At 43.5% G+C, this 144,179-nt stretch overlaps 1 protein-coding gene across 3 annotated transcripts; it reads right to left on the bottom strand.

Moving 5' to 3' along the window:
* Nucleotides 1-69,040: 69,040 nt before the first annotated feature.
* SV2B (synaptic vesicle glycoprotein 2B) lies at nucleotides 69,041-134,063 on the bottom strand. 3 transcript variants are annotated; one of them, XM_074917411.1, is made up of 14 exons: nucleotides 128,201-128,424; nucleotides 112,287-112,515; nucleotides 97,376-98,253; nucleotides 85,924-86,104; nucleotides 85,141-85,292; nucleotides 83,152-83,285; nucleotides 82,317-82,406; nucleotides 78,930-79,040; nucleotides 77,751-77,839; nucleotides 76,849-77,013; nucleotides 74,227-74,360; nucleotides 73,321-73,521; nucleotides 70,889-71,048; nucleotides 69,041-69,934 (listed from the first exon to the last, which is right to left on the bottom strand). In XM_074917411.1, exons 3-14 carry the CDS (start codon nucleotides 97,884-97,886, stop codon nucleotides 69,751-69,753), a joined length of 2,112 nt encoding a protein of 703 aa, XP_074773512.1. In that variant the 5' UTR covers nucleotides 97,887-98,253; nucleotides 112,287-112,515; nucleotides 128,201-128,424; the 3' UTR covers nucleotides 69,041-69,750. The 3 variants fall into 3 exon arrangements, with proteins under 3 accessions (XP_074773512.1, XP_074773511.1, XP_074773510.1); XM_074917410.1 differs by lacking the exons at nucleotides 112,287-112,515; nucleotides 128,201-128,424 and adding an exon at nucleotides 133,866-134,063; XM_074917409.1 differs by lacking the exon at nucleotides 112,287-112,515.
* Between the last annotated feature and the right edge of the window lie 10,116 nt (nucleotides 134,064-144,179).

Here is a 144,179-nt window from a genome sequence, read left to right as displayed (position 1 = left end):
GCAGTGCTCTCCCAGATGGCCTTAAAATTCATGTTTTTTTCTCCAGAAAGCAGCAATCCTAGTTTCTTCTCACCTTTTACTGCACATCCTTATGTGCTCAAGGTGCACACTGCTTTCAAACACCCTGTCTCAGACTAAGAAGCTGAGCAGCAAAAAAGCCTTTTCAGAGTTGCATAATGCAGAAATCTGTCTCTTATTTCACTGTGTGTTGGATTTAAACTCCCCCAGACAACACAAAAAGTTAGCTGCCTGGCTCTGTAGAGATGGCTAGATCTGTTTGTACAAGCCACAGATAGCTGCTCAGATAAAATCTTTGTCAATACTTTCTATTGTCAGGTCTGTCTTGCATGCACAAATAAATAGCCTCACTGCCCTATCTTCCCTCTTGTATTGCACTTGATGTAAGGATAGAGCAATATGTGCTTTAAAAAGGCCTACCGAAACATGAATTTACACTACTGAAACCTAATTTCCTCAGAGAGGGGAAAAAGCTAAGCAAACAAAAAAAGAGCTGACGGGTTATACCTCCTTTGATGCCCTCTCAAGAGGCCTCCAGGCTCTGGTGCAATGCAGGCTGGTTGAGAACCTGCACACATGGACAGGAGAAACTCAGCTCTCGTGGTCAGGAGACCAGCCACCCCAAGTGATAACTGGTGAGGGCAACCTCTTTAGAGCAGCAGGTCCAGGATTATCCTGGTCAAGGGGAAGCAGGGCCACTGCATAGCAGGCTAACAGGGTGCTCCGCAGAGGAGAAGCAGGAGTTATCCATTGCTCTGGACTCATTAGAAATAATTTACTGAGCAAAGCTGTGCAGGTTGTAGTAAAATGCTCAGCTCAGTGACTGCGGTGAGCACATGTGTAACCACTGGTGGCACGTGACAGAAGTGTCTGGGCGGGGGCTAACAGAATGACTCGGTCTAAGTCTAATCCCCCCCTCCATGCATGGTAACAACACAGCTTTCTGACACCTAGTTACATATGTCTAAAATTGGGCTGGGGTTAAACCAGGCTGTCAGTTCAGATCCTAAACCATCAGTCACAAGGTGCAGCTCCATGACCAATCACAGCAGCTGAGCCACACAGAGTAATCTTCCCCTTTCTGGGCTACCCAGAGGGAAGCCTGTGTTTCACCCTTCTCTCTCTGGACTTTATTATTCAGGATGGATAGTCAGGGTCACTTTTCCTGATGCATAACAAAACTGATTATTTGGGCACTGTTATGGGCCAACTTGATGTGTAGGGCAAATAAAGCACAGGAGCTGATCTCTGCTCTGCCAGGATCACCCCTCTAAGGCCTGAAGACTCAGTCTTGGGGAGCAGAGAATTCTCCAAGGGGGCAATAGAAAGAAGCCACCCAATATAGAAGCTGGTCAAGCCTAGAAAGTGTATATTTATATGTCAACACTGTCTTCTCCATCCAAGTGCCCAAAGATACAGGGAAGGCAGACAACTAGCACATTAGTTACTAGCCAGCCCCAAGAAGATGATGCCTTCCTGTCTCCATCCTCAGGGAAGTGCAATCTCAGAGGGAAAAAAACATTGATGCTTAAGAGCAACAGCCTATAAATAACTTTGGCAAAGGTCTTTGTTTTTCCCTCAAATCAGGTACTTTCCATTACACTTATATTTCTTTTGCTGAGAGTTATATTCTCATTTTTAATTATTCCTGACAAGTTATAAGAACTATGGAGGTTCCCATGAAGAAATCTAAAAGAACTTTCTCCCACTGAAGAAGACAGGTGAAGTTCAGCAGGCCTGCAGGCATCCCAGTGTGGACATAAGATGAAATTCCAGCTCTTTAGAGCATCGTGGTGTATGGGGAGACAGGAAAAACACAGCCTTGACACCAGCTCACAGCTCATCCCTGCCAGCAGGAAGGACAAGTAGGTGGTGACAGCCAGAATGGCTTCACCAGACATCTACCCTGATGGCATGACAGCCAGGGGAGGGGGGCACAGAAATCCCCCAACCACTTCCCAGTCTCTGGATCTCCAGGCCGAAAATACCCACTCTCTGCAACCACATTGGTCTGATTTTGCAAGGGGCAAACTGCACACAGCAGTGCAGGGCAAGTCCAAGCACACCACTGATCTGTCCTAGGCTTGTTAACACTTGCAGGCAGCACACTCAAATCAATAGCCCCTTCCAGGGTCTTAAGTTTCACAGCAGGTTGTTATTTGATCTGTTAATACAGCTTCTATGGTTTATTACTGGTGACAACAGAAGTGGAGGGAAACATGGTTTTCACCCTAGCTGTGACCAATGGGTTACAGCAAAGGAATACCCAGAGTAAGTGAATGAGTAATTTCATTGGGGCACATACTAAACACTGATTTTGTTCCCTGCAGGAGGATGAGTGCTTTCCAAGGAAAATGTGAAAACACAGCAAAATGAGTTTAAGAAATAAAGCATCCTGAAAATAGGGATAAGGCTCCTAAGCTGGCACTGTGAGAGCACTCTCTGACATTGATCCCATCCATATCCCACTTCCCCATTCCCTCTGAGGTCTGGGTGGAAGAAAAACTGTCCAAACCCCTACCTTGCAAAGTCAGAGGAGAGTAGGTGTTTCCAGCCCCTCCTTTTCCCACACTGTTGCTGCAACACCTGTACTTAACATTTAGCTAGAATCACAGCTGTGCATTTTTTTTCCCCTTTGATACCCAAAGGTCTTTCAGTTTAAGGTTTAAGTCACCCAGTGTGAGCATCGCTCACAGCAACAGTCTACCTAGCATACTGTATGCAAGCCCATAGGATAGCCTAGGGCTGAACAAGAGATGTTAACCCAGTTTAAGCCCTTAATGCTGAAATTTTCACTGCTGTTTTGGTTGAAGGATGTTTGGAGTTAGATACAGCTGGGAAGGGTGCAGCAGCCATCTGTCTCTCTGCTGAAGCTGTTGCAGTTTACACCTCAGCACATTCACAGAAAAAAAAACCCCCTTCTTATTTCAGCTGCTGTTAATACTTTGCCTATGAACTATGGCACTCAGGAGCACACACACATCCCAGGGAGATGCCCTGCTGTAGGGCAGGAACCTCCAGCAAGCACTAATACTCACACCAGAAACAATATATAAATTCTCAGCTACACAGTGACTGCTGCTGTCCTCAAATTATCCCATAACAGGCACCACCCTAAACTAAGAATAATCCCTCTTTCACTCTTAGCCTTTTCTCAGTACAGATATAAGGCACAGATCCAGAAGAGTGGTAAGTAGTTCCCCAACTGACACCAAGAGAAAAAAAAAATTACCAAGTCAGCATCACTTGTCAGAAAAGCTTTCTAAAATAAATAGGAGTAACTCACCAAAGATGAAATACAGTGGTCCTCCCAGCTTCTGCCCTGGCAACCTCGTCTCCTGCTGATGCTTCCTGGATTACAGCTCTTAGGTGATTACAGATGGCCTTACCGGCCCTTAAAAGCACTGTATTGTGAGCTGGTTTCCTTGAAGAAGGCTGGGGGCAACACCTGAGATCAGTTTGTAATTGCTTCTCAGAGCAGATGGTTTCATTGGACTTAATCAAGCCAATTAGGAATGTATATTCTCCAGAGGGGTTGTGAGTGACATCCCTGAGGACAGGAGAAAAAAGAGGTTATTTTCTTTTATATAATTCTCCCCAAAATCTTGTGAAAATTTGATTTCTGGATATGTTTTTTATCAACTGAAATTTTTTCTTTACTGGAATTAGTAGGCTGGAGAGAGTTGAAATCTGTCCAGAGCACATGGAAATCTCAGATATATTTGTGCCTCAGCAAATCCCATGAATCTAGTGCACAAGATCTTACATGTGTGCAGGAAATCTTGAACACCACTGAAGAAATTTTGATTCAGTAACACCTGAATCAGATGATTCCTATGTTTTGTCTTACACTTCTCTTAGAAATGGTCACATGAAATATGAATATAAATATATTGTCTTCCTTCAATATTTGCTCTGAGTTTAATGAGACTGTTCTCATTTGTGAAGATTTCTTGCCTACAGAAATATTGGCTAACTCATGACCTATGGTTATTGCAAGCTGCTCACTGTCAGAAAAACACACATCCCTTTGGTGAATAAACCAAAACTGCTCATCGCATCAGTTCTCATCCTCTCATGTGGATGCAGTGAGACTGCTGTTGGGAACTGGCACAATGCAGGCCACAGATGAGAACATGGATGTCCAAATATTCATCCCAACAGGTGAGGAGCATTTGCACAGAATGCTGAAGACCTAGACATAATAGCAGTATCAAATTAATAAATTATTTTGAATAAGTGGAGGCTTTCACTCAAAGGAACTCTGAGATGCTGCACACAGCTGTATGCTAGGGATGATGAAAGAAAACAGGTTAAATACATTTTTATAAGTTTTATTGTCTCTGAAAAGAGACTTGTTGAACAAATCTCTATGTGTCTGCACAAATGTTCATTCTTAACCTAGCTCTTTAGGCAGCTATGTTTTTAATGGAAGACACTTCACAACCCTGTTTGGATAAGAAAAAAGACTGTGGCCAGGTAGATGGGCAAATACTTCACCTTGGCAAAACTGCCAACTGACTTTTCCTGCCTTCACACTGCTGATAAGAAATAAGTTTTCAAAGGCTCACTCCCCGTCTCCAGTCCTGTGGTGCTCGTGCAGAGCTGCTGAGGAGCTGCAGACCCACGTGCACCACAGGGTTAATGAGAAGGCAGGTTGTAAAAGCAATTCCAGCCCTTGCTAATCCCATCCACTGAGCTGTAAGTCTGTTCTCAAGCTTTCCCAGCACAGCTCATTGCTACATGTGCCTTTATATTATAGTGGAGCACTTTATCTTTTGGCTGAATTTTTGTAGGGCTGTTGAAAACAGTAATGATTCAAGCTGCTCCATCCAGATAAAGGACTGGGGTTGGACTTCTTGGAAATGCAGAATCTGTGTCCCCAGTCAGAGTGTTTTTCCTCCTGGCACGTCCCATAACTTGTGCGCCAAGGGAGATCAAATAAAGTTTCCAGGGCAGGATGTGCTTGATTTTCTCATCATAGATTGATCTACCTGGTGGCCTTTCTTCTTCTGACAGCAATATACTCTCAGATATTTAGAGATGGACCTTTCTCTTGGGCGTTTGCTCCTCTGGGGCTACCCTGGACTTCTCTGGCTCATGGTCCTCTCAGAAAGCCCTAAAATGTCCCCAACTTATGTGTCTTTTGGACATCTTCCATGTTTCACCTCAGGGTAGCTGTCCTTTGGCCATCTTGGGTTGGTGCAGCTGCACTAACCATGTCAAGGATGCTGATGAGCAGACTCTGTTCTGTAACTGAGAGATACTGAAGGATTCAGGAGGTTATGTGAGGGGAGAACAAGCCAAGGGATGGGGACCATGGCTGTCCTTGTGACTGGTGACTCTCTCATCCTGTAGAGAGCAATGGGCAGGCATTAGGCATAATCTTATTTCTCCTTGCTCTTTCTCACTCTCTGGTACCTCTGATCACTACCCCATAGTTTAAAGCCCAGCCAGAGATTTCCTTAGTCAGGACATAACCTTTGTGAGCCCAGTGCCCAATGCAATGGCAACCTCACGGCTTTTGGAGCCCTGTAGGCTCTACTGCAGCAACAGGATCAGTTGTGTCAGCAATGTTAACTGAGGCCTGGCAAGAGGATTAATTCTGGGCTTCTCCGAAGTCAAACTGAGTGCATTTCCTTCATATTTCTGCAGGTGGTGAAGGTAGGACAACTGATGGCAATGGCGTTTTGAAAAGTCAATCCTGTGTGGATTTGCCTAGCCAAGGACAGCATCAGGCAGTCTCTGGAGGAGCCTTATCTTCAGTGATTTATACACCTTTCTGTGCACTCAACGGGTGTGGATGCTGAGGGCACAGATCAGCTCAGCTCTCAAAACATTTTTTCCCCATCTTATTCCCATATCTTCTGATTTTATCCTAATAATGACTGGAAGTGCTGATTTTTTTTTTTTCCTCCCCAAGTATTCCATTTACTCTAACAAGACATGGATTGCACTTAAATGTTTCTCTGAATTGAAGTTATAAATTGTTTAAATGATTCATTCATTAATATTCAAGGTGGATGCTGCTTTCACACGTTGCAGTGCATGGAAAAATGAGAGATGCACATGTTATTTTAATGAATCTATAATTACTGCTTATAAAATGTTATGAAGATACGGTACACCACTATTTATTAGATCATTATTTTAAGTTGTTTCATTTAATTCAGTGAGCACTGGAATTCGCATGTGAAAGGAAGGTGCTTTCCCACAGACCATCATGGGTTTGTTTCTGCTACCCTGCACAGATGCGCACTAGAGCTCCATTAGAAGACAGGGTGCCATCCCCCAGTACTGATAAGCAGACCTGCTCTTGTGGAGTATTTTGCCAATCTTGAGAGCTTACAGCCTGCAAATAACTTTGTTCAGGCCCAGTAGTTTTGGAAAAAAACCCCACAACCTTGATTGCTTGCTCAGGCACAATGCAGGATAGCTGGACAGAAAGTGGCTGGCTCAGCAGAGCATCTTGTTTCAGCCCAGCTTGCCCTTGCCCGTGCTCAGTACACACACTTGGTGCTGGGGCCCCTCTGTGTCTTGAACAAGGAACAATTCATCATGTGAAAAAGGAAGGCGTCAGGCCATAGAGTAATTGCTGGGAACATGGGGATTGAATGACTAAAGCCCCATTTAAGTGACAGGAATTTTGCCTTTCATTTCAGTGTGGCCAGGATTTGCTCAGAAGAAAAGAGGGGAAGGTTTCTAAGATTTCATTCAATTTGGATAAGTACCAACAGTTTGTTTGGTTATCCCAGAGCCTTTTATCTGAAGTAAATACAAAAAGAAAAGGCCTTTAAGCAGACAGATTGAGAGGGTGTTAAATAAGTTGTTACCCTTTTGCTTATTCTGAGTTCAAGTAGACAATTTTCATTGATGGAGGCTTTACAGGGCTGCCTACATAAGATCAAGAAGAAGTAAATTGTATTTGAGACTTTAATGATGGAAATTTAACATGCTGCTTATGGCTTACCCTGGACAAGCCAGTGGATCGATGCACAAGTGTCGTGCATTATTTTAGCTGAAGAACTGTTGACAAATAATGATGAGGTTGCAGAATACGATTCAAGAGACATACCTACATAAATAGCTAGAGGCAAGGAGTGTTTTTCCTTTATCAGAACTTGCCCAAATCTGATTCTGTCTGTGCTGCAGTAAAACTTTACCTCCTGACTTCTCACCTTCAAAAGTCTCCAGTTTTTGCCCAGAATGGAATTTGGTGTGATGCAAACAGTGGTCTGGTTTCAGTTTAATTCTTCTCGGCTGAGGTGCCAGAGAGGTCTAGTAGCAGCCGTGAGACTGAATCAATATTTGCAACAATTACATGGAACTTTACCTTCAAGCTTTCCGAGCCTTTTAAATTTGGCAGAAGTAATTCTCTACCATCTACTTGCCATTTTTAGCAGTAGACCTGAACAAACAGTCCTGGCGATTAGGCAGATGGACCAGTCCCGGGTACCTGTGCAAATCTGACTTTGAATTTGCATTGTGCCACTTTAAAAAAGAAGTAAAAGAGTTTTCAGAAGCTGAATCACACCTACAGAATATCATTTGGGTCAGGTGCTCTGAGCAACAAACATTTCCATGTGGCTAGTTTATTATCCTTAAGAAATATGGTTGATTGTTTATGAACATTGTAAAGAGTTTCCTGTATGGCAATTCTTTCTCCTCCTGACAGAATATCGATCTAGCCATTCTGTCAGCTCCTGTCCCAGTTTAGTTACTACCACAGTTACTGCTACAGCAGTAAAATTTATTGAACAGACATTCTTGCTCTACAAGGTGGAAATGAAGGGCCATGAAGGCTCATTCCCAAAAAGCGTGCTGTAACTATCTTAGGAGGTGAAGAGCTTTGAACATTTATGGAGCTGCAGACTCTATTTTCAAAATTGGCTGCTAGGAATGACAACCAAAAAAAAAAATCATAGAGTGAGCAGGAAAAGAAAAATTTCCTTTTTCGGACTCTCACTAACCACTGTTTGCTTCTTCACAAATCGTTTCCTGTTCCCGACTAGTGTAAAACTAGATGTGAGCTCTGTGGGCTTCTCCCTCTCCCTCTCTACTTTCGCTATACTGTCCCCGGTAAGTGCTGCACAAGCCCTGCAAGGCAGCTGGAAAAATCCATTTGTATGAAATGGTACGACTACAGAGCAGAGACATTTGGGTGAAGGTCTGTTCTGCTCCCAAGGCCAGGTGCCCGCTTTGAATCCCAACACATACTGCCGTAAGCGCCAACTCTGCCGCCGACGTGCTGCTGTTACAGGCACGGAGAGGAGAAGGGAGTGAGAGGGACTGTGTGTGTGTGTGCAGAGTGGGAAACGGTGGCATTTCACAGCTGCTGTCTCATTAGTTTTCCATTAACTATCAAGAATAACATGTGATGCATTCCTATACCCTTCTAGCTGTCGAAGGTATTAAAATGCCCAGTGCCATCTGACTGGGAATGTGGAAGGCAGTGGTGGAAAGACAGGTCACATTAAGCAGCTAGGAAGCCAAGGGGCCAGCTGGTATCTTAAGAGGGTGTCATTTGTAAGACACAAACGGGTCTAAGTGAGCACAAGGGAGCCTATGATCCTGAGCGCTGAAGCACATACTTCTCTTTAAGCAGTTAGTAATTCCACAAAATTCATTGCCAGCAATGTTTTTGACCAACTCTTGTCTGTGTCTAATGTTCCCTAGATAAAAAATAGAAATGATAATATCAGCTTGCCAGTTGTTGAGGCTTACAGGCTAAATGTTTGCAGAGTGCTTTGAGATAGGAACCTAGGAAACAGGCCCAAAGGGGACTCCAAGGGTACCAAATCTCATAGGCACATCCACTGCTTAATATCTTTGATAAATTTAGCAAGCTCCAACCTGTTAAATTTCTCACCCCTAGTATTTTGGCTGACAAACTATTCCCAAATGTTACCTTTCCGAGGATTAGAAGCAGGGCTGTTAGTATGGGCAAATGATGAAAAAAGAAGAAAAGCCAATTAAAAAAAGATTATCAGTTGCATTACGAGCCAAAAGGAGCAAGCGTACTCTGAAAAGTCCGTTTCCTTCCCGCCTGGCCTTGGCACAGTCCCCCCATTCTCTGCCACCATTATGTCCTTGTTCTCCCTCCCTTGCTATTTCCAGGCACTTTCCCCCCATTGCTCCTTTCTGTTGTCTCCAGGAACCACTCCCTCCCCATCTTCTTCCTACCAATTTTTGGTACCTCTCCTCCTCCACCACCAGATTTTGAACATCAGAAATTCAGTCTCCCCTTACAGCCCTGGAACATGGACATTTATCCCGTTGCACTAAGCTCCTGGCATCCTGTTAGCACCCATCCCCATCCCAGGCTGGGGCCAGGAAAGCTTCTGGCTGCAGAGAAGACCCTCTACATTTGATGAGATAATATTTTTTCCCTTCATGCTGGCTAATGAAACGAGCTGATTGGGGAAAATGGAGAGCCTGATGTAGGAGTGTGCAGGAAGGGTGGTTGTACCATCAGAGCTGGGCTCCTGAAAGCTGTCAATAACCATCAGGTCAGGATGGTGGCTGAGCCAGCATCAGGAACCATGAAAGCAGGACAGAGCCAAAACTGCAGTAATAAACCATTATTTTTCTTCTCTTTTCAGTCATTATTTCGTAGGATGAGAAATTGCTTTTGTTAAACATTTTAAAATTGAGGCCACTTTCTGCGCAACAGTCATGATCCACCCGTCATTCACATCTGTCAGCAGCGAGAGGACCTGGTTTTGGATATCATCCATCAACGACAGATTCACACCATCACGTGATGCAAGACAAGGCAGAGAGGAAGGAGATCGGGGAGTGGGGAGTGCAGAGGGCTGGTAAGTAGCATACATTTCATTTTCAGTTGCCAGCTCAAAAACAACCCCAGCTTGCCGTGGCCCAAAGCCATTTCCTGTTGAGTGTAATGACTTTGGTAGTTGCTCTGCACTTGTTAGACAGGCAACCAAAACAAACAACAGCAAAAAGCGGGCTTTGAAAATGAAGCAGACATTGCTAACAGCAGCTATCCATCTTAGTCTCCATTTCCCACGGGAAAGAGATCCCAGTAATTAGCAAGACTCCCTCATCTTTCATGGAAATAAAAAAAAAAAATAAATAAACCCCAAACCTGGTTCAAACTTCATCAGAGGGAGTGAAATCCAGATCATGCATTCCCAGCAAAACCAGCAACTGGCACCACAAAGAGCCAATTTACTCCTCTGCAAAAATGTCACGTCCGCCCTGGTGCAGAAGCCTGGCCCTGGGCAGCACGGCAGCATGAGCCGACCTACGGCAGCTGTCGGGAGAATTACAGTCCCACAGCCATCCCCTTCCCACGTGAGACTGGATCAGGGCAGTGAAGCAAAATACCCTTAATCCTGACCTGGCAGTCTTTGAGGGAGTCACTGCGCATCCGCTGTTTTGCACACAATGCCTTTACTTTTGTCTCCACCTGATGAGCTCCAAACAGGCAGCCAAAAGTAACAGCGATGGCCCCGCGGATCATTTCCTAGTCAAACAGCTGTGCTGGCAGTGCCGATTAATGTTTCAGTACAACTAACTTCCTCCTCATCTGTGATTCCTCTGTACCTCTTAGTCTGTTCATTTGGAAACGGCTTAGCGCTGGATTTGAACCGCACTTCTTCTGCAGACTAACTTTGCCTGGTATTTGTCCATATTGTGGCACGTATCCATGTGAAAGAAAAAGCATGTTGGGGGTAATGGAGCAGAAGGACAGTGGGTCATCATTATTTTTTAAGCTGCTTTGGGGATTCCGAAGAAATCACTTGCAAGTGTCAATTATGTAGGCATTTTGATGTGGCTGCCTCACGGAAGGAAGATTGGCTCCACCACACCTTCCCCTTGTTCAGATTGCTTTCACCTGAATTTTAATGATGTAAAAGATCCTTCAAGCTTAGGAAAGATAAAACCTATAAAATGTTTGATGTGAAGAGATGGCACAGAGTGACCCTGAGTGCTGTCCTTTGTGGATGAAAAAATGTCTCATTTAAAGTTTTCCAGTTTGTGGATCTCTCCCAGAAATGAATTTGATTTCCTGGTTTTTACATTCACTTTCAATTTCAGTAGCCAGGCCAGGAAGATAGATCCAGCCTGATTTTGTGCACAGACATCACCCGACAGAGGTGTAAAGGGTGGTCTCCCTCCAGCAGCCCGGGTTGGCTGCTCCATAAATAGGAGAGCTGGTGTGATGAATACTGAAGTTGTCACGACTACCAAAATATCCATACCAGTCCTAAAAACCTTGCTAGCTAAAGAGATAGGGTGCAAAGTGTTGGAGATCTTCAAGAGATGAAGAGATATTTTTTCCCTACCAGAAAGCAGCTGATAAAGAAACAGGAAAGCACAGCCCACGCCATGCTGAACATCTGCATTCAGGTTTTAATTTCTCCATTCCCTTAGAGTCCTGATTTAGTTAATTGTCCAAAGGGAGATAAAAAATTATGCCTCCTTTTATCACGTCTGTGAGGTGTTGGCATCAAGGAGTGCCTGTAAGTTCTCTCTGATTTTAAGGGTTTGTCTGCTCAGTTTTCATGTAACTGCATTTGCTTTTGGCCCAGAAGAGGTAAGAGCAAGAGAAAAGAAGTAATTTTGCTGTTTCAGATAATGGGGAACCAGTCAGAAAGGCGGGGATCCTACCCAGAGCTCTGCACAGTGGACCCTGCCTGCACAGGACTCGGTGCTGCCCTGCTCATTCAGTGAAATGATTCCTATTAACTTGAATTGTGTATGATCTCAAACCTCTTGGGAATAACCTGTGTGAATCTCTTCCAATAAAGGCCTTTCACATTTTTTTAATATATTGAAATATCCTGGAATAGTAAAGCAAAACCCACATCCTGGAAAAAATTGATGGAAATGTATTTCTTTTCTTCACTGCCAAACAGAGAGAGTCTCTATGACTCTTGTGATATTTCATATTTTTCGTAGCACTGAAACTCCTGCAGATGCACGATTAGATAAAAATCTCAGCTACCAGTAAAAAGGAGGTGTATGTTTTTAGCTGGGAGAATTGCATGGGAAAGCTTGAATTCAGTGTTAGAGTTTAGGAAGCAGAAGATGCATTCAAAATCAGTTAAAGCCTCATGCTTTCTTGGAATTTGACTCATGCTTTGGGGATTTGGAAATTCTGGAACTGTTTAATTAGTGAAAATACTTGGGACATTGTTTTGCCAATTATTAGGCCTAGCATAAAGGACACAGCCAGCATAAAGATGAACCAATAACCGAATTGTATTTGATACAAAAGGGTCAGTACATGGGTGAGTGCTGGGGGTACAAACAAGTCAGTCAGATTATACATAATCGACATCAACCCCACTGACCCCAACAACAACACTGCATGACCAACAATGAGTGGAATAAATGGTGAAATGCAGTCTCCCATAGAAGGGACGGGAGATAACTGAGTCAACAAACCAAACACATAAGACCAAGGAAGCCACATACTGAATCTCTACACAGCCCACATTTAGAAAGGCCAGACCTGACTGGAGCCCAGTCCCAGGGAGGCAGGAGGTCCTTCCCCAACAGGGAACTCTGCACAGGGCATCCACCTCACAGACAGACACTGCCCCTGCCTGCAAGTGGTCCCAGCTTTTATCCCTCAGTGGGACGCCTGACCTTTGGTCACTCAGTGCGGGACACTTGGGGCTCATTTACCCAATGCCTCTGTCTGCCAGGCTGCCGCACCCTGGAGGGAAGCCTAAAGGCAAACTCACCCCCCCTTTGTGAAGGGCTGTGGGAATCACCCATATGTCAACCTTAATTTGGGGCTTGGGGTTGAAACCCCAGCATTTCAGACATTCTCAGCTAGAACATCCTCTGTGCCAGGATCACAAAGGGCTAGGATTTAATCTACATATACAACAGCAATGGGAATTACACACCCTGCTGTAGTTCAATATCCACCAAGACATCGCTTTGGCGTGTTGAGATACCTCCATAGGTCTGCACATATGCACCACAATGGGATTTACTTTCCTTTAAACCAACCTAATCAGTCCCTGCTGAAGGCACAACAGATTTCACTGCAATTTATCAATATATAATAGGTCATTATTTTTTTTATTTTGAACAAATGCGTACCCTCAATTATCAGAGCTATTGCGTTTAGTTAACTTTGATTCCTGCTTATAGAGGAATCACACAGAGGTGCTGAACAGGTCTCAGGTCTCTTGCACCAGAATGTACCTCCTCTCCAGGGGATTGTCCATCTGTTATTGAAAGCGATGGTCTAAGATCCAAAGATGTACACTAAATCTTATTTCTATTTTCTTACACAAGGTCACACATTCTGTGTGAATAATTAAGAATGTGTAAATCCAAGAGACTCATATAAGAGGATGAGTAACTACCAAACCTTTGGATCAATCCCAAATTTAACCAAACCAATAAAGAATGGGTAAAAGAATTCTACTCGTTGCTATATAATATCAGTTTAAGACTTAACTGGATCAAGGGAAATAGGAAACAAAATCTTTGACAGTTCGTTCCAGAATTACTCTTACAAAACACAAGTCCTGTCATTTATTTGCTTTGTCCTTGATAAATACGCACAAAAGAAGGGAAGATTTTACAGCAGAAAATATCAATAATGTCTTCAGGGAGTCAGGCAAAATTGGTTTCTCTATTTACAAATCAATACCCAAAATCCTCCATAAAGCTGGTACTTATTTGACTTTGATGCCTGAGCATTACTGCGGGCATAAAGAGCTGTTCTCTGTAATGTGTAACTGCACGGAGCAACGAAGCTGGTGTGCTGCACCGGCTTTCTGGTTTCTGTGTGTGTGCTCATGTCAGCGCAAGCCATGCGCTTCCTCAGGGCCGTGGGCTACGGAGGAGTGCTGAGCAGCACACCATGCTGGGAATCCTGCATGGATATGCTTCATCTGTGACTCAGGGACCTCCTGAGTCCTTCCTCACCTGGCCAAATGCTCCTGCCACTTAGTGCCCCTGCCCCGTCAGACAAGTCCATTGCAATATTTCCATCAATATTCTCCAGAGGAGAAGTATTTTCCTCCATATATTTTCACTGCCTTGTACGAGGGAGTAATTAGACACAAAGCCCCATCATTTGCCCTCTGTGAGAAAGGCAGCCCTTCCTGCTCCTTTGTACTGCTCTGGTCGCTGTGTTGAATGAAGAGCTCAGGCCCCCCTGGCATCAGCTTCCCCTGGAATATTGGCAGCTTTTTGTATGATGTTTTCTCCAGTGCTGGGGAGATCCAGCATGTATTCCCAAGGGGTTGGGAACAGATGGAAAAGGGTGAGCAGGCTCAACTGGGGGAAGTGAGGTGATGTCGAGACATTTCCACCAAAACACAGGGAGGTTATTATCTGTAAACTTTACTTACACATCCTTCAGGGAAGGCTAAGATCTGTCCCTGGGAAAAGGGATGCTTTTATATGTGCAAAAGACTTTAACTGGGAAAAGGAGCCCAGAAAGCCCAAGGACATTCCTCATATAATTATCAGGAATCTGAAATGTTTCCCAGAAAAGAGCAAGGGCGTATGTAAGAGGGAGAAACGATACCTTTCATTTAGTTAGCCGAGCAGACCAGTTGCAGTACAACAGAGAAACAGATAAAAGACAGCTGGCTCTCAGGCACACAGCTGCTTTGCAGGGCTGAGACAAAGATGGCAAACTTGATAAACACAGTCACTAAACACAGCCAGGATCCCAAGCATCAATTTGAAAGCTACAATTATGAAAATATTGCCCTTAACAGTTTGCAAACGCCACTTGCAGGATGCAAGAAATCAGTGAGAGAAAAACTGGCTGGATAGAAATGCCATAAAATGGGGGTCAACACCTTTTCTATTTTCTCCATCAGGATTTAAAAAGACATAAAGTGTGGGATAGAAAGGCCAAAAGCAAGGAAGAATTTTTTTTCTTTTTCCTCAGCCAGCAGTAAACAACACACATCTTTCTGAAAATGAGATATGTCCCAAGGAATTTGAGATGGATCATTGCCTTTTATGAAACATAAGATGTGTCTGGAAGTTAACACTGAAAATTAGAATGCAGAGAATAGGCAGACCACAGAATAACATCATTATGTGCAACGTATTGACTTTCCTTTCACAGTGGGGATAACAGCATTATTGTTTAGGTAAGCAAATGGGAATTCAAATGGGAGACCAAATCCACCTTGCATCTTTTTTTTTTTTTTTTTTGGACAAGACGAAATTTGCTGCAATGTCCTGTATTATTGTATTATGCGTTACTGCCTGGAGGAAAGTTTATCCCCAAACAAGAAGATGAAAATATTCTGAGAGAGATCACAAAGGAGCTTAGAGCAATGAGCAAACACCAAATAGGCAGCGTAAGCATGATTAATTTCTTTCTGCCTGCTCCCCTATTCAGAGAGGGATGATCTGGGAAAAACATGGTTTATTTGCAAAAGAAACAGATTCCTATCATGAAGAGAACAGGGACAAAACTGCTTTGAATTCTCTTTGTTGCCTTTTGTGCTACAAATGCTCCAACACAAAGATGTAAAACTTAAAACTCCTGTATGCTAGAGTACTATTACATTACTACTTCAAGGAACAGTGGTCTGTGTTCAGATGCCTTTGTCCTCCGTATTTCCCTTCCCCTCTTCACATGTTGTTATTTATGGTCTTCTACCTATTGGCTAACAGATTACTGTGTTACATGAATGGGTATGACTGGATCTCTGGCAAAGGACTTGCAATGAGCAGAGATGATGCTGATGGCTTGTTCTGCGATGTACTTCCTAGACAGTTTGTGCCACAACATGTATAGCCGCGGGAGAACAGCCTTTCTGAGGTTTAGAAGTTGCTGTTGCTATGATGCCCAGGTTGGTGGCTATGTGAGGGGTGGATTTGAAGGTGAAGGCAGTTTAAGAGTCATGTCACCACGGTGGAGGGGGTGGTGGATGGTGGTGTGAGATCAGTCGTGGTACAGCTCAACCTGGTTTTTCTGCTGAATTGGAGGTGTGAATAACCCTGCCCTGAATCCAGGAGCAGAAGCCTGATGGTTTCAGGTCACCTACTTTCTGAGGCCACCCACCCCTGTTCTTACAATGAAGAAGCTGCGGTGTCTAAGTCGGACACATCTTGTTTGCAGTCTGACTATTACAGGAGGTGGCCTGAATCCGGCCCTCGTTTTTTTCTGTGCTGCCATTCCTGTGCGAGCAGCAGAGATGCTGCTGTTTCTTCTGCCAGCCATCATGGCCCAGTGGGGCTGTGGGCTTCCAGGGCAGCCGTGGCTCCATGTCCCTGCTCCTCGTGGGGGACCTGACCCCAGGTGGCTCCCAGCACATGTCCTTCCCTCTGCCACCTCCCAGTCTCGCTCACTGTCTCCTTTGAGCTAATCTGTTCAGGAGGTTTATCAGATGGTTTATGGTAACCTGGCATTCGTACCGACTGTGAGCCCTGCAAATAAGGAGAGTGCTGTGGATTTCTTAGGGATTCAGTGTCATTTTGGTCTCTTTTAGAACTTTGTTACTCTTTTTTGTCCCTGAAAATCAGTCCTGTTTGTGCTGGTAATACATCTGGCAAGGGCAGCTCCTAGTTGAGTGGAAAAATATGCAGACAAGAGAGATTTGGAGGAAGGCAAGAGATTTTTTTTTCAAGGTTTGTGTGCTTTTATGAAGTGCTGAAGACCAGTAAAAACTTTATTTTAAACTATGGTTAATCTGTATGACGTGAGATGAAAAGAGATCAAATGTACCAGCCACAGGGTATGGTTTTTTACTTCAAATCACCGTATAACAAACTTTAAAGAAAGCAGAAACACTGAAAACAGTTTTCTGGGAACAAAGTGCATTGCATATTGCTCATCTGTGGTTTAGAAGTTTGCTCCCTTTTCCTTCCCCCATCCATTGCTAAGTTGTGTCATCCCTCCTGGTAGTTAGCAATAAACTAACACCTCAGGGATGGAGGGAATGACTGAAAAACCATGAAAACCTTTGAAAGCCTAGACACACTGCCAGCATACCACCTTCCACTGCAGCTGAATATCTGCTTGCATTAGAATATTTGATGGAATCTGGTTGAGCTCAAATGAAACTGTTGCTGGGAGAGGAATAATGCTACAGCAATCTGTAGTAATGAACTGAAGTAGTGCCATTTACAGCAATGACGCCGTGTTACTCACTCCAGATCGCTGCCACATTGTTAATGAGACCACTGGAACACAAAGAGCCTATTAATGATGGGGGAAAAACCTGCAGGGATCTGAGTACCCACAGTTTTGGAGGCCCTTGACTCACATCCTCTGTGCCAGCTGTAGAAGTTTCCACTCAGCCTCCAACGCTCAGGGATTTCCACCCCCTCACATCTCCCAGCTGAAAAGCTCATGGGAGCCCTCCCTAACCCGTTCCAGTGTGCAAAGACTGGGATTACAAAAAGCCTGGTTCTTCTGCAAGGGACATATCGAGGGAGAGGTGGGAAGGCAGGATCTCCTCTCTCCTTCGATGGCTTCTGAAATGACTTTGCCTGCAAGCCACTAACCCCTCTGCAACTGAACAGTTTCATTCTCCTATACTGAGACAGCTTTTCCTCCTGCTCTCTCACTGTCATACAGTTACCAAAGCCAAAGAAAGATCAGTTATAGGCTTCCTTGTTAAAAAAACCCAAACAAAAAAGGAAAACTCACATGGCTCAGAGGAAGATGCTAAGATTAAACCTGGAGATAAAGCTGACCCGAAGGTCATCTCTAAACTCCTGCAACAGTTGAAGATGTGCATCATTCATTTCTAAGCTGCGTGAGATGGTACAGAGGTCATTGAACCAGAGGAAAGCACAACTGATAAGGTGACAAATGCTACCAAAATTCTTCCCCAAAGCAAAAAGGTGCCACAGGAGAAGGGTAATCAAAATCTTTGAGAGGCTGGCTTCATGCCAAGTGAAAAGGAGTTGAGGCTGTCACCACTTCCTCCAGCACTGCTGAAGGGGTACTGGCAGGGAGAAGAAAGCAGACATGTCCTCAAAAGCTCACCTTGATCTTCTGAATAATTGCGTTTCCATTAAGCAGCGCTTCCTGCCGTCACCCGGCTCACAGGTGTTCCTGTCTGTGTTTGCTGTCTGAGCACTCGCTACCACCCCAGAGTGGGTGGTTGTGGAGGCCCTTTCAGACCTGTTGCCAGGCTGAATGGAAAAAGTCTTGGGTTTCCCTTTTCTTTTCCCTGACTCCATTTAGTGTTCGGTGCCACTAGTTAAACTGGTGAGCAGCAGTTGAGACGGGGGGCTGTTTCTATTTAGGTTTTGTTAATGGCACTGTAAGTGATATAACTCAGTGTAGTGAGTTTTCCACTCCAGCTTTCCATGGATGCAGAAGAGGATGAAACCACCTCAGTGACAGGACGAAGGGAGATGGTCTTATCTGACATGGCAGAGAGCTTGTGCCATACCTGGAGAAGCAGTCTATGAGTAGGTCACTTATGGATCTACTCCTTGCCAGGCTTCCCTGCATCTTCTTCTGAGCTATCAGGCTCTTCCCCGTGCCTGGCACAGGATCTGAGATGAGACAGATCCTGGCCTAAGCCAGTCTGGCTATTTGGGTGCTGGTTTCCAACAGATGAGACCCACCATAAGATCTGAAGAACGACAGTTCTGCCGGCAGTGACTGTTTAAACCCAAATTATTTATTCAGGGGCTTTATTAATTTAAAGAAGAAATTGTTAGTGTATCAGATTCTGAGGAATAGCATTTGTGCTGGACTTGTAATACTGATTGCAGCCTTGTGCTGATGTGTGGAGCATTTATTCAAGCTTGGCCCTTGAAAAGGGTCACCAAGCCCCTGTCCCATGGTATTTCTATTTGTTTTCAATTGCAAATTAACATTGTAGAAGGACTTAATCCCCAGTTTGCCTTGTAGAAATTGATTTATCACTTAATAACACCCTTGCTGTGATGGGGCAAGAGGAGGCAGAGCCTGAGCAATGGCTCTATTGTGCTGTCAGTATAAATTAGAGCTAAAGATGTTACTCTTTAACCACAAGCTTTGGGGTTTCTGGGTTTTTTGCAAGTGCAATTTTCAGCTGACAAAAGGCTTTTTGCACAACAGATTCTTTCCTGTTTAGGGTTTCATCCCACACGGTTTTCACAGCCTTGCTACCCTCTGAATCTCCTGCAGGCAGCAGCATGCAGAGGAGAGGGAATCAAACTACAGGAAAGATAGAGTCTGCTTTCTGCTCTAAAATTGCATGTGCAGCTATTGGTGATAATTACAGGGAAAAGGCTCATTGATTTCCAGTCCACTTTCTGAAAAACTGAGGTTTCAACAGACTCAGGGAAAAGAAAAAAAATAAACTGAGAAATCTGTTCTTCTTTATCTGTTTTTAGAGATGAGAGGGAGCTGACTTCAGGTGTCTGTGAGAGCTCCAAGACAAAGTTAAGTCTGAAGAAGGAGCTTTACTTCTAAAGTACAGACTGTCTTATTTTCATTAGGATCCCACCCCAAGTTGGGTAACTGAAATCTGAATTAAGGGTGCATTAGCTCTGTAGAGATAGGCTTGTCCTGAAACAAAGGATCAGATGGAGACAGGAGCAAGATCAGGATACAGGGACCACTGCGGGGTTTCATAATTTGGACATAGCCTAAATGTGCTGTAGATTTCTTCCTCTGTAAGTAGATTAAAAAGATGATACAGTCAGTAATATAGAAACACTAGATGTGGATAGAAAGTGTGGTATCAGATCTACTTAAAGCTGAGAGCTCTTGGATCTCCTGTCTGCCTGCAGATAGAAGAGTCCTGCTGTTGGTCATCCAAGGGAACAAGGGGTGCCACATTGGCAGAGTGGTGCTTTCATGCAGAGGAGCTGAATTAATACAAATAGCAGGCTAAAAATAGAGGAGGCCAAGTCTAGCTCAGGGATTTTCTATGACTGGAGACTCCTGTCTCTCTTTATCCTGCATCTTATCGTTAACTTCAGTTTTGTCATTTACATTCAGCTTCTGAGAAGCTCACATGAACTGTAGACTCTATAATCCCTGATTTCACCCAGCCCAGGACTTGAGGGTAGCATCAATCGGCCTGTAATTCCTTTGGGATAAACAGGGGGAAAAAAACCCCCATGCTCTATAAAGTAATATAAACCAGAGCTTATAGGGTTAACTAACTATGGCATAAAGACTCATAGCGAGGAGAAAGGTTTATTTATAAGTTAACATTTTTATACACACACATGCATATATATACTCATTAACTTGCTCGAATGTATATTGGGAGCGTTTAATACATTCTTCAACAGCTGAGAAATTTCTGTTCAGCTCACGAATTCATCACCACAGTGAGTGATAATGAGCCTTTTGCTGTAGGATGCAGCTCCTGGTGGAGGACAGACTAGAAATCCATGCTTTTCTTGATATTAAGGTTAGACCAAGAATGGGAAAACTAAGTTAACCCTTGTCATTTTTGCTAAGTAGGCCTATAATGAACTGTACTAAAATTAGAAAGGTAAAAGCATTTTAAGCAGAAACTAAAACATGGAGCTGATATATTTTATTACTATTAATCAAAGAAGAACTAGTACAAAGCAAAACTTCTCCAACATTTCGTTAAACTGTTTGTACTCACAGTCTCTTTGGTCTGGCAGAACAGAGTGACAAAATTTTGGAAAAAAACTTCAAAATCTATTTCTTCTAGAAAACAAATTATTGAATTTACATACTCATTTATCATTATTTCACAGTATTGTTGGGATACCTTGTTCCAAGAGTTAGCTGATTCATTTGTATTAATATCATTTCTTTATTCTTATCATGACTCAGGTCACAGTGATCTTAAAAATATTTTCTCAAAATTGCTTTGGTTTTACTGATACCCTATCCATATCCTCAATGTCAAAGAGTCTCAGTCTCAGAAATGACTTAGCAAAACTTTTTCACTCAGTGCACATTCTAATCAACAAATTAACATTTAACAACCATTCAAGGTCTTTTATACAAATAATTTAAAAAATCTTTTTCGGTGTCAAAAGTAACTTGTTTTTTTATAGGGGGAGGTAGAACAAAGGTCCCCAGAGAGGCAGTTTCTCAGCAGCACCAGTTTTTGCTGTTATGACCACTAGTGATCAAAATCCTTCATGTGCCACACCTCTCTCCCCTTTCTCTTTTTTTTTTTTTTTTTTAAAAAAGCAAATCTATTATTTAAAAGATGGCTTTACTGGTCTCTGTGATCTTCCCCCCTGCTTTTGTTTGTTCTTGAAAGGAAAACACTATTTCTTAATATAAAAGATTTTTTTGTTATATCAGATACAGATTTGTATGTCGATTAACAATTTGGTACTCTGAACAAGAAACACTGATTGTATTCGATTATTTTTACCCTGTAGGTGAAAAAGATTTCTTTCTTTTTAAATTCTTCATTGCCTTAAAACACTTAGAATAGAATATTTCCCTCCGTGCACTCATAGGACAGTCATTTCAAATCCATTAAGTTGAAGAAGGTCCAGTCTTTTATGCCACCCAACTTGAAACATTCAGTCAAAAATATAATTAAGCCATCTTTTAAGTAACCATAATGATCTCTTGTATTTTCTCAGATGCTTTCATCCCTGCAAAAAATATATTTCAGAACTCACAAACCTCCTCCTATCTCCTTTTCTTAAAAGAAAAAAGCACAAAACTTGCTATGATGAGATAATTTGCTCATTTTTTATTGATCTGGTAAATAAAAATTAAATTTTTATTTTAATTTAATTTACTAATTATTTATCAATGAGATCATTTTAGCAAAGAATGCATGGCTGGGTCCTGTGTATGTATACTCATGAATATATGTCCAGGCTAGAAGGTCTGTCTCTGACTGTTGAAGTGCATCAGTCTCTTAATGACACTCTACAGCTTTGCAGAACAGTTTTAGCCCAGGAACTGGAGGCTACTTTATCCAGCTGAAATTCAAAATGTGCTTCTAACCCTCCAAATTTTGAAAAAGCGTGCAAAAAACCTTCAAACTGGCAACACTTTTTTTTCTACTCTCAGTGCAGGAGGCCTCCCTTTTTACTCCCTTTTTAAAAAATGACACATCTTTAGGGACAGGGTTGTGAGTGCTTGCTGAAGAAACTTGACTGGGCAGGACTTGCAAACAGAAGCCCTGTAAGGCGTAGGTGGGCAGCAAGGCGAACGTCACTGCATCCGCACTTCGTGTTGGTAGCCAGCCCACACGCCGGTGGCATCTGTTCATCTCTTCATTTGAGCTTGTCTCTCCCTGCAGTCCCTGGGAGAATGATGCCTTAATGCAGGCAGACCAAGAAAATCAATACAAAGTATGCCCCCTTCTATTTTATTTATTTCTTTGCTTTTATCTTTTTTAAGGGAAGAAAAAAAAATCTCTCTTGCTTGTTCATCCCTTATGAGGGATTTTAAGGTAATCTTTCATCAGCTTTCCTTAACCACCATGAGAAAAAAAATCTCTCTTGCTTGCATTCTTACACCAGGCAACTGAAGCATGAAATGGGAAATCTCATCTGCAGTGGAGAGCAAATGTGTCACCTTATTTATTAATTTGATGATCAGATGAAGACTGGTTCATTGGACAAACCCAGTCAGAGTGTTTTCGAATAAAAGCAAGAATAAGGACTAGCACTGGAGAAGGCTGCTGAGTATCTCCTTTTGATTATTTCCAGAGATGCAATGCAAGTGTAGTTTAAAATCAAAAAGGAAGAAAAAAAAACAACCTACAAACCAGAAGCCCTTATGTCCTTTTCCCTCCTGTGGGAAGTTTGAAGGACTCTCCTTTTTTCTCTGCCAAGTCTCTTGTTATGGCCTTGGTCACATCACATTACAGCCCATGCCTCAACCTGCAGACTGTGGAGTGCTGTACCTCAGATTTGTCTGATATAGCTAGGCTTGTCCACCAACACAGTGGGTTGAGCCCCTGGAGTCCTGGCTTCGAGGTGTCATTAAAGTAGAATGAGCAGAGTTTAAAATATTTTCAAAATGCTCACGTAGTGTTTTGAGCACTCAGGCACTGTGGAAGTGCCTGGTATTTTCTTTGCAAATGGAGTTTGCATGTATTTGAACATTTAAAATCTTGTTAGAAAAGGAGAAGTGACCACAACCAGATACAGGAGACAGACTAGCAACTGTCTGCTGTGCCAAACCCAAATGCCTCTTACGTTACCTTTAGTAACTTTTAACAAAAACATCCTTACTCTTACCGGGATTTGAAAACCACTTTTTTGACACAATATCTACACATCATGGCTAAAAAATAGCTGTCTACTACTGTTAATGACAAATCATCCACCTAAATAAATTCCCCATTATCCTGGGAAAAACTAAAGTAAGAATTTTTTGCATCTAATTTTAATCTCTGTAGTTTGACACAATTATCACAGCACCTACTTGTACCTGATGGCCCCAGTAAAGATCTTGGTGGTCTACCTGGCAGTGGCAAAAACATGCTGAGGTCTTGGTGAAACCACAGCCTTGTGAGAAAGAAAAGAGAATTAGCAGGTACAGGTTTGAGTAGAATGGAAAGGATTACTGAAGGACAAAATTAAGATACCCTATTTCCATGAAGACCTCTCCAGTGAAACCTCTGAGCAATAGCCAAAGAAGCCTGGCAACATCTATTATGAAAGCTGACCTCACATTTATTTTGCTGTGTTTGGGAAACAGAATGTAAGCACTATCTTTCAAAAAATCTACATTTTCCTCTTTTCTAGAGCAAACATAAGGTATCTTGCACACTGAACCAGCTTCATATAAATGACTCTAAACTTGCAAAAATAGTAATATGTGCTGGAGCATAGTGAAGAAGTTCCCTATGCAACACAGTAGCCTGAGGTCTCAGATGTAAAATCAGGAGAATAGTAAAAATAGATCGACTGTATTAGGTGGACGTTAGCTCAGGTGGGTACCATGTCCCACTATGATGATCCTGCTTCAAGAACGCTGAAAAATTAAAGAGGCAGAAAAGATGTGAGGGTTGAGCAACCTGATAATTGTTTAAAAACATAAGGCATCTAATCTGTTTAGCGTATTGCTGATGAGCCTAAAGGGCCACAATCATCATTTCTAATGGCTGCAGACAGAAGAAAAATGCAGAAGTGAGGGTTCTTCAGAGTTGCAGACTAGTGGAGAATAAAATCCAACAGCTAAGAGCTAAAGCTGCATCTGTCTGCCCTCTGACTAAGAGATGGTTGTTAACCAATGTGGCCACTGGCAACATCTCCCCAGGGTTGTTATTAGTGGATTATCCAGTGATGGATATGTTTTCATTAAGAGTGGACATGTTTTCCAAACCTCTGATCTTCCTCCAGATGTTAATACAGAGACATTTTCTGGTCTGTTTTATACAGGGGAGTTGGCTTAGATGATCTTGGCAGTCCCTTCTGGCATTATCATCCATAAGCCTCGTCAATAATTCACGCCATGGCTCCAGCATAGAATCATGTATGCAAAGGACGTGATGAACAGGAACAAATCTAGCCCTGATCTTTGTTCAAAGCTCCCCTTTTAAGTGGAAATGCATATAATGGCTGATTCGCCCAGCCCCTCCCTCCCCTTCCTTGACCCACCATTTAATCAATTAGGGAGGAAACACAGGCTGACATCAGAGATGTGCACATATGCAAATCAACCTGTTTTATGCCTGTAAGGCAATTAAGCTTATAGGTATAAAACAATTACGCTTTAAAGTTTGCTCTTTCCTTAAAGAGAAGTCTGTGTCATTTAAAAATGCATGTTTAGAATCTGAAAGCCTTTGTTTTCTGTGATGTTTAATGGATGTGAGGCCAGAGGGTTAACTAAGCTGCTAGATGGCTTTTCAGTAGGCATCAAAAAGAGCATGAATGAGTCCCAGTTTGACAGCTTGTAGATAAACTGTAGATGGGAGACATAATTTATATGTATTTTAAAAATTCAACAACAACAGCAAATAATTCAAGGGACTCTAGCCAGCTGGTCTTCCTTCTAAAACTGGATATAGAACGCAGGGAGTCTTTGCACAGCGATGATGACATGCAGAAGCCTTCTATATAAATTTACACATTTATCAAGCCTTTGTGGAATAATAAGCTACAGTCTAGGCAGCCTGGGGCAGCCTGCTGTAATTGTTATGATTTGTTTTCCAGATACAGTACAAATTCCTTGGTAATCTTTCCTGAATTTTAATAAGGGGAAGGAAAGACTTAATTAAAGAATCCTTTGTGCTGTTCTATAGTGACTGCCATCTGCGAGTGCTTCAGTTCTGGGTCTTATCTCCATCATGCAGCCCACAGTTTTGCCTTTGTAGACAGTGGTGGTAACAGGCTCAAGGAGTGAAATAACTGAGCAGCATGGGTTTGGGGGAGCGTGCACCACTCTGGCATCTTCAGTGGCTGCTGCAGAAAGGCAAGGACTAGAGCCCTTTGATCTGCCCTGCTGCATTACAGGCTGCTTAATAGCGTTTATTCCAAGATAAATTAGGGAATACCCAGTTTACATACAAAAGAAGCATGAACCTTTTTTTTTTAAGGGATATGTACAACATAATTGACTTCTATCAAGCGTAGTCTCTGGTGTCAACAGGGCCTTTTGTACGTTGAGCTAAATGGGCTTTTATTTTTACAACAATGAAATAGGTAAACGTATCTTTCTAGGGACTCATTGGGCACATCCCAGAAGCTGGAAAAAAAGAGGCAAGCTTCTCAGCTGCAGCTCTGTACAGGCAAAGTTTATGATTTATTTGGAAGTAAATCCTCCCCTCCCATGGTTTTGGGAATGAGCAATTCTTATAAAAGCAGTTTGTAAATAAGGCTAGCTGCTCCAGTTTACAAGGCCCAGAAAATCCAAATAAGATGATGGATTTATTTTCAAATGTGACCTGGAAACTGTCTTGGGTTTCAGAGTGAGCTGTGTCTGGCAACTGGCAACAAGAATTCTAGAAACTAACTCTCCTTGACTTTATGCAGTGAGAGCAAACACCAGAGTCATCTCATTGAGCCCTTGCTCCCCCCTTTTCCCCTATTAGAAGTTCTCTGAGCTTATGACAGGTTTTAGGCATCTCCACCTACTGGCATAAAAACTTCATAATTTGAGATGTGCAGGTAGCAGGCAATGAGATGTAAGGGTGAGATTTATTCCACTGCGTGTTGTACATCACGTACTCTGCTTCTGTTGCACTAGGGGAGTCAGTTAAGTAGCTCTGACCGTGTAATTGGTAATTTATAGACAAGCCTATAGCCAGGTGTTTGGGATGGAGCTCTGTCTCAGAATACAGACAGAGGCTGGGATCCAGTTCTGATTTAGACCAGAAGTCCCCATCAGGGCAAGACCTGCCCATCCACAACTGCTCATGGGATCAGATCTTTGGTCCTGAAAATGACCTTTACCAAAGGGTGTCCTTCAGCTTCTGACATATTTCCCCTTAAAAAGATAAATGTTTTACAGATCTGTCCCTCCCTGGCAGTTGAGTCCACATTGTCATCTCCTCGTTAAAGACAAAATCTTTTCTCCCTGTGTTTCCAGACAGGATACATCAGATTTTGCATGTATTCAAACCATTATTCTGAAATACAAATGAGTCAATAGCTGCAAACAACTGGCAGGGCCAGCTGGTGCAGATTGTGCCACCTTTCCAAGGAGGTACAGGATAGTTTTAAAACTCTCTTCCAATGAAAAGCGCTCAACAATGCTAAGAGGACACTGCTGATTTCAGCAGCCTGGTGAGAAATGGTGCCCATCAGTCATATATCCAAATCACAAGGCAGGTGAGGTTTTACAGATAAAAATAAATAGCTGAAACTCCACCTAGTTATACGTAGAAAACTGTGAAGAGGTTTGCTTTGATCATGAACCTTAACACGTTACTAAGGGTATCACTAGGCTTCCTTAAAATAACTTTACTGGAAAAAATGCAAGTATATAAGTTTTTATGCACCTTTTGCTGTAAGAAATTCAAAATTTGGCCAACATCTCATCCTCCCTGTTCTGTTAAAGGATGCCTAGTACAGTTTTGAAAAATTATTCTTCTTCTCTGTTATCTGTCCTACACCTCTCTCTCCTATCCATCTATCCTACATGCTTGATGGGCTGAGGAGTTTCTATTGCCCCCACTGCTGCTGTCTATATGGGAATCCTCAGCACTTAAATTTCACTTGCACTGTGAGTTCTTTCCTTCCATGTTGATCCCCCGTAGGAGTAGCCAGGATAATAATTATTAACCAGTCAACTCGGTGACTGGAGAGCCAAAAATGTAATCTCCAGATAACGTCTGTCCAACTTAATACATGCATGTTGGAGAAGTGTCTTGGGACTTTCTGTCTTCTGTTACACCTTGGCATCACAGCACAGGGTTCCCCAAGGATGTGGAGAAAAACACCAGCAGCCCTGACAGCCAGGGTTTCCTTCTTTCTTTTCCTTTCCGAACAGAGACGGCACACATGGCATGGTGCCATTGCTTTAGCTGATGGGTGGATAAAACTGAACTGTGGACAGAGGGGTTAATTTGTTAAAAGAAAAAATAATTTCTTTTGTCTTCTCTCCTCTTTTTATTCATTTTCATCAAAACATAACCAAGCAAACAATTTTTTTTTCTACACTTAGAAACATTGTTTGTATTTTATTTTTATTGCACTTTTGTGTCCTTCCAACTCTGTTAGGGTAGATCAAAACAATATAGGAACATATGTTCCTGTCAAATTTAATGTGAAGACCTGCTTAAATTCCCCCAAAGCCTTTTCAGATGTAGACCTACATTTAAGTAAACAATTAATTACAGCTCTTCCAATGAAACCACAATTTGTTCGCAACTTAAACTCCAATTCCAGCTCTTTTGAAGATTCCTGTCTGTTCGTTTCCAAGCTAAGGATTGTGCAAATTTGATCTCAGGCAGCACCTGTCAAATCATCAAAAGGCATTGAGGAGCCTCCATGTGTCAGGAAGAATCTCCAGTTCTTCATTCACCCCCATGGAGTTCAGGGACCAGGCAAGTTCAGTCACACATATCTGTGTATGCAAACCACTGAACTAAAACCTCTCTCTAAAAAACTTAAACCACAGTATCTCACCTAAAAGGACACAGCCTTCCTATAAAAATAGGAGGAGAACATTATTAATCCTACGACACTATGAAATGTCAGGCAAGAGGACATGATTGGAGAGGGAGAGGATTTGGGAGTGAAGGGTTGGTTGTCCTGGTTCACAAGTCAGGGACAAAACTCTGGAGTGATTTTCTGGAGAGGAGGCATCTGTGATTCAGCCATCATGTTGTCAGCTGTTCCTGGAGACCCAGCACCCTGACAGGGCAGGGAATTACTACCCACCAGAACTGGGGGCGAAATATGTCTTTCTACTGGAAAACTACAGGTGGTACAATAGCTTGTCATGTGGTAAATCGCCTTCACTCTGCAATGCATCACCACCTCCTAACCCAGCAGAAGGCACCACAGCCCAAGTACAGCAAGGCCCATAAATACACAGAGAAAAATCAGAGGATTGACACGGGGCTTGTTTTGTTGGTTTTTGAAGGCAGGTATATGATTCATCACTTGGGGGCAATCATGAGAGGGATATTTAAATTACTCAGAGAGCACAGAGCATATAAATAATAATGAACAGAATAAAATGCAAATGGCCTGGAAGGAATCAATACTCATGAATGAAATCAACCCGCAGATCCTAATTGAAATGAAAATTAGATGCATATTCAATATGTGCTTAATAGAATATACATAATATGAGCATCCTGAGCTAATGAACAAGACCTTTCCATCACGCGGATGCATACAGGCAGGCAGCCCTCCTAGGAAGCGAATGCCAATAGATGTGCCCACCCTCACCATACTTCCATGTATCACTATGTGTATATATACATATACATACAGTATAATGGAAAAAATGAACATTTAACCTGTGCTAGGTCTCAACCACAAACATTCATGAGAAGACCAGCTGTTGTTTCTGAATATCCATGAAGCTGTGATGGGTATTTTGCATACTGCTCCAATATTAATTGGAAGCTTTTGTGTTGGAAATAGCATGTGCCAAGGCTTTATTCTACTTTGTATTTGAGACCATTTTGCAGTAACTGATCGGGTACTCATGTGCTAAGTTTTCTGGCTGGTTCCTTGGTAGCCCTTCATTGGACCTCACTGAACTACAGAGAGGAGCGGGTCATTATTAAATTTGGTCAAAATTAAATTTGAATTTAATTACAAAGATTTGCATAATTTCCTGACACAGGCCTGAGTTGGGGATCTTATGTTACCTCATCAGAAAGCAGATGTGAACTTTTGTGGGGATGACTTGCCCCAATGTGTTAAACACTGGCACACTCCCTTGAAGTAAGAAAAGAGATGCCTTTTAAAAACAGATTTCTGGTGTTCGTAGCTTGGAAGAAAGAGCAGCAGAGACAGGAATATTGGTGCCACGTGCAAGAGTGTCTTCATTAGGGCGGCAAACATCATCAGTCATTAACACAGTACTGCTGAGACAGGAGCACAAGATGCTCCATGGCCCAAGAAATCACAAACGGTTGGGTAGGTGTGAGCCATCATGGCTCAGGTAGGATCACCACCTTGAGGTCTCATCCCTCTCATGTTGGAGAACACAAGTTAAAGATGCCCACCTTGCTGCTGAAATGCCTTTGCCATGCTGGTTACCTCACCCAGCAAAGCAGGATTAAAGATATTCTGCTCCTGGGTTAAAATCCTAATTGCAATTCTGCCATGGCTCAACTTCGACGTGTCTCTCCCACCTTCTCCATCTCCTCATCACCACCTCACATCTGTCCTAAGGGCTGATTACTTAACATTGCTATGGGTTTAGAAAATGTTCTGTGCTAAATCCTATCTTAAAGTACCTAACGGTTAAACAGATTGAGTTTATTTTATTGCTTTGCAAAGCAAATGTCATCTGTATTGAATTTCTTGCCTCATCTGCTAACAAAATGCTCCTCTTTGATTTTTTTTTCCCATTTCTGTGGAGGCAGGGTTGTTGGGGAGGGAGCAGAACACGATAATTTAAGGGCTAAAATTCTCTTTATTGCTTTGATATCCAACAGTAGTGCTACTGCCTCATCACCACTGAGCCAGGATCCCAACTGGATATCAAACTGATGAGGTCTTTATCCCAGATCCATTACTGGAAGGAGACACATTCTTCTGAATCTGCACCCACTTTGTGACTGGATGAAGGCACTCACTGAAAAGGGAAAAAAGAGAGAATTATTTCTTACACTGTGTGTGTTACAAGTGTATTAGAAAGCTGAAGTAAAATCATCCCTCCCTTAACATGCACAATAGCTCTTCTGACATAGTGGAGGGCTTTGTTAGGGGCCACTCAGAGTTAAGCTGCAATAGAAATCTCAGTGGGTTGTCCTCATGGGAAAAATGGGTCAAAATTATCACTGGTGTAAACTATATAAATTCATATTAGCTGCTATCTCAAGGATCAGTGTAGCCAGAAATCTTCCCAAAACTGTTGACAAGTCAGGGTGCAGCTTGTGCTGTTGCCCCTTGCTGACAGTTTAGCACAGGAGAATAATTGCAGTGAGCAATGCAGTGGTCCTGGCTGTGCTCCTGGGGTGGGATTGCTCTTGCCCATCACACTATGTCCCTCTGCCTGGTCTCGGTTGAGGCATCTCCATTCTCAGAAATGAACATCGTCATTTGTGAGGAACTTTGACCAAAAAATATTCTTGCATCTAGATGAGTAATTCTTGCAGTTATATTCCTCTCTCTTCCAGCAGATGGTTGTCCATAGCTGTTGCATTGTAATTTTGCTCCTTATTTTCTGAGTCCAGGCAACGGGAAGCCAAGAAAATGGAGATTGTTGACATGATGGATCTGTCCTTGTCACCTGGCTTGCATCCTGTCACTCTGCTTGCCCAGAACTAGTGTGCTGGGTTCCAGTTCTTCCTCCCACAGACCCTACAGCCTCTGCATCTTTAGGAGGGTGGCTTTGAGTCATATGCAATAAGCTTGTTAAGAGTCTGAATCTATTCTAAGCTACCACTGCCAGGTACAGCAGATGCTATCTATTAGATTTTACTTTCCCAGAAATTCCTCTGATTCATAAAACATTCAGGACTGTGGACTCCTATTTTGTCCATTCTTCCTCCCCCACTGTGTAGGTTTTGGCAGTGGAAATGTGTATGAATGACTATAGAGACGGTCTTCTTCTCTAATATCTTGGTTGGCCAGAGCAGTATTTGCTAATCCATGAGCCTCCAGTCCTGGGGAGACTTCAAGGCATCGGGAAGTGATTTGCCAGATGAGAGGAAGAAAGGCATAAGAAAAAGACGTTTTAAGCTATACACACAAATTCCCATGGGTGCAAACAAACAAAATAGAGGTGAATCCAATTAAAGAGCATTCAAAGTTCAGCCTTATTTTAGGCTTTTATAAGTGAAAACTCATGTAACTACACTGCATCAGTGTCCTTGGAATTTGTTTCTTTATATTTCTTATTTGAAAATTAGACAATCCTTGAGTTAAAAAGGCCAGGGTACTCTGGAATAAGAACTGAGAAGAAATTCCTCTTGCTGTCCTCCCTGGGGAGCAGCACTCCAGGGCAGGTGCCAGTCCCTGGGCAGCTGAAGGCAGCAGGAAAGTGGCTCTTGGCACATCCCTTAGTGCTGGGATGAAGCAGAGGAGAATTACATAGGTTGGACTGGAGCACGTGTCGTTGCTGCTGGCCTGGCAGGGGCAAGCACGAGCGCAGGCTGAGCTAGTACTGGCAGCTTGTAGTGTCACAGCTTGCAAGGAGGCTACATTCCTGACATCCTTGTCTGGGGCGGGGAGACATGGCAATGAAGCTGGGACCAGGCCTGAAAACGTTGAACCCACACCTCACCTACCAAATGGCCACTGCTGCCAATGCTAGAAGACACCAGGAGTGAACTAAGGGACGCGAGAATGGCTTTGCACAAAATAAATTGACTATTTAGCTGAACTTCTCCTCCTTTTTGAAATATCCAATATTCATATGTGATATGCATTAATAAGACGCATCTATTCCTAAATCTACTCACGCTATTTAGAATAGGGACAGAAGTTATCCGTGCAGGACTCGCAGACTGATGGAAGGGGGATGCTGGAAGTTTCAAGGAAAAGTCTTACAATAAAAACTAGTCTGGAGTCAGTAAAAGATTCAAGATCATTGTCACTCCCTCCACCACCAAGTAGTCCTCATCTTCTACTAATAGACTTTGCATGAGAATTATCAACTTCTCTCTTCTCTACACCAATGTCATCCTCATCTTTTGGAAGACTTTGTTGTATTGGTCATATCAAGATCAATGCAGCACTTGTCATGTTGGTTCCATTTTTTTTTCTAAGCAGAAAAGATTTTATTTTAAAAGTGAAATTACCAGATGGAAAGCTAATTTAATAAGTTGATAGTATCTGTTCATTTTAATGAGTAGACTGCACATAGAGCTGTCTACTTGAAATACAACCTGACACAACTGAAATATTCCAAAACTGCCAGATCTGATTTTGATTTTCCAAGTAGGAACTTGAGACTACTTTAATTTCTTTAAAAATGCATTGGAGAATATAATATTTCATTTACAAGGGCATTCTTTGAAGAAGACTGACTCAGGCACTCAGAGACATGGAAAACGACAAAGATAACAACAACTGAGTTGATAAACAGCAAAGACCATCAAATAAAAAAAAGGAATAAAATCTGCAAAGAAACAGCCCAGGTTTGCCATCTAAACCTTTGTTACTTTTCTATAAGCCACGGGCAGAATGCTACTGTGATTCACAATACAGAACTTATTTTAATATTCTGTTCTCTCTACACATATATTCCACGGTTGGGAGAACTAGGCTTTATCTCAATATTGTCAAAGCATTTCCATCATAAAAATAGCATACAGAAACCAGACTGACTGGAACTGAATACAGAATTCATGGAGAGAAAAAAAAAAAAAAAAAGATATCCATGAATACTTGATAAAAATCAAGATGTACCTTCCAGAGAGAAGATAATGTGAACTCTCAAACATAAGAGAATATTCTGTTTTACATATACCTACTTCCTAACTCTGTTTCCACTGGAGAAAATAATAAATAATTTTTAAGATTCCATTTTCATCCATGCAGTAATCTCAGAAATTTATTAATGGACAGGAAATGTTGGCTGATAATAACATGGTTAAGAAGCATATTACTTTATAATCATTTTACCTGGGTTCAGATTAAGATTTTAAGTCCCAGAAGAAATGATTTTTCACTCTTTGTCAGAGACTGAGTACTTAGAACAAATCAGATGGGAGATAATCCTTGCTGTATTTTACATAGGGAAAAGGTTGAGGTAGAACATGTCAAGGGGAAGTGTTGGATAAAGTTACATCTTTTTTTTTTTTTTTGTTTATGTCAGGAGAGAGAAAGTAACTGACCTCCAGATATGTTTGAGTTACGGAGAAGACAGTGATTTTATCAAGAGGAAATGAAAGGGGAATTTTCCTTGTTTCTAAATAAAAACATTCTTTTTTTTTCCCCACCACCTAATACATGTGATGTAGTCAATACGAAATGAATTATTGTTGTTCAGCTGCTTCAGCGTGCATGTCTCAGTTCTTTCCTAGCTTGATTTCATCGCAAAGCTCATGAAGACTGTATTTTCTTTCTCTCTGCTACAGCAGCTGTAACTGATGCAGGTTTCAAATACTGCTTTGCTGTTTTCCCTCAAGAATAAAAATCAGAGTTGGCTCCTTCTGTGCTCAGTAACTGATCTTCACATGAGCTAGAGGCAAACCTTAGGGTTCATTCCACACATAATCTTTCATATGTGTGTCTAGTTCAATCACAACATGCAAAAAAGCATCACCTACACCTGTCATCGTTACAGCACTGTCACTTACCTAGGGAAAAAGTCTTGCAAACAAAAATGGTCCTGGGAATAACTGCAAATCCAGGATGATAAAAGTGAGCGACCTCCTTTTAAATACCGCAGAAACATATTGGCAAACCTTTACAATTAGACTGTAAGATAAATATCCATCCACTCATGGTTAAATTTCAAGTGAACATGATTAACTAATCAATTGTTGTTTATTTAACATGCTCTAACTACTCAAGTAAATCTAAATTAATGGCATGAGTAATTGGATTCATTTAAGACCTTATATTTCCTTTCCTTATGCTCTGCTGCTCACTGCTGCTTCAATGGGAGCAGCCAAACAATTTTCTTCTGTAGGCCACACAGATAATACACCAATCAGTAGAATCTGGGTCCCAGCTGCCCTTCTCAGAATCATTCCTACACAAGCTAAACTTCTAAGTGTGGCACAGTTCATGATTAAACCCTCCAGATAACTCTGAGCTCGAGAACAATTCAAATCTGAGATTTCTAGCAAAGAAAAATCAGGTGTACAGAGGAGAAACTAGCCAGGGTAATTCCCACTAGTTGGAGAGGGAGGAGGATAGATGAAGTTACAAACAAGACTCTGGAAGCCTTGGCATGTGGCATAAATGTCTTTTGGCATACAGCTGAGTCTTTGGGCTCAGTATCAGCAGGATGTGATGTCTCCTCCTGCCTCTGCTGTAAATCACGGAGTGAGACACTGCTTATTGGAGATTGCACTGGAGCCCAGGTATGCATGGGTTGGATCTTCTAGACGTTGAAGTCAATGGTGCTTTGTACCTCAGGGCCTGCAATTCCTTCTTTAATACTTAGTCAAGCCTGCTCTCCTGCAGGTCTCCTCCTTTGTCCCAACATATACTACTCATCTCTGTCCTGTCCCATGAACCCACATGCTGTGATGGGTCTACACAGTCACCATTCTTGCCTGGAGATACGGTTCTGCAAGACTCTTGGCAACACAGGATGAGTACAGCAACTTCCTTTGCTGTATAGCGGGTAGTGCATGCAAGTCCTGGTCTCAGGAACCCAGAGTTTCACATGCTCAAAGCAGGCTTGCATTGCAGGAATTTAAAACTTTTAAAAAAATTCCTCCTGTCTGGAAAGCCAAGGCTTGGGGCAGTTCTTCCTCTTACAGCTTGCTAAAGGGTGGTCTTAGGAAAGATTTGTTCCACATTGACTATTGCTGTTTAAACTGAATTGGCCTAAGAGATCAGCCCCTTCCTGTCACAGTCCTTTTCTGCCACATTCATGGATGAGATCTTAAAGCTCTTCTTCTTCCTCCACGAATGAACTATTCTCTTTATTTACTCTGCAATCCTTGACACTCCTCTCCTCCAACAGCTTCTCCAAACAGCAACAGGGAGTCCTCCACAATCTGCTTTGTACAGCTGCTCTGTCCCCTTTCTAAGCCAAAAGCACACAGATTCCAGGCATTTAGCTTTACCCCAGTCTACGGAAAAGGGGAACACATGTCCTTGCTCTTTTTTCTGCTGCTGCTCTAACTAACCTGGTTTAACACAGGTCTGGGCCAACCAAGGGTGGCAATTCAGATCCAATACAAGATAGCAGAGGAAGATATTAAAAACTAGAAAGTCTTGAGTATTACTGTCATTAGTATTATTTAAAGTTTTAAATGTCCCTAGAAAAATCAGGAGTAAAGATATGCATAGAATTTATCTGAACCTTAATCAAACAGGTATATAAGCTGCCCAGCTCTTCTCTGCTGCTCCTCTCTTCCTGAATCTTTCCAGCAGGTTTCAGCCAAGTCTGGAGACATCTTCACCCTAGGAAAACCACTTGGTGCACTGACAGGAGTCCACAGCCAAGCCTAGCATTGTTCACACACTGCATCCAACCTCTGCTGAAGGAGGAGAAGCAGCTACCCAGAGAAGCTGACTCTAAATACACAGCAGCATCTTTTCCAGAATCTTGACTGCAAAAATGAATTTCTCCCTCCCTTGGCTCTTCACTGCCTAATGCTCATGAACAGCAACTGCTAGGAATTGCAGTCCTTTGTGTTCTGGAGGTGAGAACAGAGACGAGGAGAGCTCCTCCAAAGCAGACAGCATCACCCGGGCATCATTTCACCCAGGCCTGGGGTTTCTGGTGAGATTGTAATTCAGTTATTCAATTAATAATCAAGAATGACTGCACTCTTTTTTCATTCTATTGTAAGGACGGCTGGTGCTGCCTGTTGCAGCTCTATTTATATCTTCCCTACGCCCCCCTGCTTTCTCTCACAGGCAAACGGAGGAGTAGAAAGCTGGAGCTGGGGGTTGCTGCGTGGAGAAAGGTGGTTATTTAGGTAGGGGCTGGGGTGTTGGGTTTTGACAATACTGTGTCACTACCCCTAGTATTTCTGAGAGTCTTTCTTAGAGGCTGTTTTCCTTTAACAGGCCTTTTTGATAGACTAGAGGGTTTTTTTGGGTTTTTTTTGTTTGTTTTTTTTTTTTAATGGAAACAGTTTTCACCTAAAATATTGAGGGTTTTGCAAGGCAAAGTTGGATCCAAAAGGGTAGAAAAATGTTACTTCTACCAGAATATTTCTGGGAGAGAACAATCACCTTCCAGACCTTCTCACTAGCTCTGTACTCTCTGTGTTTTGGTTAAAATTGCTCAGCAACAATGCAGATTTTCTGAGCCTGGACCCCTTAGCCCAGCTGGATATGAGTGTGTAAAGTGCATGAGGATGGACAGGCAGGACAACAGGACAAGGCAAGGGGATTTTTAGACCAGGAGCAAGCTGAATCATTAAAGTTGCAGACTTTCTAGCTGGCAGCACAGTTGCTGACTCTGTTTTACATTATTGTTCCTTACCTTCCATGAACACTAAGAGGCTATGAATAAACCCACAAAATCCTACTGCCAGGGAAAGCTAATATCTGGTGCATTTAGTGATGTTTAGGACTTTCTTTTCACAGCAGATTAAATCACTGGAGTGTTTGCTGTGATTTGGTGTATATAGTAGATAAAATCAGAGCTTTGCTTGAACCAACTCCTGACACGCCTTTGGTTGTTGGATCAATGATCCGAGAGTGGATTTGCAAGAGGCTGAAGGAATTAGGTGTCTACACTGACTTATGTTGGCCATTGGCCTGCCTAGGTTTACCTTACCCACACAAACTTTGAAAAAGTACACCCCATTTTCAACATGAAACCTACTGAACAGTCTTCTGAACTAGTGGAATCGTTTTTTCCTTGGACTCTTACTTGAAATCTTACTTCGGCTTTTGGTCAGTGCAACAGGCAAGAGGTGCCAGTGTTGAGAACACCTGAAAAACAATTAAAGGCAGCAGCTGCTGAGGGTCTATTTCCTTATTGCCCTCCACTGAAAGGGTTCATGGAAAACTATTTGCTTTCCCTGAGCTCCTAAAGAAAATGTTCGACAAGCTATGGCTCTGCACAGAGGTTTGTGCCTGCCCTAACTTTTCACATCCATTTGATATCTGCAAATCTATTGACAAATTATTTCCTATCTGCTTTTCACAGTTGTTAGATTCACGGGATGAGAGAGTCTTTATTTCTTTGCAGGGCAGAACTGTAGTCAACTAGATTAGAAAATGTTACTTTCTGATAGATTTATTTTTTTTCCCTTTTAGCTGATCTACAGAATGCTATACTAAGGTGCACTAAAAGAAAATAAATTCCACACCAGAGATATGATTTTTCTATTAACCTCCTCACCCTAAAACTTCTTCAGAGTAATATTTTTTTTCTTATGGATTTCTACAGAATTTTTCCATAAGAGCCGAAGAAGTTTGCAGAAATCAGCCATTCTGATTAGAATTTCCTCATGCTCATGTAACTGTTCATGACTTTTAAAAATTAGTTTTAAATATACAGTCACGTTAGAGATGAGGTCTTGCAAGGCTTAATGGATTACCTTACAGACCCCTTCATTACCAAGGTTTGGTTAAACTCCAGTCCTGTGTGTTACTGGTGCAAGCTTCTAGAAAAGGCTTCCAGGAGCTGGTTTCACACGTGCTTCTCTCCGGAAAGATGGCATTTAACAAGAACCGTAATGGTAAATGAAATGGTGCATTGGGGACTGGGTATTCACTGGCCCACGTGGAGCGAGTCTGCAGCAGTTCTCGGCCAAGTTTGCCAGCAAATGAGTCTGCCTGTAAAACACTCTCAGTGGTACGAGCAGGGATGTGAAGACAGGCACTATTAATCAAACTCTCCAAAACATGAAAAAAAAATCCATTTCATATGCGGCAAGGGCTGAAGACAGCCCTGCGGAGGAGTTCGTCGCTGTTCCAAAGGGAGACTTCCCACATTTTGATTGCATGAATACTTAGGAGAACAATATGTGGAGCGCTGCCATCAGACTCATATTTGCAATTTGCAATCAAACGCAGTCTAATGCAACTCCACTCCTTAGGTTTGGTTTTTTTTTTTTTTCCTTGCCTGATATTTTCTCTTTCTCTCATTCTTTCTTTGTTGTTTATCGTGTCCTTTCAGGCGTTAATTTCATCACTGCTAAATAAAATTTTCTACTGACTGAGATGCAGTGGCAGTCAGGTCAGGATTTATACTTCCAGTTTAATAAAACCAGTGAGAATGATTTGTTAAATCAATGCAAGAAAAATGCAGGAGGGGAGTTTCAAGGATCCCTGAGTTCATGGGCATGATTGAATAGGATGGCAGTAACAGTTTTGATTTCTTTTGATGTGTTCTCATGATCCTCACACAGTGACAGTTGTCCTATAGTGCTTCTTTATAATGTCCCTTTTAACATCAGTGCCTTTTACTCCCATTAGGATGACCTTAGACCAGGAATGTCACTCCTTCATCGCTCTTCCTGCTCAGTACATTTCACTACCCTTTTTTCTTTGTCAAGGTGTTTTCTTCTAAAATTTGAGGTTGATTCAAAGAAAGATTTTATAGATATTCAGGTCAATGGGCAACTGTGTATAGTACAATTTGAGATGTTCACATACAAGATATAAACACAAGATCATCAGGACTGGGGAAAAAAAAGACACAGTAAGTCTGTAACCCATCTCCTCTTTTTGTTTTGCAAAACTTCAAGGACTCTGGTAGATTCTTGTGACAGGCAACTAAAATTTGTTGCAGTAATCAGATGTTTGATGTTTGTTGTCTAGGATTTGAGATTTTTATCCTGAAATCCGGAGAACTACTTAATTTCAAGATAGCTAATGACTACATCTAAATGCAGTGATTCAAGATGGCTTTCAGAAAAGGGCCAATGTAGCAACGACACCCTTGAATTCTGGCTATGAATGAGCAGCTTGACTTATTTCTGTTCAGAAGGGACCCAACAAATTTATTACTCTTACTACAATACTTTAGGTATCAATGATTGTATCAGTTTTGTGTTGTTAACTATTATATTAAAAAATTGGGGATTTTAATATAATTTTAATATAATTAAAAATTATATTAAAAAATTGGGGATTCAGAACAATCTCCAGTTGTTAACGGTTGCTGTGGAGCAAGGTATTTCTTACCATTTGGACTAGGACATGATTTTACCAAGGTAGATATATTCGACTTCACACTGCTTTCCTTCTCCATGGGGCAGTATTAGTGGTGCTCTGTTGCACTTATTCTTCAGGAGAAAAGGATTCACTAAAGAAAAAAAAAAAAGAGTTTTCACTCCTGTCCACATGTCATTATGTTCTAATGATGTTATTTTCCTCTAAATTTTATCCATCCTTTGTCCAGTACATGTGGGGCTTCAGGCACAAGCACAGGAAAAAAATGATGCTCTGGAGACTTCAGTCTTCCTTAGTGATAACAAAGAGCAGAACTGCATGCAGAGTTGTAAAAAGATGTGTAAAAGGGGTAACGATTTGGTAGATAGATGTCTTGTTAGGTTTTCTTACTCCTATGCTTGTTTTAACTTACTCTGAGTATATGCCACTCCTAGTCCCATGGCAGCTCAGTATACACATACATGCAGACACACACAGACACTGTTACCAAGGCATCAGCAACACACAGACATTCTGTTGCTATGATGACAGCAAATCTAATATGTTTTTTATATGTGGGTATATCTGCACATATACAACTCAACATACAATTCAACAAGGCAGTAGAAAACACAAGTATGCAGACTTAAGTTTACTGCCTTGTTGAATTTAGGCTTGCTTTTTGATGGGAACTTTGTTATCCTAGTAAAACTGGGAGCTGAGGGACAGTCAGAAAGGCAGGAGCAGTCAGCTCATCTAGGGCAAACAAGTGCAAATTGTTGCCCTCCATCACATCTTCCCAGGCACTGCTGGTGCTGTATGCAAATAGGGCCAAATCCTGCATTCTTAGGGCTGTGCCCTTCTTCAAGGAGTCGCACAGTCAATCAGGTTTTCCTTGGCCACCTCTGAGTTATACCCAACAAACCATGTAAATACTTTTGAATTTTGCCCACAATCCAAAAAACTTGTCGAATTATGTTTTTGTCCAAATAGACACAAATATTGTCCTTCATTACCCATAACCCCCAAAGCTTTTTTCAAATAATTAAGCCAGTTTGCCGTTGGCAGCCATCACATTTGCCTACACAAGGCCAAGTCTTTCCAAGTTTATTAGGTGAACATAAGAAATAGCTTTCATAACCAAAGGTTCCATTAGTCCTCCATCTGTTTCCCATCTTATCCCTAGGTTGTTGCCCATGCCAGATTCCCGTGCGAGGCTGGTCTCCCATTACAGCAAGAACCTCATCCTCTCTGGAAGGCGTCTACCCCCTCTGACCCCACACAGATATAATGATGACTGTAAAGCACAGAGTGCAGCAATTACCCATGCAAGTGTCAGAAGCTTTGACCGCAGATTTATTTACTCTCTCCTCTTTTAATTTTGTCCTTGTTCTGCATCCTATAAAGGTCCCTGTCATGCTGCCAGGCTTTTGGTGCCTGTTATTTATTTTATTTACTGTTGAGAAATGCAAAGTTGTGTAAATCCATAAATAGCTAATACAAGAAATATTGCTTCTGTAACATAAATCTGAGTCTTTCATGGGTCTTGCATCAAATGAATGGTGCAATGGGCCAGGCAGCTCCATCCAGTCTCCTAGGACCTGGTGACATTTAAATAAAACTTAGCTTTCAGGGTTAGGGGGGGGAGGCGGGGGGGGCGGGGAACTGAATGAGTTATGAAAATGCGAACTAAACTACACTACTATTGATTTACAACAGCCTGGGCCACATTAGACAGCTGATGTGTCTGTTCCAAGACGTTGTCTTGTTACTTTTACATTTATGTAAACTTATTTCAGTTAAAAAGAGAGCAAGAAAGGAAAAATCAATTGAAACAGAGGACGGAGATTTAATTTAGCTGGGGGGAAATCAGATCAAGGAAGGAAAATGATGGAGATAAAAGTAACCCCTGTCCCAATGCAGAGAGAGAGGAGCTGGCTGTCTGATGTTCATTAGAATTAATTAACAGCGTTCTGCTCCTCTGGGGGCCTGGGGGGCTGAGGAGGGTGGTATTTGCTGCTGTTTTAAGAACAAATTAGAAACACAGACCAAAGGAAAAGGGAGCCAGGGATTCTTGCTCTTTTCTTTTTAAGATGACAGTGGGTTGAAAGATCTAGATTCAGATGGACAGAAGTGAGGTGGTTTAACCACAAGCCTTCCTCACCAGAGCTGCCATGGAAAAGGGCAGCAACTGTTGGGGTATTGTAGGTAAGAAAGCAGAAGATGTCACTGAATGTAGTGAGGAAGACAAAGACTCAATTAACAGAACTCTTGCAGGCCTGGATGGACCTGCAGCCAAACAAAGGAAGATGGCTTCTAGACAGTGTCCATGAGAAAATGAGGTTTATGTGATCCATGTTATGTATGTGACTGTCTATCTCTTTGCCTATGGCTCCCTAAAAATTGGGATGTCCACTGGCTGATTTGAACCAGCTATATGAGTACTTTGAAAGATACTAAGTTCCCAGAAAGAAATAGGCCAGAAAGTAGAAAAGCATCTGTATTTATGTTCAGGCTAATGCTAGAGCTGAATGCACATTCCTTATTAGACGCTAGAGAATCAACATAAACCAGAGCTATTATTAGCAACCCAGCAATGGGAAAAGCTGCAATCCAGACTATTAAACCCAGGATAATCCAAACAGCAGACACAAAATGGCAGGAAAAAGGTTTCATAACTTCATGTGGGTTTTTTTCCCCCTCATCACCAAGAAGTCCTGCCAGAAAGCCTGTTCATGCCAGCCCTGAAAATACTGTGCCTGCACTCACTGTGTGCTGGCGGAGGAGAGGGAGCCAGGTCTAGAGTGCAAGCTCACCAACAGACCAGTCTCGAAGAACGCAGTAGGCAGCTGAGTACGGAAGGACACAAACTTCGTTTGTTTGTTTTGGATTGAAAAGGAAGGTTCATTTTAAGCTTCATCAGGATTTTTTGAGGGATGGAAGAAATCAGCCTTTACCAAATGCAGGGAAAAAATGACTTTTCAAAAAAACCTGGAGCTCAAACAAACAAACAAAGAGTCACTGAAATTAAACCATGCAAATGGACTGGACAGGTTCTCTGTTCAGAAAATGGTGCCCAAGAACAAATAGTTGTTTGGCTGTTGAAATGTTACAGGATGTTGGCAGACTAAAGAAAGGAAAATAACCCCCTGAATGAAGACATTCTGCATAACTCAGGCTGCCATGCTACTGCCTTGTGGTCAGGATGCGTGAGCACTATCAAGATGGTGATGACTGAATGAATGATTTACAAAGTCCCTTTTTCAAAGGATGCCTTGATAGGTACATCTGTAAAGCTGATCCCACCCAGCCATGGCATCAGTCGCTGAACACAACACAACAACAACGTCTGTTCATTGCATAAAAGCAGAGCATGGGCCACGGAAATCTTCATTTACTGCCTCTCCCAGCAGTTTAGAAAGAGGTTAAATGTGAACAAGATACATGCACTGTTCAATCCAGCATTCAAAAGTAAAGCAAAAAGTAGATGAAGGAAGGGAACAGGGACAAAGTAGATCATCATGTTAACGCTCTAATGAGATCTGTCCCTCCAAACCTGCTGCAACCTCAAGCCTGTAGAGTGGCCCTTTCTGGGTGAGCAATCCGATTTCAAAAGTTTGGGAAAATATGACATTGTTGGGGGAAAAAAGGCCTCTTCATTAGGATCATTTACCCAATGGAATAGCATACACAAGAAATAACTTTAGTTGGACTCTGACTTGAAAAGTGGGAAAAGGAGGGGGAAGGAGCAAGAAACCATTTGGACAGCACTTTGACAATCTGAAAATTCACCAGACATTTCGCCTATCAACCCCAAAACACACAAGCAGGATGAAGCATGAAGGTAGAGCAAGATCTCAACTTGATAGGTAAATCTCTCTTCAGCGATTCTATCTCACTAAATTCAATCTTTAGTTCAGAGAGGTGACACAGAGCTGAAAATTGAAGCTCAGCTATAGAAATTGAGTCTCAGGAAGGCAAGAAAGCAGCAAGGTACAGAGGGAAAAGAAAATAGTTTCTTAAATATCTTCCCCTTTGATTTCTCTAGCTAAAGCCAGTGTTTGCCAAGAGATAATCCATGCATAGCTTTCCCTCCTGTGCTTAGGAAGTAATCCACTGGGGGCCAGATTTTGAAACCCCAGCACCCAGCAGCCAAGTATGAACTATATTGCCGAGCAATTTCTTTCATGACTAATCCTGCCGGCTGTTCTGATAGGAGGGGGAGCTCTTCTCCTCGGGGAAAAGGAAACTCAGTCTGGGCCATGATTTACTCACTGTTCTCCAGGAGCCAAGGCTATGGCTCTGTGTGGTCCTTGAAGGCAGTTCGAGTCTCAGTGTGAAGAGTTCTGCTTTGTCCTATGAAGACATCAAGGTTTGGTGATAGGCTTTTCTGCACTCGAATATATTCAGACAAGAGAAACTCTGCATTCCTCCTTTTGCAGGAGCTTTGGGATTGCCTTGTTTCCCAGTCTGGGAAAGTTCTTGCAGGCATGATAGAGATTATCAGTAGTAGTTACAACAGTATTTATACATTGTATTTTAAAACATCTTGCTTGGAGCATTCTGCAAAGAACTGGTATTACAATAATAAGCAACAATTTAGAAATTATCATCAAAGTGGAAAACCAACATAGATAAAAACTAAAGAGCCAAAGGGCATCATTAGGAGGAGGGGGAGGCTTCCCTTTGGAATGCAGCCATGATGCAGAAAATGCCTATTCATAGCAAGCTTTCACCTGATCCCTCTTCCCTTCAAGGAAAATGTGCATCAGAATTTAGCATTGCAATTTCTGTGTTAGAATTCAAAAAGAAAAGACAGACACGAGCTTCTGGTTGTTTTGAGATCTCATTTGCCCTAGTTGTCTCCTCTTAGATCTTATACATGTTTAACAGGTTATAAAGGAAAAAACCACAGGCTGTCTTGAGAGCACCAGGGGTCAAAACCAGTTTCTGCTCTCACATAAGTGGAAGATCAGGATTTTCACGGACTTGGGGAAATAATCAAATTACTACCAGCCACAGTTTTACTGGGTATGACCACATAGCCCAATAGCAGTGACACAAGCATGGAAGCAAGATAGCTTTAAAGTATTATTGAGACAATTTACAATGCTTCTTATGTTACTGGGACTGTACAGATTCTTACAGCAATCAAGGTTTTTAAATGAAAACCTATATTTAAGAGAACATTAATTTTCACTGGAGAAAAAAATGCTAAAGACATAGATATGTTTTCCTTCAAAGTTTGGGCATGTTCCTAAAAAAATAATTGAAGTCCTAAAAGAGAATATTTTAATTTTCAGCTGGAAAATACTTGATGATTTACTGCCAACATTTCAGCTTAATACAGAATAGGAAAAAACAACTAAAATGCCTTTGGCAAGAAAATCAGCACCTCACTATTAAAAAGATCTTTCTGACAAAAAAGACAAAAATGTTTTGTTTTCCTCTTCGGTGAAGACTTTTTCCTCTGCCTCTGGCTTATCTTTACCAGGTCACTGGTACAAGCTATGTCCCTTTCCTCCTCTTCCTCCAGCGCATCCCTTCTCAATGCTGCTGTTTCCCTAGAAATGCTCAACCCTGCAAGTTTAACTCCAGTGCACAGGAGCTGGAGCCCCTTGATGCAGCACAAGCCTGGCAAAACCCCAGATGCTGCTGATCTGGAGCAGTGCTCTGTCATGCTGTCAGCTGAGCAATCCTCCTTCCAGCACTGAACTCTCTCTAAGGCAGCTTTTACATCAGTTTCTACATGAAGAGTGCCCTATGCTACATTATTTGTGGAGTTCAAGGACAAAAGATTAAATTTGCTCATCAAACTTCTCATGTTAGACATCTCTGAACTTCATCCACTTAAGATGAACTGAGTTTATAAACTGCTGTTCAGCTAATCCAAAACTTCTGAAAGAGCATCCAGTCTTGTTTTAAAGAACATGGAAGGTGGGACATCTGTGACACTAAATTATTCTGTTACTTTAATTACTCTTCCTGTTTAAATGTTTGCATCTTGGGTTCAGACTGGGTTTTTTTTTGGCATTTTGACATTTGTTCGTTTCAGTATTCTCTCCAGAACCACACACAAATCTAGTGGTCATCTGTATTGTTATACTTTCGTTTGGTCCCAATATATTTTAAAATTCCTGAGTTCTGCCAGCTGTGGAATTTTCCTGTTGCCTTTTCATTCTCACATCAATGCTCCACAGTTCTTGACATGATGGTTGTCCAGACCTCTTACTTTCCACATGTAACACACAGTGTGTGGGTGTATATAATATGCATATATATATTATGCACGTTTAGACTCTAGCAGCTGGTGCTGAAGCAGGATGCTAGTTTAACCAAGATGTCCTTAGCCTAGGCCGTTGTGTGGTGGCCCTGGCCCCATCTATTGGAGACAGCAGGAGCTCCTCAGGTTTTGGACCCTATTTGCATCTACTGAATTGTATTTGTTACTACCAGGGATTATGCTGGTTGTTTAGTAAATGCTGTAGAGAATTTCCAAGTCATTGGCAAAGCCTTTTCTGGAGGTAACCAGAACTGGTTCTCTGAGCTAGCAAAGGCATTTCTGAGTGCTGTGAGGACTGTCTTTCCTCCCCTCACCCAAATGGCTAAGCACATTTCTGCCTTTAATGGCTTGATGTGGGAGACAGACAGGCTGGCAGGCAGAGCCAGACCTGTCACGTGGGAAGGGAGAAGGCTGACCAACAAACCACAGGTTCCCCAATGCCACATCGTCAAAAGCAATGTTCCCATTTAGTCACTCGCACTCAGTGTCTTTCAAGCCTCATTGAACTCCAACAGGGGTTGCGACGAATGTTATCTTCATCTCCAGGACAGAGCCGTTTAGAGGATGTCATTGCCATCTTTCTGAGGGGGTAAGGCTGAAATAACTGCTGTCAATCCCATGATGAAAACAGGACGGAGGAGCGCTGTTAACAACAGGCAGCTGTCAACACTTCCAAAACTCTCCTCTGAAATAAGGCCCCTGCGTTGTCTCTGAATCTCGCGCTGGGTGTGCACCTCGCTGTGAGCTGCGGGTCTCTCGGTGTTCGGGGCTGTCCAGAGCAGCGAGTGGTACCGCAGCCGCCAGGACCCCAGCCGAGGGTGACAGCTGTAGAGGCATCATTACTTCCTACCTCCCACTGCTCCACGCAAGCTACTGCTCCTAGCTACAACTGGCTTTTTAGTTTAGTTTAGTTTATATGTGACATAATTTCCCCATAAAGGAGGGCTGATTGTAAATCCAGATGGAAATAGAACAGTTTGCATGAAATGCACTTTAATTAATTAGCTAAATGTTTGCAAAGTGCTTTGAAGATGTAAAACACCATACAAGTGTTAAACAGTAATAATAATAAAATAACAATAATTAATTTCTCTGGGAAGCATGTATATTGCACGTGCCCAGAATATTCCTCTCCAAGAGTAATAAAAAAAATAAAATCCCACTTTACCTCTGACATTTTATTGAGGACTGAGTACTGCAATAAAATAAATGAATTCATTTATTCATCCATAGAGACTTGAGTTTGGATCTAGTTTAAGATGAAAATAATGGCCACAGTGTCCGTTAGTCAGTGTGACCGAACAAAAGTATAATTTAGAGCAGTTAAGCAAGACAGGGCTGTTTAATGATGAGGCATCTGATAAGGGGACCAAGTATCACTGCCTTTCAGTTTTCTTTTCCCAGAAAACCAGTACAGAGCAGCAACAGAGTAGCCTGAAGTGGCTCAAAGTCTGGGTGTTTTATGAGTACTAACTATGGAGGAGGCAGGAAAAAAACTGGGCTGTTATGTATCCTTTTACACACTGCTCCTGGCTGGAGTCTGGGAAGTGCTGTTCCTTTCTCTTGGAAGAAGTAGTGCTTGTTTTGGTGTTTGCATTCACTGAGATTTGCTTTCTGCAAACATTTAGACAGATATCTGCATGCGAGAAGTTGGTGAGAAGAGAAAGCCATTGCAAAAGCTAATGCAAATATGCATTTGCCAGAGGACTTGCTCTGGCAGTATTTCAAGGTTGCCCTGAAGGGTCTGTGGGTCTTCAGAACAAATCTTCAGCTCAAGAGCCAGCCTTCCTTGTGCAGTGTTCCCAGGATTGCATTTGATAAAGGAAATTGGGCTAGATAATCTTCACCTTGAAAAAAAGAGTTGACAATACAGTGTGCTTCCCTCAAATTTGTGACAAACTTTCTCTTGAAATCTCTCAGACTTGTTAACCTATCTGTGACATCCCACAAAGTACGTCTGCCTCTGCAGGCCACTGCAGAGACTCAAGGGTAGAGAAGCTCTGTAGATTGACTTTGCCTTGCACTTTTCATGCTTTATACAAGTGCATAGACGAATGGTGAAAGTTTATGTCATTAATCAGTAGCTTATACCCAGAGCATTAGAGATTTTAAAGCTGAGGAGATAATGTGACAAATGAAAAAAATTATGTGAATTAGTGGAAAACTGACTTTTCCCCTTGGTGTTAATTCACTCCTATGGCAAGGGTGCACTTTCAGAGTGCAATCAAATTCATTAAGAGGTTTTGATGGATATAGAGAGACAGGAAAGCACCATTTATCACTTGGGAAAGCTTCACAAGGCAGAAGAAGGGCCCCTTTATTGTGGCATAACTGCAGGAGGCATCATGTGCCACAGAGCCTGCGTGATGACTCTCCCTCCCCAGACTGTGGACATGCAGATTGCAAGTGAGGTATTAACTTCTCTCCAGAGCCCTGTGTTCAGGAGTTTACTTTTAATCTATTTTAAAAATACAAATTTGAGAAGGAAAGTAGGAGGGTTGGGCTGGTTTCTGCAGAATGGCTCTGCCACCCAATTCAACAATGAAGAGCATAGGTGAGATTCATCTGTCTCAGATTCACCTATCTCAGAGCAGAATTTTATGATAAAAAACATCTGTTTTGTTCCAAGTACTGTTCTGTATATCGTGGTATCATATAACAAGAGGCATTAACATGAGACACTTTAACAAAGCCAGACTTGGACTTTATCTCCATATTTATCAGCAAATGGCTCTAGATGTATCTTTAACCTTGTAACCAAATCAGAGGAGGTATCATTCTCCACCAGAAGTAACAAGAAACATTCAAAAAGATTTCTGAGGCCGGCCATTTTCCCTAAAGCAATTTCTGAGCTCTTTGGCAAAAACTGGAAGAGTATCTGACAGTCATCAGTGTGAATTTTCTTGAAGAGGATGCCTGGAGTAAGAAGAAAGAGCTGAAGGTTTTGAGCATGCAAAAATAAAATATCTTTACCCTGACTCTGAATTCATCCTGCTTTTGGAGAGAAGCAATGAGGAATTTGAAGTCTCCACACAAGTGCAACAGCACTGACTGAATAAAAAGAATAGGATTGACCTGATGAATCTGACCATTATTTTACTGAAAAATTCCCACCTAAGGACTAAAGGATTTGCCCCTTAGAAATCCAACTTGTATTTGCAGAGCTGTTTTCTGACCTTTTCCGTAAGCCAGTGTAGTCACGAGCAGTAAGATCAAAGGCCTGATGAATGTCTGATGTGAAGAGAAAAGAAAAGGCTTCAGGCTCTTTCCCTCAGAGACTGATGAACACTCATTTCCAGTTAATTTAATAGGATATATGCTGAAAAAGGGACTCCTGTATACAGTACATTGAACACAATCTCTTATATTTTCTCTGCCTAAGTGGCCGGTCTGTTCTGGTGAGTCTCTGTGTTAGGAGATATCAAATATTATGTTTGTCAGATGAATGTACCTCTTCGGGGGCTCAGTTTGCAGGGCACTGGATGCATTACGCTTCAGACATCCACAACATGCTGCCGATTCGGGATGGATATAGAAACCTGGGTACTTGCCTGGTTTGGGACAAACATAAGAGATAACTGAAGCCTCCAGTGGGGTAAACCAGCAAAGTTTCCTTGATTTTGGTGGAGTTGCTGTGATTATGGACCCCGACGGTCTGAGTGCTGTTTCAGATCAGTTGACTGTAGAACAATTAAAGCAATGGCATGAAAGAGGAGCGTGTTTTAAGGCAGTAACACCAACATCAACTTTAAAGCTGACAGGTGAAATTTAAAGATGCATTTCCTGACATGTGAGCATTTTGCTTCTGAGCCATCACTGAGGATAGGTTTCTGGCACAGGAACCAAGCCACACACCTCGAAGGAGCAGCAGTGAGCCCAGAGGGAAGCAGCCCCGTGCCCGCAGCACAGCTCCGAGGGACCAGCTCTCCCCATGTGCTGCTCAGCAATGACTCCTGCACTTTTCACAGGAGAGAGGAACACACAAAAATGTTCCTCTGTGTGTGCTCACTGATAGTTCCTAGCCCAAAACCCTCTATGCAAAAGCAAAACTCAGTTAAATAGATTTAAAAAAAAGACAACATCTTCAGAAAGCTTTCTCTCTAGCTCCTACTTGCAAATTAATAATCCATCCCTTACATATAGTGACTTTGGGAGGAACATAACGAAAGGAAAGCGGGGGCAGGGGGGAAGTTGATATTATTAAATGAAATCCATTTAGTGAAGCTAAGCATGTCGTCTTGCACTTCATTTTGCATGTGTCAAGTAAGCATAAGAAAATTGTATTTTCAGTAGGCAACAGCCCCTGCTTGAGCCCAGGTAGCTACATTAATGGGACCAACTGCTTTAGAATTTTCTCCACCGGGACATTATTATGATCTAACCCTTTTAGCTGTTAAATTGCTGTGCTTCGCAGGATGGTGAGGAAGGCACAGTGAAGGGGAATGGGGCGCTTAACTGCATTTTACTGCAGTAAGTAATTACAAAGCTGAGTATTTCATATACTCTCTGCTTTTGATGGTTACCATCAACATACAAATACTTCGTAACTGCATAATTTCTTAGGCAGTACGTAAAGAGTCAGACAACAACGGGAATCTTCAGTTTTCAGGCATCTGTGTCCCTGCTTCTTTTGGCAAATCCCTGTGTGGATCTCAGGTTTGGGGTCTCTCCCTAGATCCACTCAATGGTGTCAGAGCACAAAGGACATTGTTCTCTGTTCTTTTAGGAGCTAAATGAAGGCCAGAAAAGTATTGCTAATCTTTGTCAAAGTAGCTGGGATGGTCAGGGCTGTAAGATGGTTCTGTGTTTAACTGCATTTTTAAAACTTTCTATAGGAGACAGAGTAATCCCAGAAAGTCCCTGCATTTACGTCTGTAGAGGATCTGAGAGGAGACACACTCCTGAAAGTACAGTTTATCAGGGGAAGCTACAGCAGCTCTCTCTGTGCTAGCAAAGTGCTCCTCTTTCAGATTTGCTCTAGGATTCGTGCTCTCTTTTCTCTGAGACTTAGACATTCCCACGCTGTATCAAACACATGTGAGATGTTACCAGGCTGGTCTCTGAAGGCTGGAACAGCTCCAAGGAAACCACTGACTACATCTGTTGTAGCGGATCTTAATTGCGTGAGGGTGAACTAAAAGTTTGCCATGATTATCCTCTGCAAATCAGGGCTGCAGAGGCTGCTCTGCAGATGTCCCTGCCTGTCATGTTCACTGCTATCACTTCACTGTTTTCTTACCCTCTATTCTGTTTTCTCACCCTCTATTCTGTTTTCTCTTGATTTAGTCTTCCATCCTAAGCGCCCTCATGCCACCTTTATTCTGTCTCTGGATAACACCAGAATGTGGATCTTCACAGGCTGCTGTTTTTAAGTAGCCATCCTACAGGCTATCTGCCTTACTCTCCATTTTATCCAACTGATACAAACTTCAGCCTTCAACCGGAAAAATGGAGGTGTCAGCAAGAAAATGAACGAGCTCAGGAGCTTAAGTCCTGCCCCTAAATCCCCTTGCTCGTCTCAGTCATAACAGATCAGTGTTTAAAAAACTTTAGCTTTTCATCATCCATTAGACTAAACATCCACTACTCATTTATTTTCCTTCTGCAGTATCATTGTCTTCACAAGTCTGGATGAACTGATTTCTCTAAATTGGGCTGGGTATCATGAGAGGGCTCAATGTTCCCAACAGATGAAAGCATGAACTCATAGGGGTGTGTGCGTGAAATAAATTCCCAGAGAAGGGGGAAGTGACAGTTTAATAAAGACCTACCATTACAATCCTGGAGTGACAGAAAAACCACAAAATTGCACATCTGTGCACTATGGGAACAGGTTGCTCAGGGAAGTTGTGGATGCCCCATCACTGGAAGTAAAGTCAGGTTGGATGGAACTTTAAGCAATCTGATCTAGGGGGAGATGTCCCTGTCCATGGCAGGGTTGGACTAGATGATCTTTGAAGGTCCCTTTCAACCCAAACTATTCTATGAGGCCTCTTAGGTAGAGAAGTATCACTATTCCAATCTTACAGGTAAAATGGAAATCCAGGATGGATGTCAAATTATTTGAGAGACATCAAACAACAGACAAACTACATAATCCTTAAGAAAACCCAAGAATTCCAGATATTACTCTTGTGCTTTCCCTTCTCAACTATGTTATCTCTGTGTAAGAAAACAAAATCTACAATAAAATAAGCTTCAGTCATAAGTCAGTGAAGCTGAGGTGGCAGCAGGTCCCTCAATTTTGCCTCTCCAAGATGAATCATAACCCAAAAAGACAAGGGAAGTTTAATTTCTTTCCAATAAAATGCCATTATTGTGTCTGACAATGATGGGTTTTGCATATGCAGACACATACATGCACGCACATGCATACAAAGTTGCTCCATAATAACAGGCTTTCTGGCTTGGTCTCAAAGCTGACATAAATCAGAAGACCAGGAGCTTCTCCTCTGCTAGTTTATGGACTATGAGTAAGATCAAATTTATCCTGATGATCCCTCTACTAAGCCATCATTTACAGCTGTAAGATAGACCGCCCCTCACAAAGAAAGGACATATCCATACGAGGAGATCTGACAGAGTCAGGGTGTCACTCTGAACATGCCCATGACCCAACCAACACCTATTTGTCTCCCTTCCTTCTTTAATTTAATCTAGTTTTTCCTCTTTTCTGATTCCTTTCCCTCTTCACCTGCTCACTGAATGGAAATTGCACCGATAGGAAGGCAGAGATACCAGCTGCTCTGTAACTCTCTCCATTTATCTCTCTTAGGTCCTGAATCAGTCAGGTGCTTATGTGCATGCTTAGCAATAAGCACCTGCTTGAATCCATCCTTCTTCAGTGAAACATTTAAAATTCATTGTAAGCCCCACTGATACCAAGCAGCGTTAAACATAGTTAATGTCATGCTTAAAATTCAGTGCAAATGAGCAGTGCTTTTTCAAATCTTTATATGGCACTGGATAGCAATGCAGGCCTAAATGACCTCCAAAAAGCTGCTTATTACAGTTGTTCGTAGCAGTTAGGGGAAAATACCTTAAAGTGAAGACAAGGAAGTGTACCTGACTTCAGATCTTTGTCACTTACAAGCAAAAGTTCAAGGAAGCTGAGAGAAGGTTAAATTGGCTCTCAAAAAGTTACAAAAGCTCCAAGAAATAAATGCACAAAAGTGCTGGTTTTAAAGTTTTCAGGAAAACAATTGCTCACAGCTGCCATAAAACCCAGACAACTGCCATATATTTCATTTTATCTGCTTAAAAGCTAAATCTACATGTTACAAAATCCAAAGATAGCCTAGGGATGCTGTTCTGTAGCTGCTTGCCTACAACTTCTAACACTTGAAAATCATCATCTAACGAGACAATTTGAGTGGAAGCCATTCAGTATCTCAGTACTTTCCTGACCTGTCATGACCAACTGAGGTAACTCATCACTAACACAAACAGTTCATTTGCACATCGGCAACAGCAGAAATAACCTCCTGAAAGATGTATAGTGGGCTGGCTAAGAAAGGCACTATACCAGAATACAGGGAGTGAGGACTCCAAAACTGTATCTGTAGTCTACATATTCTCAAGAACATAAAATAACTAAACCTGCCTGTTTCTGGTAAAAAAAATAAAAAGATGTCTGTAGTGTTTGTAAGAGCCACCTGTTTTCCAAAAGTTCATTGACCATTGCAGAAATGGAGTGGCAATGCCTAATGGGAGGTGTCTAATGGGCAGATGAAGAGAGCAAGCTGAACAGCTTGGTCTCTAACTATTAAAAACTGGGTTTGGTTGGGCTGCCTGGCTGAACTGCCAGTGGCTCAGCCATTAGAGGACTTGAGGTGTTTATCTGCAGATAGGTGTATCTGTAAATTTTCATCAATTTTCAGCACTCTGTGGCTCCTTCTAACCCACTATAAACTCAGCTGGATCTTTGGATCTGCCTGGAGCTTTGTGCAAGATCGTGTTTGAGAGCTGCAGAAAAGCAATAGATTTGGTAAAAGCAAAACCTTTAAGCTATTTGCTTTTCTCTTACGTGCAGCTGCTAGCACCTGTATCACTGAAAACACTGGAAAGTCCTTTCAAAGAGTAAGGAGTCTCTCAGGTCAGGTGTGACATGGTGGCAGCAACTCACTGTGCCATCTGCAGGGAGCATCCCTCAGTGATCCCCTTCTTTCAGCTCTTAAAGAAGTCTTATGCCTTGAAAGAGGTCCCATGGAGCATAATTCATCTGCCTAGCAATACACTCACCAGGGACTCACCAGAGACAACTCTAATTTGCACCACTTCACCCATTTAAAATATCTGCCAAGGTATATATGTTTGACTGTTCCTATGTGTGAAACCTCTCCTCAGCCAGGGCCCTGTAAAACAGCTTTGCTACGAGGCACTGGGGAAGCTCTGAACTGGTAAAACAAGTGGTGAAGCAGGAGGTATAACCTCCACAGGAGGTAAATTGTGACAACACAGCTTGCAAAGAATACCAGACATCACCGTGCTCACCCAAAGCTTGCCAGAAAGCCCATTTGTTTGAGCTACCTCCATCACCTCTTTACACGTACACAATTGCTCACGCACACAAAGCTGATGAACGACTACATGGAAATGGACACACACGTGTTAAAACCCGATCAAACTATGCACCTTCTGCCAGCTCGAAAAGGAGGGTTGGAGTGTTTCTTGGTTTCCCTGGTTTTTACCCACACAGCAACACTGCGATACCAAGTAAGAACCTGTATAGAAAAGGTGGAGCCGTATAAAGGGGACATCAATACCTGTAACAAACTGAGCTGCTTTGCCCAGGAGGAGCTGCTGTTTCACTTCAATGCCTGCTGAAGTTGTGGATTCCTCCCTTAGTCTCAGCAGTGATTTTCTTTCCTTAATTAATCAATTACACATGTAACTGTGGTCCATTAGCAAGGCAGATGACTGTCTTCAGACTCTGATTACTGGTTTTGGAAGAGCCCAAAAATATTTCAGTAGGATGAATAAATTTCCTCTATGAGGTTTTAATGAGACCATTTAGCATTTTTTTTTAAAAAAAACCCAAGAACTGAAATGGGCATAATAACCTAACTCCACCTACATCATGCACTTGGGAAAAACAACAGGCCTCAGTTTTAGACCCTGTCTGCGCTTAATTGTACTTGGAAGAGTACATAATGGAGGACTAATGGTACCTATGCGTTTAGTTCACTTACCAGTGCAGAGGGGATGATTTCCTACACGCAGTATAGCACTTTGATTGGCTGTTTTATAAGATAATGATCAGGACACATACATTAGTAACAGACTGCCAGGACTAGCATGTCCTGGGTTATAAACCCCAGCTGGTTACGATCATAGTTATTAATAATAACAGTAATCTGCATTTCTAAATCACATCTGACTGCAAGAGCTACCAGAGTCTGTTTATATAATATACATATTGCAGTAAGTCTAATTTCATCTGTGCATAAATATAGGGGCATTTTTCAGTGTGGGGGCATGTTTTCAAAGAAACAAAAGCTCAGTTCTTAGAGCAACTCAGTATACTGTGCTGCACACAAAAATACAGCCAGAATTTCAGTACTTACTTTTCTGACATCTTGCCATAATATACACAGTGTGTCTTTTCATTTCGTGAATCCGTTATTGACAAGAAGAGCTCAGGACTTTGATTTTAAATCTCATCTGAGAGTCTGAAAGCCTCTAGTCTCCAGCAGGTGCTTGCCCCTGGGTCACTGCTCCTATTGTATGCTGATTTGCATTTACATATTTTGTTTGGAGGCTGAATTGTATTTGCTTTCTCCTACCTGTTTTTCTTCCTGGCACTGAGGATGAAAGCAGCAATCAACATGGGACACCAGCAAGAACACACAGCTGTCCCCATCTTTGTTACTTTCCCTCAGCCTTTCCTAATGTTTTACTGATTGTTTTTCAAACTGAAAGGCTTAAAGCCAGGAAATTCCTGAAAAATTAGTTCTGAATTCAAGTGCTAAAAATATATGTTTCATATAATGCTGAAAAGAAGACAAAGTGACCCCACTTTACATTTGCTAAAGTGTTTATGAAATCCAGTAAGTTAAACTTACTCAATCCTCATTACCAAGTGGATGGGTACAGGCATCTTGTTCTCCTCCAGTAGTGACCATTGGATGACAAGTATATTGGCCCTGTTCTGGGACTTATTCTGGTAATTGTTTTACCAATAAGGGAGGCATCAGAGTCTTCGAAGCCTTGCTGGAGCAGGGTCCTACATCCCTGCTAGAACATCTCCAGAGCTTCTGGTGCTGCCCCAAGCTTTGGGGATTCAATGGGGCTTTTCACTCTTTTCACTGAGGAGTGAAATGTCAGGAATATATGGTTAAAATGGCCCAAAATCTGGGATAAAGGCAGCTCAGTAAGAAGCAATTTGCATTGTAAAGAAGTCTTGTAAGTATGCAGCCTATTAATAACTGCCTCCATTTGTGACAAATGTCACCAGGCTGATTTGAGCTGCTTTGGAGGCGGAACGGATAGCAATTATCTATCACCCCGGAAGATGCTCTCAACAAACGACTCACGTTTGAAGGGTGGTGGAGTGGTGTTTTCTTTTGTTTTCTTTTCCTGATGAGTAATTTCAACACCAAAGTCCTGGTTTTCAAAGGCTTCAGACTTAGGGTCACCTCTGAAGGCCATTTGCATCTCCCCAACCCAACAACCCTGTTGCACTTTGTGTTGGACAAACTCTAATGCAAAACATGAGAAGGATCAGAAAGCAATAGAGAAGATTAAGGTTTTGGGCACTTACATAGCTTCAGACCTATGATGGCCAAGGAAAAGCTTGCTGCAGCACCTGGAGAGGCAGCAGTCTGCAGATAGGTACTAGCTTTTGGTTTGATGTTACCTCTGGAGTGGGAGAGGGCCCATTGTTGCAGCTGACTCCTCAGAAAAGACCTGCTTAGGCATACGTTTAACTCTCTCCAAGGCATAGGCATAGATAGCATCAGACTGGTAAAAGAGGAATACTTACATCAGTATCGTCAACATAGATCTTGCAAAGTGCTCCACTGAATTGATTCAGGTTTTCTGGAGTTGTGTCAATGTGGTGTCTGAGAGACCTGACCCCTAAAGGTTTCTGCTGCAAACTGCAGAAACACAGGTGAGCTCAAGAAAATTAGATTTAGCTCTGCCATATGAAAATTCGAGGAACTCGAACTCTGTGGTGCCAGAATGTCACCTTTTAAAACCTGCCATCTGTCATTTACATTTTACAGCCACCGTCTTGTCCTTCTGCCTCCATTCCACTGTAGCCAGGTCTTCAATGAACCAAGAACCTCTTGTACATCTGTTGGGAATCACTTCTAAATCTGTATCTTTCTGCCCCTGCCCTTCTGACAGCTTTCTGTGTTCCTCAGAACACAAAAACCCTAGACAGGGAATTCCTGGGGTCTGACTAGTCACAGAGTCCTGACTTTAGGACACACGTTTTTCTCTTCCAGTTGCACACATACTATTAATAGGCAATAAACTTTGGATCTCCAGGTAGGGCACTTGGAGTGATGAGTAAAGATTCCAGAATCATTTGAATATGCTCATCTAGCTTATTTGTGCTTGGGAATAAAATGTGAGTGCAATTGAGCATCTTGAATGCAGTGTGTAGCTTGTATAATTTCAGATGTGTGTTTGTGAAAATCTTCCAGAGCTGCCTCTGGGAGTCTTCTTCAGAGAAAAGTTTTGCAATCACCTGACCTTCACCATAGTTTGACACTTTTAAGCCATTTTCTGCTGAAGAAGGGCTCTTACTGAACCCAAGGCATTCAGTGGAGGAAACAAACTCCCACAGAGGCAGAAAAATCACTCTAATTCACCTGGTGGATTCACTCTGATCAAAAAAGCCCATGAAACAGATTCCATTACCCTGTCCTTGAGTTGGGGACAAGGGGAATAGAATAGATCCCCTTCCCGGATAGGACCGTAGATGTGAGATGTCAGCCCTCAAGACACCACGAATCATGGAAGATAGACATCAGTCAACTGCAAACAATTCGACTTCCTCCGTCTGTCCCTGCAGATGCATCTTAAGATGGGAGGTTTGCAGGGAGAGCCCAATTTTATGCCACCTGCCAGTGGCTGAATCTCCAATCCAGACATATTTTGCAGCAAGCTGAGTTCTTGCTGAAGTCAATGGATTTGGCGCTTTGCAGGACTGGGTTTCTGCTAATGATCGCATGAGATGTTGTGACAAGCCAGGATCAGATCACATACCTATCCCAGTCCAAGCAGGCAGTGACTACAGACTTAGGCCATGTGAATGGTTTTATACCCTATCACAAAAGTTACCAGTTCCTCCCTGTCATCCAGGCCTCACCATCTCTCAGTCAGTTTAAGAGACAGTAATGGCACAGTTATCAGCACCTTCATATTTTCCTGTTTGCTACCTCCAGTACAAATATCAATTTCACAGTCTGACAAGGAGAAAATGAAATTGGAAAGTGTTAGACTGCAGGTATTTAGTTCAATGATTTGGGCTGTCTTTAAAACACTATAATGACACCATCCCAGCCAGATAACAGAGATGGGGCATTATGTACATTCCTACACTTTGAATTTAAATTAAGATTTGCTGTGATTTAAGATGTTATCTTCTTTGAAGGTCTATACTTTCCTTGGAAAAAATAATTATTCTCAGCTAATAACGTGAGTCCCTAGGCTAGTGATTAGTGTATTTGCAACAGGGTAAATTTGCTTCCTATTGTCAAAGACTCAGGTGCATTATTTACGGCATGATAATCTCAATCTGGAATGAATCTTTGACTTGAAAGGACACCTATTCTTTAAAGCTCATGATCACCTTGCCCTGCTTTTGCTTATACCTCAGTTTGGAAGGTACATTTTTCTTTGTGATTTGCAGAAGTCATTACCAAATGCTTGAAAGTCCATCAGCCAGGTTACCTTGATAATTTCTTTTATGCATAGTAATAACAGCAGTGACAATAAATAAAACTAAATTATGTCCCAAGGAAAACAAAGTAGTCACTTGTGAGTTGTGAAGATAGGCAGTAGGAAGGATGCAAGGACATAATATAGGTACTGACAGCATCATTCCCTGTGTCTCATTTCGAAACCCAATTAATCAGGCCCCCATCCAAGGACTTTACTCATAAGTGTAATGTCAGGCAAAAGGTTCTTGTTACAGAGTGAAAGGGGAACACAAGGACTGATAGCTCAGGGCTCTGACTGCAGAGCAGCTCAGGACAGAAAACTGTAATGCTTTATCCCTAAATCAGCTCAAGGGCAGACACCAAACTAGATTAGGATCCCTATGTGACAAATAGAAAGGTCTAGATTTTCCTCCACATTGGTTTTAATGCTCTGTGCAGTTGTACAAGAATGACTGGTGTGCCCTTCGAAAATCAAGGCCATTGCAGTGGAAATCTCTGTTGTACAAACATGTCACTTTTTGCTGATTTCTTGTCATACACAAGGAAATCCTGGCTGAGATATGCCTGGTGATTAGCTCAGCCCTTATTCCTTCCCTGCCACTGTCTCACATACTGGAGGAATTAATTCTCAATGATTATGTTGCTGATAAGGGAATTCCCAGGACTACAGTGACTGAACATACTGGATTTACATAATCTTGCTTAAAAATCAACATGGCATTTGCATCATGTCACCAGATTCTAACTGCATCAAACAAGGGTGGATACTTGGGGAAGTCATACCTGAAGATGAAAAGATTAAAAAAAAAAAAAAAAGAGAAAGAAAAGGAAACAGAAGGTGATTTGCCCAGATTTTGTTTTGCCATGAATCACCTCAGAGATCTAGTTCAGAAAGGCTTTCTTCTGAAGTTAGAAAGAACTATCAGCTTTCCAGTGAGCCACACCACCACCGAATTTACTTCTCCTAATACTGGGAGAAGCCAGAAGCCATTGGAAAGGCCCATTGCAATGCCTCACACCAAATGGATACTAGTGGTCAGAAGAGGATTAATGCCTTCTGATTAGCTTGGTGATGGCTCATATTTTAGTGCATCTTTCATCATAAGACCTTGGGGTGAAGACTTTTCAAGAATGCCAACTTTGTTTAAGATCACATGCCCACTTCATCAGAGCAACTATTTCATGCATAACAAGCTTTTTGTCTGTGTTACTTGTGGTTCTTGGAAATTATCTGAGATTGTTCTGTTTCTTTGCAAGGGTTCAGCATTCTGTGCTGGTAAATGATACCAGAAAGACAACACTGAAGAATAAAATGTTCTATTCTTCTGATAAAGTCCAGACAGTATCATGTTAAAATTCATATGCAAGCCTATCTCCAAGTCTTAAGCCAGCCCTGAGAAAGGAAAAGTAGTAGACTGAAGGTTGTTGACACACCCTGAGTAGCTCACTCTCTGTTTCCCCTCAGCTTGGGCTTGAGGAGACAATCTCAAAGCTACTCCTCTTGTCAGTGAATTCCTTCAAAACACCATCCCCATGTGAACAAGATTTCCAGTAAAGGGCCACAAATTCTCCCCTACAAGCACAGGGTGTGAGCTGGGAAAATCTTTCAGCTTGTCTGTGACATCATTTACTTCTGCAATGGTGGATATAAACTTTAGTCTTTCCTCTCTCAGAGGGTATAAGAGGTTTATCTTCTCACTCCTCTGGATGGAGCAGTCTGAGACAAGTATCAGCAGGCTGTTTAGGCTATCTGTGCATTGCTGAGGAGCAGACTGGGATATCAAAATTTCCACACAATAATTCCTCCCGGAGCTAAAAGTAGAGTAACCATAAAAATCTTAAATTGCTAAAACTCAGGTTTCAAGACCAGATAACAGCCAGAAAAGGGTTTGTGTTTGAATCTGGGTTGGTTTGCTTGTTTTTTAGCATTTCTCTGCATCATTTTCCCACTTGGATTTCCTCTTTGTGAAATCTGATCTCTGAAGCCTATCTAAGGCAATATTTCATCCCCAGTAAACATCAGATGGTTGCAGTAATCATGGTCATGGTTTAAGGATACACTTAACTTCAGCCTTGAACTCCTCTGTGACGGGTGTGACATTCACCCAGAGTTACTTCTTTTTTCTCCTTAACCAGAATTTCTCCCACGCAAGTTTTATACTGAACTTTGACCTAAGGAGATAGGGAAACTGGTTACTTGGGTTTAAATTTGCACTACTTAAAAGAAAAAGCTGTTTTAACTGGCCTGAAGGAGGGACATTCTGCAATACCAGAGATAAATGCCAGCAAAGTAACAGAGTTTCAGGGCACTGAATAGTAACTGGCACCCCCAAACCTCTGAAAATCTGTCAAAGAAGGTCTCTCGGGTGCCTAATGCAGCTTAGAGAGTGAGCACACACAGAGCAAGAGATCCACCCCAGACACCAACACAAAGGTGACAATATTCCTCTCCTCTTGAAGATGGGATGTGCAAGGGGACAAAGTGACATAGCAGGGCCCTACAGCTGGGCCGAGCCAGGGCTGCAAACTCTTCATGGTGTCTTTGGGTCAAATGAGGACTTAAAAAAAGTTGTTCTGAAATATTTATAGGCCTAAGGGCTCAGTATGTGGCTGGTTTCTGCAGAGCAGTTTGTTGTTCAGGGGTCTAAGGAAAGGAACACGGCTGCTGGGAAGTTTTCAAAGCTCTTATCCTTACCCTGAATGAGAAAGGATAAAAGTGCTGTATTTATCATTCAAAGATATATTTCAAGAAACTAAGTACAATATTCCCTTCCCAGCCTGAAGCAGAAGATTTCAAGGCTAAGAACGAGCTCCCTCTGGAGAAATATTACCCACTTCTTCTGACACCCCACAGCCAGCGTGGAGCCTGCTCCAGCTGCTGTCCTGCCCGTGGCTCGCCACCACGGAGACAGGCTGCAACCCTGGGAAAATATGTCATCCCCGGAGTAAGTCTCTTTACTTTGACAGGTTTACAAAAGAGAGGAATGAAACCACTTGCGATCTGGCTTTGGTCTCCTTGCAATTAGGTCTGTTTGTATTTACTGGATAGCTCTTTTGTTTATTTTCTGTGGTGAAGCAAAATCTTTCCAGGGAAACATAAACTCTCGGTTCTCAGAGAGAAACTGCTGGTGTAAGCTGTGGTGGGCAGCAGCTGTGGTGGGAGTGAGCTCAGAAGGCTGGGGTAGAGCCCCACTTGGCTGGATCACAGACCTCAGGTTGGGCTCCATGGTTTCTACAAGCTGTAAGAAGAATTGCAATGTTTGTTGATGTTATCTGGTTAATTTTCAGCGGGTTAGGGAAGGCACTGAGGATTTGTGGCCACAGGTTGTTTTGAGGTGATAAGCAAAGCACTTAAAAATATGTATTGTCCCTTGTCTTACAGTCATGATACAGGGATGCAGGAGGGGTTCACGAAACCACTCTGGAGGGAGACTTCTCATTTTAAGAGTTTAGCTGCAGAAGGTTCTGCCTGTGCTTGAGACTGGAGAAGGAGGAACCTGTGAAGCAGTGCTGGTGACATCTTGCCACGATTAGCTGGGCTGGAGACTGCAAAGCCCAGCTCCTCAGCAGGCTGTCCCAACAGTCACTCCTTGTGCTGATCTGTTCCGAGGTCTGCGGGTGAGGCACTGGCCAGCCCAGAGCTTTTCTCCTCTAACTGGAGTCTCACCATGTTTTTGCAAGGCATTTAAATCTCTCCTGGAAAACACTTAGGAGCTGCAGACTAGGAAAGCTTGAAAACCATTGCACTAATCTACTGAAGCAGAAACTCTCGTATTTTCGCCCCGATAATTACATTTGCTTTGCTTCAGGTTTGCACAGCTCCCATTTCAAAAGCTTTGACACTAGAGAGGGCTCTTTCCACTCTAAACTATCTAATCACTGCTGTTTTCCCCTGACTTTCCGGGGGTCAGAGCGCTGTCCCCTGATGGCACTGCTGCAGGCCCCTGTCTGCGCATCATGTGGGTCCTGGGGCAGCCTCCTGCAGACAGCGCTGCAGCGGCTGCTGAGCAGGGTCCAGCGGTTTATGCTGTGTTCAACTGCTGCCATCTTCTGGTCTTACTGAGACTAATTTCCGGCCCGAAAAGGCTGAGGCAGAATCAGTAAGGTTATGTGTAATAATTCAGTTTACATATAAATGCATATGCGTACATATATATGCAGGCATAGACACACACACATTTTTATAGGTGAAACAAGTGCTGAACAATAAATCTATATCCCACTTGTAATTTTTTTAGAATTGTTCTTTATGGGTTAGTGCAGTAATAATTATATACTTCAAATGTTAAACATTATATACAAGCCCTAACTGCTTACATTATCATGGGCCAAGGCAGCTGCAAGTTCTTCAGTTAATTATCCTTGCCCACTGAGAACAATAAAAAAAAAAATCTGTTGGAAATTCTTTGGCTAATTCTTTCTTTTTACATACATCTGCTTACAAGAATCTAGTCTGAGAAACACACAGACTCACTTAATATCAGCCACAAAGTCCCATCAGTGTTTGGTGCATTTTCAGGGTACTCAGTCTCCAGCAATTTCTGCCACAAGCTGGAAAAACAGTTTCTCCATTTCCCAGCACCAAGTGTCTGCTCAAGTTGGTGCTCTTCCTCGGACTTTTCAACAAACATGAACTCAAATTGTCAGGTTCAATCTCTATGTCGAGCCCCAAACCCAGGGTCTGAGATACAGGAGCACTGATAAAATGATGGGCCCGTACCATAAGCTAATCTAAATCACATTCCCAATATCAAGTCACTTCACAATTCACAAGCATCACTCAGGCCTCTTGATGGTTTTAGTGGCTGCTGGGAATGCTGTCATTTCCAGCCTTCTTCCTCCACCTGGTAACCTTCTGTGACAGCTTGGGTGAACCTGCACATCCAGGGAATATGGGTCATTTACTGGTAGCTACAAGAATCTGTGCTGGAAACTCCACGTAGTGAGAAACGTGAGATGGCCAAGGCAGAATCATCAATATGGAAAAATAGAACACAGGTTTGCAAAGGTTTTCTTATCATCCAGTCCATCCTATGCTACGTCACATAATCCTGCTCTTAAATTCTCTGTGCCCCACTTTAACATTAGTCAGGTGTTTTTTTTGTTTTGTTTTGTTTTGGTTGTTTTTTTTTTTTTTTTTTTGTGCACAGGTTTTATCAGCAGCTTCGTCTGAACATTCAAATATGGGTTTTTTCAGCCTTACGCAGAATGTCAGCTAGCCTGCAGTAAGGAGCACTTGAAAGCACCTCCAAGGCTTTCAGTGTAAATCTCTGACCTTTATTTAAAAGCCCACTTGTTAGAAAATGCTTTTTGACAGTGTTTGCTAATACATGGTTTTCTACATAAAGGCAGAACACACAGAAGGGGCTTAGGGGCTGTTGACTCCACAGCTCTTGTACTCCACAGTTGGACATGAGCATTGCAAACTTCACAGCTGTCAGCTCCCATCTGAGATCTATCCTTACCAGTTCCCCCCTGAGACCAGTCCTTACCAGCTCCCCCAGACTGCTGCTGTCTTTGGTTCACCCAGTGGGACCCCTGCTCAGATGGGTCCTATGGGACCCAGCTGAACCTCAGCTGACAAAAAATGCCTGATTTAGTCTCCTAATGATAGAGATATCTTCGTGGTTCCTTTATTACATTTCCAGTATCTTCTGGCTCTTTATCTCACACTTGAATACTACCTTTAGCATGTTGCATATGCAGTGTACATGAAGAGAGGACTAAAGGCTGACCGACCTGACAACCTTTCAGCATCTGAATGTCTTATCAACAAGCCAGAGTTGACTCAGAATCAAAACCCCGCTGACTGTCAGTGGGTCTGGGGGAAGAGACATCTCTGCATTTTATGGAATACATAAAGATTAAATTAGTGCATAAACCCCATGGTCTGCCAACTGCCTATGCCATGAGCTATTCCCATGCAGCTGATGTGGTGCAGGTCTCTATCACCCTGCTCTGAAAGCATGGGGTGGACAGTTAGGTGTATACAAAGAGCTGCAAATAAAACATTGAGCACACATCTTTAGAAATACATCCGTGAGAGTGTAGACTATGATCAAATAGTGTGTCAAGCTACAAGAAGCAGCGCTTTTTTTTTGAACATATTCTTGTTACAACACAGAGTTTAGCTTTCCAGCTTTGCATGGCACTTAAAAATATTCCATGCTTCCTCCACCAGAAAACATTTCAGCATAAAGATTTTTCTCATGTAGTGTGGTAGAAAGCACACATTGTGAAAAGAAATAGAATGGAGACTTAATCGAGGTGGGGTTTTTTGAGAGAGTAAGGCTGTACAAGTAGTAAACATCAGAGGAAGTACCCACATTGTCAGGGTACAAAGTCACCCACAGCAGCCCTTGTAAAAGGACTCAAAGTGCACATTAAATACAAACACTACAAGAGTAATTCTTTTTCTTCCTGCTTTTTAATGTGATGGAGAGAACAAAAACAAAGTTCATTGGAACAGCTGCAATTTCCAGTGACAACCAGACATAGATCAAATAAAAAAAAATAAAAGAAGAAAGGTTTCAAATGAAGAAAAGGAACCAAGGGACTGGAATTGGCTATTTCACACACAGAGTCGACAGAACATCTAAATGAAACATTTCATTAAATGCACAACATTGGGTGTTATTTACAGTGGAAATTGCAGTGTATGTACATTTATGCAGCACTAGCATCACATACAGCAAAGAAATTTCTTTCATTTTGTTTCCTTCGCAGTTCCCAGGCTTGATTCTTCCTAAAAGCAGCATTTGCTAATACGAGGGTAAGAAACTGAGGGAGAAATTTCACGGAAATATAATATATGGGGCTCAAATCTACATAAACCTAGAAATACACTCTCCAATTTTGTGTGCCCTTTGGAAAGTCAAAGGACATAAGCAGGGAACATAAATGGACCTAGGACCTCCTTAACAGTACCAGAGTATACTCTGTTGTTGGAGGTCTCAAAGCAGGACCTGGAAGAGACCTGCACATCTGCAGAAAGCTCAGCTCCATGCAGCCTCACTCTGTAAACCCAGCCTTGGAGCTGCACCACTTTCAGGCTCAGGGAATATCCCTTAGTGCATCTCTCCAGCATCATCGAAGGACATCAGGCTGCCTGACCACTCCCCAGTGTGCAGAACATCTGGCTCTGGATATGGGGTTTCCAGGAGTGACCCTTTTCTTAGTCCAAAAGATCTATCCACCACTGTAAGTCACATAACATTTCAAGGAGATGAGGATCATATGGGCAAGGAGGGGATCGCTCCATCCAGTCCCAAGCTGCAGCCACCACCAGTAGGATGTAGCAGAGCCAAAGGCAGTGGCAGAAGCTGTCCTGCACAACTGAAGTAAAGGAATAGGCATACGACAGCTAGTTAAATCAACAGGGAATATAAGGAGGCAGAACTCTTATCATAATACCACTCACCTTTTATAAGAGTATCAACAGTGCTCTAAATGTCTGTTTCTGCATGCTCAGAAGCTCAGTAATGAACTCCTCCTGTGACCCACATTACATTGCTGTACAGATAAAGAAACTAAGTCACAGCAGGCCAGTTTGAGTTTCCTAGAACCACCCTTCCCATGCCACAAAGTCCCTGGCTAAGTGGCTGGACTGGTGTGCCACACATGCATGAAGAGGTACAGCTGTCTTCTAGAAGAGGTCTTTGGGATTTAAGGCAAGTCCTCTGTCTTGGTCCTCTGTGCCCATGTTGCAGTAAAGTTCATGAATCCAAGGAAACAGTGCTCTGCAGGGATTATCAGTGGACTGGTGGTCAGCAGTCTTCCTCTTCCCTGTGGACGGTCCAGTGTATCAAAACTCCAAGACAAGGAGACTGTTCACTGTGGCAAACGCAGGCAGGGGGAACCACTGGAGGAGGCATGCTGGCTCTTGCAATGCAGGTGTAATGCTGATTTTACAGTAGAAATAAAGCTGAGCATCAGAGGAGGTGCCTGATGAGAAATCCTCCCCTGCACGGTGCTCCAGAGCTCTGCGGCTCAGGCTCAGCCTAGCAGGTAGACCACAGCTTGAAACTCAGACCCAAACCAAAACACAGCCAACGCTGAGGGGACTGCACCCATCAACCATTTTGCTCTAGAGAGCAGTAGTGTGAAGTCTACACTGATTTACACCATGACAAGGACAGACAATAAACAAACACATCACGAGTATTAAGCCTTGTTCACACTGAAGTTGGATGGGAGACATCAGCCCAGGTGTCACAAAGGCAAAAGCCCGAGCTGGAGCCGTTGCCTGGATTTCTCTGTTATGGAAGAAGAGAAGCATGGCTATCCAGGGCAAGCCATCTTCTTCTCGGCATAGTGCCTGAGCATGGTCACATATATTGCCTATGCCTTTCAACTGAGAATAATGGGAACTATCTAAGGCTAGATGGTATGATTTCCCCTTAGCTTTTCCTTTCTTCCTTCTCTGTTTGCTGTTGTCCCTTCCCAGGCCCTTGTGTACCAGTTGAAGCGTGTGTTTCCCCTTTCCTATTAGGTCATGAACTCCCTGGTCAAGCCAGGGATAGAAGCCTTGTCAAGACACATGCGCATTGTCTCCTAGCCCTCAGGTGACTGACCCATGCATTTTAGGGATGCAAAGAGTTTTTACAGTCACATGGGCAGTCCAGGTGACATTAACAACAAGATCCTATTGCTCTTTAGCTTGTCCCAGCTAATCTCTCGAAGGTGAGGTTTAGCAGCCTGTGAAAGAGCCACTCTGTAAAGAAGAAAAGTTTCTAAGATTTGATAATATTTCCTAATATTACCTTACCTTTTCTATCTCCTCAAGACATCAATTTCTTCCTTCTCTGAAAATTAACAGAGAAGTTTTGCAAAATAAGTGATGTCATTACTGTCATTGTACAATGTCAATGGAGAACACAAATAGTCAGGTTTGCTGTCAGAGCTTAGGATGGTAGGTAAATAGGAGGGCTTCGTAAAATAGAGATAAGTCCTGGCTCCACAGAGCAGCACAACAGAGTCATCCAGAAAATGAAACAATTTTTTTTTCCCCCCAATTGCAGTGTGGTAATTGGCATGCACAGCCCAACAAAATGGATGAAACATAAAGACCATGATGATCTTTTGTGTTGAAATACATCCTTAGCTGCTTCTCACCATGCAAAAGGACCAGACATTCTTAAAGAAAAAAAAAAAAACCAAAAAAAAAAACCACATTCTGGGCTGTGATTCTCAACAGAAGCTGTGAACCGCTGCCAAAGGACATAATTACATTCACTCCTACCTTAGAGGAGGAACCTTTCTGTTTTGAAGACAAATCAAAAAAAAGGCCCTAAGATACTCATAAAATGAAGAAATGGGGCATAATAAGCTCAGTTATTACAGCAGCTTGTAATTTTATCGATTTCATAAATCTCAAAAATCCCAAAGAGCCCATTGTAGCCTAGCTGTTCCGTGTTTATCCCTGATTGACACAATGATAAAATTGATGCTTATCAGAGGGTTTTGCTTCATCAGCAAGGATTTGCTTCTTGTGATCTAACCACACTCTGTGTCTTTCATCTCTCCTCTGCAGCAGCACCAACACTGACTCCCACAGTTGTGTGGGGCTGGCCTTGGTGTCAGCTCTTAGTGTATTTGACTGTGCAGTTGAAGGCAGAGGTGTTAGACTTCAGTTCTGCTGGATTTCAGCCCAGCCCTGCATGTTTTTCTTAAAAACAAACAAAAAACAATAAAAAAGAAAGAAAAAAAAAAAAAGAGGGATCCAAGGAAAGGTAAGTAGGAAAATCATTAGCAGAAGTACAAAAGAATTTTTATGTCACAAAATATCCTGGTGAGACAAATTCCCTGCATTATGTGGCAGTTTCTGATCAGTTCTGGTCTATTGCTGAGATGATTGTTGAAAGGGTCTAATTAGTGCTATCTAGTCAGTTGTGAGCATTGGTGTGTTATTTAACAGTAAGCATTTCATTCTTGCTTCCCGAGAAAATATATCCAAAAATACACAACTCAGTTTGCTTTTAGGTGCAACAGGACTTAAGTCGTGTGATAAAAAGGGCATATGAATTTCAAAAATTATCTTTAGAGGATATCAAACTTAACTGTGACACTTAATGGAGAATTTAATGTTCTGTACAGTGAAAGCTTGCTGCGTGCATCCCCTGTGTAACAAGTTAAATGGCTTTAAGTAACTGTGCTTACAGTGTTTCAATGAGACCCAAATATATATGAAAATCAAGCATCATATTCTTTAAATAATATGGCTAAAATGCTGGTAAATTCACAGTTACCATACTCTAGGTATTAGACAAAAAGTCCCCTATTTACACTGGATACTATATACACATTTGGTTTGTGGAATGCTCCAACATCATACCAATTTCTGCTCTGTGAAAGTTGTAGGAAAAAAAATCTTATCATAGAAATATATATTCCCAGCCATCAATACATTTAAATATTTCGTGTCTGGATATAAAGAATGAAGTGTCACTAAACTGGTCATGATGATCTTGAATTAGAGGGATAAGTTTTTAGTGTCTCTCTTAAGATCTTCTTAAGGGTGCAGAAATTCAAAATTATAAATTTCAATAGCTTATCACTTCAGTGTGTTTATGTACGTTTGCAAGTATGTGTAAAGACATATATATATATATATATAAAATTATGTATATATTTATCTCCCAGACCAAGAAGGTGCCTAGTGATTCTCTATGCCCAAGTGAAGACAGTAAAGGGCTTTGAGACCCCAATTCTTCTGAGAGAGCTGAGCACTCACCCTCATATCCTCCAGAAATCAGGACTCTCTCACTCTTCCAAGTGGTAACCCCCAAATCAAGACAGCTAGGGTCACTAGCCACATTTGTAGCTCTTGTCGCTATTGCTGGAGCTCACCTACAGTAGGTTGGTTACCTTGCCTCCCCTTTGGATGCCCCTCGTGTCTGAGCACAGCTGCTGTGAATTGCCAAGGAGCGCTGGGCAAGGCAGGCAGTATCTCACAGCTCGGCAAAGGCATAAGGGGGTCAGGATCTGTTCTCCCGCCGGACACGCTCACACCCACGCAGGCACACACATGCACGAAGCTGCTGTTCGAGTCCTGTGTAGTTACACGGGGTGGAGAGGGAAAGGGTAGACTCCCAGTGTAGGCAAGGTTAAACCCAAGCTCTGCGAGAGGTGTGTGGTAGCTGCATGCACCAGTCCTGGCTGTAAAAGGGTCAGAAACTAGGGGTTTCATTTTTATCCCTTTGGGCTCTTCTTTCCCTCTGACCTCTCTCTTTGAGGTATCGACAGAACAGTATAGAAATGGACATTTTGATTTTTCCAAACATGGCTCTTTTTTTTGTTCTTCTACCTCTGCCCCCCCAACCCCCCTGGCTCAGTCGCTCACATCAGGACCTGTTCTCGAGTCTCTGGCAGGCGCAAAGCGAGCAGGCCACCTCCAACCAGAGCAGAGGAAGCCAGAAGGATGGGAACCACCTTGGTGATCCCTACGAAGGAGGCAAAGATTGAGTTCCCCAGGATGGCACCAAACTTGCAAAGCCCATTGAGGATGCCAAAGGCTGTTGCCCTGTGGGGAAGATAAGTAGAAAGAAAGGGTTAAGAGGGAGAGAACCTCATAACTACAGAAGATCTGGATGGGTAATTTTGTGAACGCTCTTATGTTGCCCAGGCTATGCTTCTAGCAAGTAAAGCCAGGCTAAATAAAAAAATGAATAAACAGATAAATAAATAAATAGATGTCAGTGTTTTGCATTTTGCGTGAATGAGGAGAATATCTGTGTGTACTCATTTCTCCTTTTCATCTCAGTTTCTTCCTAGCCCTAGTGTGACCCACTATGACAGCCTTTGCCCTCTCCAAAGACAGCAGGACACAATCTGCTCTAAAACATATCAAAGCTCTTCCAGGCACTGACTGGAGTGGATTGTCACCAGAGAAATAATCCAGGTTCTCCTCCAAAATCTGCTTCACCCAGCAGCTAAAAGCACACTGCCTTCAAAGCACAGTCCTCCTTCCCTCCTGGCTTCCCCCAACAGCCTGACAAAGGCAAAAAAGCTTACAATGGTGTTGCAAAGAAAGATTTCATCTGCAGCATATTCTCTCAAAGTTTCCTGTGCTGCCTCATCTCCCAAGCCATTTTGTGCATATGGTTGTCTCCAGGCTGTGGAGGGGAAGGCTGTCACAGCGATAAGCTGTGACAAGAGGCTGGGGGATACAGGCTGAAAGGCCAGTCCTCCACGCACATCCATGGAAATGGCAGACTCCGTATTTATCTGCCTGGAGTTTCCATGCCCCCGTGCGACTCCTCAGGTACTGTGCATGCAGAATTATACTTGCAAATGTCTGTGCTGATCCAGTATAGCTGCAGGACTACCCAACCCTTAAGGATTGGTGAAAACAAACAAACAAAAAATTACGTCTCCCCCATCTACTTGTATCTAGAATGAGCACTGACTTTTTCCATCAGGAACTGGGAGGCCAACATCAGAGGGTGGAGACTAAAAGGAGAAATATCCTGAGCACCTTTTGTCAGTGGGGTAGAGCTCCACGGTGATCACGTCCAGGGCGTTCCAGGCAGCAATGCTGGCCCCGCAGAAGAGGCACTGCCAGCCGATCATTGCTGACTCGCTGTTGCCGAAAAAGAGAAAGAAGCAGCACACTGCCGAGATCAACATTGAGCCACCTGTGGGGGGAAACCAAGAGAAAACTTTTGGCACCAGTTTCCCCTGTCCACAGTTGAGCAAACACATTTGTTGATAAAGATGGCTTTCAAATGATGGCATTTCAACCCCTAAACAAATTAAATCTGAAAGAATCCCAAAATACCTTGATGCTGCCTATCTCTCGTTCTCTGATGCTGGAAACCAGCTTGAAAATGTTCACAATGACCATCTGATCTTGCCGATAGTCCTGCTCTATGGAAACTCTGAAGACAGGCTTTTCCAGGCAGGTTTCCAACACCTCAGACTTCCAGATGGACCCAGGAAGAGCAGAGGCAAGTAAACATGAAAGTCAATGAGGAGGAAGAACCATTGCGAAGGTTTTCCAGCTTGAGTTTTGAGTGAAGAGCTGGTGCATTTCGTATCATATTGAAATCACTTGACACATTTATAGTCTCAATTAGGATAATTTACAGTCAATTGTATGAAGCACTTGAGGTCTCTTAATTATAAGGACATCATTAGATTTCATGGCACATTTGCACAGGAGCCATTATTTTATGAACACCACCAAGGGAGAAAGTGGGAGCGTTCATGCTCAGTGAGACACAGTTCAGATTCAGAAATGTTAATGGCTACATCACTGCCTTCTACCCCACTGGGAGTTTTCACCTGAAATAGGTAGTTTTTACAAAATTAAAGTATCTTTCTGTTGTTGCTGAAGTATCTCCATTTACTACGAGGAAACCTAACAAGTTTGTTTGTTTGCTTTTTTGAATCAATTTGACACCATCCGAAATAATTTGGCTGATGAACTGGAACTAAAATGCTTCATTTTGGACATTATGTTGCATTTTACCACTGTGATAACCTTCCTGTGAGAAGCTGCCATGCAGGACTCCATATCCACTTCCCTTCCATGGTACCCAGCCAAACCACATCCCCTGCTGCGGTGTGGATATTCCCTCTGCTGAAGAGGTACACTGCAGCATTAGGGTCAACATGTGTGCACCAAGAGATCTGGCATTTGGTACAGGAGAGAGTTTAGCAGAACATGATAAAACTGAACTGAAGTCCCAGCGAGGCGCATAACGCAAAAGCAAAATTCAGTTTTCATGTTAATCTGACCAGAAATAATATGTTCAACAGAGTGATATGGGTGTGATGCCAGAAGGCTGTTTCAATTGAAAATTCCACAGTGAAACATTTCAGCATGTCGTTACTAATTTTTGTCCTGTACTTTTCATTCTGCAGAAGAAATAAGCATTCAGGATTCCAGCTGTCATCTCCATTCCAGACAAAAATGTTGAAATGCTGACATGTTTGCAGCGTGGACAATCTGATTCTCGTTCATCTTTATTTAATTTATTTCCCACAGACCCTCCAGCTTTTTTGGGTCTTTTCCAAATTCGCTACATGACCACTTATTTCCCCCTCCCCAGCATACATTCCTGACACGCTGATGGGGTCATCTTGCTTACCTTAACCTGTCTAATGGTAAGGCTAAGCTAACTAAACTTCCTTCTGTTCTCAAAAAAGAGAGATAGGTGAGCTCAAGAGTGAGTCATCCCTTACCCCTGAGCCACATCCCTGATTTTATTAAACTCACTTGGCTGTCCCTCGAGGCATGACTCCCACAGTACCTGGAGACCAAGGTCTGAAACCCTGGAGGAAGCAATACCAGAAATTCCTAAAGTAATATGAAGCTGATAAGGTGATAACATATTCCCATAACGCTAAAGGGTGGCATCTTGCTTGGCTGTGATATGGTCAGTTATTCTGCCATTTGCTCTCTGAAGCTGTCTGTGAAATCCTTTGAAAATCAGAAAACCAAAAGAGGGAATTCTGGGCTGTCAAGTAGCCACATCGAATAATCTTTGTGAATATTCATTGCTACAAGCAAAGTGTTTATTTATTTATAAAGAGTGCTATGGACATCAGCATCAACACAACAGCACCAAGAGGTCCTGCTTCAGCTCTGACCCTGTTGTACTGAGCACTGGATAAACATACAGGCTTTGACATAAAAGTCAAAATAAAAAAGGATGATGTCACAGATACACAGAAAAGCAGGGTGGGGAGGTGGGGAGCAGGTAACTTCCCTACTGCCACAGAGTAGATCACTTGCCTCACCCTTCTGCTCCATTTGATATGGGAATGACTTATCCCCACCTGAGTCAGCTCGGCTTGCGCTGGCGTGTGCAGATGCAGTGAGACCTTCACACTGACCTTGGCTCTTTGCAGAGTCGTGCTCCCACCCACAATCTATGCCATGCTCCCATCATCCCCACTCACCAATCATCTTTATCCTCCCTATTTTGTCCATGAGTAACGCAGAGATGATGTTGCCCGGCAGCACGGATAGGCTGCCCAGGAAGCTGACCAGGTAGATCAGGAAATCATTGTCCTCCTCAAAGTCCAGGTGGCAGCCTTCCTTCTCCTTCATAAACGTGCTGTTTATGAGCCTACAGTTGATGAATTTGTGTTCATAGAGATCTGCGAAGGAAAGAGGCAAAGTCTTGATCCTGCTTGGCTGATCTCCCTTCATATAGCAGCAACAGGAGTCAGGATCAAAATCAAAACAAGGATCTGAGAGGAGCTCCTCATCAAATGGAAATAGCCAGGGAGATTTTATTTTAGTGGCAAATTCTAGCTGCATGCTTGGCACCTGGGGGGGGGCGGGGAGGGGAAGTTCATATACTTCTTTTATTCGTGGAGTCACCTGGACCAGTATCCCCATGCCACAAGGACAGGGCAATGCTGGCTCTTGCTTTCATGGCATTATGGTTTGTCTCTATTAGAGTAGAAGTGAAAAGCTTTTTCAGGATAAATTAATGAATATCTTATGGCTTATGACCATACAATCATCAACCACAGGTTGGTTAAAATTATATTTTAAGCCAACTTTGTTGAATCGAGCTGTTGAAGTGCTAAGCATTTTGCCATTCCTTTAACCTGCCAAGGTCTGACTTTTGCATTTTCCACGCAGCAGCCAGTGACACCAGAATCCATGTGGTTAAAAACACTGATGGAGTGTTTCCAAATGCATACTCCTTCCAAATGCACCACCCCCTTTTTTCCATCACTGCTCTCAATACCCTCCACACACACAAACACACAGATCCCTATCGTCCTTTCCCCCAGAGTGTTCTAAAAGAGTTCCAAATTACGGAGATGAGACCATAGCAGGAATCCTGTTACCAGTATTATAAAAGACAGTAGAGATGATGGTGCAGTTTTCAAAGAAGGTCTCGGTGGATGTCACATCTTCAAAGTAGCATTCCTCAAATAATGAATCCTCAAATCTCACTTCCTTGAATTTCATGCCAATAAATCTATGGGTCAGAAAACAGAACTTCACTTTGTGCTTTAAGGTATTTTCTACACTATATGGCATGTAATGGCCATTTCAAGAAACAGAGCACTAATGGCAATTTTTAGGGTCATTTAGAGAAAATATGTTGCTTGAATGCATAACTATCCTTCCAACACCATGCTCATGTATTTTTGGAGAGAAGGGTTTGAAGAGGGTTCTTTTAAAGAGAGATGGATCTTTTAGGATTTTTCGCAGGTTTTCTATTCCTCAAAATAGTCACATGTAAAAAAAATGTTCTTCTAAGGCTGACTGGACATAAATCCTCTCATGTTCAGTACTAGTCCATCTGAAGAAGACATAATTTTACTCAGTGCACGGCATTTTCCTTGTAAGCTGACCTAGCTGCCTTCTTTATTCTGTCCCTTCCTCCAGCATAAATAAAACCAGACATTATCGGGAGCCCATTGAGCCATTTGGTGAAAGGCTTCTGACAGCTGTTTAAACTCAAAGTGATTTTTTAAGCAAAAATGTAGTAGAATTTCTAGAGAGAGTTGGGAGATTATCAGAGTTCTGCTTGTAACCATCTCTGTCAAGGACTATTGCTTATCATGTAATGCAAACAGATTACTCTAAAAATAATCAACTGTGCCAGGTGATTGATTTCTCCTCTGATGGGAAGCTTGACATGTCTGACCTGCCTGCCTGAAGGATGACACGATATTGATTTACCCGTGAAATGTTGCAGGGACACTGAGAAGATGTATTAGTTAATGCACAGACATGTTTGGAAGATGTAAGGAGCTCTTAAGAGCAAGCATTATTGCTCTAGTTAAGGAGGCCACTATTGTCACCAAATAAAAAGCCTTCTAACATATACCCAGAAACTTAATTGAATTGAGCACTTACAAGACAGTCTAGCATGATGGCTGTTTACACCATTAAATGAGCACTGCAGGGCTTCTTAACTGGAGCTACTAACAGATATTATTAATGCACAAAATACCACAAGAAGACTATTCAAGTCTTTTGTTCCATGTAGAAGGTCTCATAGGTTACAGCAAAACTTAAGCTGATCTGCATTTGCTCAGTAATAGCCTGTGATGTATTTACTCCCAAAGGCTGTTAGAAGCCCTTTGCCTGCAGTTTGTTTTCTTAACATCCATCTTTAAGAGTCATATAGCAATGGACTGGTATTCAATGGAGTTTTAACTCACAGCCAAAGGCTGGAGGGAAAACACAGCTATAAATCATATTGAGATATGCCCTGGGCATTACTGGAATGTAGATTGATCAGGTTTTGAGGTTTTGAATTGGAGAGGACCAAGGCAGGAGAATAGTGATATACATCACAGTTTTATGTCTTCATCCTGCAAGGTGCTGAGCATCCTCAGCTGTCAACAGAGTTAGTGAAAACCGAACATCTCCTCTGGGCATAAGATATGGGTCCTCAGTCCCTAAATTTAACCACCATCCGCTTCTCGCAAGACTGTTTGGCTGCTCTGTAGGCAGGGGAATAGGAATTAGGGGGGTTAGATTTGCACCATCAAGCACAGCTCCTTGCTGCAGGGCAGGTCTCCAAAAAGACATGAGGACACATGGTGGGGTCCCCCACTAATGTCTATAAGCCAAGGAAATGGAGAAAAATAGTTTCTGAGGGAAGAGGAACAACCTGGCTGGGCAACCAGGTATGGTTTCACCTGTGAAGATTAGAACAATGAGGTTTTTGTGTAACACTGAACATCCAGTGGGACCTCCCCACGCAGTGCAAGGCAGCTGGAGATAGACTAGACCTGTCTAGCCTATCTGGGGCAATGGGATCTTCACAGAATTTGCACAGGGGTATTTTTACACCCCTTTTATTGGGATTTAGGAAAGTAAGAGTGATTGGAATCCAGGCTGGATGCAGAAGAAAAAACACCAGGCCCAGCCCAAACAGGAGAAGAAAGGGAGTCAAGCAATGATTTTCTGCTAGAGTAACTTTGCTGACTTCAAAGCACTAGAAGAAAAGGTGACACAGTCATTCTGTTGGGAGATACTGGCTGGTGTGGGAGAAGCACACCAGTATGACGGGACACGACACAGCTCGCACTGATGGGCTGCAGGATGGAGACCAGGGTAAGTCATATCAAGGACTTCAAGGGAAAATATTTTTTTTGGTTTGGAAATGCAGCAGCAGAGCAGTTTCATCACAAGTGATGGTCTCTGCTGCCCGAGCCCAGCAGATGTCAGTGTGGGCTAAAGAAAGAGAAGTCACCTCTGCATCCAGAGCTGCCCTGCACAGCCAGGTGGGCACCCAGCAAGGGGTGAGGCAGAGCCAGAGAGGGTGGAAAACAGGATAAAAAGGGTATTGGGTCTGTGGGAAAATGCCTTTGGGATTTGAAAGATATAGATTGTGTGTCCAAAAGAACAACAAAGATTTTCTGAGTTGGTGGAAAAAATGAAAAAAAAAAAAAAAAAAAAAAAAGTATTTTGGTTCACATGAATCGAAACAAGTTCTGTTCACTTACTTATCATTTCTGTATTCCCCGTTTCTATGGATCTGGTTTTCCAGGGTGAAATTAAAGGTGAAGTGTGACACTTCTTCCTCATCAAAGATCTTCACTCGGGATTCATATGCCTCTTCTTGTAGATATCGGATCATATCAGGGAACCAGACAATAAGGCCATAGTAACTACAGCAGAATGGGAGACATACATTAGGAATACAAGATACTAGTACTGCAAACATCGCGGTGCTTTTCCAATGATCTACTTCATAACTTGTAAACTCGTTAAACTCCTAATGCAAGTGCATTTCTGACACAAATTCTTGCTCAGCTCTGCCACAGGACTGAGCAAAGTGTTGCCTTACGCTCAGCTGATTTCAGAAGCATGTTGATCCCTCTTCATTCACTTAAAGCAGGACAATTAATTTCATGTTGGGAAATACAGCAATGTGCTATCCTTTGCTGCCCAAGAGACTAACAGAGCAGTAAGAAATTTGGAACCTTCCCCAGAAGGGGGTTTTCTGCAAGTGTGAGGTTTAAGTGAGAGTTAGACAAAATTTACCTGTAGTTTAGATTTAGGCTCACCTGAATAGTTTTTATCTAGACAAAGGAACAGCTGAGAATCAGGTAAGGTTGTGTCTTTTTCTGTGTGGACAAGATTAAATGAAAGATCTAGAGGTGAGAAAGTTGATATACTACTGCCCTACTGACCACTTCTCAAGTCCTGATTTGCTCAAAGCACCTTGTCCTCTCATATAAACAAGCAGATTGATCAATAGTTTGTAGGAAAGCAAGGCTTAGTACACAAAGATCTTTAAAATAAGACAAGGACTAATTCTGTAATAGTTTATTTAAATGTATAAATAATTATTCAAACTTGGAGGACCCTCTAGTTTCCTGAAAAAGTTAAAGCAGTACCTTACCTTAAGGCCATTGTAAACCAAACCACAGCCAGCATCAGTGTGTTCATCCTGTACTGGGCTGTTAAACAATATAGCACGTTGTCCCAGACCTACAATTCCACAAGAAGGAATTAGCTGCAAGGACACCCTAGCAGACACTTGACAAATTAATTTCTGAGTGCATCATAAATTGAATGTCAGTAAAAAGAGCTCACTGGGGGAAGGTCAGATGTGTGGCTTCAGTGTTTGTTCAAAATTATATTAAGATAAATGGCTTACAAAAAGATCACTTATTCAACTGTGTGCCAGGATACTTGATTTGAACGCTCTGTGATGAACTGAAGTGCATGACTAGGGTTGTAGCAGTAAATGTGGATATGAGCCTGTTCTCAGATTGTCTGACAATTTTGTCTTTTCAAATACACGTATGATCTCAAGGATGCTTTCAAACTGAGGTCCAAAGCTCACTGAAGAGCAAAAACCCAAACACAGCTGGCACTTTAGGAGGTATAAAATGAACTCAGGTAAGGATGGAGCCAAGCAGAGCAGGAGACAGAACAAGATATGCTCTTCTTGACCTGCTGCAGAACTGCGAGGAATATGAGGGGATGTAACTCCTCATGCTCTTATTTTGCTACATAAATATAGTAATAGTATAGCACCTGCATTGCTATTATTTAAGAAAGGCTCTCCTCTACTTTAAGCTTATCCTCCTAGACTAGAAGATCTAGTAAGACTTTCCACAGAGTTCTGCATGGACATAAGTAAGCAATACAGCATGTGTGAGAGGTTAAATTAGCTGAAGAGACAATATAACATTGTTAGAAACTCGGTCTCAGCAGGAACAAGGAGCAAATGCTCTTCTGAATCCACTGCGGGTGATAAATTCACTTAAGCCTGGGGGAGAGATAATCAATATTTATCTGCTCAGAGGAAGAGTCAAGCACTTGGGGCTGTGGCTCATCCTGGAAGCTCTGCACAATTGTACTACAGTGACGCTCCCTGGGGTATTTTGGGGCCTGGCTGGCAGTGTGGTGGTTTGCTGATGCACACATCTGCATGGCAAGTGCAATCAGATTACAGCCCTTGGCAAACCAGAAGACCTCTCTGAGTGGGAGTCAGGGTTTCAAGACACAATGACCTGAAGCAACTGTAGCCTGAAGTTCAAAGGCCCCTGTGGGATGGTTTTCTTCTCTTTACCTGTTTGAAAGTCGTTGTGATTCTGACCAGCCACCGCTGGTACCAGGTGCCTGTTGAGCTCTGGATTTCAATAAATTCATCTACTTGCTTTGGAGTTTTGATATAAGAAACCTGGAAAGAAAAAAGAGAAAAAAAAAATGAACCAAAGTTTCTAGAATTGATCTTGGGTGGATTTTAAATTCCAGTGTCTTCTGGGCAGTGTTTCCACCTGATATCCCTTACTATTTTTTCCTTGGATGTTATCACTAACAACTGAGCTAACTGATTTAATTATGGCAAGAGATTTTTATTACAGAATGAAGGCTGTCCTCCTTCCTTCCTTCCTTCCTTCCTTCCTTCCTTCCTTCCTTCCTTCCTTCCATCCATCCCTTCCTCCTTTCTCTCTCTCTTCTTCCACGAAATATTTTAAATGCATTACATCCACTTCAATATTTCATTTATTGGCTAATATGTCTGTCTACTATCTTATTTCTCTATCCCTTAGATTCCCACCAGGAATTAGGACTAGGCAATTACAGTAAAAATTATCTCCAAGATCAGCCACTTGTATCAGCATCAAACTGTGCCCTCAGGATCTCTTTCTTCAAAGACAACTGGAAAGAATATTCAGCAACTTTTTGGCAGAACTTCGATGACAAATGAATGTGTAGATGCATCTGAAAATGCACCCTGTCATCAAGTGAGCCCACACCACGCAATCAATTCTCTTCACTGAAACATTCTGGATTTTCAGCACTGAACACCTGAACCGGACTGCTCAAGAATCCTTAAGAATAGGTCCCAGAAAAATATTTGCTTAGTATCTTTAAATAATGGTCATATTCAAGGAAACCAGATCTGTTTGTAAACATGAGAAGGAGGTGAAAATTTACTGAATAAATTTCTGAGGATGAATGTGTGCCTTGGCTTAGCTGTGGAGTCTCCATGTTTCTCTCGCTGGCACCGTTTAAATGTCAGATCTGGGAACTGTCCCATTACCAGCTGACTCACCACAACTTCTGCCCTATCAGAAAAACACGAAATCTGACAGTTTGTGCTACACCAGCCACACTGATCATCCGCCCGTGCCAATGGATGTCAGTAAATCTTGATTCAGCCAGCGTGCTATACCTCGAGGTGTGATACTGAAATCAGCTCATGCCGTAGCAGTCATGACACTGTTGGATGAAGTAATAAGCACTAACGGGTGCTGTACAGCTGCTCCTTCATTCTCCTACTCAGCTCAGACTCTCATAGTGCCCTACTTTGAGATATCTATCTATCTATCTATCTATCTATCTATCTATCTATCTATCTATCTATCTATATCTCAGTGTTACAGCAAAGCCAGGTAGGGATTTAAAGAGAGGATCTCTCTTGTCTTTACTATAAAGGTTCACATTAATCAAATGGTTGGTAGCCTAAAAATAACACATGCTCGTTAAGTTCCTACCTGAACCTTCACACAGTTGTCATGCACAGATGTTAAACTTTAATTTTCTTGAAGGATCACTCCTGAGAAGCCCTGTTTCTTGACAACCCTTCTGAACACAGACCCTTGCTCTCCTTGTTCAGAAAGACATGTTTTACACCCAAACATAACTTATTTTCTCTGTCCTTTAAGAGCATGTGTCCTTTCATCTTTAAAAGCATAAATCAAGACATATTCCCTGTCTGGCTCACCAGGACTTTACAACTGAATTATGGTAATTTGCAACTAATCCCATCATATATCTTTCATTTGATGTTACTATTCATAGAATCATAGAATACCAGGTTGGAAGGGACCTTAAGGATCATCTGGTCCAACTTTTCTTGGCAGAATCACAGTCTAGACAGGATGGCCCAGCACCCTGTCCAGCTGAATCTTCAAAGTGTCCAATGTTGGAGAATCCACCAATACCCTGGGGAGATCATTCCAGTGGCTGATTATTCTCATTGTGAAAAATTCTTTTGTGTCCAATTGGAATCTCCCCAAGAGTAACTTATACCCATTATCCCTAGTCTTTTCCATGTGACTCCTTGTAAAATGGGACCCTCCATCTTTGTAGCCACCCTTTGAATACTGGAACATGATGATAAGGTCTCCCCTAAGCTTTCTCTTCTCAAGGCTGAACAAACCCAGTTCTCTCAGCCTTTCCTCATACGGCAGGCTTCTCAACCCTTTGATCATCTCTGTGGCCCATCTCTGGACCCTCTCCAGCCTGTCCACATCTTTTTTTGTATAGCAGGGACCAAAACTGAATAGAGTATTCTAGGTGTGGCCTGACAGGCTTCGAGTAGAGTGGGATAATGACTTCTTTATCTCTGCTGGTGATGCCCTTGTTGATGCAACTCATCAACCTGTTGGCTGCCTCTGCCGCAGCAGCACACCGTTCACTCATATTGAGCTCATTGTTCACCAGGACCCCAGGTCTCTTTCCACAGAGCTGCTCCTTACCCAGGGAGATCCCAGTCTCTGCTGCACTCCTGGATTATGCTTTCCCAGGTGCAAGACCTTACACTTGTCCTTGTTAAACTTCATAAGGTTCTTGTTAGCCGCCCCTTCCAGCCTAGCCAGGTCTTCCTGCAGGATGGCTCTCCCTTCCAAGGGTCCACTTCCCCACTCAGTTTGGTATCATCATCAAACTTCTTCAGGGTACACGTGATCCCATAATCAGATCACTTATGAAGATACTAAACAGCGTTGGTCCCAAAATGCATCCCAGGGGACCCCACTTGTAACAAGCTGCTGGTTTGAAAAGGAGCTATTTCCTACCACGTTATGGGCGTGGCCTGTCAGCCAGATCCCCACCCACCGCTCAGACCACTTGTCTGGACTGTAACGCACCAGTTTCTCTAGGAGCAGGCTGTGGGGAACTGTATCAAAAGCCTATTAACAAAGGCCACTGGTGTGACCTTTTTCACAACAAGCAGCAGACTAATGATTAATAGGCACTCATCCCACTTTCCCTTGGAGAGATTAAAGATTGGGTATGAGGCAGGTGGAGTTTGGGAAGCTCATTAGAAGGTACGTGAAGTTTAATCAGAGTTTGATTAGAAGCCAGAATGGAGAAAGGAGTGACTCAGATCTCCCACAGGACTAATACCACTCTTATTTGGTTTTAGTCTCTTAGAGCATACTAATTAAGCATGTGTGTAATTGGAAAATCACTGGTTTAGACACTATAGAGTAACACCAAGAATGAAGAGTACTCACTGCAATTCACAGGATCGATTAAAAATTCTTGATAAAACAGACTGGCCTCTAACTTCAAATGAATAAAATGCATCTCAGAGTCCTTCTTCTGATTGCTGGGGGAGGTCACGTTGAAAGAGTCACAAGGAGGAATAAACTGGTGTGCTGCACCAGGGAAGGTGTGTCCAGCTTTTTTTTTCACACTCTGATGTCTTTGTGAACAAACTCACCGTAAACACCCTCTCTGGCTCGCCTTTGGCTCGCATGTTGGTATCATGAACTTGCTTGAGGATCATCCAGGCTTCATCATGTTTACCTATCTGAAAACGCCAAAGGAAAGGAAAACAAATGTTGGAATTCCCAGCTCTTTAATTTATCAAAGCATAGAGACAAACCAATTCTAGAGGTGAAATACAGTGAAGAAGCACACGTACAGCACTGGCTGCATTAAACACAAGGAGCTGAAAGCATGGTTTGTATTCACAGAATACACCATCTCTGTGCTGAAGAAAGTGGTTACTCTAAAACTCTCTGAGGCAGGAGAGGAGTTGGGAACAGAGCTTTAAAACCAGATGAAAGGAGAGGAGATGGATGAGGAGACCTGGGCTCAAATCCCACCTCTGCTGAAGACTTTCAGGGTTAACTCGAGCTAGGTATTGCCATATATCACATCTGTGAAATGGGAATAAAGAATACTTGCTTAAGATTTCTGAGGTTTATGTATTTTACTCAGTAAAATGTGCTCTGTCCTTTGCTCTTCCAACAGGATTCAATAGTTACATGCCCAAATTCTGTGAGATGTTTTTAGAATGCCTTTGTTGGACGTATAAAATTCCTATCCCTCACCACCTTCTTTCTGTACCACATTTGACAGTGAAACACTAACCATCATTGATTGACCTCGTAGTCTTTGGGATTTAAGCAATCTGTGTAGCTAGTGTAGACATGTAACTCTGAGCTTGTGCTATCTTGTTTGATGGGACAAAGAAAGACAGATGGTGACATGTTAGGGACCAGCTACCCTCTGCTAATATCAGACTGCAATGTTGAGATGAATCATCTTACCTCCAGCAAAAACCGCGGGCTTTCAGGCATGAATTTCAGTGCCACCAGTGAAGCGATACAGGGCAGAGAGCAGACAAGTACAAAGACTCTCCAGCTGTGGAAGTGGTACTTGGTTCCCATACTGAACCCCCAGCCTGGAAACAGCAAGAGCCAAACCGTAAAAATACTGACCAGGCATTCTGAGTTTTTCCCTCCTAAAGCAGCTCTGAACTTTACAGCTCTGTATGACACAGGGATAGGTTGAAAATTTGCTGTTCTTAGTGATGATGGCTCTTAGAAGCTCAATAGCATGCTCAGTAGATAACAGCAAGTGAGATCATGTTCATTACAGAAAATGGAACATACCTGTTCAGACTCTGCCTTTTAAAAACCTTCTTTTACCTTTGAGTTTAGAAATCATTTAGTGATAAGAATAGCTCTATGTAGCCGTAGGCAAGTAAGGCTGGGAAAGTTTAGAGGAATCAGGGCCATAATTTATTGCTGCTAGGTGATGTTACAAAAAGCTTACAAAGGTTAAATCTTCTCTGATCTGAGAGGTGACTTAGAGACGGCTCCCTTCCATCTCATACATCACACATGTATTTTACATTTTATGGAAGTGAGCTAGTTTATTCTTTTCCAGACCTACAAAACCTGAGCTGGGATTCAAATTTAGAAGAGTCAAGATCATAATCCTGCATTTGAGATTCCCACTTTTCTGCTTTTTTTCCTGATGTCTGACCAGGTCACATATTCCCTTGCTAAGGACTGGAAAGTACAGCATCATTTTAACATTGCTCCATTTCCTTTCCCTAGGCTCAAATCTCACAAGGAATGTTTAATTTTATTTTTTTTTAATAAATATTTTTATTCACATAATAAGGAAATCATCAAGCAATAGTTTTTGCAGACATCTCATCTGAGTCAGTCATGGTGTTCTACTCATTTCACAAAGTTCCAAGGTAGTAGGTGGAACATGGGAAATCAAAAAGAGAACCTATAAAAACAAAACATCAAAAAGTAACATGAAAAATAAATGTAATGTAAATATGTAGGGGCTTTTTAGAGCAAATGTAGTTGCAGATAATAGAATTATTTAAATCTGACACCACTATACGGAAAGTTTGCCCATTTGTTCCAACAGTCTCATATCAACCCAAAAGCATGAACATTTCTTTATACTGAGTGTACTTTAAACATGCTAAAAATGGATTGATAGATAGGTAAATGTTAGTGTTTTCCTTCATGGTCTTTGTGGCCTGTTCTACTTTCCTCAAACAGGATTTTGCAAACAGCTGGTGTCACTGAATACTGAGGGAATTAATCTTTTCCAGTAGATATTTGCTTCTGGTGTTTTCCTAGGATATACACGAGTTACAAGGAATACCATGTGACATGCAGATTTTTGCTCCTCAGAGCACAAATATGTTTCCGAGTACATTCATCTACTTTTTCTCTCTCACTTCCAGCTCTGAACAGGGAACCCATTCCACTCCCAGACCCATTTAGGTGAAGTCAGATGTGACTCCAGCCCATCACAAGCTGGGGCGATGTGTCACCAGATACACAGCCCTGAGAGTGTCGACACCTGGCTAAGGAAAAGAACATGTGCTGTCTTCACTGCTATCATTCATAGCACCCAGTAATTCCCAGATTAAAATTACTTATTTTTGATAACTAGATCAATTTTTGTGATATAATCTCAGTGCAGTTTTCCCTGAATGCACTGACATTTAGATTAAGAGCTCAGGCTCTGGCAGTATAATTGAAGGGGTGTATTTGAAGCTTTTGATGCAAAGCAGCTCTCATCAGTCCTCTTTACAGCCTTATCAGTCAGTCAATCACGCAGTCAATTTATGAGACCTTTTGTGTGCACTTCAGGTATTTATTATTTTCAGTGTTGTTTATGCTGGGATGTGTAAGGACTACTGCTACCTGTGTGGTGTTTTGGGGTAGTGTAGTGATGCAAGGATGTGGTGTTGTCAAAAGTCAAAAGCACAAACCAATTACCGTAATGTGGGATGATGCTCCAAGCCATTGCCGAAGCAAAAATGCCACCAATCATCCAGAACATGCAAAGCCAGCTCAGGTGTTCCCCCCTCTTCTCACGAGATAGGAATTCAGAGAAATAGGCAAACACGATGGGGAGGGATCCCCCAATACTGAGGAGAAAAAAGAGCACATGGGAAGAGTAAGTCTTCTTTAATGTCTTTGTAGTTAGAATTGCACATATAAAGAGGGAAGGTCACACTCACAGACACGTTGCACAAAAGTGAGACTTGTAGGAAAAATGCAAATCTCTCTTTGGCTGGACTGGTCTTAGACATCAAAGATAAACAAGATTCTTCTCATGCTCTGAAAGCTGAATTTCCCATACAGTTTATATAAAGCCAGTGTAATGCCTTGCTCTTCACCTAGACATCTTTGTTGTTGTTTTGTGATCATCCATTTTAGAGGCAAAATACAGGCAGGCAATGGGAACTGCTGAGGTTCTCACTGGAGACCCTGGCAGTCAGGATTGTCAACCGAGTTGGGTATTTATCAGTCTTACTCGCCTTTCTGCATGATTTGGACAGCACCAGAAGAATGTCAATGACCAAACTTCCCTACTGCTGACATTTTAAGGTCAAGAGTGAGGTAATGCAACCACACGTGCTAAACAGCAGCGCCATCCTGGCTCAGTACCAGAGATGCATCTCCTGAGCAGCCTTCCTTCCCCCATCCCGCACAGCCAAACTGCTGAGCTGTGACGGAACTCCTCCAGAACATGGGACGAATTCACCAGTTACCCACCCGAGGCCTGAGATAAGGCGGCAGAAGAGGAAGAATCCGTATCCCTGGACGAAGGAGGAGAGGAATGCAAAGGCAGCATTGATTGCAAGTGATATGATGAGGCATTTCTTTCTTCCCAGTTTATCAGCAAGGCCGCCCAGCATGACAGCTCCCACCATCATTCCTAAGTAGACTATCAAGCCTAGAAGTGAGAGAGAAAGACAGTAACCATGTGGAAACAGTGTTCAGTGTAGAAGAAGATTTTAAAGCACCCATATGGCAGCTGATGTCGACCTGGCAAACCCAGGACCCACATCCATCTCAAATGATATATCTCAGGTGCTAGAAACTCTATCCATTGGTAGAACTTAATTTTGCCATCTTGTGCTCATGAGTTTGCATCACTCCCTACTGCACTGCATCATGCAATATAGACATACCCTCATCTGACCAGACCCACGCCTTTCTTTCCCAACCTTACTGCTCACATATCCCCCGCACGTAAGCAATGGCCAGGCATAAGCAGCTTAGGATGCACGTGTCCCAGCTACGTGCCACCAATGATACAACAGAAGTCTGATGTCTTAACTCTTCTAACCCCCCCGAGCACAATGGGACTGAGGATGTGTAGGGAGGAGGCTCTCTGGCTGTTGATGCTCAGAAAGCTGTGAGAGCAGTGAGACTGCTAAAGCATGGCTGAATCTCTTTGCAGGTTACCTATCCTACCCATACTTCATTTGCAGTATATCATCTCTTTCACTCTCTGCTTTTTCCTAGCTTTATCTGAAAGGATCAGTCTGTCACTGAGACTCACCTTGTGTAACATAGGTACTTCCTTCCTTTGTTACTAGATCAAGATCTGGCATCTAACTAAAGGACAACTTACAGAAAAGAGTGCAGTCTTGATCTGAAAATTTCAGAAGGGAGAACCTACTGCTTGTCTTGATAGTTTGCTCTATAGAGTTATGACTCTGACATTGTTAAGAAAAATGGGTTCTTCTTTTTAACTTGGACTTCATTAGATCTTCTACTATGGGGTCCTCAAAAGATAAGTTTCAGTGGCTACATTTAGTGCCAGGCTGAACAGGAAAGAATAGTTTTCTTCTCCAAATAGGTTCCCTGTACCCAGCTCACTATGTGCTCACAACTTTAGCCTTGAAAACAGAGCAGTTGTCCTTGGATCTTCGACTGACACCGACACCACAAGGGCCACCTTCTCTATTGCCTTTTCCTTCATGCTGGTACCAGTGTAAATAGCACTAATTAATAATGCTCAAAGGTCCAGAAATATTTTTTTTTCATTTATTTTATCTACTTTCCACATGTAGATACTTCAGTGAGTGCTAGTCCTAGGAAGAACCAGAAGCTATGGTCCTTTTGCTGGCAAAATTCCTTTTGAAGCCTGCAGAAGTTACGACATGAACGGACAGCAGGATCAGATATTCAGCATTTAAAATCTAATAGCAGTCAGTGATGTAGGTTGGAGACACTGATCAGCCAGAGTGAAATGATATGCGCTGCTGTTAAGGAACAATACGTGGGAATTGATCAGTCCAGCAGCTGGCAGCCCATGGACCAGGTCTCTGAAGGCCGTATTGGCCTCTGGGCTTCAGATTCTTGTTTTAGGCTTGTCTGTGAACAAATCCCTGTTCATTCCTTTGAGCCACAAAAGACGTAAGGATGGAAAGGATCAGGCAGGAGCATATGTCTCCAAGGCTTCTCTGAAAATGCCCAGATGAGTCAAGACCCCAAGGAGACAGGCTATCAGCAGGTGGAGTTATTCCATGTTTCACAGTGCAGAAGACAAAGCCCTTCGTGTTTTGTTCACTTGCCACGTGTGGCTGTGGCTGCCTCTGCCTTAGCACAGCAGGACCAAAACACTTGGTGACCAGGTGACTTTACTGCATGCTCTGCACTTGCCAGCTGCTGACATGGAAGGCTTTGGGGCAGCACATCCAAGCACACTGTTCTGTTACTGCATTGGCAGCTCCTTGGCTACTAAGCTGTATATTTCTCAGAGCTGCCTACTGCAAGATAATTGTCCACAGAGTAGGAACAGTGTCACCATCACCACATTTCAGAAGAAATTAGTGGCAACAACTGTGCTTCCTGGGAAGCACAGAGGTGCAAGAGGCTGTTCCCAGAACACCTCCTATCTCATCTCAGACACCACAGGCAGGACTATAGTCTGTGCCTATAGGCTGCACAGTCCTGCTGTGGAGATCCTGATGGGGCCTCGTCATGGCTGGATTATAATCCTGAGGAGCTGAACTATGTGAGGATAGAGAAATATCTGCTTACCAGAAAGCAGAATTTTCAGTAAAGAAAGTTCTTGAAGGAAAAATGATGCTTGGAGATGTTTGGATACTGGGGGGCATGTCAGGTTCAAGACCCAGCCGAGCAGGGGTTGAAGGAAACACCATAACTCAAGAAAAGCAGCAGTGTTCCCTGCATCCCTGGCCCATAGTGAAGGCAACGGATGCTGCGCAGGTAAATGTGCTGCCTTAATAGGAAACATTCTTATTTGCTGACTGAAGAAATGCAGCTAAAACATTTTTCAATCGTGGTTGAAGAACATCCTTTGGGAGGGCCATTCCTCACCTTGAACCAAGTGTTGACTTCTCTTGAGACCCAACGTCTTCCCCAGAACCTTTTCTGTCAAACACATCACTTGAGAAACAAGGTGATGATGATTTTTTTTGGTGATTTATTAATGCTTAACCAAGACAATCAGTCTGATGGCTGAAGGCTGTTCCGTGCCATCCAGCAAAGCTAACTAAGGACTAATGCAGAGTTATTTGGCAACTGATTCTGTCTTTCTTTTGATTGTAAATGCCTGCACTTGATTTGAAATGCATTACTAAATTAAAAGTTATGCAGAAGAGACCAACTGCAGCATTTGAAGGATGCTTGTCTCACGCTGATCAGAAGTGGAAAATTTCAGACTTCTTAAGTCTCCCCTGTTCCATAGCAGGGTACTTGGGTCACCTCTCTGGGAATGGTTCTGCTTTCTTTTCCATCCACACAATGTCCAAAGGGCAATCAGGATTTTGTGTGTCAAAGACAAAAAATCTGTTCTTGCCTCTTAACAGCCTTTGTACCAGAACTGCACAGGATTTTGCCAGGGCAATTGTACCTCTGCCATAAGCATGTGGCTCTCTGCAGTCAATACCCACACTCCCTGCCCTACCCTCCTGGCCTGACCTGGCCTCGTGAGGTGATCTGAAGGTGTGTAAAGGTTTCAGACACTGATCTGCAGCAGTCAGAGAAGATACGTACACATCTGAGAACCTGACATCTCTTTCTCTATTAACTTTGGCCTCCAGCTTGTTTGCTGAACTGAAAATTACAAGGGAGAGCTGAGGCAAAAAACCATTTCAGTCCAAAATCTTTCTGAAGGAAGAATCTTAATGCAGTGCTGTAAGGCCTAATGCTTTTACTCTGGCTCCCAAGCTACATTTAATGAAGCAGCTCGGATCGCAGCCATCAGACAGAAGTGATGATGCACCCTGGATCTACTCACCGGTACATCAGAGCCACCCATCGGACAGTGAGCCCTGCCACCACTGTTACAGCACAACTCAGCCCACACTGCCAGACCCCGATGAGGAATTAAAAACGATCTGCTAGAGTTTTTTCTTCTTTTTTTTTTTTTTTTTTTTTTTTTTTTCCCTGAGAAAAGTCTCTGGATGGCAGATGTTCATCCAAATCCTCTTAGTACAGAAAATGTCCCAGGTCAGGAAGAGGTGGAGGAGGTTGTTACTGTCCTCTAGCTGGCGATTTTTTGCAGCTGAGTACCCTGGTTGGTGGCAGGGCAGGCAGCTCTCTGGCCAGGGGAAGAGTGGGCTTAGCACGGGCTGTGGCAGTGTTTGAAACTGGGCGCCAAGAAGTGGAGTGGAGCTGCTTTAATGGGCAAAACCCTGCAGATTCTGACTGAGAAGCCCAGACTTGCAATGGAAGAGAAGATTATATCTGCAACACAGCATCCATTAAACAGTGAGCAACATAAAACACAGAAGAACTGCTAATGTCATAAACTCACTTAGAGGTTGTAGCTTTAACTGGTTATTGTATGTAATAAACCAATGGACGTATCGTCCCCTAGAAATCTGAAGCAATGAAGATCTGTAGTAAAGGAAACCTCAGGGATGATCAGAGACTGTCTGCTTGGCCAGTTTTTGAGCGGAATGATCCAGGTTATAGAAATGCGTACTTCAGGGCTGAAACAAAATCAGCAGGACACTTTATTATGATGGAGAGGTCTCTTTTGGGAAGACTGCACAGTCTGGCCAATATCATTAAAACTTTTGGGGCAGCTGCTATAAAACATCAGTTGTCAGCTGATGGATCTTGGGACCCAAGGTGCAGGACAATATCAGGCTTTGCAGATTGCTTTGCAGATTCCACAATAAGGTGGCAGGGACCCAGGGAGGAGTGGAATATTTACTCATACAGTCTCCATCCGGGAGAGACAGACTTCTGGAGAACAGAGTGATGGTTGTTACCTCTAAAAGAGATCCAGCTCCTATCAAGGAAACTCAAATTTTAAGGAGAATTGGACCAAGAAAAGTGATCACTAAATAGTACTTCTTTTGCTTGTGTTACTTCCATCCACCAAATATTCTACAGAACATTACAACGGTCTGTACCAGAATCTTTGCTTCAATCACCGCCTGCAAACCATGCAGACCTAGGCTGTGCTAGGAGGGATCAGCTTCCAAATTAACACTTGCAGTGGTTAGGTGAAATGTTAAGGGCAGCTCTGAATAACTCATTATTTGCAGACTATTCCACGAGTAATGGAGTATAATGAATGCCTGTGGGAATGCCTGCAGCAGCCTCCCATAAAATTGGTGGAAAACCAAAGAGCAGAAACTCTAAGAATAAATTTCAGGTTATGACTCATTCAATGCTGAAGTTATAAGGAAAATATGTGACCAGTAACTGGGCTTATTCCCACCAGAAAAGAGGTAACATATACAGCATTTTTACACTAAGAAATTTATTAGCTTTCATTGAAGCTGTGTGCTCCCTGTTAGACAGGAATTAGGGACATAAAAGCTGAAGTTCTAGGAATAAGGAAAGGCTATGTGTGCTAAACTGTATTTTTACTATTTCATTATAATTAAAAGTAGATTCATAAAGGTTTCAGAAAACAAAAAATTCAAGGTTTACCTAAATGTCCATCAAAAGCATGAATTTCTTTCATTGACAGCTAATGGGATTAAAATTCTTAAAAATGCGGCACATCTGAAAATAATCCCTTTCAAGTCAGGACAAGGACTCATGGAGTAAATGGAAAATTTGAGTAGAAAAAAACCTCAGCTCAATGGGAAGAATTAGTCCCGGAGTCTTTGGTGCTGTCAGGAAGGTGAGAGGCTGCCTGGGTCCAGGTGCAGGGGAATGTGAAATCTCCTACCTGCCTTCAAAGCCCAGGCCACTACCTGTACAGCCCTACAGTAAAGAAAAGAAGGCTTTTGAGGACAGGAAAACAGAAAAGGATTAGGGCCTAATATATCTTGCAATTCAAACTGTAATAAAAAAGAAATCCAAACACTCTTACTGGTGTAGCATCTGTTATACATGGGTGCACTTTATGGACACAAACAAAATTTTGTGAGTCAGGTCTGGACAGTTTTGGAGATGGATGAGGCAAGGCACAGGATCCGACTGTGCGTAATTTAAAGAGAAGGATAAACCAGTGGTAGTCCTGACTGTCTTCTGCTCTGGCAATGGCCTGCATGTCCCAGAACAGGGGATGGTCTCAGCAGAGGATGAACTGAAGACTGAGTGGTCTTTTTCCCCTTTCTTCCTGAAATGTCTAACCTGCTTTTCCTTGTAGGCTTGTTAGTGCTTTCCTCATGAATCTCCTTGACCTTGTAAATGGAAATCAAATGAAAGGGTAGGCTGGTTGCACTTGCCTTGTTGATGAAGTACAAGCAGAGAGACTTCGTCTACAGCTAATGGGTCTACCACTGAGAAACAGATCGCCCATGTAAAAGGCAACTTTCCATTTTTGGAGATCTGGGGGTGGATGTTGGGTGAATCTGGCTGCTGAGATTGAGGGGATTCTGCACGTTAAAGCCAAAGGTGGATGCATGAATCCGTGAGCGCTCTGACGCAGCACTGGCGAGGCAACGCACACCCAACACTGCAGCGAGGCGTGGGTGGCTGTTTACGCTCCGCTGGCTTCACAGTCCCCCCACAGGACTTGTCCATTACTACAATATTCATGGGACCATCTGGTTCCCCCCACCCAACCCCTCTGCTAAAGCAACGTTTTCCACAGAGGAAACCAAACAAATCCTTTGCTGTTAAACGAAAACCTGCTCATGCTGGCTCTCGTCAGATGAAATTCCCTCAGTGTTTATAAATGGGGATGCAGCCATCCCCCTATTGGATCTGCACAAGGTGTGGGGTGTTCCCAAACCACAAAAACACCTTTTTTTTTTTTTTTTCCTCTAACATGTCCCTACGGCTTGGGGTGATGATGATACTCCTTGGGCTGCAGGAGCGTTTCTGTTCAAGAGCAAATTTGCAGCTGGGAGTGCCCAATGCTCAGGGTGTGGGCATGGGCAGGACTCATCGGGGTTCAACTAGCTGCCGTGCTGGGGGCTCATGACCATGGAGGTACAAAACAGGCAGCCACAAGCCATGGCAGAGCAAGGGAGCTATGGCTGGGTTCGTCTGTGCTTATCCAGGGGGAAAAAAAAAAAAAAAAAGTGGAGAAAAGCCACTGAGCTCTGGAGAAGGGATTAGGATTTGCTGTCATATCAGGTGAATTCAGGTCAATGAGAAGCTGAGGCCAGATTTTATCTCAGCTGATAATAAAACATCCTCTTCACACATCTAAAAGCAGGGATAATGTTACACATCCTATTTAACGTGACTCACACAGTCAAGCTTGAGTTGCTACATAGGTGCATAATAACTATTTTTTTTTTTATCTAACATTGCGAGGTTAAGAGTCTGTAAGATGATATTCTCCTTAAAATATTATTATTAAATCATAAAAGGGAAAAGGTAGTTTTGTGCCTGAAAAAATAATTTTATTCTCATCATTGGTGTGGCTGTTTTGCAGTTATGGGCAAAGCCCTTAAAAATTTTCTTCTCAGTTTGCTGAACTGTGAAATGATGATAATACAACTGCAGCTCTGGGGATCTGCGAAGCCTGATGCTTTAGCTGTGCCTTGTGTTTTTTATATGCAGGATGCGAAAAAGTTTAAAACGTTACTGTGACACCGTCTTTTAGACTTGCTGTGTACTTACTATTCTATGCTTGCAGATATATTTAGTCCTCTGAGAGGTGATTAAAAGCACTTGAAGATATACATTTATATGATATTTCTCCAAATTATGAGACTGTGTGCCTTTCAACAATTTTATGACTCGTCATATAATTATCCTTAGCAAATAAAAAGACATCTGTTTCTGACAGGATGTATTATACTGAAAAGGAATGTTCTGTTTCACTAAATTTAAGAAATTAATTATTATTATGACGACTGCTGGTGAAAGCTCAGCAAAGCAGATTTATCAAATGAATACATAAAGATAATGTTGTTACAAGTTACCAAACTTATTCTTAACAACTAGTGCTAAAAATTAATGAAATCAAACTGCTAAAATATATACAGTTGTTTCTTTTGTGTGTGTGTGTGCAATCATCTTCAAAATAGCATTTCGCATAACAGAAAAACTCCAAATATGTGGTTTTGTCCCACTAGGGATATTTAGGGCTAAAATAGTGGTTAATTTGCATCTGATGGCGAGATGTTTATTTTCAGAACAAAATGTAAACGTTTTCTAAGATGTGTCATATTCATTTCACACATTTCACGAAACACTGTGGGCATCTGTTTATTTGGAATTTTTGCATAATTTGGCCATAATTTGCTTGATATTTTTCCCCGCTTGCTTTCTGAGGGAGGAAAAATATGCAATATACCGAGCATTTAATGCAAAATGTCCTTTTAACAGAAGCTGAAGTGCACTGAATTGGTCTTTAGGGGGCATCTACTTCAGCTCTCTTATTTGTTCCTTCCTGTGAGAGTTTAATTACTTACCTGACTTATTTCCCTTTTTTTCCCGCCTGGCTTCTCTTGTTATAGCTAAGACCTTCTTGTGTGTTTAAATATTAGCAGCTGCCTGGAAGCAACCTTAACTCCACCTGGGATAACGTGATTATATTTCCTTAGCAAAAATGTGTTAAGACAAATTGTTGCCTTGGAATAAACACAAGTTCATCGTAGACACCTATTGGTACGTGGGGATAAGGTAAGGGGCAGTAAATCCTGTGCGGATAATAACCCTGCTTCCCTAAAACCTCGTGATAATTTGAGAAAAATCTGTGCCTTCTCTAATCAACCCTCCGTTTGTTCTATGCAGACCACTCTAGCAAGATGGTTACTGCACATTAGGCAGAAATTGAGGTGAAGAGCTCTTTGACTGCCACCAAGTCAAACTGTAAGTATCATTGAACCCTGAGTATTAGCAAGATCAATGTGCAATAGCACAGCCTGTCGACTGCCGAGGGAATGGAAACACGGGAGGAAATGAGCATGTGTTGGAGGTTCTGTGCTTTGTTAGGAGATTTCTTTTTTCTTGTTGCAGGTGGATGGGTGCTGAGGCTAATCCAGGAAAGTTTTAGAGGAAGATTACGTTCTCGTCTCCATCAATAGCACTTCCCCAGCCTTTCCTCTCAGGAGATGATACCTGTCTGTCCTATCATGCCCTGTACCCACAGCTGCTCAGAAAAGGGATGAAACCCCCTTGCAGGGGCGGTACCTGGGACACCAGGATGTGCTGGAGACAAGTCTGCACCCAAACCTTGTGTCCCTGCACTGCCCTGCTGCTGCCTGCCAAACTTCCAACACCCTCTGCTCCCTGAGGTTGGCAGAAAGCTCTCCTCCTCCTCTCCAAACCCAGAGATCTGCACTCTTCCCCTCCTAAGCCCTTCATCAGCCCCTGTACCTGCTCCAGCCTCCTCACACCCTCACTTCTTGATGCCCTTGGGTATTCATGACTGGCATCAGTGTGCCACAATCTAAGTGCTCTGCAAGCTAAGGCTTTCTAAGCCACGTTTAATTCATTGTCACAAAGGATCATCTCACAAACCTCAGATCCAAGAGGAAACCTGCAGCAGAGAAAAACCCAGCAGACAAGAAAGTATGTTTAACAAATAAGACAGACTGAATCCGAGACCAGCTTCATGTACAACACCAGTCAGTAACAACTGAGTGCTACCGTAAATATCCACATTCCTCTCTGCCTGAAACTAAGATCACAGAATCACAGAATCATCAAGGTTGGAAAAGGCCTTGAAGATCATCCAGTCCACCATTAACCTCACACTGACAGCTCCCAACTACACCAGATCCCTCAGCACTATGTCAACACGACACTCTTAAACACCTCCAGGATGGGGACTCCACCACTGCCCTGGGCAGCCCATTCCAATGCCTGACAATGAATCAACTTTTATTGTTTTGGGGAAAATTCTTTTTGTTTTCCTCATATTTAAGCCACAAAATAGTGTGATTACAAGCCTTGACAGCACATCCCTCAAACAAACAAGCTAAGGACAGAAGAAATTGTTCTGCAAAACCAGGTTCTCAAAAGTTGTCTTTAAAAGTGGACAGGAAAGGCGGCAAAAACTGTGTTCTTCCCCTAATTGGCAGTTCCAGATTAGTTCAGCTAATGCGCAGGAGGTTGAGGCTGGAATTGAATATGGACCCAAATGTCTCCTTGCTTATTCAGAGCTTATCAGAACACCCTGAACTTTCATCCTTACAAATACTGAGCTGGAAAAAGCAGAACGAGCTCTCTGGGGAGATTTCTTGTTCATTTTTACCTGTGGTTGGGCCAGAAATACTTCAAAGATAGATTTTCTTGTGACATTTGAAGTTTTCTGACTCGGGTGCCTGCCAGAGCTTGAGCTCTACGAGGATAGATATTTATGGGGTCAGAGTTTCAGAAGATCTCAGCTTTCACACAGTCACCAAAATAAATGGCCTGCTTTTCAAAAAAGGTCTCATCAACTGAAAAGGCACCCAGCCTGGTGTCCCATGGGGAGCTAGAATCTGGAAGTGCCTTTGAAATCCGGATCCATTTGTGAGCAATTTGCTTTTAGATATCTGACGTGAGATATTTTGAGCTAAAATTTTTAAGTGGTTTATGAAGCAAAAAAATTTAGTAAACTCTTTAACTATAGAAACAAACAACCTGATCCTCACATTCAAATAAAATAGAAGAAACAGAAGAAAAAAAAAGCCTAGGACCTAGGACACCATGATGAGAGATCTATATAAGGAAAATTACCTATTGCCTTTGTTACATGAAAATTATGCAAATAGAACAGAGTCAAGGCTGGGGTCTAATCCAAAATCTGCATTTACCTTGCATCATGCAGAGCTTCTGGGCCAGAATGTATGAACTACAGGCCCTGATGATTCCCCTACAGCCCCAGTACATGTCCATCAAGACACACTCTCCCCTTCCTAAAGCAGTTCTTTGAAGAGCTACTTTATTTTCCTTCCAGATGCACTGTACTATTGCACAGCTGGCTCTCACTATGGGCCATGCTGGATACTTTCCTGATTCTTGGAGATTTGGAAGGCTTTGCTGTCTTTGGCTTATAATGTGCAAGGGAAAAAATTGTTCATCCAAACCTTTCCACCCAGTCTCACTCCCAGTAACTAAGCCTTTGTATTTTGACCACAAGGAGATGTCAATGGTAATGAAAAAGGATGTTGCCAGTAGCCTCAGCCTTTAATCCCCATGCAGCACATTAATTGCATTCCACAGACCTAAGAAGAAACCTCCATTGGCTACTTCTGATCCAGTATGTATTAGCAAACTGCTTGACCAAGAAGTCAGGATGCAGAGGGAACCGACTGCACAGCTGATTTGCCAGTTGGGACTTTGGGCTGAAGAACAGGAGAACCTGGGCAAAGTGGAAAACTTTGGAGAGCAGGACAGCATCAGGAGCCACAGTGTAACAGCCAAGTGATCCAGAGCAAACAGACCCCTTTTATAACTGTCATACTTGGACGGTACTGCTTTGTGGACTTCTCATTACAATGTAGCTTTTAAAAGTGCTGAAATCTGAGTCACTAGATCCTCCAGTACGGAAAGCCACCTTTAACCTTTCACTTATTTGTCCTGGAACACCCCTATGAGTTTGGTCCTGTGGACCTGCCGACTGTGAGCTGCCTTGTTCATATCCAGCCTGCAGTGACAGTGCTGGGGCCACAGCATAAGGTGGGCTTAAACGTGGTGCAATTCTGCTGCTTTTGAGTAGCTGCCTTCTCAGCAGCATGCAAACCCCTCTTGAGTCAGATCCACCCAGCCATGACTATGCATGACATAGAACACAAGAGAGTCGTCAGAAGATCCTGAAATCAGCTGGTCACTAGAAAAAAGGTGTTCTAGTTTCTACTGCATCAGAAGAACTTTTGCAAGTGGCACTTACCTAGCATCCCTTTGTTTGAACTGGATAAGCACATATCCTTCTCAGCACTGGGAAGAACAAATCCAACCACAAACACCTCCACCCCATCTGCCATCAGTGCCAACCCTAAAACAAAGAAGAGGGTCCACTGGAAACGTCCGTGGCCACATTCCTCAATGATGTTCTCATACTGGTGGGCAAGTTGCTCCTCATCCTCCATTCTCTCTGCCATAAGGTCATCACGGTCTCTGTACTCATCAGCCACAGCAGGAGCTCGTTTCTTCTGCTTTTCTTTAATGTCATCAGGGTGCGGGATCCCTTGGTACTCCCCCTCATAGACCTCATCATCTTCATCATGGCCTTCTGTAACATCACTCTGGGCATCTTCTTCATGAGCGGGCTCATCCCCGCCACGGTAGTAGCCATCATTGGGTGCATACCCTTCATAGTTACCATCCTGGTACCTGTAGTTGTCTGCGTTTGCCTCCCTGCCCCCTTGATAGAGGTTTGTGTTTCTATATCCATCATCCATTCTGAATGGAGATTTCTAAGTGCTGTAGATCACTGTGTGTAGATACTCTGTGTACTGGTTTGTGCAATTTCTGGTATTGGTTACTCGAACATATCTTTTCTCTGTTCTTCGGAACTGGCGGGATACACAGCTTCCCAGGCTTAGAAGGAGAATTACTATATAAAGTTTCTCTCTGACAGAGTCTCACACAGCTTTTGATAATGCTTCACTTTTCAGCTGTCATTTGTGACTTGCTGGCTTCTTCTGTGCTTTGAGTGGGAAGAGCTGCTGTCTGGTGAACAGCAAGGGAACAGCAAATTGCACAGCCAGGGAGCTAGAAGGATTTCACAGGTTTTTCCTGATTCATTGTGGTGGTGAAGGTCATGTCCTGAGAAAAAGGAAACAACAGCAATGAGACAGCAGTCAGCTTGCAAGCACACATACATTGAGTTCAATGCCCAACATTTTGAATACACACTCATCCATTGCAAAAAAAAAAAAATGGCAACAGACTGTTTGAGGAATGTTTTTGCATTGTCAAAACCCAAAGCCTCAGAACAAAAAAGGGCACTAAAAATTACCAAGTGGGAACCTAAAGCAGAATGTGTAGTCCCAATTTCTGTCATTCCCAGAACTCCTGCCTCCCACATGTGGTCCTGGTTTCCCCAGAGAGCAGAACAGTACTGGGCTGGGTTTCTGGAACAGAGCTCTCAGGTTGATATATGTTTCTATCCATCTACCCAGAGCACACTCATCCCTGGTACCTACAACTGGCTAACATCATAATGACACAAAATATGAGGTTGGTTTTCTTTTTCATCCAGATCCCAAACTTAATTTTATTTAATGCTGCTTTTTTCCCCCTAGTGTCTCTCCATCTGTATGACAGATGTACAACGAGCATGCAGCGTCTGCCAAGATAAAGTCACTGAAAGTCACACCAGCTCTGTTCTTCCCATATCCAACCATTGAGAGAGGATAATTTTCACAGGGAACAAAAATCAAAGATAATATAGAATCACTGCAGGGAAAACCAAGGGAAGCCAAGTTGCATCTAAACACATTCTCATTTTGGACACCTGATTTCCATTATTTTTTGAGTGGTTTGCAGCCAGCTGGCTCTCCAGTGTTCTCCTGCATTTGTTCCTGCACACAGCTGTAGACAAGGAGTTTGAAAGAAGACTCATGTGGGAAACTGAGTAGAGTCATGCTAGAGGAGCCAATAGAGTGTAGGCATGCATAAAATGTGGACTTCACTTTAAGCTTTGAGCTACTTAACTTAAATAAAGTGTAATTGAGCTATGAAATGACATGGGCAGGCACATCTGTATGTATGTGGGCATTGTTACCTCCACAGTCAGTTGACTTACAGAAGTGTACACAAATGCACACACTGTAAGTAACAGTGCTACCTTGCACTTTGGGATCTTGTTTGGCAGGCAGTATGGGTTTAAACAACATGGAGCTAAAATTACTTCAGAGGAGAAATTCAGCAGAAGCACTCTCACAGAATGCTCAGAAGGGCATCGCTCCTTCTGTAAATGCTATGATTTTTTGGCAACCCAAATGTTCAGGATAAGGAAAGAGCAGAGGCTTGACTTCTCTGCATGGAGTCACAGCCATGCCTAACAGCAATACTTGCCTATGCTGTTCATGGGAGCTGCTCCAAGAAACTTCATAAAACCTTCTCTGGCATTTCTGTCTAGCTACCTATAGATTTATGGCACACAATTACGACATGACCTCTGCAGGCCTCACTAGAGCATCTTCCTTTTCTCTGACCCCTCTGCCATTTGTCACTGTATTCAACGTGTTTCTTCTTCCCTTTCTTTATGCTGAATCACACATTACATTTTTCATGAAGTTAAAAAGGCAGCAAGGCATTCTTCCAGGGCTGAAAAAGAGCAATTAATAAAGTAAATAAATAAAAAAAAAAAATCCCAAAGGCATTCTGACCAGGTTAGAAAGATCAGGAGACTACAGTGCAGGTAGCAGTAAAGAGAAGTATTTGCATCTGCAATAGAAGTGTTAATGTGCAGGGTAGTTAATACATCTGACAGCCATCAGAAACACTTAAGTGGGTTTTACAGATCTTATTTCAATGCCGGAGTGTCACCACTAATGGTTAAAAAATCCAAGAGTAGTTCTGAGTCTCAAAACCTCCCAGTCTTGAAGTAACTTTTTTGATTACACAAAGATTTGTGCCATGACTGAACAACATGTTCTCCAAGAGAGTAAAAATGTAGTTCCACAGAGACATATTTTCTTTTGAAAAGTAGGGGAAAGAGCTTTTTTTTAAAAAAAAGCAAAAAAAGAAGAAAGAACAATATGTACTAAGGAGCATTAGGCCTTGTTTTGGAAGTCTTTAAATATCATGTGTTGGCAGGTTATGTTTCAAAGCGACCTCAAACGTCGGAGCAGGAAGCACAGTGACCTCACTGTATTTGTCCCTTTCTTGTTGCTACAGAAGTGGATTGAAAACTCATCGTAGGAAATGAAGTAATAACACTAATGATCAATAACAGAACTGATTGGATTCCGGGTCTCCACAGACCCTACCCCTCGCCTTACACCTACTTTTTCAAACGGTGAAAATATGTTCTTGAAGACCAAGCGCTGGAAATCTTTTTGTTCTCTATTAAAAAGCTGCCAAGACTGGAAGCTGGGCTCTTTGCTTCCCACAGTAACAGGGCCAAAGAAGATCACAAAATTAGAGAAGACCTATTGAAGCATCTGTGTTCTTTCACTGATACACAAAAATTGTTATTTACCATATGGGATCACTTGCATCTTGGGTAGCATAGGAAATAACGGCATGAGCTGACAAGACTCATAGACCAGTGACAGCCACCTGTCTTGGGAAGAACTTGTAATTCAGAAAAAAAGATCATGGCAGATAATAGTCACTGGGTTCCCATTCAGTTTGTAGGATGGATGTTTTCTGGGATCACCCAAGGAGAAGGCGCAGTGCCCAGAGGCAGGCTCCAACTGCGGATTCTTGAATGCTTTACTTTGATACTTCACACTACTTGTTTCCTTTCATTGCCACGTATGCACAGGTTGATTTGCTCTAGACCTGATTCTTTAACACTCTTTCACTCAAGCTGAGCTGCGCTCACTCATATTAGCAGCCCCATTTAACATTCAGATGTGAAATCATGACTTCTCATAAAGATTGCATGCTTGGATTGTTATAATTACCCTTCACAGTGATGCATGAGAGCTCGAGACAAATATACACATCACATCAAGTCTATTATAATCGTGGGCCCTTTTAAACTGACAGCCACCTTCCTGAGACATGCAAGTGAGGTTTAAACACACGACAAATGTAAGGCTCCATAAGGCAGAGTCTGTAGGGGAGGCAGGGGCAGGAGCAGGAAAGCCTCATTCTGGGTCTCCCCAAAGTAGCCCGTTCAACTGAGCTTTGGACACAAAAACCTGAAGTACCTGGGAATACAATTCCTTTCCCCACTTGTAACTCCCCACAGCACAGTACCTATTTCTCAATACATGACTTTGCTTTTTCTTCCCAAGTTATTTTTGCACTATAGCTTTTCCTCTATGTTCTGCTTCACATTTATCATAAACTTATTTCCTCACCAGTCTATCTCATCAGTTACCTGTTGCTAACCAGCATCCTTCACCTAATCCTGTATCTTGCACGCTCTAATTAAACAGTTTAAGTTAGATAAACAGCTGTTTAATACACACTATTCACCTTGCAGCTTTCTTGCACTCCTTAGCTCTTTAGTCAGCTCAGATGTTACATACTTAGCCAGGAATTCAGTCACTAGAGCTCTGCAACTCAAAACAGTAACCTAAAGTCTTGGACATACTCCTAATAGAGATGGTATCTACTCCAGGAAAAGGGACATTTAAGAAGAGCAGCTTAACACCTGTGTTTGCCCCTATGAAAAAGCGTATAAGGGAGGTGCCTGGTATGCTCAGGTGATAAACTGTGGGCTGAAGGGCAGCAGAGCTTGGAGGGGATGCAGGGAAGGGTGAGTTTCTTGTACCTAGCACTAAATGAAAAGTCCAGGGTTTGTTACAGAGCTGAACTCTAGCAGAGAACAGCAAATTAGTGAGCAGGGCGGTCAGGGCAAGGTGATTTCTTATTAAATATATTGAACCTTGGGGCATGATGGAGCTTCTGGAAAAGTAAAGAAAGGTTGTTGTGTGGGAGTGGGAACTGAAGGAAGCTGTGGGTGTGCACATATATGCGGTGGGGAGAGAGCCAAGGCTAGGGGCTGACATCCAGATCTTTCTTTTTGTCTTTGCATGCTCAGAAACGGAAAACTCTCAAAGTCAACAGCTGAATGGAGAGGTTATATGTATGCTATGGATAAGGAACTGTACAGGGACACTATAAAAATCTTTTTATGGGATCTTTAGCATTCACCAGAATAATCCCTGTAAAACAGATGGCAGAGCAGTTTAATACTCTACCTGAAGGACAACTCCTCTAGCAAAACGTCCTCACCCCCAGAGCTGCTTTCTGCTGGCAGCAATGGGAAGATGCCCAGATCCTACAGTGACCATAAGGTCACTGCAGTCACAAAGCTGACTGTTAAAAAAATCCTGGGAGTGCATTTTCCTCTCTGAAAGGAGAATGGAAATGATGCAGATAGGTTTTTGTGAAGTTTCAATCTCAGACTCTTAATGAGGATGCAATTAATGGATCCATTTGTACACACGAAAGATCACATTTTTGAGATGCTTAACAACTCACAGCTCCCAGGGAAGCAGTATCCTGGAATTCAGGCAGCCAGCAATTACACAAATGTTATTAGACTGAGTATTGTCGCAATATCTGATCACCACGTTGCTAGATGAAGTATTGCAGTGCCTGGGACACAGCGTTGTGCTGCAGGTTGAGCATCCTGGGGTCTGTCCCTTGACTTCTTGGCATTTTTGTGTCCCTCCATCCTGCATTTTGGAATAGCACAGCTTCCTCTGGTGTGAATCGCAAATAGGTTCCTCAAACCCCTTGCAGCTGTGGCTACATGAATAGATAGCAACTTGTGCCCCAAAAGCATAATAAACCAGAAATTGGAGAAAACAGGTCCCAGTGTTCCCTGCTTCACAGCTGAGGCCCAGGAAAAGTAAGTGCTTTGCCCAGAGTCCTTGTCAGGTTTTCACTGAACTCTTGCAGACTACCCCCCTCCCTTTTTTTTTTTTTTTTTTTTTTAAACTGTGAAAACAGCTATTTTCCCTCAGAATTTTGAAACTTTCACTCATTTCAACCAGTATAAATTTTTTTTAAAAAAAGTTCTAAAAAATTAGCCTGCAACCCATAATTCACAAAAATAACGTTTTCAGATTGGGTCCATTAAAAATGTTTCATCTTATAGTGTAAAAGGTTGTCCTTTTGGCACAGGAAAAAAAAACAACAGGTGCATGGAGAGTTGTTTCAAACTGAAAAACAAACATTGAAGAAATGCCAGCATGTCAGCTGCTTGATCCATTTTTTATTAAAACCATTTGTTTAAAGTGAATTTTCTCCTAAAAAATTCAAGTCTTGAAAAATTGGCATTTTCTTACCAGCAAAAATTGCATCAGAAACTCTCTAATTTTACTCCAATGGATATATCTCAGGTGCATCTTTAAGAAGACAATATAGAGAAATATAGTATTGGAGAAGTAATCCTGCTGGTTATAGGCATATGACTAAAAGTGTCTGACTTCTGTGCTGGGAGGCAGAAAAGAACTTCTCTTTCACAGGGCTCTGATTATTCTTTTTTTGCTAAATTAACATTGCTGCTGCAGCCACACGATTTAACATCCAGAAGAGAGTTGAGCAGTATCATCATTTTCCAGGACAGATGGCAAGGCTGGGTCCTTGGCAAGGATCCTGCAGAGGGAAAAGTGGCAAGATCTGGAGAGAATATATATGTGAGTGAAGTTAGAAAAAGGAAACGAGGGGGCTTCTAATGCAGAGAGGTAGAAACCAAGTGAAATCAGAAGTTGAGGAGAAAGGACAGGGATTAATGGTCCAAATTGTGCTCAGAATAAAGGGGGAAATGGCCAGGGAAGGATGGAATCTCTGACATATTACTGATCCACACACAGTGGGGAGAAAAATGACATCTACTGCTTAGTAATAACAGCAGCTCTTGCCTTCATATCTAAGGATTATAAACCCATCTCAGGCCATCTCTGTCAGAGCTCAGCTGTAATCCTCACTAATTCTTGCTTGACTTTTTGTGACTCCGTTTCACTGCCAAAATAATAAACAGACAGGGAGAAAAGTCCAGAGTGTAGGACTCTGACACACTTGAGGAAGAAGTTGGTTGTGGTGAACATCGTTCAGTCAAAAATAAAAAAGAGAAGTAAAATTGACAGCTATTTAAGGATGTGATTGTATCAAAATAGGTCGTGTCTCTTGTAGTTTTTCAACAGTCACTTTCCTTACTTTGCCTTTGTGTCAAATATACTAATCAGACGGCGGTGGTGAGAAATGAGTCCCTGGGGAATTTCCAGTACGATGTTCTCAGATCTGAACACTGGCCAGTGAATCAGTGTGATCTGATCAGCTGAAGACCTGGTCTCTTTTTTGGAAATACAGGTCAGCCCTTGAGATGCAAGTTAGTATGTAGACAGGTAAGGGAGCACTTGTATATACCACTGGGAAAAAAATTACTTCTGATTTCTTCCATTCCCTGTCCAGTCTCACAAGATCGGAAGCAAAATTTGTCTTTGCAATTAATGTCCAAAAAAAAATCCCATGGCTATCAAGCACTCTTGAGGGAGGACTATATTACAGTCCCAGGTTGGAAACCACTTGCATCTGGAGGAATGGCAGTTCCAGATGTTAATTTCTTGGGTCTCTTTTCTGCTCTTGTTCAGAAAAATCAAGGCAGCTATTTGAGTTTTCTAATTTTTTTAACTGGTGACATGATAGCTAGAAGCAAAATGGAGTTACTTTGCACCAAAGACACCATGATTGTGTGTGGGCATGTCAATATGTGATTTTTAGGTGTAAAGTTATGTGTTAATGGCTAGAACAACCAACTGTGGCTGCAAATAGTTAAAGCAGGCTAACTGGGTCTGGACAACAAGAGATTTAAAAATCAAAGTGTGTAGCAGGGCCTACCTTGAAAAGAGTTTGCTTTGAACTCTGGATAAAGAGGTGTCTTTTGTTGTGGCTTCAGAGAGTGCTGCATTAAGTGAAAACTAAGGATAAAAACAAGTTTCTCCTGAGAATTTTTTATTATTAAGCAATTATTTGATAGATATGTAACACAGGTTCAAAAACTCTCCATGGAGCTTATTAAGCAAGCTATCTGTGCCACAGATTCTATGTTAGTAGCTGTGAGTGAAAAGACGAGCAAGATACTTGAAAGTCATTGACTTGAAATCATCTGGTTCGAAAAACTGGCTTTCAGCAGAACAGATGGCACCTAATGATTGCTCCCCTGCAGCACAGGTAGGACACGTAGGGTAAAAGCCCTCTTCTTCCTGTAAAAATAATTGATTTATTCTAAGATGTTCTTAGGGTCTCTGGGTCAGGACTCAATATTCACTTTTCCCATGACATAGACTGGAAGAAGATTGGTGCTGATGCAGCCCTGGTATATTAAGAAATGCAGGGAAAACAGAGCTGAAGCAATTTAGCGTGTTACCAGCAGATCAGATGAATTATTTAACAGAGAAAGCATTTTAGTTCAAAATTCTCTGCTACAGAGTCTATTGAATTTACATTGTCTTACAGTTTCTGGATAATCTCTATTGATTTGTGGTGGGTTTTACGCATTTCTGTGTAGGTGCATACTGTGTATGTTTTGTTCCACCACAACAAAATACCCACTGTGTAATTTGGTCCTAGACTCCTGCATTATTTTGCTACAGCAACACTTTTTTCTGTGAAGAGAAACTGTAATGTTTGAAGATGAGGCATTTACAATAGCTCATGAATTTGGGGGCAGACCTGAACATGGTATGAACATGAATAGTTTGGTTGTGTGTGATTGAGCTGTCGTGACTTATGTTAAGTAAGGATCTGGCTGTACTCCTCTAATGCCATTACACTTTTTCATACTAACACATCCTGAGAGCACTAGGGGAGACTTCTAGTTTCCAGCACATTGGGCACTTAAAATGCCATTGCCTTATGTGGTGGTGACTTTCACAGCAAAATGACTGAATTTAACTTGTAATCCACCATGATACGTTATGAACTAAGGGACAGAAAGTCCCTCAGATTGTTAAAGGGAGATTATATCTTAAAGCCTGATATTCTGTTGGTGCAGATGCTTTAAAGGTCATATCTAAGACAGTATGTGCTGCAGCAAGCTGACACAGTGAATGTGTAGCAGATGAAACAAGGAACAAGCATCAGTCAAGCAGGATAAACAGCTTTTCTGAAGTTAAGGACACAGACTAGTGAGTTGGGTGTTCATGAGATATAGACAGGAATGTTTAACAGTAGGAGTTGGAAAGCAATGGCTTAGCTGCACAAAGCTATATAAGGAGGGACAGACTACACATTAGGATTCCAGAGAAAGGCCATAAAAGGTCAAATTGACAAGCTGAATATGCATAATGAGTTGAGACAGATGGTGTAAGATTATGGTAGCTAATAAATAATGAACAGACTTGCTTCAAGGAGCAAAAGCAGGGAGACATCACAGCCGAGAGCTTAGTCAGAAGGGAGGTGGTGAAGGGGAAAAGAACAAAACCATGGAGGATGGGGGAGAATCACAGCAGGAGGACTAGTGGGAGAAGAGTGTCTGGTTTCCAGTGCCAGAATTTGTGGAGATGCTAATTTACCCGAAGAAAACTTAGAAATGCATATGCCTGAACTGGAATTTGGCCATCTTATTGATATTAACAATCTTTTAGCTGAGAAAATACTCATGGTCTCTAAACTTTTTCTAGATATCTATTCCGTCTTCTCCTCCTCTCCTATTATCATGGTACCTAAGAAGCCTACAGTGCTCACATGAAAGACTAGGAAAAGTTCTTAGGTATGTTTTGCACATCATGACCCAAGGCTGAGAGAAACTAAAACTTTCTCTGAGCACTGACATGGAAATGCTCTGTGCTCTATCCCATACTCCTGGGGCACCTGTAGACCAGCAAGCTAAGGTCTTCCAACCTTCACACCCAGCTATCTTTGACATGATGACCAAGATAAAGGTGAGTGTTGCTGCCCCACACATCTTTTCCTAATGTGGAGCTGAGGCACAAACCCTGACCTGGATACCAAGGAATACTCAGAGATGTCCCAATACAGATGTAAATCAAGAGGCTTTCCCAAGATCGCCTGGGGAAGCCATATCAGTGCCAAACATCCAGCACATGTTTCAATTATGTCCTTGTCTTTTTAAATATGACAGCTAGAGTTTTCAAGGCTTTACTGCTGATTAATAAACCAACCTCTCTATCAGCACTGCACCTGGCAGTAAAAACCAATAGGTTATTTAGTGTTGGTTCAGAAACAACAGTGCCCTGGTGCCCTTCAATGAGTTTGAGCATTTCTATGTGTGTTTGCCCTTGGACAGCTTATTAGGTCTAACCTTACTGGGCTTGGAGGCCCAGACAAGCTCCCAGAGATGAGTATAAGCAATAACCTTGGAAATAAACTGCCTGCAATTCAGCAAATTCTGCCTGTGTCAGACAGCAAACACGCCTGATTAACTATGAACTGCTTAGCTTATTGGCAAAGATGTGCCTCTAGCTACAAAGGGGACTTTTATTTCATCACACTTGCAACCTGTGTTATTAAATAATGAGCCACTTAATTAACTAATTCATTAATACATGGCTGTGGTGAATAGATTTGCTCCAGTGACAGAGTCATGAAAGTAGACACAACCCTGAGTGATTTCCAAATACTGCTTTTCTTTCAGAAGGGATTTTATTTGAGCATGTATCTTTATTAAATACCTCATTCTTTCTCCTGCCTCTAGCTAACAGAGCAGCGTCAAGGTCTGCTGTATCTGCTCCCCCCCAGCACTCCCTTCTCTTGTTCTCCCCTCCTTTCTCCTTGCTGAAGACTGAAGCTCCCCCCTCTCCTTTGGCTCCATGCAGTCAAGATGTCTTCAGTGTGTTGTGCCACAAAATCACTCTTTGCCCAAAGTTACCACACTGTTGTGGCCAGGATGCAGTGTCTCATCTCCTGTCTCAAATGGGAAATGACTGCAGTGTTTCAGGTACTGAAAAGCATCATCGATTATTCTCCATGATCACCTTCCCAGTCCTGGGGGATCAACAACACTCCCCACAAACTGAAGACAGGACAAATCATTTAATGCACCTCACAGCAGCCTTTGCAGAGTAGTTGTCTCCTATTTTCCACGACGGTATCAGAGTGTGTTAAGAAAGGGCTCTAGCAGAGACATTTCCCCAGGCTGCAGAGCACCATTCCTGCTATCAGGAACAGCTCTTTCCCAGCCTGGGATGCTCTCTCTCTAGAGACAGTTGCTTGCCAGCTCCAGTGAACTGTACCAAGGTACTGACCATGCCAGAATCCAGGCTCATTCCAAGAAATCCCCTGTGCTGCAGCCTGTCGCAGTTGCAGGCCAACCTTATGCTTCCATCGTGCTCTTTAATAGGTTTGATACTCATGTTTGCCTTCGGGGCTGCTCAACAATCAGGTCTGAGGAGCACAGTTATTATGATGTTAAGATTGAGATCAAATAAGAGGCATGGTTCTCAAACTAAATTCAGCCTTTTTTTTTTTTTTTCTTTTTTCCTGTGTAAACCCTCCAATACAATTGTTTTGTGGCCACAAGAGCTTTTAAAATTGCAAATGCACTGTTCATTATGCACCTTGCCTGTGGAGAAATACAAGTGCAAGCAGCAGCAGATTTAAAGAGGTGTTCACTCTGAGACTCCTTTCAAGGTTATATAGCTGGGAAAATACTGGAGTAATTGCTTTTTCTCCATTCATTTTCATAGCATTATGATTAGTTTGACCATTTTTTGGATATGAAACATTACTGAGGCGACCTGAACTTTGTAGCATCCATGATCATTCAACAGATTCCATTATCTGGCTATCAAATTCACTATCCGCATCACATATCACTGCAGCACAAGCAAAACATACCCACAAAGTGATGTTTTCTTCTGTACGAAGGCAATTTGCAAAGCCTTAGCTAGGAGGCTGCACCTTGAATATCTCAGATTCCGAGAACCTGCTTTCGAAGCAAGCATCTTGCAGAAAATCACAAAAATAGATTTGGGTTTTTTCATTGACTAGATGCACAAACTAAAATTGTTATAGGGCCTGGAATATGCTGGCACTGACTTAACAGTAACATAAGACCTCACATATAGCAACATTACATTTTTACTGTTTTATACCCATATGGAGACTTTCAACACAAAATAGGCCCTGGTGGGTTTTTTTGCACTATACAGCAGAAGTGTACAGCTAATTTGAGCACATGTAGTGGGCCCCCTAACATTATGGAAAGGTGGGTTGCTTGGCAGTGGTTTTTCCCAAGCATCCCATATTCCTTTCTTGTTCCTGCAGGAGTCTTTAGGATAGCTTTCTGCAAGAGCAGCTCATTTATGCAGAGCCTTAAGCTTGGGCAGTATCTTGACAGCCCAAAGTCACGTGGTTCTCAGCTGTGCTATGGGTCATCTGCTGTCTCACAGTCCTCTGAAATGATGTTTGTGCCTCTGTTGGAGAGGTAAAGGAGGAAACCACTGAAACAAGGAGCAGATACTGCAGGAGCCAAAGAACGAGAGAAAGCAACAGCAGAGCATGAGATATAGCAAAGGAGGTAGGACAAGGCAGGGGGTGGGAGGGTGAAGGTCAGAAAGAGGTGAAGGTCAGAAAGAGAGAGGAGAAGGCACAGCAGTAGCTGGAGTACCTAGTCTTGGAAACCAGTGTTGCCTTCAGCCAGTAAAAGGGAGGAAAAAAAAAAAAAACACTTCATAGCTATGAGAAGGCTTTGCATTTGCCTCCCAAACAGCTTAGTAAATTCTTGTGTTCAGGTTGGACATTAATGATCAAAAAGCTTCATTTCCCAAAATTAATAGCTACAATACATCAGGCTATAGCACCATAGCTCATGTATACGCAGAGAGAAAATCCTCAAAATCACCTGTCAAGGCAGGAGAAGGATTTAGCTATTATTTATTGCTTAGTGTGACTCATGCTTGTGGGTAGGGACGCGACAGTACAGATGGGAGTTAAAGTTAAATTGCCGTCAGTGTAATTTATGCCAGGAGAGTTGAATTCAGGCTACTTCTGCTTATGTTTTACCTGTAATTCTTCCGTAAAATATGAAAAGGGTAAGAAAACAGTTTGAAAAAAACACATGTCCGTGCAGTCATTTGTCAGGACTCAGACAGGTTTGGTTAGAGGAAAGATGGCTTAATGTCTTGGGCAGCATCAGGAACTCTACTGTAGTTTTCTGTAATGGCACAAATGGCTCGATTAACCTTAGAGAAGACATTCAGTTACTCTTAGGTCAAATAGCTGTATTGTGTAGGGAAAACACATGCTTAACTGAAAAGTAAAACTTGTAACCACTGATGGAGAGCTCAAAAGTTCAACTTTCTAGACTTCAGACTGTCTTTGCCAAAACCACTGTGATTTCAAAATTATCCTCACAAGGACAGAGTCTGCTTGAATGACCTCCAATGTGCTGTTTCTAACCAGAATCAATAGTACTTATGTCCTGTTTCATAGCTGTCCTTCTGTTCTTCTCATTTCCGCTCTACCCAAACAAAGATGACATGCTAAAGACACTAATAGTCATCAGACTCTAAAAATGGAAAGGCAATGGAGAAAGATCCTGAAACTCTGTCATCCCCATGCAAAGGAGCTGCTCTGGCATCCATGGAGGGGAGGGCAGGTACCTTGTGACCTGGGGACTGGCCCTCATTGTCCCTGGTCCAAGCGTGCTCCTGACTGCATACAGTGAAATGAGGGGAATCCCTCTGCCCTCCCCCAAAGCCCAGTCTCTTTGACCCAGCTCAAGCCTGCCAAGAGACTGTATAGCAGAAATTTCAGCTGCAATCTCTTTGGAAGTGAATTTAATGGAAGAATACGTCTTTTAACAAGAATTAAGCATTAAGGAACTTGGCATCTTCCTCCCTGCTGGAAGTCAGGGACATAGTGTATCCCACCACTGCTGTCACCGTGTACGCTGGTACATGTCACCAACAGACAAGGACTCAAGGCTGTGCCTGCTCAGTGGCCGTCTGCTCCCACAGAGTTAGCTGGCCTCCACTTCTCCTTAGACTGCTTGCAAAAATGTTATTTGGCACTGGGACACTCTTTCCCCTTCATGCCTCTCTAACCCTCAGCTGGAGCATGGCTCTTGTCAGCAGGTGTGTTGTGGGATTGGGGTGGGCAGCTGCACTTGGCCCCTTCTGAAGATTTCATCTGTCAGCGTGTTATTACCCAGCTTTCAGTCCAGGTCCTGACATGCTAAAAGCAAACCTCGCCAGGCTCCCCAGGTCCATTTTGACTGCTTGTCCTTTTTGATTGTTATTTTGATAGTCTTGAGATTCAGGAGACCTGGCCATGCTCTGTGTGCTGCAGAGCCAGGCACAACAGGCCTTAAAGAGCATGGAAAGCTGCTCTTGAAAACTATGCAAGGGACTGCCTGCCAGCATTTGGGCTTTGAGTACACCTATTGCCAACTCTCCACACAGCAGTGTCCTTCCACCTGGCTTCTGATGAGCAGATGAGGAGAATCAGAGAGCACGGGCTTTCCTTTAGCTCCTGATCTCCCCAGTACTCACAGGAGAACTCCTCAATTTGGCAGAGTCTGCAGCCCAGTGCAGCCTGAAATGTGTTGATCACACTTACTCCTACTTTTGATACTATTCATCCCCACCTAGCTTTAGAGATCATGTCCTGCACCGCTGCGCAGAGCTCTGTTTTCGTTCCTCCCTTCAAACCCAATTCAGTTGGCAATGCTTCCCCAAGATGTCTTCTCGGGACTGGGTGAAGCCACCCGCTGGCAGATGGCACTGGTGGCCAAGCAGCTGCCAGATCAGCACGCACCCGAGCCCTTTATCAGGTGGGAGGGAAGGCATGATGAGGCAGCAGGCTTGGTAAGGGGTCTCCATGCAGTATTTGCCTTCCTTACCCCTTGTGTGGGCTCTGTTTGCTAGCAATAGGGAAGAAAAGGTAAAAATCAGCCTCTCTGTCCTAAAACAGTAAATGAGCTGGACTTACTTGTGGCCTCATAATAGCAGGTGAAAGGACATTCAGGAAATTTGAAAGGCAAGAGATTGAAATCCTGCACAAGGAAATCCTTACCTACACGCCAACGTGTGGGACTCCTGGGAATAAAAGGCAAGGCCTTGGCAGCATTGAAAGTAGGGACTGGATCTATTTAAGGGTAAGGAGAAAATGAGTTTCATTTGAGTTTCTACAACCATTTTTTCTACTGGGAGAAAAAAGTCCTTCTCCAAGACATCAGGCAAATATCAAGACAACTTTACCCTGGTGTAGGCTATTCCATAGCTGTCCACTGAGGAGTTTCTTTGGTGTATTTGCTGGTGCCCACAGTCAGAGAGGGGATCTCAGGCTAGAGGGTTCCCTGGGTGGTCAATCCTGGGTAGCAGTAATAAGAAGGCTGACAAATGGCTTTCTCTTGACCAGCTGCGTTGGGACTATTCACAGAGAAATGACTTCAGAAGACAGTGCTACCGCAGCAAATGGCTTCTGCTCCTGAGGGGGAAGAGAGAAGTACAGTCTATCACAGCCTAAGTAAACCTAAGATAAAATAAATTCAAGACTTTCGCTAGAAGCAGGAATCCTGGATGATATACGGGAGAAGGCAGGCAAGAATGGAGTGTGAGAGCAGGTGTCCTTCAGATGACGAGCCTGGGGGGATTAGCTGGCAAATTTCAAGGGGATAACAAATACTTCAAGGCAGCTCATGCTAGTGCTTCTTCAGGGGGGAGAGATAGAATATCCCAGGTGAAGAAAGTGGCAAGAAGGAGATGATGATCAAAAGTTATTTATCAAAGTGTAACATCAGACTTACTTGACAGGGAGCCAGAGAATGGCCCACAGACGGCGGGTGGATATCGAACCTTTCATCTAACTCAGACTGGCTAGGGAAAAAGGCTGCTTTCTGATGGCACTCTAGTGACAAATGCAAAATCTGCTAGTGGTTGCAAAATCTTTCTGCTTACCCAGGAACAAGCATCCAGAGCACTGAAGCCACAGATCCCGCTGCTGCAAGCTAAGCAAAAGGGGCAAGAGCTGACCAGTTCCCCTCTTGCTTGAATGAGATCCCTGGAGTGAAGTGATGGTAAGAGTAGGAATATGGACCCATGATTAACATATCAATTCTGGGCATTTTATATAGTGAGTTCTTTCTCTGCAACAGAATTTTTGTGAGGCTCTGTGTGACTGCTGTCTCTGCCTCTATTTCCCGTTTTGGGAATGGGATTGAGTGCTTTCTACCTCCCAAATATGCTGTGAGATGCTTGGGAACAGAGGCAGACAATGTCGTTGCTGGACAAAGGCAGCCAAAAGGCTGTTGCTTGGGGAAACTGGTACGCTTGTGGTATAGAGGAGGTTGGTTTTCAGGGCTGTAACGTTGGTGCTTTGCCTGAAAGCTAAATTCACTCATTAACTTTCTCCTGAAAGGTGTAGATATGAGGAATCCAGGCAAAGAATATGGAACAAGGACAGCTCCAAGCCTCTGCAGTTCCTGCACATGTGAGAACCACAAATGGATCTAATGATGGGCACAGAGTTGTGGGCAAAAGGCATTGACACGTCTGTCTTGTTTTAAGCTCAGTGCTGGAAGAGGGCCAAGTGCCGTCTGACTGTATTCAACAGTCAATGGGTTTGCTGCTGCGATGGGGATGAGATGGGGTTTAAAACTGGTCTGTGGAAGGGCCTTTTATTTCCAAATAAAACACATTTCTTGCTTCCCTGTGAGAAGCGAAGGATCAGACATGCCTCGAATAGCAGGAGCTTCCATAGTTACTAATAAGCCATGACCGGGACTGGGTCCTGCCCAGACCTCCATGCTTTGCAGTGCTGGTGCCCAGGTTTTCCTTTGGGGCTGGCCCATGGCCCTTAGCAGAGGCGCTCATGGGCCATATGCTGCCCAGCACGACACATGGATATTCACAGCTCCCTGCTTCCTATTTGCCATGCACTGCTGTGCAAGTCTGATCCAGATACAATATTTTTTTCTGCAGGGCTGGAGAGCAAAAAACCAGGTCAACCCACACTACACCTCCAGACTAACCCAAGCCAGGGTTCTCCAGGTGAGGCATTTGGCCCATCACACTTGTTTTGTTTTTAGTAAAGCTATATCTCTCATAAAAGTTGGTGGCTAACAGCAGTGTCCATCCTCTACAAAGTGCAAGTGACAGCTTTACCTGCTTGCTGAGTGTCACCTGCCCAGCTGTCCTCATCAAGACTCTCTTTCCAAGGCTGGTGGAGATCCAGGCTCTGCAGGAGGTCTCTGTTCAACACCAGCTGCACAAAACCTGAATTTGGGGTACCGAAGTTTGATGCAGGGTTGAGAAGATTGCAGACATTTTCTGTTTGCGAGCAATGTACCCTGAAATTTTATTGTGAAGTGAGAAGGATTTTCTCTGGGAACTAACTCCACCCGCTCTTATAGAAATTAGCCTCCTCACTTTCTGGAAACTGAGAAAATGTTTCTCTCCAAGGGTCCCCAGCCTGCTGCTTCGTGTCTGACTGTTACAAAGTCTAGGGGAACTCCCCTGGGGTCAGACAGGGATGGCCACCACAAGCAGGCTGCTCCATACAGTGGACTGCAAAACGTAGCAGGGCTTCATGAACACAAATTCATCCCTGAAGTTTACCCACTATAATCCCAAGGGTGCCTCAGTGCTGTTCCTCCAGATTGACGTCTACCTCTACCCAACTCATCTGGGTGCCCACCTCTCCCTGAGAGCCAGTCCAAGGTCACACAGACCACGGTACAGGCAGGGAAATTTCACCTGACTTTTCTGTCTGCTTCTCCCCTCTCCTGTGCTCTGCAGGAGGGAAGCACTGCCCGCGGGTCTCTGCAGCAAGGGCTTCCCTGCAGCATGACATCATGCAGAGAGCTCCCTTGGCTCATGGACAGCGCTGATTTCTTCTGGTAGAGTAACCCTAGCTGCCAAGTAAGGGCAAAACTGCTGATCCTTCTGTACCCTCAACACCTGCCCCCAGCCACAGATTAGATCTTTGTCAGAGTCATTTTAACACTAACCTGACAAATTGCTTGCTGCGCTGCTACAGATGGTTGAGGCGCTGCTGACTTTCTCTGCTGGAAGGTGGTGAAGCCTTCCTGCCTTTCCTGGCTCCTCCCTAGCTCAATCATACTCTGATTTTTCTTTTTTTTTTAAACATATTAGTATAGTTTGTAAGAACTTACTAGCCACATCAGTTCATGCTGCTGGTCTATTCATCATTGAGCTCTGGGATGCTGATGAGCAGTATCTAATACTTCAAAGGATGATAAAAAAATCATCCATGCTTTACTCACTATATGAGCGAGTCCCTATGAAGAGAGAGATAGAGAACCCAAATCAGCCCCCTGAGCTGATCAGCTCTGCAAAGGGTAAGATCAGAGGATATTTAATTAGGTTCCTAATTACAGCAGTTATTAGCTGTCATTGAAATCACCTGGGTTTGGATCCCAGAGCAATGTGAACTGCAGATTTCAGAGATATGCATTGCATAGATAAACACAATTATTTCTTTGGCTTGATCCCAGCTGGAAGAATAGCAGGCTGCACTATCAAAGACTGAAGATTTAACTCTGATGTGTCATTTGTTCTTTCCACAATAAAAGCAATATAAAGAAAATCACATAGGCACAGTTGGTTTCAAATACCAGTCAAGACCCACCGTATTTCAGTCCTAAATTAAAAATAAGAAAAAAAGAGGAGCACCATTGGAAAGTCCACATATCACTTGAAGAAATACAACCTTATGTCTATTGTCTTCATCCCTTCTAAAAATACAGCTCTGCTTATAAGAACAGACATTGTTCCTTCCACATGATTCTGAGAGTCAAGTAAATGGGGGAATCTACTAGAGACTAGTGGAATAACCTTCAATAAGTGTTTTCTGCTCTTTGCTTGTCTGTTTCATCCAGGCAGATAAAGCAGGGAGAAAGGGTAAAAAAATAGTCAGTTTTCTATGAAAAAAAGAGATGTTAAACTTTTTCTTCAGATCAATCAATATTTTTCTTCAAAATTTCCAAGGTTTCCCCCAAGGATTCAGAATTCTGCAGTGGGTTCAGTCATTTTCAGTGAAAACAGACAAAAGGAAACATTTGCTTCTCAAACATTTCTGATTTGTCCAGAACAGATCTTTTTTGAGAATAAAATATTTGGATAAATATTGTTTGACCAGAGGGAAGGAGCATGTTCTCCAAAGAGTGATGGGGAGCTTCTCTTTTACATTAACCCATTGGCTTCACTGGATAGTTTAAATGGACTGTTCATACTGTCCAGCTGGACCCAGCAGTGTTGAGAGCAGTGGAAGAGAAAATGGATGAAAAAAATGCTCTTAATCTGATGTGAATGCAAAAACAAGGAGAGTGTGAATTGACCAGAAAGACATTTCAACTGGGAATAAAAAGAAAGTTTCTGCGCAATCAGTGAGTCAAAAAACCCCACCCTGTCTGCTTCTCAGACAGAGCTGGCGACGTCTTGCGTGGGGAGTAGAACAGGGGAGTGAGCTGGAGCGCTGCGTTGCTGCTGATCTATTCCCAGTCACACCAAATGAGCCATCAGCTTGGCCAGGTGCTGGGGCATTTGCAGCAGATGTGAAAGCCTGAAATTCAAACTGATGCTGAAGTTCAGACAAAGCTTCCTGACAGCAATATTTCTGGGGCTGAAGGGAAAAGACAGAAACTTCATCACTGCGGTTGCTGAAAATCAAAGTATCCTGTTAAGTGTGAGCCCCACACTGACTGTACAGCTGAACCAGAAGATGGAAGAGACCTTGCTTTAACCTTTCTATGAATTAAAGATGGAGAAGACACCAGAGCATGGCAGGAGGGGTTTAGTACTGTTACTGGCTGCCAACCTGCATAGGGCATGAGAAGCAGCTTGGTTTCTATGTCAGCAGGTAGACTGAGCACCAGCCGGTGGCTACTGTGCGTGCCTGACTGCTGGCAAGCTCTGAAAGAGCATCCAAATATCACCCAGCATTAAGGGGATAAGGCCAAGGCATCCAGGGGAGGTAAATCCAGGGAGCTTCATCTGTTTGTGCATTTTTCGTGAGTCATTGTTGCTTTTGCAGTTGAGCCCTTCACTGCAGGCAGAGCAGAGTGCGGCAAGCCTCGGGGAGTGTCAAGATTCATGAAATATAGATAGGAGCTAGGCAGGCTCCTAGAGCTGGGTAAATACATGCACGGTAATTGGCTCTGTCTTCAAACAAGAAATGTTTTGCATAAGGTGCAGAAAGGGCTTGTTCAGTAAACTTTGATATGGAGACTTGACTCAGCAATCATTGAGAATAAAAGAAAAACCCTCCTCCATGCCCAGTAACTGAGCAGTATCTGAACAAGCAACTCCATTTTCACCCTTTGTCCCTTTTCATTCCACCTTTTTTCCATCACCCACTCAGAAGATGTTATCTCCAATGTCCTTTAGAAAGAGCATCTGATGAAAGCAGACACAGCACAGACGCAATATCCTGATCCAAGCCATTCACAGTCTCCGTAACACCCCCAAAGAAAACATCTGTCTACCTAGGAAACAAAGAGTCACTGATGCACAGATCTTAGCATGGAGACAAGCCAATGGTTAAATGGTTACTATTGTAATGAACATTTGTTAAAGGCTCTTTTCCAGCTGCAAGGACAGGCATGCTCCCTGGCATGCTCTGAGTGCATACAAACCTGAACAGTTGCTCCCTGTGAAATTACTAAAGGCTTTGCGGATCCCATCTGTCCTTTGCCTGTGAGCTGGATCTGAGAGATCTCTGCCTTTATATGCTTTAACCATGCAAGGCTGGTCAGAGCAAGCCACACTAAATGAATTACTTCTAGACACCTCTCAGGAGCCTCTCACACTTTACCTGATCTCCTTTGCTTGGAGCAAGCAAGATTCCCCTTCCTAGTGGGAAGATGAAACCTGTATGACCACCCCTGGCAAGGGCAAGGCAGTCCAGACGTGGGCAAACAGGGCCAGGTGGGTGCAAAATGAAGCCATGTAGGAAGACTGTGCACTGAAACCTCACATGGATTGAATCTCACGATGGAATCTCACAGTGGAAACAGCCATCGCATCTCCTGCTCGAACACGCATTTTGAAACAGACATTGAAAATTATTTTTGCTAATGGTGAGGATGAAATTCAGCCCAAACTCACTCAGCTCCAAGCTGCATTTGTGGACAAATTAGTAATGCCGTTTTGCCAGCATCCTATATTTGACCACTAATTAACTCAGCAGCCGCTGCCGGAGTTAATCAGGGAAGCAGCTCCATTATCCCCTGTACCCCCACGGGGTAGGGATCCACCAGCTGCCACCGCTTGGCCCCATGTACAGGCAGGGTGAGGAGCTGCTCGTTTTGCTGCCGTTGAAGGGCCACTGAAGCACCCGCCGGCTCCCCGGTGGGGAGGGGAATGTCTGTGGGTGACGGCCCCGAGCCCTACACCATCGCTCCCACAGCCGTCCCTCCGCAATAGCCTCTCCCATCCAGGAGAGATCCCTTCATGGAGAGTCCCTCCCATGCACTTTAAACTGAAAGAAAGAGAGAATGAAAGCCAGAAAGCAGCTGAACAACAGCTAGAATTATTAATTGGAAGAAGACAAAGGATGTCTCATAATTTGGGTGCCACAGCCTCTGTGCACAGCAGGGCTCAGCTTCTGTCTGGAGCCCTCATCCCACAGCCCTGGGCTGCTACCTTTACAAAGCATCAAAAGGGGAAAATCCTCTCATTCAACTAGTCCTGGGCAAGGAAGATGCACAGGAGATCAAGATCCTCAGGGAATGTCTGTTCTGAGCTGAACTCTGTGGAGCTTTATTGCAGCTTTTTGGGGTTGGCAGACCCTGTGTTATTTCCCACTTGAGGGAAAACCTGTGTAGCACAGATGTAATAGACTGAGTTTTCTTCCCTCCACGTCACACACTTCTGCTGAGCCACATGGTATCAGATGCTGTAAGCCTGCCAAAATCATAGTATTATTCCATAGCAGGTATAAGGCAAAAAACCTCAACAACGCTTAATTAATTAATTAATATCAGGTCCTGCATTTTACAGTATACTGTTTAGAGAGGGAAATTCTGGAAGTTTTTTAATCAAATAGCTTATCTAAATTTAACAAGAACAAAAAATCTGTTTCACAATTTGATTTTTAAATGTCAAAGGAAATATTTTGTTTTGGAAATCTTCCAGATGGAATACTTCCCGGTGCAAAGACAACTTTTTTTATAACAATTAGGAAAAAATAATTGAAACCGAACAGCTACACTAGATTCTCTGAAAGAACAAAAAAAATGCCAAAATTATATCAAATGACTTTCACCATAAACACACATCCCATTCTAATAAAACTAGTCTGGATTTTTAATTTGATTTCAAATAACTTATGGATCAGAACCTCAGGGCTGTAGATTAATCTAGATTCGCTCAGCTGAGAATCCATCCATTAGCCCTGTTGTGATTATGTTCTTCCAATCAAGTACAATTAACAATTGTCACGTAACACCATTTAAAAACACTTAGGAAGTGATCAATGGCTACTATAAACTGAACTGATTAATGTAATTTTTGAAATCAAGTTTCAATTAGCTCTAAAGAATAATGAAAATGTGAATAGCAAATTCTGCTGCAGACCTTAGTCTGAGCAAGAAAGATAAATGTGATCCCTTTCTCCTGACCACTGAAAAAAATTAGCTGCTGAATTTCTTGATGGGTTTTGCAAATACTGTCCAGTTCACTTAGACTGTGAGTAAGCAAAGCTTTGCTTATACATTTACTCACAGGTGTTTCTACGGGACTCCTGTACCATGGGATGCTACCATCAAACTCTAGAAATACTAAGTAAAAATATAGCAGATTTGACTGAATTTATAGATGAAAACAACCAGAAATCAATTTTCAGTGATGACTATACATTAAAACAAATGCAGTCCCATGCAAGGACTAAATCCCCCTTGCAGGAAGGATGGAACCACTGCCTCTGCTTTCTCTGCCCAAACCTCTACGTGACCCCGTGGGACCAGCAGCTACGTGCCCAGCTTGTCCTTTTCCCCCAGGCCTGTCTGCCTGCTGGGGGGCCTGGCACTTTGAAGGCAGACTCTCCAGCTCCTACGCAGATTACAGCAACATTAAAATGAAGTGGATCACTATTCTCTGGATATATTTCTATGTAACCAGATCAGAGAGATTTTCCCAGTTTTCCCTTGGTCATAGGACAGAAGATTTGGACGTCTATTTTGGACACTCAGACAATGAATGGAACTTTCTTTACCAGCTCGAACGTGTCTTCTCTGAGTGTCCAAAGTGACTGAATGTCTCGGGCCAAGCCCTGCTGCCCTGCCTGCTGTGACACTCCGTGCAGCACACAGCCCACTGTGAGACTGAAACCGCTGCATCCTCACTGGGGCTGGATGCAGGAAAGAATCAATTTTGTACAAACCCATGAAAGCACAAATGGGTATTACTAGTGATTCTGGGACCTCCATGGGTAAATCCAGTACCCAGGTTATCTGAAAGATTAGGGGGGTGATTGGAAATCTCTAGTAACCACTGATGGGAACCATGAAGGCTTGCCCCTTTGGTGCTCTGTCAGGAAGGCACCAAGCTATAAAGTTTAGGAGGCTCCTGACTCTGTACAGCTAACAAGCTGGAAAACGCCTTCCATGCACTCTCAGAAGATGAGAGTGCAACAGTGGGCCTGACTAGAGAGCAGAAAAATGGTCAGTTGCCTGAAGGCAACTCTTCTTGTCTATTATATTTGAGATTTGGCTGTGCCACTGGTCCGTAAAGGACCTTCTTCCTCCAGCCTTGGCTTCCTTTTTCCACTGCTCAGTTACCTTGAAGTGTCTGGTGCCTGATTCTCCATAGAGCTCTCTTTGTTTCTAAGCAGCCTCACAGAAACATCAACCCTTTTCATCTCCCTCCATCCACTTCTGTCCCCTACCCATAATCCCAGCTCTTCTCCTGCCTCTGCCTAATCCTGTAACCCACCACAAATCCCTTCTCCCTCCCCTCTCTCTGCCTGCATCTCCATCCATCACCGTCTCTCCCAGGGTGCTGGGGGGTGTGTGGGAGGTGAGCCTGGAGCAAGGCTGCTGTGTGAACATGCAAACCTCAGGCGTTAGCTCCCATCACAACCAGCCTCCGAGCACCCACAACGGTGTCTGAATGCCAAAGGGTCTCTCTGATAACTCAGCCTGACCCCCATCTGCAATATCCCCCTCCCTGAGCTCTCCCACACCTCAGCTCTGATAAGGAGTAACCCAAACCCACATCCTAACGCTGCCTTTACGTTAAAGCCTACAAAGCTATTTTTGGTCTGTTTCTGGTCAGCCGTATTTAAGCAGAGACAAATTGCACCAGCACAAACTTGTCCTCACATAGCTTCATTTTCATCCAGACAGAAGCTTTCAAGCAACAGCAACCAAACCCTTTCAATATTTAATCAGCTGCATGGCCTGAAACAGCAGGGACTGGCAGCAGCTGCCTGGTGCACAGCGAGTGAGGGGGGTGAGGGCTCCCATCCTCACCGAGTCTCTCTCCATCCTGAGCATTCACCTCCTTTGCACCCTTGTTGTGGTACAAAGCCAAACGGAAGCCCCGTTTCAGCCTGCTGCTTTAGCCCCGGCAGCTTTCAAACAGCATGGCTTGGAATCACCTTCCTTTTCACTCCTCTCTTCCAACTTCTCAGCTGCCTTCCAGGTGTAAATCTTACTTTCTTTCCTACTGATGGCTGGGAAACTGCTGTGCTCAGCATCCTGTAATTGTAAGTCAGCAGGGCTTGAGCTCTCTCCCACTTTCTTCTGGCTTTAAAGCAGACAGGGTGTAAATCTTCGCTACAGACAAGGCTTTGTAGAACTTGCAGTGTGTGAGGGCAAATTTAGGCTTTTCCTAAACTTTCCTCATTCCCTTAGTGCCTGTCCTGTGTGTATTAAGGGGATTAGAGGGGTTGAAAGGACATCATCTTTCAGTGGGTTGGCTCTGCAGCATGCAATGCAGACTCTGCTTGTAGCCCCAATGCTAAAGAAGTGTCTCTTTAGAATAAAGCCGTAAGAAGGAGCCCCTGAAGGGTTCTGCTTTAGTCAGTGGTCATGGGTGGCTTTTTCAAAAATGTAAGTGTCAAAATACCAAATGCCTTCTGGTCAGAAATGGTCCAGGAGTGTTTCCTACCAAATCCCTGGAGTCCTGCCCCCTCCCCAGCAGCCCTGTGAGGCTCCAGCTTCTCCCTCCCCCAACTGCTGGGCACCCTGGGCTGGGGGTGTCTGTGCTGCCCAGCACCCACGGGCACCACGCCAGGCACGGCCGCAGCAAAGGCAGCATCTCTGATAATTTGCAGCGTCTGAGCTCCTAAGAACAAAGGATCCTATCTTGCTAGCATTATACAATAGATACTAATAACCAATCCTAAACACCCTTATCTAAAGGAGAAAAAAAGCGCCAAAAGCATATTCAATTAGTGATAAATAATAAATACAAGATTAATTAAAATTAGTCTGCTCTGGATTCTCATCCTCTGGCTCTGATTATACAAAAGGCATTCCCCATATTCCCAAGGGTGGCCCGAAGTCAGAGCATCCCCACAGTCCCCAGAGGACTAATGAATGGCAGCGATGATGGTGGGATTCGTCATGTATGTGCTGGCCCCACTAGCAATGGGGTCCATGCTCCTTCCATGCTGGCCACAGCTAGCCTTGGCTCACCAAGGAGGCTCAGCCTCCACCAAGCCCGGCAACTTTGGGTCTGTATCACAAGTGAAAAGGCTCCTCAGCTCCTCCTGAATGCCAGGAAAACTTGACTAATTGCCAACAGCAGCTACACATCAGGAGAAGAAAACACAGAGATTTCTCAATCTGGGTCTACATATAAATCATTTAAGACCTCATCCACACATGCTCATAATTAATGCACACTAGATCCCTGCAATGAGACAGCCCTGATAAAATACCTGTGAATGTGGGCTGTGAGTGCATGTGCTGGGGGTGCAGAAGGAGAAATGTAACTCCCCCAAGAAGTGGCTGATCTCAGTGGTGCCCACTCTGAGCTTCAGTGGAAGTAGGTGAGAGGAATTAGGTTATATTTCCTCTCTTGCAGTGGGCCAAAGCATTTGAGAACCAGTTCCTAGTTGTTCCAGGGCTTTGTAAAAAGCCCACACTTCTTGTGGCCCCAAGCAGCCATAAACCCAAATCAGCATCTCTTCTCCCTCCCACCTATCAGGGTAGAGAGAGTCCTGGGCCCTGCTCACAGAGAGCAGAATGATCATTTTTTGTGTTTATTACATTAGGAGGTGCCATATCCCTCCATACTAGCCTATGTATCTCTTATTCTGGTATAAATCCAGAGGAATTTTGCTTATTTTCATGGATTTACAGCCCTGAGACTAAAATCAGGATCCACCCACTCAGGATAGATTGTAAATGTAAAAGAGCTTTTATCCATCCTCCACAGAGGCAATAGATCCTCTGTGCCAAGCACAGCTGGAGAAGTATTTTTGCATACTTCCATTCTTGTCCCCTAAACCTCACCAATCAATCCCTCAATCATCCTCATAGAGGCATCCAATTCAATCTGCCTCTAACCTCATATTCTGACTGTGTTAATCCCCCTGGGAATATGCCTCAGAGGAGGATGGTAGCTGCAAAACTCGATGCCACCAGGCTTGTCTGAGGACCATCACTACTTGTAGGACTGCTACAGACATGAGGTTCCTCAAAGAAGCCACCACCACCACCTCTGAGTGCCAAGGCAGAAGGCTGACACCAGGAGCACTGTGCATGCCCAAGAAGGGGTCAGGAGGTCAGGAACCTGTAAACTGCAACAATTAGAGCAGTTAAAGCTGGCAAATCTGCAGCAGCCTGACCGCCTGCCAAAAAGGGCAACAGATATGTCCCATGGAGGAGGCAGGTTTTGCCCTGCTGCCTGGAGGGATGTGTTGGGAGCAGTCCCAAGACCTGGCTGTGACCACCTGTGTCTTGACAGAGAACCTGCCTTCAGCTCACCAGTGCAGTATTGGAGTTCAGTCCTCGAGAGTAAGAGGGGTGTAAAACGTACGTATCATGTGCAGAAGCAGATTGGCTCTCCTAGCACTTTTCCCATGGTCAAAAAGCTCCTGCAGGGATTTTACTCACCCTCTCACATTTTACAAAACACCTCACAGGGAACATCTTCAGACCAGGACTGGGAAACTCTGTGTTGCAATGGTGTCCAGGGCCCTGCTGGGTAGCAATACCAGGGCTGCCTTGTCCTGAGGACACCACTCTTCTTACTCGCTGCCAGTTTAGGAGGACAGGAGGCCAAGGAGGCAGCCGCTGTGCTGGCAGCACGGTTGGAACCAGAGCTTGAACAAATCCATCCATCACCCAGTCAGGAGTGGATGAGTTCCAGCTTCCAGCAAATCCATCTCCCACGAGAGCTGCCGTGAATCACAGCAAAACACCAAGTTTAACTGGAAACACTGAATCATCAAGAACCAGCTGCCGCACAGTCCTGCAGCATCTTCTGTAGGAGCCTGCCCAGCATCAGGCCTGCTGCAGTCCTCACACGAAAGTTCTGGTCTCTCTCCTAGGCAGGACAACAGCTCCAACAAAGCAGCAGAAGGGAAAGGGCATCTCTCACAAGGTTGTGCCCATACATGGGCCATCAACAGAAATTTCTTCAGTAAAATGTACTGCTTTGGGGCTCACAGACTGCTTTTCATTCTTTCCCAGCTTCTCCACTGTTAAATATAACATATTCTGCTCTCCTGGCTGCTCTGCTCCACCTAAAAGATTGCTGCTTTCAGCCATGGGTGGGCGATTCTCCTCATTATAGATCCTTCTCATTATAGAAGATGCACACCAGGCATGAGTGACTGTCATATAAGCTGAGCTAACCCAGGTCATGACACCCCAAATCTCTGGCACACAGTCTACAGGACCCACATGGCTGTGGGGTGTGGGAGCTATCCTGCTCATGCCCTCCCTTAAGAGTGGGGAGAAGAAAACACAGCTGAGTACATCTCAGCACATCCAGTTTTTCTTTTTTTCTGGGGCATCTTACAAAGCACCGTCAGTATCTATGTTTTATCTGTATAAGGGTACAGATAGATTCAAACTGGTTGGACGTCGGGCAGTTCTGGTCTGGAAACCATGTTGGCCATAGCAGTGCTTATAATATGGAGACAGTAATCTAGATTATGGGCTAGGACTGCCTCACATTTGAACAGTCAGGTGGAGGCATCTTGGATCTGTATCTGGCTTTTGATAGCTAGTTCTGATGTTGGGTCTTGGACTTGAAGAGGTAGTTAACAGCTCGACTCAGTCTCTCCATGTCACTCACAAATTTTTATCACATCCCTCTATATCTATAATCACATCCCCAGGTTTGTCACACCAAGGCGAGAAGAAAACATCTCTGAAAACCCTCTAGCCCCTCCACTTTAATAAAGCAGATTAAAATACCGTAATTTCACATTTCAGGCACCTCCAAGCAAGAAAAGCCTTAATTTCTTCTTCCTCCCTTGCATTAAGGCAGTCAAGAACATGTCCAGATGAGCTCTGTCACCTTAGACATGGTAGAGTCTATGATGTCTAATCATACAGATTCCCTAGGACAGGACTAGGAAAAGAGAATATTTGTCCTCGAAGTGGTACCTGAAGTTTCTGACTCCCTTGTCCTGGCTTAATTCTCTTTCATAAGAGGTTCTACCCCCTCTTTTAACCCAACTCCTCTTTTGAATTCAAGCCAGCCAAGGGAATCTGCAAGGCCACCTTGTTCCCCTCTTCCTTCTGCCCCCAACACCAGTGTGTTTCTACTGACATAAACGTGATCACAAAGTCGTGACTGCACGGGAAGAACAAACAGGCTGAGCAGATGGGTTGTGCGGGAGGAAGCCCTCATTTAAAACGCAAATAGCTGGTGGTAATTTAGCAGATGTGGTAAGAAAAATCTGGAGAGACAAGCATGAGGTGACTGGATTCCAATTTCAACCAAATAATGTAGAACTTTCCCTGGCTAGGAAAGGTTTCATCTTCCATCTCCTTGATTACCTTGTCTTGAAGAGATAATGACACTGATGCCAAGTGTCTTCACAGGAATGATCTGGAGTATTCTTCATTTAGGATCTCATATGACTCCCTGCCCTCACCAAATGGATTTTTTCACAAGAGAAATCCATTCTTTATAGCGCAAATGTCCATGAGAAAAGACTAAAATTCAATTAAATGTCATAACATTCATTAATTCTGTAGCACATTCAATTCTGTTTCCATCCAGAGACAGACTTTAGGATGTGTCCTTCACTTCCCCAACATCAAATCAGCATGTCTCAGGAAATATCTTTGGGATGCTATAAAAATCTGTACATCTAGCATATTGTAATATTCATTTGGCCCTAGAATTTAATCTTGGCAGATGTACCAAAATTACCACAGATGGGTATGAGGATTTTCTCTTTATAAATATTACAGAGCCATTAATTAAACAGGGGAAATTAACCCTTCCAGGAAGCACCGCAGCAAGGACTAGGAAAGCACAGTCATCACTGGCCAACACCTCAGACTGAACACAGGAGAAAAGACAGACACAAACACAAAACTGACATCAGGATTCCTGCAGGTTTTAGAATATAATTTAACAAGAAAAACAATTTATAGAAATTTCTGGTGCCCAGGAAACATGGAATGAAGGATTTTCAACCTTTTGAAACAAACAATGGTGTTTCAATTAGAGGAAGCAAAAGCTCTCCTCTCTAAGAAGATTTCCTCACAGATACAATCATCAACCCCCCCAAGGACAACAAATCTGGCAATTTCTACACGCCTTCCTTCTTGCACAGTGCTGGGATTCAAGTCACGCAAAGCTCCTTCCACTCGCTAGACACAGATTTGGTACAAAATGTTTTCACCCTGAAACACATGTGAAACAAAAATCCAATCCAAACCTTGTTGCTTAGGCCAGAAGGATCTTTTTCTTTAGATTTAATGTAACTGGTGCTTGAAACTTCAAGGTTGCTCTAGAATAAGCACAATAACCGGAGTTCCACACTTTAAGTGTCATGGTATCTAACATCAAAGAGTAGGAAATGTGTTTTTAGCAAGTGGAGGTTTCTGTATGAATACATCATGACAGGAATATTTTTATAAACAAATCATCTCTGCAGTGTTCTCCAGGAGTAGTTTTTAACTTTGCCTGTCTTAAATAAATCCAGAAATAATTTGTTTTGGTGTCCTCAAACCAAATTTTGCCCCAGTTTTTGGGTGGAACAGAGGTCTGCAAGAAGGTCATAGCTTTGTACCTGTCAGCAAAGTTGCCAGAGCGTCACCATTGTATTTTTCCTTTGCTTTTTGTCAGCAGAGGTATGTTACGTACAGACCTTTGCAGATTCAATACAGCCAGATTGTGAAGGCTGCTCTTAGGTTTATTATTCCCTGATCCTCTTTAAACAAGGGCCCTAAATTCATCCGTAGTGTAAGACCTCTGCTGTCACTCGACTTAGAAGCAGGACACCCATTTTGAGAGTCCTGTGAGATAAACTGACTCACAAACCTCTCATTTAGAGCAAGACAACGTCCAGGACATCAGAAAGCTCACAGTCCCAGCAGTGTGTAGTCCAGCTAGACCCTCTTCCTTCCAAACACCTTTATCTGCACCTCTGTATATCAGCTACTTGCAGCACCCAGGGGACTGGTTTCAGGGAAAAATGGAGTTAGACTTCATGATGGAGATAGTTTATCAGCTAGAAAAGTTGAGGGGCTTTATGCATCATCTTAGGGGCAGGAATTCATGAGTGGCTTTCCAAAACTCCTGCAGTAAAGACCTAAGGCAGTAAAGACAGCATTCGGGTAGCAGCTCAACTAGGACTACCCCATGGAGAGCACCACTGATGCTTGGCCGCGAGCTCCGAACGTGCCCCAGCCCAAGCTGGAAATCACGTAGCAAACAAGATACAGAGTGGGCTATGAAACTGCATGTCAGTGAAAGCTGCTCCAACCTCCTAGGCACACACACCGCCTGATCTGCTCGGCTCCCAGCCTCTTGATAATAATAATTAAATTGCTTTGATGAGCACTGACCCCTGGAAAAGCTTCTGTACGAACCAAATGGGCTTAATTTTTTTTTTTTTTTCTCTCTCTCTTTCAGCTCCCCTCTCTATGCTTTTTACCCCGTTAAAGCTTATTACTTTTGCATCCGGACTGATTGTCCAGAAAGGGACCAAAGAGAAAAGCATCGCTTACCAGAACTAGGAAATATTTCAGCACAGCCGTTCACCAACCATTTCCCCTCTTTCTAGCCCGTGGACCCGCTCCTGAAAGGGTCTCCCCTTTCTGCTAGGATGTCACAAGCCGGAGATTAGAAGTAAATGCTCTGCAAGCCAAGCCGATCATCCCGCTGTGACCGCATCCAGGTACTGAAGCACTGGCAATGGAAAAGTCCATCAGCCAGCAGAAAACACAGGCGCACGCACACCACACCCCCCCCAGCCACAGAGCAATGGGAGCGGAGGGAGGCTGGAGGCAGGAGGGAGAGCAGATGGGAGGGGGTGGCTTGGGGGGAACCAGGCAGCGGGAGATGCTAACGTGACAGATGTGTTGACTTTAAGTTAAACAGGAAATTGGGGATGTTCAGCACACGGAGGAAAGACACCAGCTCACGTTAAAGGCAAAGACTTTCCCCAGTCTTTCCCTTCTTTGCTTTCCCTCTTCCATCCAGGCTTTCTCCAGTGGTTTCTAGCTCTAACATCGCAGGCAGAAACAAGCCAGGGTTTGCACTGACTCTGCCCGTGTGTCCAGGCAAGGCAGGAGCTGCAGTGCCATACAAGGTATTTCCCATCCTAGAGAGAGTTGGGAAACAGTCATTTATTCCCTCTTCGACTCAAACTCCCCTGAAGTTATTTGAATGGCATCCTCTAGATGATGTGAGTAAAAGTGGGAATGCTGAACCGCAGGATGAGGCTTACAGTTTGTCCCAGTTCCGGGCAGGGCAAAATACAATAGGGTCGAAATCCTGATTTGGGTTATGTAGGTTAAGCAGCAGAGAATAAATTGATTTAAATGCAGGGAAAATAAAGTGCTTTGATGCACTTCCTCATGAATAAACCTGAGTTTTCAGCAGTTCAGACAAGGGTGCCCAGAGTGAGTCTGTGGGATGGCAGCCATATGGAGGGGGGTCCACAGTGTTAGCATCCAGGGGGATGTAACTCCAGGACAAGGTGAGGAGACATCCAGGCAGCAGTAAAATGTGAAGAGAATTGGTGAAATCAAAACTCTGTGCTGATCTCTTAGTTGAAGCCTGGAGAGCAGAGTGAAGGAAGACAAACCACACTAGTTTAGAGATGTATCCCAGTTTCTAGAAATTAGGGCAGGAATAAGGGTGGCCACCACAACCCTAGATACAGAAGATCAGTGGTATCAGCCATCTCAGTCTGCTGGACAAGACTTTTCCTGCCTCAGAATAAGGTTCCTCCATTTTTTTGCTGCCTTCAACGCTGGGGGGTAGAGCCCCTTTGGCATTCCTGTGGAGCTGGGTGTCAGCCTGGCATGGCACAGCCAAGCCTTTCTCATTTCTACCCCACCAAAGCTTTGTCCCAAAATCCACATGTAGGGGTGACAAGAATGTCTCCTCTGTGGCACGTACAGGTCACCAATGTGAGGTTATTGACAGGAATCCTTTTTTCTAGCAGATATGCAGAAGGTAAAGGACAGAAACCTGTCTTTCTTACACACAGGGCACTCACCCCATAACTGTGAGTGAAATATTCAGGTTGTGGTCAAATCTAGCCTGCCTCCCTCCTCACATCCCACTCCCCCCCACACCTTCACTGTCCCTCAGCCATGTTTTTGGCCTCCCTTCAACGTTTTAATGGAGTATTGACAGTGGTCCATTCGCACTCCAAATAGATGAACCTGACTTGCACCCCCAGAATCACATTTGCAGAGCCAGCCCAAGCAGGTGGGTTTGGAGCATCTTCTTAGATGTATCAGCTGCAGTTCAAAAAGCATCCCTTTTTCTGGTTAGAGAAACAGCTTGAAAAAGTCTAGCGAGGATATTACACTTTGGAAAACTGCTGCTTTGGGTCTCTTGTCCTCCTCCTACCTGCTGCCACACTCCCTCGTCTCTACAATTATTTTTAAAGCTCAGTGTTCTTTCCTAATTGGGATGCCATAATGTTCCCTTTTGCCTTGCACGTCACTCGTGTGTCACTCTGCGTCTGGGCCCACAGTGACCTCTCGGAGCACTTGGGAAGGCTGGCAGCAGTCAAATGAGTCATCAGCAACCTGCCCACACCTCCCTCCCTCCGGCCATTGCCCCCCTGTCTCCCACTGAGCCCCCCTGCAGCAGGGAAGGCCTGGGGGAGTTTAAAGCAGTCTAATCCCCAGTCTGGATAATTCATGGAAAGAGGATTACCCATTCTCTGCAGAGCCCTCACCTAAATATAGGCCAGCCTTCCCCTTGCACTGCAGCTCATGTGGCCTGGAGATGTTTTCCCTGCACTGCTTCTCCGTCCCATCTTTTACGGGGTTAACTCTGCTCTTGGTCAAATCTGGGACAACCTGTTTTTAACCCATGGAGTTACAATGCAATAAAATGGGAGTCAGTAAAGCAGAGGCAAGACTGTAGCCCTGTGAAAGCCAGCAGGATCGTGGCAGACTCATCCCCAGAAGCATATTTTCTCCATAATAAACGCCAAACCCCTTTAGTGGGGTCAGGGCATGTACTGTTTTACGGTGTATTTGGAAACCAGCGTCGTGGTCCTGAACTATGAACAGCAATGCATCAGGAGGGTAGAAGGCTAAATGCTGAATTTGGATAATCCTCTGGCAGGTTGCAGAAGCCTGCCCCAGGGAGCTGGGGATGGTGACCTGACTGCTGCCCATCCTGGGGGATCTCCCAGCAGGTCACCGGGAGCAGGGTTATCCCTGCTGCCGGAGGGGGTGGGTATTTGCCAGAGAGCTGCTGAAAAGGAAATACAATAGGCAATGTGTTACCTTCCCTGCTTGCCCTTGCAGAAAGAGGGATAAAGCTGGGAGCTGCAGAAGGGATCCTTGAAGGGTTTGGCAGCTTCCTGGCAGACCACACATCTCTCCTCACCCTTCTCTCATTTTTCAGCTTCAGTCATCTTCCTCCTCCCCTCTGCCCCAGATGGTGAAGCAAGGTCTGACACAGCCAACACAGGCTCCTCTTTCCTACAGTATCTTTTTTTTGGCTGTTAAAGCCCTTATGGGACTTTTTTAAGTCACCATAACATTAAAACGTTCATTAGCACAGGAGTAATTCCATAATCTTCTCAGAAGAGAATAATTTCAGAGGTTCAGCTCATGATCTGGAAAATCAATTTGCTGACTTGACGATGCAGGAATAGGATTTTCAAGGCTGGTTTTGGCTTCCCCAGCAGGACTGTTAGCAACCCTTGGACTTTGTGGTCAGGCCAGGAAAACGCCACCCACAACAGCTCTGAGCAGAGGAGGAAGGATGCAGGGCTGGCACTCAGTGCAGGCGAGGAAGGGAGGCGGGCTCATGCTGCATCAAGTGCAGGCTGTGACTCAAAAACCAGACCTGCCTCACCAAGTTCTGTCCAGCAGTGTGCTGTGTGGGTGGGACAGCATCACCACAGATCATGGGGGATTTTCCTGCCTTTTCATCTCTCCTACTTCATTTAACCAAAAGCAATGCTCCCAGCTCAGAGGTTATTACGAGGAAGAAAGGGATGCATCTTTAGCATCTTGCCTTTTCCCTGCAGGTACAGGCTGGATCAATTCCTGTTTTGAAACTAAACCCCCTGTACCAAACACTAGGTGATGTGCTCTTATTCTCCTCATGGGATTTTTCACATTCACTCTGTGCTCCCAGAAATTGGCGCTCACACCCTATCTGCAGACAAGCAGCCAGATTTGCAGAGACCATCTGCATGTGCAAGGCTGACTTTTGGGGAGCACCCCACGGTGCACTTGCAGGTTAGGAGCTGCATCAGAACATGGCACAAGGAGGCATCAAAGCTGGGCTTCCACCTCCAGCTCGGCTCCTTCAGTCGATAGTTGTCAGGTATCAGTGTCTTTCATTAAAAAATGTTCCAGAACATAAATGTGTGCAAATAGCTACTTCACGGGACAGACCTCTCACAACTGGGCAAGCTGAACAGGGAGGCTGTCTTCTGTCGGCTGCTCTCTGGGTCTGGCTTTGATGCTCTGGGAGGGTTCCCCCAGCACTCACATTATGCGTTTGCAAAATTGTGTCAGGAAAGCCAAAGGTGTCATTGCAGATCTGATCTCCAGCTGAGTTCATCTAATCCCAGTGGACATGCCTTTCACAGCAAGGCCCTGGAGAGGGCAGACATCAGGAGCTAACTAGGACCTGGTGTAGCTCTTGAAACCCAGGTCCCCCGTGTAGGTAACTGCTGCCCATGGCAGCTCCCTTGCAGGGGAGGGAGACATTCCCCTCCTTTTTCTGCTGGAGAGTGGAAGAGGGATTTTCCATTGGGAAGAAGAATCAGAAGAAGCCCTGGTTGCTGCCTCTGTTCTCACACCTTCCTCCAGGTTGTCCTGTAGGACAGAGCAGTCTGACCATGGGCATCCCACTGCATGAAGTGTTAGGGACACGTGTCAGTTAGGGCAGAGGCACTGAAGTGTATTTCCAAATGAGCAGCAGACATCTGGCTCAGTGCTTTCACCCTGGGATGATCAGTGCAGCATTATTGTATATTCAATATCTGGCTAAATAAGCAGAGAATTAACCCTTTTCCTCTCCCTTCCCCCAAATGATAACACCAGGGATCCAGAGGAGTAATGAAACAGCAATTTTCATGCCATGTCAGACACATGATTTACTCTCATCCTACCTGAAATTTCTGCCATAACTCCCCATGGCAGGAGACCCCTTTAAACTCTAGTATGTGCTTACAAGTGCCGGACCTAAACACAGCGAGGGCTCCCCTCAGCACTCACAGAGCACTGCACCACGCCTCACCTACACATTATAATCATCAAGTTGTTTCTTTTTGCCTTTTTTTTTTTTTTTCCTGAGAGGAGGTCATCCCTGACAAGTAACGTCCTTGTGGAGCCAGTTCCTACCCATTATTTTTAATGCTATGGATCATATTACTGCGGTTTGACACATGTAATGAAAATTTCCCATGAACAACACTTGTCCTCTGAAAGAAAAATAGTCCCTGCAGAGACGTACATCGGGACGTGTTACAGGCTATAGGTATGCACACACGCAGGGGAACTTCTCGCCTGACAAACTGCGTCCCGCGACAGCCTCACCAGCTCCCCAGACCATCGCTTTCTGTGCCTTCATTTAGTCCTTCCTAACAGAGGTGACTGACTGCAGCTTGTAGCTTTAGCTGCCTGTAAGGTCTCCTGGAGAGCGGGGAGGACGGTGAAGGGAGGCCAGTTAAAATGGGTGCTGGCAGCGCGGGTACCCGCACACCCCCACACCGCCCGGGGTGCCACCACGCACACGGCAGCCCCATCCCCATGCGAACACCTTCTCCTCCCCTCCAGCCTACCGCGACCCGGACGCGCACCGGGAGCACTGCTTGAAAAGCTGCTTCAGCCCGAGTTAAAACTCTAAAGCCAGCAACTGCTCCGCGCCCCGCAGGCGCCGGGGCGGCCCGGCCGGGTGACGGGGGGAGCTGACCCCTCCAGTCTCACTGAGCCGACAGGGTCCCTGACAGCTCCCACCGCTTCATCCCAACTCAGACACCGACTCCGCGCCCTTGAGCATCCCCGTTTTCAGTGGCGTCTTTTGTTTTAGTTTTATTTTGCAGAGAGCTTCTCCCTGCCCCTGGAGCTGCCTCCCCAACTGCCCAGCGCTCGGCACCGAGGCCCCGCAGGCTGCCAGCTCTCCGGCAGCTGCCTCTCACCCCATTTCAGTGAGGCAGAGGGAGCGACTCGCTCTTACCTTGGGCACCCCAAGTTGTTGGCGGTGCTGGTGCCTGCGCGGCGCAGCGCGGTGTGCGGTGCGGCGCGGCTCTGCGCTGGCATCTCCTCTAGCAGTGATGCAGTCCCGCCGGGCGCCGCATGCCAATGATGCAGCCCGGGGATCCCAGCCGAGGCAGCCCGGGGCTGGGAGGGGGCCCAGGGCTGCCTGTCCTACCTGTATCCCTGCCTCCCTCGCTCCGGCTGCTGAGCGAGTGGGAAGGGACTGTGCGGAGGCAGGCAGAGAGAAGGGGAGAGAGCAAGAAGCTGCACGGCAGGCAAAGGGAGAGAGAGAGGCGAAGCTTGTGTAATTTCATCATGGTAATAAAATCCAACCCAGTGCCTATACATTGCAGCTCCCTAGCAGAGTTCTCCATTACATGGGGGATTTATTTTTTTTTTTTAAATTGCTGTCATACAGGAATGTTTCTAGCTGTAAATAAAAGGGAATCCCAGCATGACTGGGTATTATGCTGGCATCCTTCATCTCTCCACTTTATATATTAGACCACTGCTACATCAAGACCCCTCTCCCTGGGATGGCTAGAGGGCAAGGTGTCATGTTCCAGGGATAATCCTACTGTGGGATAAGCCTGTTCTGTTTAAAATCTCCTTGTATTTATAATTTGGGAGTCCACTGCCAGAAGAACAGCAGCAGGAAAAATCCTACTGTCCATGCAATTTTGTGCTTACAAGAGACTATGTGGACACAACAGTGTGAAACGTATTCTGTCACGGAAATCTATCCACAACCCTTTTGTATTATTAAAAGAAATAACCAGATAAAACGAGGAGGTGTCTTACTGAGGAACAAAGCACACAGCTCCTACGTCCTAAAAAAGCATTGCTAGTGCACATGGGGGGGGGGGGGGGGGATGTCCACACCCTGAAACGACCCTGCATGCAGAGGTGCCCAAATTAGTCCAGATAATGGGAGCAATAAGGATTTTTGCTGGCAGATTTCCATTGCTCCTTCTGGTAATCTAACACTGAAGGGGAACATGGAGCTACAGGCTTCTCAGAAAGGAAACAGGGATGGATCTACAGGGCAGCATGTATCCCTTGTACTTGCCAAAGGGACAGAGCAAAGAAGTGGACTGGAAAGTCCAGCTACTCATCCTGGCTCTTTCAGCAGCTGACATTTAGAAAGCTACTTTCTCCATGCCTCAGTTTCCCCACCTGCAAGACAGTGCTGGCACTACTGACCTCTCCAGGCTGTATAAGGAGTAGATATCACACTTCTGGCTGTTTCTAGGGCCCCTCCAGGCACACACTCCACCTTTCCTCTCTGTCCTGTACTTTAGAGCCTCCTGCCCCCTGAGCTCACCTGATTTGAATATCCAGCTCAGGTGTGTTTGTAATTGCTGACAGCATTAAAAATTGAGCCTGCAAATTCTCTCTTCATCTGTTTGCTTGCTGGTATAGTTCCTGTGACTGTACTGGTAGCACCACTTTCATGTGGAAAATGCAGTAGATGATTAATTTAAGGTTTTTCACACCCACTCATTTAAAAATTGGAACTCAAATATGAAGTTCAGCTTTATTCTCCCTAGCCTAATGCATTAGTTTAATTGCATTTTGTGTTTGGTACAGTGCACTGATTGCTTTGATGTGGGAGCACTTCAGAAGTCAAATTATTATCAGCACTCCTGTACACTGTAGGTCAAGTATCAAGGCCTTGGCAAAACTAAAAAGCAAGCCAGTCTCTCACAGTGCCACTGAGTGCCACTTTGCTTGCCTGTCACTATTCCTCTGAGTTCTCCAGCTCATTAATTCTTCAGATTCTTCAAATCACAGTAACTATTTGTGTGTGTCAGATCCACTGTACCTTGTACACGCTCACAAAATGCAGCACTGTTCATAACAACTGTGTTTCCCCAGAGAGGGTTTTGGGGCAGACCCAGCGATGCTCCAAACTCCATCGAGGCTCCGCTCAGCAGAAGGCTGCTCTGCCCCGTGTCACCTTCCATTTGCAGGTGAGATCTCAAGCGAGGGAAGATGTGGCAGACCTGCCAAATGTGCACCCCAATGTCCCTGCTTGGCTCTTCTCAATTCCCAGCAAGGTCCCTGCATCTACTTTGCTTACTGTTCCTTATGCAGGATATATCCAGCTTAAGTAAATTTGTATTAACTCTCATTGCAGGATCAACTGGGAGGGAGGCAATAAATCTGGGAAATGTTCTTTACCAATCCATTGTGATTATCAGTGTTTCTAATTACCTCTGCACCCTAGGCACAACCGTGAATCTCTCTGTTAATCACTGCCAGCCGTACCCAGCTATCATCTCAGAGAAAAACCATGTTCCACAGCGCCATATGGTGCCGGCAGGGAACCTGAACCTCATGGGCTTCCTGACATCGAGGGCAGCGGGATGGGGAGGCCTAACATCTTTCTATTTAAAAGTGCACATTAATGAAATCTGCAGAAATCCCACTGTTTCAGAGCTGCAGGAAGTAAGTTGAAGACAAAGCTGAGCTGCAATGAATAAGGACCTGGTGTGGGGATGGATAAAATGATATAAGCTCTTCTGTCACGAGGAGATAGATATCTGTGTAAAGGTTGACTACACATGTTTACATATCAACATGGTTATACAGGCAAAGGGGTCTCGATCTAGCCCTATAGCTCATGGAGCAGCCCCAGACTTCCTGGGAAGGAGGGGTGGGATGGGAGATCTGGCCCAGCCATGTGAATAGAGCAGAGTTCCACAGCCATAACCAAGTCATTCTCCTCTTTCATAGGTTTCTCTTCTGACCCCTTGCACCAACAAGACACCAGGGACCCTTGCACTGTGGTGCTGGGGCTGGGCAAAGCAGGGTACCCTTCTTCAGCAGTACTGAGATGCTGTTGGAAAGGTGTACAAGGGAAACTGAAGCAAAGCAAGAAGTTAAGGGGTGATGGAGCAGCCTTCCCAGTGGCTTGTGGGCTGTCAGGTGAAAGGAAGATAATTCGAGGAAAAGTATGACTCTAAACACACACAAACAATACATATTTCATGGCTGTGCCAGAGCCATCACTTACATGTCAGGGTGCTTGCTGTGAGAGGCACTCACTATCACAGGGTGTCGAGAGACCAGCAGATATTCAAGGCTGGGCTTTTTGGCTTGATTTTCAGGGTCCCCTCCATACACAGGCCCTCACACACATGTGTGAGGGCACACACTCGGATGCACACTCATGTGTCCCTCTCTCCTGCCCTGAGCCCTCACACAGTCTGCACGAGAAGCCCCAGCAGAGACAAGGGCCCCAAAAAAAGTGCTGAGCTGTGACTGCGCACACTCCCACCCCCTGCCCCGGAGGTGTCCTTGGCCAAACAGGAGCCGGGAGAAGCCCACTTGAACATCTAGCCAGGGTTAAACCAGTCATGGCATGGCAAATCCTTGAGCCGATGGGGCTGGAGGCTGGCGGCTGCAGGGTGGTGGCAGCTGGAGCTGGACATTGCCACCTCTCCGAGGTGTGTAGTGTCAGCAGGCTGGTGGCTGCTGCTCTCCGCTGGTGACAGCCCAGAAACAGCCCTTATCTCCCTCTCCCTCCACCACTTCTCCTGATGAAACTTTGCTTACAAAAGCCAGAATCCAGCTTCAGTAGAAGGGGGAGTCCCAGGCAATGTTTGATTGCATCTACTATTGTACCCGATAAGTGCCATTAGTAATAGGGATAATGAATACAATGTAAAAAGCTATACAAGCTTTAAGTCTAATTATTGGTATTGCTGCCTGCTTGCTGGCAGACATAGGTAAAATGCATATGGAAGAAATCTGGATATCAGTAAAATTGCTGTCTGTGCTGCGGGACTTGCTGCAAAGCGATTACCTTGCCAAGGCCCACAAACAAATTAGGAAGACACAGCAACCAGCAACGGGCGAGAGCCGAGCCGTGCATTGCCTCCTGCCAGGAAGGGACACACCTGCTTTGGGGAAATGGACAACTTAAATGTGGGCAAAAGGGTTTTATGTTGAACACCCTGCAGCGTGAAATCATGCTGAAGTCAGGGTTTGGATCTGTGAAGGCTTTCCATGCCCACAGTTCAGATGGGGTATGTGGGTATATATAAACACACATACACCTACTGGATGGGCATGTTGTTCAGGGCTGGTCAGGAGCAGAAAAAGACACTTACTGGATGCTGCAGCATGAAACTTGCCACCCACGTTACTAACATGCTGCACAGGAATATTAAAAGGGGAGATGAATTGCTGAAGCTAGGAGAAACGGGAAAACTCTCAAGGCATTTCATATTTTCCACTGAAATTCCAATCTCATCTGACTAAGGCTGTTTCACATAGCATAATAATACTTTTTTTCCTTAAGTTAGCCTATCACTTTCCACTTGACACAAGCTCCTGATTATTGAAGCAACCCAAACGACGGCACAGCTGGCAGTTCGCAGAGGACTGGGGAATCCCAGCACAACCTGTGCTCCTGAACATCAGCCCCATCGCCCCCTCAGAGATGCAATTCATGAGAGTACAGTCTGCAAAACGTGACCTGAATTTGTTCCCTCCGAACCAAAGGGGCTCCCAAACTGTCTAAAACCCGCACACCACCAGTGATGCTGAGATTTCAGGGCACAGGTGCAGCCACTGAGGCAATATCAGTTTACCTGAGCTGGAAACGTGAGCTGGAGAGTCTGCATCACACTAGAAAAATAGAAAATGAGCACAATAGTAACCACTTCGCTGAAAACTATTTGTGGCATAGAAGCTTCATTTTTCCAAAGAGGCACTGCTTTTAAAAGGTGCCACTGATACATGCTGTGACAGGCCAGGGAGATGCAATGTCAGATGATGTCCATCAGCAGCATCACTGCCTGTAAACGGTTGAATGTAAAGGGATGAAGGTACTTAAATTTCTCCAATCCAGCAGAAACCATTCTGTAAGACAGGCCTGAGCAGAAAAACACGGCTATGCTGGGAGGTCTTGGTGCGAAGGCCAAGCTAATGAGCATGGCAGGACCTGTGCTGACAGTGTTGGACCCACTCAGATGTAGCACGGCCACTGTCTCAAGCGAGGCTCTGCTAAAGGCCGTGCACTATCTAACAGCTGCATCCTCAAGGAGCACCTTTTTTCTTTTTTTTTTTTCTCTCTTTTTCTAATGGTCCTGTTTGTCTAGGTTTAAGATCCCACGTACAAGTGCAGTGAACCATCAAAGAGCAGTTCACACATCTCCCTCTTTCTCTATATTCATATTTTGAAATGGAAGAATATATTGTCAGGTTAGCTCTGACTTTGCAGAGCTCTAATGCATTAAGTGGAGTTTATTTATGTGGAAAGGATGAATGGTTCCCTACATGTTAACAGCGCAATCAGTGACAAAATCCTTGGCATTAATATTTAATGTCCTTTGTTATGTACGTGCCTGACTGTTACTCAGAGAGAGCTGAGTCAGGAGATCAGAAGCTGCTGGGAATTGAATAAGCATTATCTGTGGGATTTCTCTGAGTGGAAACTGGAAAGTAGAAAAGACATTGTTTTTATGTGTGGCAGCCCAGTTGTCAAGAAACGGCATTTATGTATAGCGTATAATGTATGCAAGAAATTACTGCAATGGCACTCTGTGGCTTTTCTCATCACATGATTTCTTTAATGTTATTGCCTGCTTACTCTTGCCCTGTACACATACATAGGTATTAATTTCATGAGAAATGAAGGAGAAAATCTAACAGACTAAACCTGCACACATCCCCTGCAAATTAATGATTATTCTTTTAACAGTAGGACATAGCAATTGCAGAGAAAGAGCAGGCCCTAAGGAGCAGGCATTGTACAATTCATGGCACAGTCACTTCTGTCTCACATCTTTTATCCAGATTTCCTATGAGTTAGACAACTAAGTACATTAAGAATGTGAATCCTACATCATTAACATGTCTTCTTTTTGAGAATATATAAACAGATAAGCATATTTAGTCTATATGTTACATTAAATAAATATTAATCCTAAATCTGCTCATCCTCTGTACCCACTGTGACACAGCTGATAGTTATAGACAGTCCATCCTGCTCCCCTGGATGGAACAGATATCAGTATTGTCAGTAGCTTTCCAGATATCAGAGCTATGGCTGTTTTACAATTTCAATTGTCCATAAATTCTACACTTCTAAAGCTTTTCCATATTTCCATGATAACTCTGTAACTATAACAAATTGTCTAAGCCTGCTGCACAGCACTCATTTAATCTGAGTAATTTTCAGGAACTCTGTTAGATGTGGGCATCTAAGGGTGTAAGAAAATGTGCTATACTACATTACAGAGAAATTAAACACAAACCTGTAATTCCAGATGCAAAGAGATGGAGGAAGGTGTGGTTCAGGTTTCTTTTTTCTTACTCGTCTGGAAGAGCCTTTTTTCTTGAAGCTATGCTTTCTGGGGAATTTCCTTGAGGGAAGCAGAGGGGCCTCCCCCTCCTACAATAAAAGGCAGAGAAAAAAAGGAGCTTTCAGATTTTCAAACGAAAAGCATCTTAGCTGTTTACTCATGTCTTTACCTCACATCAAGAGCACAGCAAGAGCCTCACACAAGGCTGCTCTAAGCCATATCAGAGGGGACTTTAAATATGTGCCCTGGGCTTCATCTGCATCCTGAGCATCTGATGGACAGAAGCCTTGCTGAGCAGAAAGCAGCACAGCCAGGCCGCTTTCCAGTAATGCAGTTGGAGGGAGAAAGAGATGGGGAGATATTTTCATAGGATGCAACTGGAAATTGCATGAAGAAATAATTGCTGACGATCCTAGAAGCATTTGGAGTATTTGCACCATTGACTTGTAACTTTGTGAAATTATGTACCCCCATTGAGGCTTGACGTGAACTGGTCGTGTTTGCACTTGGGCAGAGACTAAGTATAAAGATGGAGAGAAAGGGGAAAAATGATCTGAGTAGAAGTGAAGAGGAGGTGGAGGAAAGCAAAGCAAAGCATCGCTCTGAAACCACCTGCGAGCAGTCGGCTCCCCACTGCGGGCAGCTGCAGGGGGACCCGCCTTCAGCAGGTGGCAACAAGAGAGCTGGGGATGGACCGAGGAGATGCTGCTGCTGCTGCATGGCCAGGGCACCCGGGACACCACACAGGCCTCGGGGAATTCGTCATCCTCCTGATAACTTCTGTCCACCAGCAAAAAGGAGGGGAAAAAAAAAAGCCACAAAATCTACAGATCACTCAGCATAAAAAACTGAGATGTCAGCTAACTGCTGTGCTGGGAGCTTTGTATTATTGTGGCAGCAAATAGGCACTAGCAGTTATTTTTTGTTTTAAAGTTATTTCAATAGCTGTGCTCTAGCACCCAGGTGTCAACAGTCCCCTGGGTCTCACCTCTGTGTTTTCCTTTGCGCAGGCCTCTAGCCGCACTCTGGGGAGGTGCAGGTGGGGCTGTGCTGAGGTCAGCCCCTGCCCAAGATCTGCCTGGGTTCAAAGTTGGGTTTGAATGCAGGGTTTCTGTTTGGCCCAGACTCACTTGTGCAGAGTGAATGCAAGTGTTTCGCTGCAGTCCTGAGCCAGCACACGAGCTACTTTCAAGAAGAAAAGGGAGGAGATTTTCCTTCCTACCTTCAGCCTGACTTTGGTATAATAGTTACGTTACATAGTATTAATGTTACGTACAAACAAACACAGTGAGGAACCATCCATATTCATGACCACTGCTCCTCTTACCTAGAAGTCCTGCAGGGAACCGCTCAGATCCAACACTGCACTTGCTGCTCCCCAAAGCCCCATGATTAACTGACCATTCCCCAAACCATGTTGCCCCTCAACTCGGGATCCAGCTGGATGCCAGTTGCATGTGCACGTGTGCCTTGCAACAGGAATTTCATTAGCAGGAACGAGATAGACTCCTCCTTTCACCCAGCCCCCAGGGAAAGACGAAAAGGAAACCTACAAGCTTTTGGCTTTGCAAAGTGTGTGATGGCTCTTTATTGAAGCTAATGAAGAAAACACACAGTTTGGGAGTTACATGACTCATGCTTATACCCCCTTCAGCTACATGTAAAACCACAGTGTCAGAAGCTCTCACCAGACAGTGTGACAGGTCAGCATGTGACCACAAACACCACTGCAAAGACACACGGGGTTTGATCTTCTCAGTAGGGATGGACACACAGGCTTGCTCAACAGTAATAAAGATGCTTTTGTCTTGTCCAGCTGGAAGCAGGACTGGTTGGATACCCCATGAGAAAGCTGTCTCTCATGTGATTTCCAGACTATGTTTTTCATATCATATAATCTGAAATGACATTAGAGATAGGGCCTGGTCCTGCTCTGAGCTTCTGGGGCATCCATTGGTTTGCTGCTCCTGGCCCAAGCTCTGAAGACACTCTACTGTCAAGCATCACTGGGAGAGCACTCAGGGAGACCAGGTAGCTGGAAGATGCTCCACATCGTGTAAATGCTTCTCTAAACATAGCTGTGCAGCACCACTGCAGAACAACAACCAAGTATTCGTGCTTAGTGGAAAACACTGAGCTTGAACTGTTAAGTAATATGCAGAAACCTAAATGCAGTAGCTGATAGACACTTGAGTACCAGCTTTACAAGGACCCAGCACCATCTATCAGTAGGTAAGACACAAGATCTCCCAAGGAATCAGAGACTTTGAGCTTTTGGTGGGCCCGTATTTGATCCCCAGCTCACACATTTCCTTTCCTTCCTCCCGTGTGTGGACCAGGAACACGCTCTCCCAGAAGTTATAGCACAATATAAATCCAGTGTGCTCAGCCTGAAGCTCTCCATGGTGTGACCTGGCACATGTGATGTAAATACATTTAATCTGGAGGCACCAGGGTCTCTGACAACCTCCCCGAGGATGGCATTATGCTGCGCACCCTGAGGAATCCTCATTTCCTGGTGAAACAGGGCTTCCAGTCTAAGCTCATCCAGTCCTTCCTTTCATGAAAGGAGTTTTCTTCATTACAGATCCAAGAGACATTCAAAGCAACACATTTTTCATGTGGATGCATGCAAGTGAGCCAGGGAGGGATCTGAGCTCCCGACACCTCAGAGCCTTCCCTGTCCTGCCAGACGTGCATCTTCCTAAGGTTTTGGAGACGGAGTGAGGAAAATGAGTGTGGTGGGATTGCCAGGGCACTGCAGATTCAATGCCTGGCCTTCTTTCCAGCAGCACTTGCGTGCAGCCTCATCTCTGCCCAATCTCTCTAACAGGCTGGGTAGGGGATCATGTGCCAAACCCACTCCCTTACCCCCACTCCTTTAATCATCTCCCTCCACCATATGTGTGCATCTGCCCAGATGTGTACTTGCTGTCTAGAAGTTTTACTTCCAATGCACTGCAAATAATCAACTATGATGTTTCTCTGTAGGCACAGCGCTTCCTTATGCAAAGAGGAGAGGGGAGGCTGAAGAGGGGATCTCCACTCCCGCTGCTTGAAATTACTGCCTTGTAGTCTGCTGGCAATCTTTGCAGTGTGTCATATCCACAAGTAAAACATCTTCTTGGGTTCTTTTTCTCCCATGTCTTGGCTGCCTGAAGGTGCTCTAAAAGAGCTGGAAAAGCCAACCCCGAGAACATGTTAAACACGTTTTCATTGCTTTCGCTTTTGTTTAAGAAAAAAAAAAAAAAGGAGTTTTGAGTCCAAAATGCCTTTGCAAAAACATGACCTTTGGTTAGACCAATACACCAGGTCACAAATAGGTCTCTGGTGCCTTTTAACAACTTCTCAGCACAGAGCTGAGAGGTTGTTAAAGCCTCTGAGATGGCAACACTGAGCAGGATCCATCTGCTTGCTCGGAGACTCACACGCCTCTGGGGTGACCTGCAGTCTTCGGTGCGATCACTCCAACAGCAGTTCAGTGCATGAATGATCAGAGAGGTGGAAATCGTGCCACGGAGCAGAGCAGGGGGGCACGAGATGGCTGATGCTTCCCACTGTGGGCAGTGCCCAGGGGCCCTGCCTGCTGCTGCATGTGTACAGCAGAAGAGAGAAGTGAAGCAAATGTAAACTCAACTTCTTTTCACCTTTCTTTCCCTCTGAAAGCATCTAAGCATCGGTTACCTTCCTGGGACTGCTGGGTTCCTGGATCTGGAGAGGAGTGCTGTCACTGGAGCAGCTGCCTGCCAAGAGCTGAGCCACTTCTACGCTGCATAGCCCCAGCCCTCATCAGAAGGAAGCATCTCATCACCGCCTCTACCAGGGATGCCGTGCCAGCCAGTCAGCAGCTTCATTTGTTTGGAGTCCAGCCTTGTCCCTGCTTTGTTTGCTTCTCATGGCAACAGACAAGCTTCGGAGAATGTTTTTCACCCACATGCTTTACCTGATAACAGCCTTGAACCAGCATCTGTTTGCCT

This window comes from Athene noctua, chromosome 13, assembly GCF_965140245.1.
Source record: "Athene noctua chromosome 13, bAthNoc1.hap1.1, whole genome shotgun sequence".
NCBI classification, from domain to species: Eukaryota; Metazoa; Chordata; class Aves; order Strigiformes; family Strigidae; genus Athene; species Athene noctua.
Note: the sequence above shows the minus strand (reverse complement) of the source record. Positions and strands in the feature narration are given on the sequence as shown.

Coding starts and splice junctions, on each gene's coding strand:
- SV2B (XM_074917410.1), bottom strand. CDS start 97,886: ATGGATGATGGATATAGAAACACAAACCTCTATCAAGGGGGCAGGGAG. Junction 86,105..97,375: donor TTCAAACAAAGGGATGCTAG/GTAAGTGCCACT, acceptor TCTCACTTCTAG/GCTTGATAGTCTACTTAGGA. Junction 69,935..70,888: donor CTCTACCCCACTGACAAAAG/GTGCTCAGGATA, acceptor TCTTCCCCACAG/GGCAACAGCCTTTGGCATCC.